General features: G+C 40.0%; 2 protein-coding genes across 3 annotated transcripts; both read left to right on the forward strand.

Moving 5' to 3' along the window:
* Nucleotides 1-50,886: 50,886 nt before the first annotated feature.
* TMEM260 (transmembrane protein 260) lies at nucleotides 50,887-114,742 on the forward strand. Of its 2 annotated transcripts, XM_036842458.1 has the most exons (16): nucleotides 50,887-51,152; nucleotides 56,529-56,560; nucleotides 57,289-57,440; nucleotides 80,176-80,353; nucleotides 81,545-81,658; nucleotides 84,880-85,059; nucleotides 86,577-86,617; nucleotides 89,696-89,779; nucleotides 90,986-91,100; nucleotides 92,402-92,571; nucleotides 94,895-95,066; nucleotides 97,789-97,937; nucleotides 103,350-103,526; nucleotides 105,015-105,068; nucleotides 106,813-106,903; nucleotides 111,281-114,742. In XM_036842458.1, exons 1-16 carry the CDS (start codon nucleotides 50,993-50,995, stop codon nucleotides 111,533-111,535), a joined length of 2,124 nt encoding a protein of 707 aa, XP_036698353.1. In that variant the 5' UTR covers nucleotides 50,887-50,992; the 3' UTR covers nucleotides 111,536-114,742. The 2 variants fall into 2 exon arrangements, with proteins under 2 accessions (XP_036698353.1, XP_036698354.1); XM_036842459.1 differs by lacking the exon at nucleotides 94,895-95,066 and having other exon boundaries at nucleotides 92,402-92,542.
* Nucleotides 67,073-69,234, forward strand: LOC118890117 (exosome complex component CSL4). Its single transcript, XM_036842460.1, has one exon. The coding sequence runs from the start codon at nucleotides 67,083-67,085 to the stop codon at nucleotides 67,668-67,670; it is 588 nt and encodes a 195-aa protein (XP_036698355.1). The 5' UTR covers nucleotides 67,073-67,082; the 3' UTR covers nucleotides 67,671-69,234.
* Nucleotides 114,743-144,179: the final 29,437 nt, after the last annotated feature.

The following is a 144,179-nucleotide window of genomic DNA, read 5'->3' on the forward strand; positions in this document are numbered from 1 at the left end:
TGAATCGCTTTTCTGTACACCTGAAACTAACATTGTTAATAAACTATGCTGATATAAAATAAAAAATTTTTTAAATTAACAAGTACTCCTAAATTTTTCGGAGCTCAAATTTACTTGATTGTCTCATAAATATGCATTTCTGTATGTATTATATATGTTAAATAAATGCACACACACACACACACACACACACACGCACACACAAGGAAGTTTGAGGTCCTGGGGTGGGGAAGGAGCGGATGCCGTGTGGGCCATTCTGAGTCTTCTTTCCAAGGCAGCATCTAGGTGGAATCCTTGACTCAGAACCCTCTTCTGCCCGTGCCCCCATCTCCTTTCCCAGACCTTGCTCTCCACAAGGCACCTTTCCCCTAATTGCTTCTCCAGGGCAGGGTTAGACAAATAGCTATCTTTGTAGCTTCAGTGAGCACAGAGCCCGCATCGCTACAAGCAACAAGGTTTGCTGTGGTTAGCGACACCCTGGTTTCTCAGGCTCCTCCCCACTCCTCTTTTCAAAAAGGGGAAAATCTATTTCTTCAGACCTCTGCAGACCAGCAGATGAATCAGACAAAATTTTCAACAGGTGATAACGAGATGAATATGGTTGACCCTTGAATAACACGGGTTTGAGCTGCAGGGGTCCACTTATATGTGGATCTTTTTCAACAAATACTTCTTACAAGGAATTCCCTGGTGGTCCAGTGGTTGGGACTCCACGCTTCCACTGCAGGGGGCCCAGGTTCAATTCCTGGTCGGGGAACTAAGATCTCGCAGGTCGCCCGTCGCGGCCAAAAAAAAATTTTTTTTAAAGAAATACTTCTTACAGTACAGGGATGGTTGAATCTGAGTACGCGGAACCATGGATACTGAGGACCACCTGTAAAGTTACACGCGGATTTTAGCCTGTGGGGAGGGTCAACGCCCCTAACCCCCATGTTGTTCAACAGTCAACTATATATCACAAATTCCAGGTAAATATTTCCAAATGAATATACTGCAAATTCCAGGTAAGAGCTTTATAAGCACCGTCCTTCCAAAGCCCTGGTTTTCAACCTTGGCTGCACATTGGAATCACCTGGGGAGCTTTTTTTTTTTTTTTTTTAAACTTCAGTCTTTTTTTTTTTTAAATGTATTTTTTTAAACGCATTGTTTACTTTGTTTATTTATTTATTTATTTTTGGCTGTGTTGGGTCTTCGTCTCTGTGCGAGGGCTTTCTCTAGTTGTGGCAAGCGGGGGCCACTCTTCATTGCGGTGCACGGGCCTCTCACCATCGCGGCCTCTCTTGTTGCGGAGCACAGGCTCCAGACGCGCAGGCTCAGTAATTGTGGCTCACGGGCCTAGCTGCTCCGTGGCATGTGGGATCTTCCCAGACCAGGGCTCGAACCCGTGTGCCCTGCATTGGCAGGCAGACTCTCAACCACTGCGCCACCAGGGAAGCCCACCTGGGGAGCTTTTAAAGGTACTCTTGCCAGGTCTCAAGTCCAGAGATTCTGAGCTACTGGTCTGGGGTGCAGCCTAGGCATTGGGGATTATTTTAAGTTCCTGAAGGGGATTCTGATGTGGGTTGAGCATGACTGCTGTAGAGACACCATCATCTGAGAAATTCCAGTGGTAGGTTCTTTAAGCCTCCTAACAAGTCAGTCCATGGAAGGGTAGTTGGGAGCACGAGGGCGAAAAACCCCCTCACTGGGCCCATGAGCTGGATAAAGGGAAGCTCAGCAACACATGCTCACAACCATCTAAAACATCTCTAGAAACAGAAGGAGGTGAAGAATTGCAACAGGTTGGAAGGAATTCTTTGATAAATAGCTTGATGTATAAAATGATTAATCTCCCAAAGGGCACGTTATGAGGGGCAATTGATGGTTTCCAAACCGCCTTATAAGAAGAATGAGCTCCATTAACCATATGGGTTTTGCTTTACTGGGTGGCAATTAGAAATTTGGGGCCAGAGCTGAATTGTTGATACCAGCAGTTGGTGTTCTCCAACCTTCTCACCTAAAGCCTTTGGCGTTTCTACATTTTGAACAAAAATGTAAAGAATATCACTTTGAAAGGGATCCAAGTTATTAAGTTCTCTTGTCTTAGTCTGTACCTGTCCATCATTTCCTCTACCTCCTTGGAAAAAAGGCTCTGGTCCAGGTCCTGCCTCTGCAAAGACAGTGATGTCCAATCCAGACTGCTATTGACAATGAAGGGGGAAGCTCAAAGCATACTTCTTCCTGAGATAGCATTTTTATCACAGCTATTGTAAAATCTCTAGCCAATTTAGATTACTTTTAATCGTGCAATTATAAAATACATTTGCCAACATGTTTCAATTTTTTAAGAAATCCTTACTAATGTTGGTACTTAATAAGCATTTTTTTTAAAGATTTTACTTCTTTTTTAAGTCAATTCTTAATCTTTCTTAACAGGCACATAAGTGAAAGGATAGGTTGCCTGAAAAGGGATCCTGAGCAGAAAGTGACACCTTTCTGGCAATTAGTTGGATGACAAGGCGATAAACAGCTAGACTCCCCAGTGGAGGGGAATCAGAGATCTTGCAGCTGTCATCTGAAGTCAACCTGGTTGCAACCACACAGCTAGTGTATTTTCAATGTCATGACCCATTAGCTTGCATATAAACTACTAAGTAACCTAATTTAACAGCCACATATTTGAAACCAAGCCCTGAAGTAAGTGTTCGGCAGGTGTGGTCTCTCTCTCTAGCACCTTATAATCTTAATGGGGAGAGAATGTACGTTTTTGCATACTAAGCAGTCATGAAGCCAACTCTATCTCAGCATAGATAGGTGATACATCATGTACCTACATTTTAACTCCGTTATTTCATCTGCAAAATCATGATACTTACACACTGGGTTGTTACTAAGTGAAATAACTGTACATCATTGAAATAAGATATTTAAATACTGAGCATTAAGTAACAGCTCAAGAAATGTTACTTCTTCTCCATCTATTAATCAAGGGGAGAAAGAACTTAAAGATCATCTGGTCTAGTACCTTCATTTTCAAGATAAGGAAACTGAGGCCCAGAGAAGTAAAATGACTTGCCCAAAGTCACACAGCTAGGAAGAGGCAGAGCAAATAAAGTAAGGAATCATATGTATTTTTCTTTGGATTTCTCAGAAAGTGATTGTCAGAGCTCTTCAAAATTGCACATTGTCCTCTAAAATGGGTGCCCCAGAACAATGACCTGAGGTCATTTAAATGACAAAATATAAGTCCCCCTTCTAGGTATAAAGCCACATTCATCTGTTTTCAGTTGAGAAAGCTGCTAATGGCTCTTACCATGTCTTTCGCAGCTGAAGCACAGAACTAAAGCATTTGCAGCCTAAGGATTCCCTCCCACTGTTTGTAGATCAAACACAAACAGAAACAGTAGGAGGCCGGGCCATCTCTAACTGAGAGAATCAATATCAATGAAACAGACAAAAATCCCAAAATCTCAAAAATAATGAAAACAAAGATATCCAAGTAATAAAATCTGCTGGAATCACAAAGACAACACAACCCCGATCTCAGCTGGCTCAAAGAAAGTGTCCATTAACAAGGGATTAACACAAGGGAAGTATACAACCAGTCAATAGGAAATGAAAGCATTTCACAGTCTAGCCCCATTTGAGCCCACCCTCGGATTATGGATGCGGGTGTGCTGAGATGGTGTGGTTTTGACTAGAGAGAGAGTCTCCAGAAACCGTTAGCTATATGCCAACTTAAAGAAACATCCCAAACCGCTATTAGTTGGACTGAAAATTTGGAACTGATGCACCGGAAGATGAGACAAAGCACTGATTAACTGCTCTTTTTAGGCTTGTCATGATTTTCAGCAGACCCTTGGAAAGAAAGCCTCGATCACTGTAGTACCTTTTAAAATGTGCATTTTAAAATATCAAAGTTCCAGAATGTCAGAGATTTGGGAGTCTCTGGGAGAGAGGGGAAGGGAAAAACGAAACAAAACAAAGTAAAACAAAAAACTGGAATAAAATTTTATCGTCTTATCATAAAATAAGTAAAATGGCATTCCCCATGCCCTATATGAAGATCACGTGGGCATTTTTCAATATAAAATACCATAGCATGCATGAAATCAGAAGCAAATCTCAAACGAATATGGTTGACCTGTGAGCATAAATTAGTACAATAATTAAAGTCTTATAATGATTGTAATATTTCTAGTTAATAGCCACGTAGCCCATGGATTTGCATTAAACGTATGACATTTATGTGATAAAATTCAAACATTTCATCAAGTGTTAACACATAAAAAGTAAAATAATTCTTTTCTTTATTTTTTGCTTATTTTATTTGCGGAAGAAGCTATGACTACATCCATTTGATTAGCATATCTGTAACCAGGTACAATGACTTCAGAGGACATGGATTTTATGAGTTTGTTTGCTGATCATTAGGAACTCCGAAAAGAGCCTCCATTTAAAAAGACTGCCTGGGACTTCCCTGGTGGCGCAGTGGTTAAGAATCCGCCTGCTAATGTAGGGCACACGGGTTCAAGCCCTGGTCCAGCCTTGGATGGGGGAAGATCCCACATGCCATGGAGCAACTAAGCCCGTGCACCACAACTACTGAGCCCACGTACCACAGCTACTGAAGCCCTCACTCCTAGAGCCCACATGCTCTGCAACAAGAGAAGTCACCAGAGAAGCCACCGCAATGAGAAGCCCGTGCACTGCAACGAAGAGCAGCCCCCACTCGCCACAACTAGAGAAAGCCCGCCATGCGCAGCAACAAAGACCCCATGCAGCCAAAAGTAAATAAATAAATTTATAAATAAATAAATGTTTAAAAATAAAAAATAAAAAGACTGACTGGCACTGTGGCCACAGCAAACTCTGTGGTCTGAACTGCAGAATTGCCCTGGCGTGAAAATTTGAGTTTTACCCTTGGCAACTTATTACCACAACAGGGAAAGAGTAAAGAACAAAGAAGAGGGAATGGCCAAATTTTGAATCCCTCACAGACAGCTTAAAGAGGTTCAGGATCATTTTAATTGAAAATGTCCCAATGCTCACCAGTAGCTAAGGGGCCATATTTCACACATGACCGGCTGGTCAGGACACACCATCAAATATCTGATCTGCAACAGGACAGAATGTTTAAAATTGGGACTGCCTCCAGAAGGTCTGACAAATCCGCGAGTTTCCCTATAATGGATTCTGTTGCTGGCCTAGAAGAAAGTCATGTTTATGATGACTTCTCCCGTTCCTTCCTGAGTTCTGCAATCCAGGGTCTAACTTATCAACTTCTGTCCCTGAAAAATCTTGCCTCCACAGCTTTTGTGTCTACATGTTTGTATACACAGCCTCACACATATCACCCACTTGTTTTCCAATTACTAAAATAGTTCTCATTTTATCTACAGCATCCCATGTCTGCTAAGAAGAAAATGTTATCCAAAAACGTGAAGCTTAGTTCCAATAACTTGCTACCCAAAGGCAAAGGATTTGAGGCAGCTCTTTGGGGCTAAAAACACATTAGTAAAAGCTTAGATAGAATAAGGGAAAAGAATTAGTTTTGGAATTGTTTTCTGTATCTAGCTGTTGGGAGAATCTTTTCATGTAGGTGGTCTCCAAACCTTAAAAAAAAAATCACTTAGCATTCTGTCTTTTAAAAAAAATTTCTCTAAGCAGAGACTATCTTAATATTGCACAACTGAACTGCAGCCAATTGTGCTGCAATCACCATCATCCAAGGAGGGTTATAAGGAAGGTGGGATACTAAACCTTCTCTGGTGGGATTTCAACATGGTGCCTTAAGTCAGAAAAACCTGTGTGCCTACTTGTGCCAGTCACGTGTGGGAATGTGATAAACAAGATAAGGTCCTCAGGAGGCTGCAAAGCACTTAAGACATGAGCATGGGTTTTGGAATCAGATAACCCTGGAATCCAACCCCAAAGTGACAGATGCTAAAATTACTTGTCTAATCAGTCTCTTCTTATTCCTTGCTAAAAGAATCCAGCTTTACATTCATTGTTCAGATAAAAATACTGTTTCCTGGCTTTCCCGGCAGATAGAGGTAGCCATGAAACACGTTCTGGCCAATGAGATGCCAGATATTATTCTGGGGAAACTTTTTAATTAAGAAGGGCAGCCGCGGGCTTCCCTGGTGGCGCAGTGGTTGAGAATCCGCCTGCCAATGCAGGGGACACGGGTTCGAGCCCTGGTCTGGGAAGATCCCATATGCCGCGGAGCAACTAGGCCCGTGAGCCACAACTACTGAGCCTGCGCGTCTGGAGCCTGTGCTCCGCAACAAGAGAGGCCGCGATAATGAGAGGCCTGCGCACCGCGATGAAGAGTGGCCCCCACTTGCCACAACTAGAGAAAGCCCTCGCACAGAAACGAAGACCCAACACAGCCATAAATAATAAATAAATAAATAAATAAAAATTAAAAAAAAAAAAAAAAAGAAGGGCAGCCGCAGCTGGCAGGGTCCTTCGCCTCTCAATCCTCCTTCCCTCTTCCTGCTAGAGGTCTAGCAACCACGTGGCAATGATGAACCCAAGGACAAAAGCCAACACACTCTGAATGGCAGAGTGGAAAGACACAAAGAGCCTGGGTCTTTGAGCCAATGCAGCAACCCTAGGTGGCCTCCCTGCAACATCTTTTTGCATAGACCAAGTAAACTCCAACTTGCATTAAGCCACCAGTTGTCAGGTGTTCTATTATTTGCAACCAAGCCATTTCTGAATGATAAACCAATGTCTCTGAGCTTCATTTCCTTATCTACAAAATGGAGATCTAATCTTTATCAACTTTGAAGATTTGCTGTAAAACCTGGTTGGTACATGTATAATTCCTAGCCCAATACCTGACTCACAGTAATAATTGGAGGCTATTATTATTATTTATTGGTAAGATTGAAATGAGTATTTCTTTTTCTTTCAGGAAACTTAAAGGAGCAGAGCCCAGCTTTCCCTGAGATGGAGACTCTTCTGGGCAAGGTGCTGAGGTCATACTGGGGTGGAAGCCTTACCTAAGTAGGATGGTCTATAAATAGCCAATATCCAAAAACTGCATCCTTCTGTTCTTACTTTAGGAGATTTTTCTGGCTTATTGCTAATGCACACTAGCTGTTTCTAACACTTAGAGAGCAAGCTGTTGCTTTGTTTATAGTGAAACCGAATTCCTTGGCTGTATTTCATTCCTGAGCAGTAATGACAGCAGCAAACTGCAAAATTAGCATCTAATAGGGCATTTCAATTAAAAACCAGAGAAACATTATTTGGACCACAGATTTTTGCCTCCAAAGATAGCACTTCTTTTTTTTCTTTCTCTTTTTTTTCTTGAGTATGTGGAATTGCCGTTAACTCTGCTTTATTTAGTGTGATATGCTTTTGGCCTCCTGGTTTCAATTTTGGGGACAAAATGATCAGTTGTTGCTTTTTCAACTTGTATAAATTAGTTTTAGGAGAAGGCTGTTGATATTTGGGGTCCAGCACAATCAATACAAGGGGCTTAAAAATAAATCATGTGTGGTGATTTAGAGCATCCCTGGCCATGTCCATCACAGCAGCAAGGCACTGGGCGTTACTGCCCTACTCCTCTGTTACTTTGCTACAACTCAGCCCAATCACTTAACAGTAACGCCTCTTTTTCTGAACTTCAGCTAAGCTAAATTTGGAATGCTAGTCAATGGAGGGTGAGATTTGGTCCAGGCCAGAAAAAAGAGCACCTATTTGCCAAGGGGCCTGTTTGAGGAGTGATAACTGGAGCACATAGCTACAATGAGTCTCTCTGTCAGTAAAGCAGGAGTTTTCCACACTACAAAGATTCCAGTCAACTTTTCCAAGGTATTTTGAGTTTCTCGGTTTCCTAGAGGCAGGTGTACGCTAGCACTGTCCAGCAGAAACATAATGTGAACCACAAATGCCAGTCACATATGTAATTTTAAGGTTTTTAGTAATCACTTTTTTAAAAAAAAGTAAAAAGACACAGGTAAAATTAGTTTCAATAATATATTTTACCCCAAAATATATCCAAAATATTATCATGCCAACATGTAATCAAAAAAGTTAATGAGATAGTTTTACCTGTTTTGTTTTTTTTGTGTATTAAATCCTTACACTCTGGTGTGTATTTTACACTTACAGCATATCCCAGTGCAGACTAGTCACATTTCAGGTGTTCAACAGTCACATGTGGCCAGTGGCTAACATACTAGATGGTAAGGCCTAAAATTTCATGTGCTGCCTTGACATCTTTGAGCCTCACAGGGCCAAGCCCTAACTCTGAGCTCTCCTGCTCTTCCCAGATATGCCTCCCCCACTAGGGAGGAAAGGTTCCCCAGCCAGTTCCCCTAGCAGCCGGACCAGCTGCTTCCCACCTGGTCCTCCACCTAATGAGCTACACCTCTCTGCAAGCCCGTGGCATTATTCAGACAAGAAAATCCCATCCTCCTGTGGGAACCAGACATCATCCCACCCTCTTGCTACTACAGAGCTTGTCTCCTACAGTCCCTGCTGCTTCACTTTACGACCTGTATGTGGCTCTGCATGGTATGTGGTGTCCTCCCCCAGGCTGTGAGTACCTGGGACCAGTAAACTGCTGTCAATCTCATCTGTTGTGTCCAGTGTCACTTATTCAGTCTTCCCTGGAACCTTAGGGCAAGGCTCTCTCTCGCACCCACGAGGTTAAGAGAAGATGAGCAAAACAATAGCATGAGTCTATACTTTTAAGGAGTTGTATAGTCAATTTTTCAAAATATCTGGAAGAATTTGGACTCATCTCTTAGTTTTCCAGCTTTTACATTTATAGCACATTGTCTGTGATTTACATTGTCTGAAAAAGTTTAGTGGTATCTTTGCCGTATATTTTCTTACTCCGTTAACATTTTTGGTATTGCCTCATCTTTTAGCTCAGATATGTAGGTCGTTCTGTGTTGGTTCTGTATTATCTTGTTGCATCTTCTGTCCCCAATTCCTACCTAAAAGAAACGATAGATTGAATTGAACCTATTAAAAAAGAAAAACCCACACATTACAACGTAGGACATTGTCCACGAGGAAGCACCTGAGTTCTGCCTCTAGGACGATGCATAATCCCCTCCATCAGCGATGCTAGACATAACAGGTAGCTTTGAGTCATCAGCTGCTCCTAACAGATTTATGTGGGTGATTTGCTTTATCAGTAAAAGTAGCTATAAGGAAAAATGTCATCTATAAACATACGATAAAATAAAAATTGGATTTCACTTCATATAGTCTATTGAGGCTCAGCTTTGTGGGAACCACTCCTAGGACAGTGTAAAGAACACCATTTCTGTGTTCATTCAGAAGGGACTGGAAATCCTAGCTTTATCAATTAGTAGAGATGTTTTACTTCTCTGGCCTCAGTTTTCTCATCTGTAAAATGCAGATGATAAGTTACCTACCTCCTAGAACTTTTGAAGGATGTAATGAGAAGATCCACATTATGTACTTACACAGAACACATAAATGGTACTATTACTGTATGTCGCATGCTTTTTAAAAAAATTTTATTTATTTATTTATTTATTTATTTATTTATTTATTTATTTTTGGCTGCGTTGGGTCTTCGTTGCTGCACGTGGACTTTCTCTAGTTGCGGCGAGCGGGGGCTACTCTTTGTTGTGGTGCGCGGGCTTCTCATGGTGGTGGCTTCTCTTGTTGCAGAGCATGGACTCTAGGTGCATGGGCTTCAGTAGTTGTGGCACGGGGGCTCAGTAGTTGTGGCTTGAGGGCTCTAGAGCACAGGCTCATGGGCTTAGCTGCTCCATGTCATGGGGGATCTTCCTGGACCAGGGCTCGAGCCTGTGTCCCCTGAATTGGCAGGCAGATTCTTAACCACTGTGCCACCAGGGGAGTCCCCACATGCTTATTTTTAATTCTAACAGCTATCACAGGAATCTGTCTTAGAAAGAAAACTCTCTGATTGGAAAAAATACTTTAATAAATGCCCACTATAGAATATGGGGCCACAAAAGTCTTTTTTTTGCTTGTTTTTCCATATCACAAGACTACACTATTTATGACAACCCCACCAGTGATTAGAATCAGAGGGTAGTGGTATCTTGCTATCTCCAGTGACTGGCATCTAATAAAAGCAGAAAACTCCCTTATCTATAGGCTGGTAACTAGGCTTCTGTTAGAGTTTCTTTCCCCTTGACAGTTATTTACCCACATTTTTCAGCTTGGAGAAATTTCAGATTTTTTCCTGAAAATAGGTGTTTTAAACAGAAGACACAGGAGCATAGAGACTCACCAGGGAGGGAGAGAAGCATAAGGTGAGGGAATGTGCCCAAAACAAATTTCTCCCCCTTCATCCCTCCCTATGGCTGGTGCTGAGCAAATTATCATCTTAAATAACAAGGAAGAAGGGAGTGAATATTTATTGAGTGTCTACCTCACACGTGTGTTTTGCTGGGTACTTTAGATAATAATTAAAACAACAATATTAGCTATCATTTAAAAAATAAGCATTTGCTAAGTATTGTACTAATTGTCTTACATCTATTTTTTTTCAGTTCATCCTCATGACAATGTTATAAAGCAGATAAGTAGTTATCTCCATTTTACAGAGGAGGAAATAGAAGCTCAGAAAGGCTAAGTAATTTATCCAAGGTCACATAGCTAGTTATTCTAATTCCAGCATCTGGAACAGAGAAGCTGGAGCCGCCTGACTCTAGTACATGTGTGTGCTCTCTTCCACCCACCTCAGTACCTCTCAATAGGCAAAGACGTCCGTGGGAAAGATTGCCCTTTCTTATTAATCTTCACATGCCCAGTTCTAGTCGAGTCCCTCACTCATAGTAGGTGCTCAGTAAATGTTTATAGAATGAATAATAGTAGAGAAAAGACTGCAGAAAAGTAGTATGGTGTGTTAACATATTGCAAAGGAGCAAGTGAGGAAATGAGACAAGTGGGTGTCCTTCATAATTCAGAGTGACACCACGGAACACGCTGCACCATCCTTGGTCGGCTGCATTTAATGACGCCCATACTTGATTTGCATGGTCAGAAATAAAGTCAACTGCAGCGACCATCATTTTGTGAGTCTGGTCGGTCTCTTCATACCTGCTGATTTCCATTAAACGCTGTTTAGAAAAATAATTGTGTGACTCTGCCCTGTTGGCATTAAATATAAATCGTGGGTTTGGCTGCTAAAATACAACATTCAAGGAGTGCAGAGGCATTCTTTTTTTTTTTTTAAGGATGCTTTAGCTGAAGATAGGAGATACTCGATGGTTTCCCATTGCAATCTGCCACACGTGCGCCGCTCGCTTTGCTGGAGGTGCGGTGCTGCCCGTGTCGAAGAGACATCAGTCACGGATTATGGCTGCAAGGGGTGCCTAGGTTTAATCTCATTTTTGAATGAATTAATATTATTAGTTTTGACAAATTAATGGTATTAAATGTGCAAGGTTAGTATGAATTATGTCCACATCCACCTATTACTAGATGTGCCTCATTCTTGTGTATGAAAGCTTATTGAATCAATTCAGTGGAATCCTCTCTCTTTTCTATTTTCTAAATACTTTCGTTGAAGCTTTAAAAATATGGACTAGTATACCTATGGACAAGAGTTTACTGATATAAATCTGTACTTCAGTCCATGCTATAAGGGGCTGTATAACTGAGTCAGTCAACAGAGGAAGATAAGATTTTGTGGTAGTGTATTATATGTCCTTACAAATGTAATCACAGGTATGCTTCATCCAGGGAAATCCTATCCTCTAGAAAAGCTTCAAGTCTCCCCTCCTGCTCTTTTCCCTTCCAATTAAAAAAAAAAAAAATCAGTGCTAAGATATACACATTTCCTCCACAGGGAAGGAAGGCAGGAAGGAGGGAGGGAGGGAAGGAAGGAAGGAAGGAAGAAAGGAAAAGAGGGCCATATGTTTCTGTGTATCTTTTTCAATTTGAAACCAATTTTTTTCTAACATAAGTCTAAATGAAACACATATTGTTAGAGTCCTATGTCAGCAAAACTAAAATTCATGCCCATGGTTGAAGTTTTTGGAGAAATGATGATCAAATGTGAATGACCCCAAATGATTTTTGTAATAGTATTTTTAATTATTAATTTAAGGGGTCATAATGTTGAATGCTGTGAACCTGCTCATTTTTTAACCAGGACACCAGTGCATATACGTTGATTGTGGCATACAGCAATTGTCACCTTTATTCCCTGCTTTAAAAACCTCAGATTTTCGGGCTTCCCTGGTGGCGCAGTGGTTGAGAATCTGCCTGCTAATGCAGGGGACACGGGTTCGAGCCCTGGTCTGGGAAGATCCCACATGCCGCGGAGCAGCTGGGCCCGTGAGCCACAATTACTGAGCCTGCGCGTCTGGAGCCCGTGCTCCGCAACGGGAGGGGCCGCGATAGTGAAAGGCCCGCGCACCGCGATGAAGAGCGGTCCCCGCACCGCGATGAAGAGTGGCCCCCACTTGCCTCAACTAGAGAAAGCCCTCGCATGAACCGAAGACCCAACACAGCCAAAAATAAAATAAAATAAATAAATAAAGTAGCTATAAAAAAGAAAAGTGCTTTAAAAAAAAAAAAAAAAAAAAAAAAAAAAAAAAAAAAAAAAAACCTCAGATTTTCTTCAGATAATAGGCAGAGATTCCTTGATTTTAAGAAAGGTAGACTCTTCCTACCAGATCTATGGTAATCTCATTATCCTTTGTGGTGATTCTGGTCAGTGAGATGTAAGAAGAAGGATAAAGCTTTTTAACTCCAATGTCAAGCGCAGTGCCTGGTACTCAATAACCATGTATTGCATTCATGAGATATATTCAATCTATATGTTATTAATGGGTATTTAACATAAAGATATTCTATACACTTGTACCTTTAATAACTTCTACAGACTTTTCCCTAGAATGTACATATATGTACTCAAGTGACCTATTATTCCCCTCCTGGATACCTATATCTCTTCATTTAAAATTTCCACCATTTTCCATTTCATTAAAGCCTTTTGCTGACATTCTATAGAAGTGCTATCCAATAAAAATATAATACAAGCCACATATAGTATTTAATTTATTGGTGGCCACATTTAAAAAGTAAAGAGAAACAGATGAAGTTAATTTTAGTGTTATGTTTAACCAATATATTCAATATTATTTTATTTCGACACATAATCAGTATAAAAGTTTGAGATATTTTACTTTCTCTTTTTCATATTAAGTCTTTTCTCCAGTGTGTATCATATACAACAGCACATATCAATTCACAATAGCCATTAGTAGCCAGACTTTCTTTTTCCCAGTCTAACTTATCCTATTGACCAGATAATTTCATATCATGTTCAATGTTTTGAAGTGTTTCCTTCCCCCAGTTATCAAATTTCTACTCATTTTATATCTTTCAATTTAATAAGTATATATTATTTAGTGCCTACTATAAAAAATGAAGGAAATACTTCCTACTTTTGAGCCACTTACCTGTTTGGTAAAGAGAGCCTACTCAGAACTCCTACTTTTCTCTCCCCATCATGCTTTGTATGCACCTGCCTCACAGTAATTTTTAGGCCTTCTGCACTTAGGAAATGGCTAGGGAGACAGAGAGCACTGATTCTGCTTACAGGAGAGATTTTTGCCTATGTACTAGTGGTAAATATGGTTTTGTATCACAGAGGTATAAACTGGAAGAGGCTTCAGAGGGTGGGAAGGTTAATTTTACGTGTCAACTTGACTGGGCCATGAGGTACCCAGATATTTGGTCAAACAAGACTTGATGTTTCTGTGAGGGAATTTGGGGATACGATTAACATTTAAATCAGTAGCTTGAGTAAATGGAATTGCCCTCCATAATGTGGGTGAGCCTCATCCAATCAGTTGAAGGTCTGAATAGAACAAAAGACTGACCTTCCCCAAGTGAGAGTATTCTTCCTGTCTGAAGGCCTTTGAGCTGAGACATCAGCTTTTTTCTGCCTTCCAACTCAAACTGAAACATCAAGTCTTCCTGGGTTTCACGTCTGCTGGCCTCCAGGCGGGAACCATACCATCAACTCTCCTAGGTCTCCAACCTGCTGACTCACCCTGCAGATCTTGGGACTCGCCAGCCTCCTTAAATCACACAAGCCAATTCCTTATCATAAATAAATAAATAAATAAGTATCCTATTGGTTCTATTTCTCTGGAGAACCCTGACTAATACAGAAAGCTTTTCATCCAACCTCCCTCATTTTAGAGCAGAATCAGCTGAAGACCAGAGAGATTAGTGATCTGCTCAAGGTCACACAGCCAGTTGGGGATGGATCAAGATCAGAGACCAAGTCCTCAAATTCCTACTTCAGTACTCTTGCACCCTGTACCACATGTGTACAGTACCACATTGAGATGCTCACACGCTCGCACTTTTTAAAAATGAAAGCAACCTACTTCAATGAGAATTTTGCTTTTGTACCCAGCAGGAGATATTTTTGGAACTCAAATCGTGATAGAAAGTCCATCAGTTATATGAAGAGAATTCATTAGCTAGGAGGTGCAATTAAGGTTGGTGGTGAGAAGTCTGAAGCAGCGGATGGTTTTTCAATAGCCATGGAAAAACCTGCCTGGAGTTGTGGCTGAACCTGCAGATCTGGGTTAATGATTTAATGAGTAAGCTAATCTGAGATCTGAGGTTTCTGTTTGGCACATTCTCCTAGTATACTGTGTTCCAACCCAGAGTATCAGAACCTTGAGAAGCTCAGGGATCTATGTTAGAAAATAGCAATGCTGGGGTGAGCTGGAGGTCCCAGCACAGAGGAGACACACAGCTGCTGAGACAGCCTTTGTTTGCCAAGGTGGAGTGAGAATAGTAGCCAACATTTACTGGTTGCCATGGCCAGGCACTCTTCTAAGCCTTTTCCTAGAGTTAACTCTTTTTTTCGTTCTTTTTTTTTTTTCAGTCGCATCGCACCGCATGCAGCATGTTTGTTCCCCAACCAGGGATCAAACCTGTGCCCCCTGCAGTGGAAGCAGGGAGTCTTAACCACTGGACCACCAGGGAAGTCCCTGGAGATAACTCATTTAATCTGACACTAATTCTATGAGGACGTGCTGTCGATAGCCCCTTTTTACATGTGGCAAAACTGAGGGACGCAGAGGTCAGGAAATGGGGGGTCTGGGGTCTAGCCCAGGTGGTCTGGCTAAAGAGCCTGTGCCCTTAGCACACAGAAGCCTGGGCATGTTTCCTCAGAAAACTTGAAGGTTTATGTTTAATGCAAATATCTGACTTTCTCCACTGCTTCCTGGGTGAGAGTGAGGAGACTTGATTTGGTCCCAGCTCTGCCACTATTTAGCCACCCGCCCTTTGGCAAGTCACACAGCCACTCTAGGCAACCATTGCCTTATATACAAATTATGTTGTTAGTTTAATTCCAACAATCACATCTAGCTATCAAGTTCTATGATCCTAATCACTCACTCTGAGATTATCCTATTTAAAACTTAGTTTTATCATTACATGGATTCTTATTATAATCTTTTTCATTATATTCAGGAAATACCCTTAATAATACATAGGTGACTTAACTAATTTGTGAGTAAAACCCTGAGGGTATATATTTTATCCTTTGAATGATATTTTAATATCATGCCCTTCTAATATTTTCAAATGGGATCAGAAGAGAAAGATTTCAGAAGGAATTTTTCTGAGACAAGGCTGAGCAATGCATTATGCTAAATTTTCTAAGGGTACATGGAACTGTCATGAGTGGGGAAATACACAATGCTTTGATTAATAGAGTCGTTTGTGCCATAGTTTGTATTAATCACTGTCAGTGAAAAGAGCATGGTCTAGGCAGACAGGAGACAGGAATTGTAGCCCCAGCTCTGGCACCAGCTAGACTTGGGACCTTGGGCAAGTCCCCTTACCTCCTAGTTCTCAGTGTTTGAAGAGAGCTGTTTAGTACAACCAATTTCCTTACCAGTATAATGGTGAAGACGTGGGCAGGACCTCCTGAAAGGGCTCATTTCTGGGGCCACTCCCCTACTGTGGACCACCCAAGGTAATTGCACTCTTGGCATCTTTTACAGGCTCCGTGGGATATATCGTTAAAGGTGAAAATTTCAAACTTGCATTGAAATAATGTTGAGAAAAGGGCAAGAGGACATGGTCTCCCTCACCCTCTCTCCAACCCCAAGCACAGGATCCAGGAGAAGCTGCCCAGGGGTCATGCCCAATAGCTAAACTCTAAAGGATCACCCTTCAAAAGCTAATGTTTTCCTTGAAGTGTAATGGCAGGTTATTGCCTCTTATGACTATTTCCCTTAGAAGCAGGGCTTTCAGAAACTACTCCCTAAAACCCAGCAGAACCACCATTACCTGAATATTTTAATTCATTTGGCCCTTTACGAGGGAGGTTACTTTACATTCCATCTGGTCTTTCCCAGAAATTTAATTTAATTCCATTCTGTTCAGTTCAGTGTAATTTGCCTCTGAGTACACCTTCTAAAGAGCAGGGTCCCAGGCTTAGCTCTCCCATTCTCTAGTCCCATGATGTTGGGCAAATCACATACCCTATAATCTGTTCTAGCATTTCCCAGTAATGCTCCATCAGAATTCCTAAACTAATCTCTCCATTTTTTCCTGGTTGGAGAACTAGTCAATTAACTACATAAGACAACATTTCTATATGTAAGTAGAGACAACTATTCATCTTCATGATCTTTTTGTGTGTGTGTGTCCTAAAGCTGCTTTCAAACTTGAGTTTTGCCATTCTTAAACACCTTTTTGGTGCTTCTCTAAAGATTCTGGGTGTTCTTTTTGTACCAGTGTATTTTGTACCACACCTACCAACCCCCAAGTAGGCACCAATCCCCCACAGTGACTAGCCCTAACCAATATTTAAGTGCTTAATTTTTTTTCAAGGTCTGTGTGTTTTGCCCATGACACTAATTTACGGTTAGGTTATAACAATGGCTATTTAAATTGCTGCGGACCTTATTTGGGGGAGAAAAAACCCTAAAGTGTTGTTTATTTTTATCATTATTCTTGTTTTAAAATTCTTCCAGGATTTTCTCTCCATACTTCACCTCATTCTAGGTATTTTAGGAATAGCTAACAGTGAACTTGTCTGAGTAAAACTGCCCTGAGCTATTCTTTAAGTTAATTATCACTTCTTTTGGTCCTGTGAATTGTTGTTCAATGACTGTCAGCAAGTGGAATGAACCAAATTACTTTAATTATGGAGTAATTGCACGGAGTGATGGTAATTAAATCTTGATCAGTTTAAGTGAGTGAATTAATTGCTCTAACTTGGAATGCACACCACAGCAAGAGGAGTTGTTTTGTAGTTTAATTAACACCATCCACTAAAGTCTTATCATATCTAAAATGTAGACAATTAATGAGTTTGATATTATTCTCAACTTGACAAGAACTAGGACAGAATACATGCTAAGAAAGGTAGTGTATTAGGGGAAAGACAGAAAACCTAATATTCGTGTCACTTGTATAGATATATTGGTTGCAATCTCTACTTTGCCTTCTGGAGAAATGTGCAAATAGAAATATTTCCATATAATTAGCTTCTGGCTCCATCTCATTTCAGCATTCCCTGAAATATGCAACAGTGTATATTGCCAAATTTGTTAATGTCTTAAATTTCTACTGCCTGAATTTCATTGTGAATCTATCCATCATTTCTTTCCTTTTAGTTTGGAGGAGTACTGCCCTTATGAAGGTGTGCCTGGGGTCTTCATAAAACTTGATCATTTATCAATCACTTATTTGATATAGATTTCCATGCTTGTTTTATTATCCATTCCCCAGTCCTAGGAAATGCTTTATGTTTTTAGAGGAACTTTCTTGCCTAAATCTAGATCAGTGATGCTCAGCCCTGACTATGAATTAGACCTACAAAACTTTAAAAAGATTATTCATGCCCAGGCAGCCCTCCAGACTTTAGAGGGTAGACCCAGGCATGGGTATGTTTCAGAGAACCACTGATTTAGAAAGTTCATACAGCCCATCCATTAACCCTCAGAGGAAGATGGTATTATCACAAATTTTCAGATGGAGACCCTCTGGCTTGGTCAAGTGGTCAGGACAGAATCTGAGGATTGAGACCTGGCTGTAATCCTCAGACCCTCTACCACTGTCTCTTAAGAGCCAGTTCTTCATATATGTTTCACAACCATGCTCTAGAATAAATCAAATTGATAATTCCCAGTTTACAAACTCGAGAAGCAAAGAAAATGAACATGATTTATTTAGCCATCTTGGGCATCGTCTTATTAAGCTCCAAATAAGAAAAAGATGTATTGTTCTCAGCCCCAGGACTATTAGTAGGTGTGCAGTTGGTTTCAGGGTTGTTTCTTAAGTGAGAAAGAAGGTGGTAACGATTAAATAGAATTCGTTGGGGGAATAGCATTTGCTAGTTCAGCCCTAATTTGAGTAGAAAGTAAGCGTCTCAAGGTCATACATTGCAAAAACCAGAACTTGACTCTGGTCTTCTCTGATTTCAATGTCCGCAGAGGTTGAGCCTCTACGTCAGAGGCTCTGGCTGAGCGTTAACACAAAACAATGCGAACTTGACCCAAGAAAGTGTGTAGGTTCTTGGAAGTGTTCACACATGACTTGACATGGGAGTTGGATTTTGAAAATTAAGATAGAGTTTTCTATGTGGAGAAAGAGAGGAAAAATGTCCTGGAAGCCAAGGGAGCTGCCCTGTGCTAAAGGATGCATGTTTGGGAAACTGCATGTGGGCTTGCTGTGACCAGAGCATCCGCTGTGGAGGGGAGAGATGTGTTAAAGCCCATGGCCCAAAACCATCAAGAACCTACACCTGGGCAAAAAGGGTAAATTTATTTAGCTTGTTGTAGCAGGAGAGAATGATCGGGGAAGGTAATAGGAAGTTGAGAGGGGCTCATTCGGGCTTTTGCTGAGTGGTTTTAAGGAGGGTGTAAGCAAGTGCAGGCCTGTTCTGGATTGAGTCCCATCCAGAACAGGGACTATTCAGTAGTTGGGTATTTAATCTAGGAGATGGAAGGATTAAAGCGGGGTTAGCACTGTCGTGGTAGAGTCTTCCATGTTAGTTGGGAAGAGGGGATATTTACTCATTTTTGTGGTTGCGGAGCGTCCTTGTCTGTTTCAGACATGGTCATGGAGAGAAGGTGCCTGATTACTGTTCTCTGAGCACAGTTTATGTTCAGTTGGGAACATCACAGCCTGGCCGCCCCAGATGCTTTTTACTTTCTCAAGCAACCACTCCCTTGATATACATGTTGAAAAGTTTTTAAAAGTGGAATAACATAATAACGTCTCTGTTTGGGGAAGACCCCCCTCAGGTCGCTATGTAGAGGATGGTTTTGAATGTGGCAAGACTAGATAACAGATGGCCCCACAGGAGCAGAGGAAAGAAAATGCCCTGGGAATGGGGATGGAAAGGAAAGCACTGCTAACAGATGCTTTAAGAGCAGAAAAGAGAAAAATTGTGCTACATAACAATTCAGAGAGAAATAACAATGTAAACTTACTGGGACAAATCACAGGATGTCTCTTTATCTCCATTGTTTCACTGGGGAAAACTACTTTGGGGGGAAAATTGTAAAGGGTTTCCTTTTCTTTGAAAACTAAAACCCGGTGCTTATTAAGTTCCTGCAGGGCAAATATAATTTCTCAGGTACCTGAAACTTGTTTCAGCTATGATAATGGCCCTACAGTAGCCTTTTCTTACTTCGGATGCAAAAAGTTTGTAATCTATTCATCCTGGTACAATTCAGAGCAAATAGACCAAGCACAGAGACTGCTGATTCCAGGTTTTCTTGGGAGATGGACTCTCTTGGTCCAAGACTGTGAGTCCTGAATCAGCTGCCAGGAGCCTGAACAGCAGATAGAAAAGGCTGGTGATAAAAGAGAGTCAGGTCGCCCAGCTCCTAGTGCCCAAGGAAAAGAGTAAATGGGCCATTCTGGAGAAACAAGAGATTAGTAGAATGCAGTAGAACCCTGGAAATTAGGAAGGAAAAAAAAAGAGGGAGAAAAGAAAGAAAATTTTCTTTAATGTCAGGCAGGAGATTGGTAGTAACTGAGCATAAGGGAGAGGAGACCATCTTAGAGTGCTTCAGATGTAGAGAACAAACGTATGGACACCAAGTGGGGAAGGTGGAGGGGTATTGAATTGGGAGATTGGGATTGAGATGTATACACTGCTATGTATAAAACAGATAACTAATAAGAACCTGCTGTATAAAAAAATTAAATTAAAATTTTAAAAAAAGAGAGTGCTAATTATATTGCTGTCCGACTTTTTTTATCCATAAAATTGTCGTTTACTGATGTAAAAACAGTTGCATAGAGAAGACGCACGTGATAGAGGGGAAAGTAAAAAGAACAATGAAATAAGTAAAATAAATCATTTAGTATTACAACTATTAATGGCCATAAGATAGAAATTTTAGCCATGTAGAAGGAAAAAGGTTATGGAAAAATCCAGTCTTTCCTTTTAGTCTTGTTTTGTTTGGGGGAGATTGCCTCAAGTCACTTAATTTTAATCTGTGACAGCACATTTACATAAAGAGCTTTGAGCAAAGTGCTTCTTAACATTTACTTCTACTCCATTTAACATAAATATTTTGAGGAGCAGACATTACTTTGAGAGCAACATTTCCTAAAACTCAGATGGCTTATTTACCCACTTCTTCTACAGGCCTATCTTGCAGATTAATCTTTTCTAAAACTGTTTTTTTAAAGCCAACTGAAACCCTCAGAAAGTGAGGATTCTATTAGTTCACGACCTTATGTTTTAGTGGAGAAAAAGTGGCTTTGCAACCCATAAAATGTATTAATGTAGGGATAGAAATCTTTATCCTTCCACTGACACTAGGTCCAATCAACAGAATGGATTAGACCTTAAGTTATCTGACATTAGTGTTAAAACATATTTAAAAACACGTGTATCCATTACTGGTACACTATGTATGGGGCTTTATTTCTTGGTATTAAGACATATCCTGACCCCGAAAACATTGAGTAGAAATCATGACTATATGTGAAGTTGGGTAGGGAATACAGATAATGACTTACATCACTTTTTCAGTTAGTAGCAGAGCAAAGATTTGATGGCCATTTAAGAACTGATTAGTGAGACAGCGGATTAAAAAGAGGGTACCTTGTGACATATTTTGCTTCCCTGCCTTTGAATGTGTCTGATTGCAGTGAAGGACATCTGCCATGATCAACCAGCAAGTCAATGTTCAGATTTCACAACCGAACAGTGTTTTAACAAACACAAAAGGCAGGTCCAAGTCTCCAAAAAGCATAAACCAGCTCTATTATCAACAAATTGGAAGTGGCATTGCAACAGTTATTTGTATCGTTAATTTAAATCATCTTCTGAAAATACGATTTTACATATTTCAAAATGTACCTCATTTTCCATTCAACTGCCTACATTTTTCCAGTGCCTAATTATGACTAAGTAACTCATTTCTTTAACATATTTTATTGAGCACCTGCCATTCATTTTCATGCTGACAAACCCCATGGGGTATAGATGCACATCACATTGTTCCTGCTCTCATGGAGCTTAAAATCCACATGAAGAATCATTAAAGGTTAAATGGTGGCATGTTAATAAAATAACTCTGAAAACATCCTAAGCCACAATATACTGCTTAAGTGTCAAATAAGTGGAATAGATCGTACATGTGCCCTCAAGCTGTGGCAGGCAGGAGATCATTGAGTTAGAGTTGAAGCTTTATGAGGAAATGAGTATTAAGCTGATTCATGATGGATGGATAGGAGCAGGGGTGTGCTGGTGGGCTGGGGGAGCCTGATCTGTAGCATCTGCTATTTCCATAAACACTCCCACCATCGCTGATTGAAAGCTACCAACCTGATCTCACTGAACGTGACGTGGGGAGAACTGTTCATAACTGGCTCTTGTGAGCCAGTGCAAGCTGATTCCAACACCACTGAATACACCTACAAGTGATGAAGATTCAATTCAGTTCAACAAGTGTTTTGAAAAAAAGAAAAGATGGTGTTGTTTGAGGTCTTCCTAAGAAGTAAAATAGCATTTTGCCTTATCTCTTTTCCCTCATCAATCCCAAATTCAAGCACAGTCCTAATTATAAGTGGAATACTTTTGAAAACTCCAGAAGGATGTTTCCTATTAAAGGTGGCAGTGCTGACCTAGCACCAGCAATGCCTTTGAGGTGCTTTTCCCAGGGGTGGTGGTGGTAGTCTTGCCCTATGTATTTACCCCTTCTTTCTCAGCATCTCTTATGAGCAGGACCATTGGCCCAGATTAGAAGTTCAGGCTGTGTTCCTAAAACAGATCAGAGTTACACACACTCACAGAATTAGGCTGGATATAAAACTTGGTAGAACCTGGCTGATTTGCTCTCTCTTAGCTGTACATCTGAAGTGTTCGGTGGGGACCCCAAGTCCTGATCCCATTGCTCAAGAAATGTTAAATTGCCTCTAGTGAATCTGATTTTAAATCAATGTGACTGCTAAAACAGAGGGTTTGGAAACTAGAGGAGTAGCAAATCTCCTGTGTGAGATCAGAACTGGTAGGGGAATATTCTGCAGCAGCTGCTTTGGCTATATATGTGGATCCAAAAAAATAAAATAAGTATTTCTATCAATTTTTCCAAGTGCAAATGAATGGCTGAGGGGGTAAAGAGGCAATTCATTCATTTGGTTCTAAAAGGATTAAAACAGACCTCATTTTCCTTGCTTCAAACCTTGCCTCCTTTCTTTTTCCTTTTCCCTTTTTCTCCACGTCATCCCTTTTTTGGCTACCTCCCTTGTCCATGACCTTGATTAACAGACAACCCCCTAGCTTACAAAAACAGCTCTGGAAAGAACTGTTCTGATGGTTGCTGGGGTGAGATTGCTCCAGTGATCTCCAGCAAGAATCATGAACACCCAGAGCGATCTCCAACCATTTGCTGCAAGGCAAATTTTGCAGCAGTTAGAGATCAAGAAAATTGCAACTTGGGCCAGACCACAAGGTCACATACTCCTTACTTCTCAATTTATAAGATACCAATACTGCTTCCTCTTGGAAAGTTTCTGGGTCTTCAGAGCCAGATTTGCATCAGCTGAATAAAGCCTTTAACCTCTGTTTGAATCGCTTGAACTATTTCTTTTTCTCTCCAACACAACAAATATTTATTGAGCATCTCCTCTGGCCAAGCACTAATCTTGGTGCTTTGGGTACACAAGTGAACACTACAAGGAAAGGACCCCAGCCCGCATGGGGCCTACATTCCAGCTATCCACTGCACCATGGGCTGACTGATTTTGGATGGGACAACAGGTTTACATGGGGAGTCAAAAGTAAAGGCTGATGGCAAAATTCTAGGATTTTAGACCCATTGCCTATTCCCTGAATGTTGTTTATGTACATAATCCTCTCACTGATGTCCCTTTTTCATTCTAAATTGGAATAATGATCTGACTTTTACCAAATACTGGACTTTCCAGAAAGGTGAGGTGAGAGATTGAAAATAGAAAGCTTAACTTATTTGACAGAAGGAATGGGGAGGTCAAATACTTAAGACAGAAAGACACTGATTTCTCTGAGAGTAAATATAAAGCACCCAGCTCATAGTGTTTTGTAAGAATTACTAGGGCAATAAAGGACTACTCCCAGGATAATCTTCTATTATCTAGAATTGCTGGTTCACAATGATAATAAAAAGTGGACTGACTTTCAGTTGGTTTTATTTTTTTTAGATTCTCTCCAGAGAACACCTTCCTTTTGCCTGCATCCGGGGGTAACCACTCTTATGACTCTGGCCCCCCGCCCCTTGGTACACCACTCCTCTTCCTTCAAACATTGTCTTAGGTTCATCTCATCTATAACGTCTTTTTGACCAGCCCATGTCAAGCTGACTCCTAGTACCTGTTTCTTCTAAGATCTTGTATAGCCATTATACTCTGTCCATCTTCATTAGCCCTTATCTAAACGTAAACTTAAATGTTAATTACCCCTTCCTGTACATCCTGTACCTCCACAAAAAGCACATAACAAGGATAGGACTGAGTCCGGCATCCATCACCTGCTGAATGACCTAACAGGTGCACAGTAATTGTTCATCAGTTGGTAGTGGAAGAGGGTGGGGATGGCGATGTGTAGACCAGTACCCCCCCCCAAAGGCCCTCCTCCTCTCACGGAGGGAAAGCGCATCAGTGTCCCAGCCTGGCCCAAGCTGTGCTCTCTGCAGAGATTCAGCTCTGTGTGCCCAGCAATGTCTAACGACCCGGTGCAGGTGGGGCACAGAGGGATTCAGGCCGTTGAGCACAACCTGGTAGCAACATTTAAGGAATAAAGGGCAGATAATGCTTCTGAGTACAAGGCAGGGACTTATGGCTGTGTCAGAGGGAGAAAAGGAAGCAAGTAAAAGCTTAGTGAGACTTTGGGGCCCAAGCAGTCCTGCCCCGGGAACCTGCGTAACAAAATGTCTCCCAAAAGGCAGGGACTCTGCTCATCTTTGCCACGAGCCCCTGTGCGGTCTCCAGACAATGGTAGGAGCATCGTGAGGGAGCAGTCTAATGGGGAAAAGACAGCAGCGTCGGGAAGGGACGGCAGGGCCTGGCAAACGGAGTGGTGCCTGGCAGGGTGGCTGAGCCCGGCAGGTGTCACCTATCGATGGTAAAAACCCCTAACGTTTACTGAAAACATGCCTTGTTCCAAAGACTAGGCTAACGTACATCATGTACGTTATTTATTTACTATGCACAATCCTCTGAGGTAGTTTGAGGTCTCAGATATGGTGCAACAGAACAAGGCAGGTAACAGACTGGATTTGTTCAAGAACACATGTGAGCCTGCTGCCCCATCCCCAGGAAACAGACACTTGTGGGGCGAGCTCTCCAGGGGCTAAATATTGGGGGTTTTCTGCTGACTATTTTAATCAAACTCCATTGGATTTCATGGGTTGGAGAAGCCTCAGAAAACATGGGTGACAATAAAATAATCATACTGGGTTAAGGAGAAGGGAGATAACCACAAATCAGAAATAAAGTAGTCCTAGCTCAAATATCCGGAGAGAAGGAGCTGTGCAGTGCTGATGTCCCCGGGGCAGAGATGTAACTAGGAAGAAACTGATTAGCACTGATGGCTGGCAGATTGCTGTTCTGGGAAGTTGGAAAAGAAGAAAGACAAGCCTTGGGGGTGTGCATGGGGGGCGGGGGCAGCCTCTTCCCCTCCCCGTTTCCTCCCCACCACTCCTGGGGAAGGCTAATTAGCTAGTGCCCATTACTAGGCTCCTTAGCTACAGGTAGACTAGTGGTTCTCAACCTAGGCTGAACATCTGAACCGCCTGGAGCTTTAAAATAGCCCCCACCCCCACTCAGCCCCTCAGGGATTATCTTTTAATTGGGCTGCAGTGTGGTGGAGGGGGAAGGAGGGCAGAACTGGGTTTTTCTGAACTCCTCCAGGTGATTCTTATGTGCAGCTGCGGAGGTGCCAAGTTTGAAAACCCGTGGATTAGAGCAAACCGTGATGGAGTTAATTGCACCTGATATTTATTGAGCAACTACTATCCCCAGGCACTGCGCTGGGCACTTTACATGGATCCTTTTCAATCCTTCAAATCAACTTGCAGGTAGGTATGCTCATCCCATTTTGAGAAGTGAATACACTAAGCCTTAAGGCTAAATCAGTCACAGAGAGTCTGTCCCATATCTGTCTGCCCTCAAACCTAACCCTTTCCTGCTCTAACTGCTGCTCCCCTGGAAGGACAGTACCATCATTTCAAACACTGAAAAGAGAAGTAGAAAGAGACCAGAGATGCTCTTCTCAAACATTCTTCATGAGAGACTATAAAGACACAAAGAGAGGCTCTCTGACACCTTTTCTGCCAATATCACACATTGTCCTTGAACCTAAGGGTCCTTCCTCGCAGCTGTGCTGCCATCACCTCTGAAAGGGTTTGCCTCTGAAACTGTTCGTTACTTCATCTTTCTTGTTCTGATGATGGCGCTAGGCTAGGGGCTAAGGGGTATACCAAGGAGCTAGAATACGCAGTGCTTGTCTTCGGGAGATCTCTTGTTGAGTTGAATAGCAAATCTTAAATGAAACTACTTTGAAATAATATTGGGGGGCGGGGATGATTATTTGAAAGACCAGTAAATTGCTCTAGCCCCTAATTATTTAAAATGTGGTCCTCAGACCTGCTGCACCGACATCCTCTGGGAGCCTGTCAGAAATGCAGTCTCAGACCCTACCCCAGATCTACTGGTTCACAATCTGCATCTTACACAATCCCCGGGTGATATATTTACACATTAAAGTTGGAAGGAGTGGTCAGGAGAAATATTGGCATTACATCTGTCCCACTTTGTTGCTTTAGGAACATCTGTGTTACCCTTTTTCCTAAGAATTTCTCTCATACATTTTTTTTTTTTTTTTTTTTTTTAAAGAGCATAGCTGCAATTCTCCCAATTCTCCCTGCCCTTCTTAAAGTACACGAAACCACGATGAGCAGAGAACTAGGATCTTGTTCGTAACTAAGTCTTTTGTCAGGTTTCCTTTTATGGCCCCAGGTGCCCTGGCACAGCTGCTGATATTTAGTTACGTTCTGCACCAGCAATTCTAGCATTTGGGAAGTGAAATTCATTTTTCTCTCTCTGGCTTATGAAAGCCTGGGGCAAAGGAGGTGAAGAAAGGGGAGCTTGGAGGAAATCAGCCTTGGAAGTATCAGGTGTAGTACTGAGGTCAAACCATTTTCGTTTTAGGTTCTGGCGTTTTATTTAGACCTTGGCGATCTATCCCTTTAAATGGAGATGGGAGGATTTCTTCTAAGGCCACAGACAAAGGTTTGTAGTTCTAAGGACTCAACATTTGACTCACAAGTCCTTATATTGAGTTACACCCTAAACAGGGGTTGTGTGCCGCTCTGTGTTTGGAATGATTACTCTCGGAAATGTTCAGTGAAGACCTCCCAAGCATGATCTTCAGACACTTGTAATATTAATTGTTCCATTTAGTAAGGGAACCGCAGTCCCACTGAACCTCACATGAAGCTATGATTTTCATTTAGTCAAGTAATAAGGTGAATGGCTCTCTCAGATCCCAGATCTCCTCTTTCATAAACCTGTTCTGCTCCTTGTTTTAGCATTGAGAATAAAGACCTACCTTTGTTATTGAACAGATTCACAAGCAAAACATACTCAAAGCGAGGAATGAATCTGCACATATTGGGAAACTCTTTGGAGTTTAAGGATGTGGGTGACTGAAACTAACTGTATTATTCTTGCAAAGTTGCAGAATTATGCTATATGATGTTTGCATTTGGGAAAGTAAATTATGATCCTAAGTCATGGGTTAGAAATATAAACTGATCAGTGTCATAGGATAAAAATAAAAAGCAAGGCCTGTGACAGCTTCCCACTTTCCCTTGACTCCCCAGAAAGCCTCTTAAAGGAACATTTAAAACATGAGCCTTTGTTCCCTCAATCTGTGGTGCTCAGGTCAGGTGGACCCTGCAGCGTGGCTGCAATATTTCAAGCAGGCACTCACAAATGTGTCATTTGACCTGCTGTTCTTCCAAAGAGGTAGGAAAAATGTGTTCCTTGCTGAGATAACTTGAAATCAAATAAACATAATCTCTTTAATTCTTTGTAAATAGTTCCATATTTTAAGTCTAAACACAATAGAACACAAAGCTTCTGGCTTTTAAAAAAAAGTTTTTCTTTTTTTATATGTGTGTTGTTGGATTTTTTTCTTCCAGTTTGTGTTTGTTTGATTTTAAGAGTATAATTTACCTTTCAAACCTAGTCAATCTATTTCCTTTGGTCAAGAGTAACACACAAAAGATGGTAACATTGTTACTTGGTTAAATGGATACGGGTGCTTTTCTAAGAGTGCTATCTGTAAGCAAAGACAGATGTTCTTATTTATATTAACCATCACTTGATAGACCAGAGAAAAGTCTAAACCAAGGCCTGCAAAAAATTGAATGATATTTCCTTATGTAAAATTGGTTCTGGTCCATTGTTTTTATTTATCTGCAATAATGGTACTCACTCAAGTTTGTAATAACACTGTCATGGCTGAAGGGAGTTTGTTTTAGGTATTATATCTATTATCTGCTTCCTCTCCTTTCTTTAAACAGAATCTCCAAGGAGAAAGTCTGAATGTGGCTTGGATTTAAGAAGAAAAGAAAAAACAAAAGCTTTCCTAAATCCTCACTGGGTAGGGTGTTATTTTTGATTGTTTTACAATTTTGAATAATTCCTGTTTGTTTGCCTTTGGCATTGAACATTGGATAAAACAGAACTTGCCTTATTCTTAGAGGAGAATTATAAGGCTTGGAGTCATCATAAATGTTCTACTAATTCCCTTAGCTGTTTTGAGGCAAGCCTACCTAACGTTTTGCCCAAACAAGGAATATTTACCTAGTGCTCCGTCACAGTGGATAAATTTAGCAGTTTGGAAGTATTTGCTTTGCTTCACCACCACTAGAGTGTGCTCTAGTGCCATAAGATTCAGAATGTTTTCTTTAGGAAGTTGGCAAGGTAGACAGATGAAATGCCTAGGAAAAAAATCTTTTGCATCTAATTTCACAAGTGTCCCTTTAAGTGTCTTGGTAAGGCTGGATTATGTTCTTGGATATGATTAAAGTGGAACCGGAGACTTTACCTTCAATATTAATGTATACTTTTTTGAGTGAGTTCATTTTTTGTATTTGGAATTTGCCTCGTTTAGCTCCAATGGTAAGAAATATTTCTCTCTCCATCGACGAGCTATGTTTTCAAGCAGTTAAGTCTTGATTTATAAAATAACCATCACCATGGCCCAGTGCATGGATGTATAGTGACATGACTTGGAAAGAATTCATTCCTTGAGTGTCCCTTGCCCTTGTCTCAAGTTCCTGGCAGAAGACCCCTCCCCTGGTCTTGGACACCCTGATGGTGATGAGAGCACAGTCTCAGTCTCCGCACTAGGGGCCGGTCATGCTGGCGGACAGCACCGCACTCATCAGTGTGATGCTGGCACGTTTTAGCATTACCTCCTCCTCCTTCAGCCCCACCACTGGAACAGAGTACTGCCTTTCATCTTTACTCCTCCCCAAGAGAAAGTGGCCCCTCATACCTCCACTGACCCACTCTTTTGCTCTTAGGCCTTTAAACAGCTTGAGACCCAGTATAACTTCCTTCTTTAGGCATCAGTATAGTTGCTCCAGCAAAGTCTGCAACTACATCCTTGTAGCTGGGACCCCTTATCTGCCTGGATGTCTAAGGCTCGCTGCCCAGGGTTCAGCGACCACCACCTCTGGGGCTTACATTCTCCTTCTAACCGGAGGATAGCCCAGGACCACTTTCACAGCAGTACGTGACTGGGTCCTGCCTAGACAGATGGAGACCCGGCCCAGGTCCCGCTCTGGAGGCCACCCTGAAGCAGACTGGCCCCAAAGGGACCACAGCCCAGGGTGCTGAGGTGGTCCAGAGAGCCAGGCTTCCTTTGCCCCTGGAGAAAACTCCCCCATAGGTGTCTAACCACCCCTGTGCGACTTGTGCCCCCTCTTCCTAAGAACCTCAGATTTAGAACAGACAACATTCCAGCCCTCTTTTCAGCTGGTAGGTGATGGTGAACGCTCTTTAGTTCAAAGTTTCTCTTGCACAATGGAGCCACAAAGAGGTAGCTTGGAAGATTTCAGGCCCCCCTCCTCCCTGCAGTAATAGTTACCGAGCAAGGGCTCGCTACCCGAAATGCACAGAAGCCAGTAACATGGCACTTTTTGAGAAAAGAAAGAGTGTATTGCAAGGCTGACTGACAAAGAGACAAGCAGCAAGGCTCTCAAACCTATCTCCTAGATCCAGGGTTCCCTGCGAAATTTAAGGAGTTAGGGGAATTTTAAACTCAGAAGCTGATTGGCTAGTCTTGAATCAGTCCACATAAGCTACTCCGGCTGCTCGAAGCCAGATTTTCCTTATTGAAGGTCCTCTCACTTCGTAAAGGGCGCCGGTGGCATCATTTCTATTCTCTGAGTTCCAAAGACTGAAGATTCTTGGTTCTGGGGTCATTCTGGAGGCAAGGGTTCCGGGCTGGCCCATGTGCTGTAAAATAACACAAGGTTTGATCAATCAACTGCCTATTGAAGGAGGCAAAACCAGTTTAAGCTGGTCAATGTCTTAGGTGCTGTTTCATAACCTACACCTAGGCCCTTTCAAAGCCACCCCAAATAAAAGCAGACTCTAAATAAAGGCAGCACACTTGCTACGTCAGTACAGTTTTAAGCCAAGTCACGTGAGGAGCAGCTTCTCTGGCTTCCAAGCAGAGCCCCATCCATGTGGACACTTAGGAGCCGTCTTTCTTCCACTACGGCTCCTGAACAGTTGGTCCTTCAGACTCCCCTTCCAGAAACCCAGGGGAACCAGCCTCTGTGGACTCTAGGCCTTCAGGAGCAAATCAGCACCATCTGTCCCACTCCTGACCCCGAGATTCCATCAGGACCAGGAGCCCCTCAAATACCACGGTTTGGGCACCTCGTTGGCTTCTGAGAACACCCATAAGGATGGCTTGTGTGACAGCAAAGCTCCCACGCTGGTCCTGCCTTTTCTCTCACTCTCCAAGTTCCTTCAGCCTCGTGCTTCTGTGACTTTGGGCAGAAAATACTAACACAAACCCAGCAGCGTGATGCTAGGTATAGAAAGAGCGCAGACCCCAAATTTCTCAGCTGGTCGGTTGTGTGATCGAGGTTTACTCAAACTTTCCAGGCCTCAGTTTCCTTCTTTGTAAAAGAGAGGTCATATGAGAACCAGGCTTGTGTGGTGCACTACCAAAAGGGAAAATCAGCGCTGTTAACTCAGAGGATTCTTCAATCTACAGCAGGGTCTCTGCAACCCCATTTGTCAAAACTGCCTTAAAAAAAGAAGATAATTACTCCTTCTTGGGTTTATATTATTTACCAAACAAGCTGTAATTTCAAAAGCAACAAAGTTTTGACAGACTTAAAAAGAGAAAAGAATTTTGAGATTTGCCCAAAAATAAGTGTTTTCCTACTGAACGTATGTTGGCTTTTTTAAAAGTCATTGCAGTTATTTAACATGGGAGAAATTGGCGACATAAAAATGAAAAAAATAATATGGTTCCAGCTTCTGAGCTGCTCACATCCCACTTGAGGATAGAACCACACACCTTGAAGTTGTGAAGAGAGACTTACATAGAATGTATATTGTGCATAATTATGACTACTCCCAGTTTATGATGATGAATACTATACGATAATGGCATACCAAACCACAAATGCACTTATATTTGGGTGTTTTTCCCCCGAAAGCATTGGACCCATTCAGTGTAGTGACAGGAAGGTAGAATGTTGTGGAAAGAACATTGGGCTAAAGCCCAGTTCCACTTCTGCCATCAACCAGCTGTGTGGCTCAGGTGAGACGCTTAACCTCCCTGGCATCTGCTTCCTTATCTATAAAATGAAGGGTTGTAACTTTAGATCGGTGGGCCCCAGACCAAGCTAGTCAACAGGTTCACCTGGGAAGCTTTGAAAACGTGAAGATACCCAAGATCTACCTGGAACTACTAATTAAAATCTCCAGCGGTGGGCCCAGGCATTTACATTTTTGAAAAGCGTTGCCGAATGTTTCTGATCATCAGCCAGGTCTAAGAAATACCACCTTAGAAAACTGGCCACCCTTGGTCTTTCTTTAACACACCTGTTTTCTCATCCTGCTTAAAGAAATCTCTCTCAAATTCACCCCAGTCTCTTCCATCACTTTCCCACTCCTTGCTGAGGGGTTTCATGATGCGCTCCTTTGCACCTGTGGCCACAGACAGACATCTCTGCTCCTCCTGTGTCCTCAGGTCCCTCCTCCACTGGGAGCCCCGTCACTGTTCCCACTGCTTGGATTCCTGCCCCAGCAGCTGAAGCCACTGATGGGATGAACCCAGTCCCTCGAGGGTACCACCCACATATCCACATACTCAGGCTCTGGGGCGAAGGCTAGCCCAAGACAAGGTCACTTCAAATGCTCCTTCAAGGACGTGGTGTCAAAGCAAGGGGTACAGACGAGACAGTTGCCCATCGTGGTTAACGTGTGGGCCCTGAGATGAAATACGTGGCACCACCACTAACTGGCAAGCTACCTAACCTCTCCATAGCTCCCTTCCCTCCTCTGTAAAACAGGAATAAAAATGGTTTCTAGCTCACAGGGTTGCTGGAATGTAAAATGAGATCATGTGACACAGCTAACTTTGTTTCGGGTGCTTACTGCGCAGCAGGCAGCGTTCTAAGCACTGTACGAGTATGGACACATGTCCCTGGTGGACGCGGGTCTCCAACCCAGGCAGGTAGGCTCAGACTCCACGGCCTCAGCCACTGCCCCATAACTCACATAACGCACTTGCTGGAGTGCCTGGCACACAGTAGCAGTTCAATAATATTAATTTAAAGAAAATCTGTCCAGACAACTCCAGGGCTGGCCTTTGTTTGTGAAGTTTGGACTCATGGATGTTGGTTTGTCCCATAGAGGGCGAGGAAGGGCACAAGAGCCGAGGATTTAAGAAACAGAAGTAGCCAAACTAGACAGGTAAGAGAGATTTCCAGAGAGGCCAGATTCTCAAGGGTTTTCAAGCAGGTGGAGATCCAGTTTCACCTGTTAGCACCACCCGAGACTAAGGACTGATGGAGTGGAGTGAGGGGAACAAGTGTGGGGTACATACACAGAGAGACATCTCTTTGGTATTCAGGTGGGAAAATCTCTGCTGGCCCCGACTTGGCATTGGCGTAGATGACACCTGCCTTCAAGAGAGCAAGTGGACTTGAAAAACGAGCACATCACCAGAGGCCACCATGTAGATTAAGCCCAGAGTGAGGTGGCTGTATAAGCCCCAGGACTCTCATGTGACCTGGATGGGGTGGAAAGGAGCCCCAATAATGACTGAGTGAATTTCCTGACAATGAAGTGGGATGGAGAAATAATGCCTGCCATACTTATAACTGTTTACACAGTGCACAAAGCCTGGCACACAGATACCCAGCTGATATTTTTGAAGTGAATAATAATAGAACAAACACTGTTGTTCTGGCTTACTATGTGCCAAGCTGGCTGCTAAGCACTTAACCTAGATTGTTTTATTTAATTCTGACAATATCACCATTTTATACACGGGAAAAATAAGGTAAGAGAAGTTAAGAAACTTGCTCAGCTCGTAAGTGATGGAGGTGGGATTTGAACTCAGGTAGCCTAATTCCACAGCCCATGGACTTAAACACTGCCCTGAAAGGAGCACAGCTCCTGTTAGGCAGGTACCACCATCTTCCTGGGCTCTAGCAAGACTACCGCTCTGCTGAGAGGCCCATCTCACGGTTCATGACCGCTTCCTGCACTCCGTGCATACTCTCTGTTCACTCCACGCTCCCCACCTGTTGCTCTTGCAACCTTCCTTTATTTCTACGAACATACATGCTTTATGTGCTGCCCTCATGTCCAGGACATTGCCTTCCAAGGTGAACACTCTAGAACTTACTAACCCCATCTTCTTTCATGTGCACAGGGGAGAAAAGTCTCATTTGCCCCTCAGGTTGCATATTTGAATCTTAATAATAACACTTGATGAATGCTCCCTCAATTAACTCCACTGATTTACTGGCAGCTTATTTCCAATGTCCTGAGCCCAAACTCGTGATTGAACTAAATGATGCACTTAACATGGTGCATTCCCACAGGGGAGCAAAGCCCTTTTATTGGGTTTGTGGGGGGGAAAATCCCACCAGGAATGGCACTAATTGCCCAGTCTGCCACACTCCTTCTCCGGACATATTGGAAAGGGCTTTGGGTTGGGGGTTTTACCCAAGTTAGACTAAATCTCTAGGGAGCAAGGAGCTTCTCAGATCACACCTAGGCTGCAAATGGATGGTTCGTTTCTCTCATATATTTCCATTCTAGTGAATTAAGTTTTAAATGCAGTAGAAAAGTATGAGTTTTACTTGTCCTATTTTAAAATCATATCCTAGAGTATTTCTTCTAAATTTAGATAATAATAATGATAGTGAATATTTATGGTGGCTCACAATGAGCAAGGCTTTGTTCTTTTCATTATCTTACCTACTCTTCAGACCAAACTTATGAGGATGGCACTACTGTTATTCTCATTTTTCAGATGAGCCATCCGAGGGCCAGAGAAGTTAAGAAACTTGTTCAAGATCACAAAGATAATTAGTAGAGCCAAGACTTAACACAGCTCCTCCCTGAAATATTATGAAAATGCTTAATATAAGTTCCATAATTACTTTCTAAATTACCCTGTATAGTTATATGCCTCTTAAATTTCCTTTGTCATTTAATTTATCACAGGTCTGATTTAGGAGAGACCTTCCTTAGGGTGGGTGGTTTAGATATAATCTTTTCTGAAAACAGTTGGCAAAGTTAGATATCCCCTCTACAGCTTTTCTACTGTCAATTATCAAATACTTTTGAGTACATATTATGTTCTAAGTACTATGATAGGCACTGGGATAAATCCACAGTCTTAGTATTCAATGTTCATTTTCAATCTGATAGATACTTTTAAATATCATCTTCTTTACTGAATGTAAAAAAGTCATTATTTGAACTGAATTAGAACAAAAAGGTTTTGAAAATAGCTCAAACCATCAAAAACTCTAGTTGAATTAAGGTATAAGCTCACCAGATTTTGGAACAGTTGTACCATAATATTTAAGACTCTTCTGTGTTGGGGCCAGACATTTCTTTTCCTAAATATGTATTGGGTTAATGGTTTGAATTTTCCAGACATCTGCCTCAAATATGTTTTCTTTTGCTCAGGCAGAAAAAAATAATATTTGTCCCATATATTTTCTTTATTTTTGTAAGAGGTCTTATTGGAGGATGTATTGAAGATGGCTGTAAATTCTTTCCTACTCCCTTTGATAGGTGGAGTCCAATTCCCCTCCCCTTGAATCTGGGCCGGTTTTAGTAACTTGTCTGACCAATGGAATACAGCAGAAGGAAAATTCTGGGCTTTCTGAGGCTAAGTCATTAAAACAACAATAACGACAAAACAAACACACACAGAGAAACCTTGCAGCTTCCACCCTTGCCTCTTATAAGTCTCTGGCAAACAAACTTGAACAGGTAATAAGTTCCAGTACCCTGAGACTGCAACATGTGACCACTCAGATCAAAAGTTTCAGCCAAGCCCAGCATTCCCACCATTCCCACCAAAGCATCAGACATGTAATGAAGGCATCTTGGACCTTACAGACCGTCTGCCAGCTGCATACCACAAAGTGACCTCAGTCAATGCCAGACGATGCAGAAGAATCTTCTAGCTGAGCCCTGTCCACATTTCTGACTCACAAAATTGTGAGATATAATGAATGGTTGTTGTTATATGCCACTAAGTTTGGGGGTAGTTCTTAACATGAAAACAGATCATTAGAATCAAGATTTTCAAAATACTTTATGAATTTGTCTAATATGGATAAAACTCTATTTGCAAATTGAAATAGAATGGCTAAATCAGAGAAATTTTCAAATGTAACTAATTAAGAGGGACAAACTTCCAGTTTCAAAATAAATGAGTTGAGGGTATGAAATGTACAGTGTGGGGAATATAGTCAGTAACTATGTAACATCTTCATATGGTGACATATTGCAACTAGACTTATGGTGGTGATCAGTTTGAAAATGTATAGAAATATCGAATCCCTATGCCATATAACAAGAAATAATATAATCTTGTAGGTCAATTATACTTCAAAAACAAACAAACAAATAAACAAACATAGAAAAAGAGATCAGATTTGTGGCTACCAGATATGGGGGATCGGGAGAGGAGGAACTGGATAAAGGCAGTCAAAAGGTACTACAAACTTCCAGTTACAAGGTAAATAAACACTAGTGATGTCACGTACAACATGATAAATACAATTAACACTGTTGTATTCTATATATGAAAGCTGTTAGAGAAAATCCTGAGAGCTCTCATCATGAGAAAGAAATGTTTTTCCTATTTCTTTAATTTTGTATCTTTCAGCTTCCACCCTTGCCTCTTGTAAGTCTCTGGTAAACAAACTTGAACAGGTAATAAGTTCCAGTACCCTGAGACTGCAACATGTGACCACTCAGATCAAAAGTTTCAGCCAAGCCCACCATTCCCACCATTCCCACCAAAGCATCAGACATGTAATGAAGCATCAGACATGTAATCTATATGAGGTGATGCACGTTCAGTAGACTTATTGTGATAATCACTTCATGACGTATGTAAATCATCATGCTGTACACCTTAAACTTATCCAGTGCTGTACGGCAATTATATCTCAATAAAACTGCAAGAAAAATAAATAAATAACATGTAATTCAAACAGGAAACAATCACTTTAGGGCAAATATTTATATATCTCCTACTATGTTTCAGGCTCTTCACATATATTATAATCTCTAATTCAAAAAAAGCTATGGTTTTGGCTTTTTTTTTTCATTCTCATTTGTTCCTTTACAAATATTTTCCTATTTTTTAATCAAAATAGTACAATGCAGATGGCAAAATATATAGTAGTGCAGAACAACTGTAACGAAAGCTGTTATCTCCCATCCTACTTCTCCCCTCCCCATCTCCCATCCCAGAGGCAACCACGTTTAACCTTTTCTGATTTTGGTTCTTCCCATGATTACCTCCCTAAGTAATAGACCTCTAGAACGATCTGTTGATTTATCACTTTAAGACATTATCTATTAGTCCCCAGACACAATGAGGATTTGGCTCATTGCTACAATCCTCACCTCCACTTCTAACTTTGATAGCTGTAGGTTTAGCTTTTTTAATTGTTTACTTCTGTGCCTTTAAACAATATTCCTTTCTTATGTGATATCTTAGAGTTTTGTCTGAAAAACAATTGGTTCATTAAAACTTTGAGGAATACTGACAGATACCAGAGTATGAAACCAAGTATTTATTTTTGCCAAAGATTTTTTGCCAAATTGAAGCACAATTCACAAAATTTATGTTTAAAAAGTAAAATGGGCGGAGTAGAAGGACGTGCTCTCACTCCCTCTTGCGAGAGCACCAGAATCACCACTGGCTGCTGGACAATCATTGACAGGAAGACCCTGGACTTCACCAAGGAGGATACCCCGCGTCCAAGGACAGAGGAGAAGCCACAGTGAGACGGTAGGAGGGGCGCAATCAGAGTAAAATCAAATCCCATAACTGCTGGGTGGGTGACTCACAGACTGGCGAACACTTATACCACAGAATTCCACCCACTGGAGTGAAGGTTCTGAGCCCCACGTCAGGCTTCCCAACCTGGGGGTCCGGCAACGGGAGGAGGAATTCCTAGAGAATCAGACTTTGAAGCCTAGAGGGAATTGATTGCAGGACTTTGACAGGACTGGGGGAAACAGAGACCCCACTCTTGGAGGGCACACACAAAGTAATGTGTGCATCGGGACCCAGGGGAAGGAGCAGTGACCCTGGGGGAGACTGAACCGGACCTACCTGCTGGTGTTGGGGGGTCTCCTGCAGAGGCGAGTGGTGGCTCTGTTTCACCGTGGGGATAAGGACACTGGCAGCAGAGGCTCTGGGAAGTTCTCCTTGGCGTGAGCCCTCCCAGAGTCTGCCATTGACCCCACCAAAGAGCACCGGTAGGCTCCAGTGTTGGGTTGCCTCAGGCAAAACAACCAACAGGGAGGGAACCCAGCCCCACCCATCAACAGTCAAGTGGATTAAGGTTTTACTGAGCTCTGACCGCCACAGCAACAGTCAGCTCTACCCACCACCAGAGCCTCCCATCAAGCCTCTTAGATAGCCTCAACCACCAGAGGGCAGACAACAGAAGCAAGAAAAACTACGATCCTGCAGCCTGTGGACCAAAAACCACAGTTACAGAAAGATAGAGAAGATGAAAAGGCAGAGGGCTATGCACCAGATGAAGGAACAAGAAAAACCCCAGAAAAACAACTAAATGAAGTGGAGATAGGCAACCTTCCAGAAAAAGAATTCAGAATAATGATAGTGAAGATGATCCAGGACCTCGGAATAAGAATGGAGGCAAAGATTGAGAAGATGCAAGAAATGATTAACAAAGACCTAGAAGAATTAAAGAACAAACAAACAGAGATGACCAATACAATAACTGAAATGAAAACTACACTAGAAGGAATCAATAGCAGAATAACTGAGGCAGAAGAACGGATAAGTGACCTGGAAGACAGAATGGTGGAATTCACTGCTGCAGAACAGACTAAAGAAAAAAGAATGAAAAGAAATGAAGACAGCCTAAGAGACCTCTGGGACAACATTAAACGCAACAACATTCGCATTATAGGGGTCCCAGAAGGAGAAAAGAGAGAGAAAGGACCAGAGAAAATATTTGAAGAGATTATAGTCGAAAACTTCCCTAACATGGGAAAGGAAATAGCCACCCAAGTCCAGGAAGCGCAGAGAGTCCCATACAGAATAAACCCAAGGAGAAACACGCCGAGACACATAGTAATCAAAGTGGCAAAAATTAAAGACAAAGAAAAATTATTGAAAGCAGCAAGGGAAAAACGACAAATAACATACAAGGGAACTCCCATAAGGTTAACAGCTGATTTCTCAGCAGAAACTCTGCAAGCCAGAAGGGAGTGGCATGATATACTTAAAGTGATGAAAGGGAAGAACCTACAACCAAGATTACTCTACCCGGCAAGGATCTCATTTAGATTTGATGGAGAAATCAAAAGCTTTGCAGACAAGCAAAAGCTAAGAGAATTCAGCACCACCAAACCAGCTCTACAACAAATGCTAAAGGAACTTCTCTAAGTGGGAAACACAAGAGAAGAAAAGGACCTACAAAGACAAACCCAAAACAATTAAGAAAATGGTCATAGGAACATACATATCGGTAATTACCTTAAACGTGAATGGATTAAATGCCCCAACCAAAAGACATAGACTGGCTGAATGGATACAAAAACAAGACCCATATATATGCTGTCTACAAGAGACCCACTTTAGACCTAGGGACACATACAGACTGAAAGTGAGGGGATGGAAAAAGATATTCCATGCAAATGGAAATCAAAAGAAAGCTGGAGTAGCTATACTCATATCAGATAAAATAGACTTTAAAATAAAGAATGTTACAAGAGACAAGGAAGGACACTACATAATGATCCAGGGATCAATCCAAGAAGAAGATATAACAATTATAAATATATATGCACCCAACATAGGAGCACCTCAATACATAAGGCAACTGCTAACAGCTATAAAAGAGGAATCGACAGTAACACAATAATAGTGGGGGACTTTAACACCTCACTTACACCAATGGACAGATCATCCAAAATGAAAATAAATAAGGAAACAGAAGCTTTAAATGACACAATAGACCAGATAGATTTAATTGATATATATAGGACATTCCATCCAAAAACAGCAGATTACACGTTCTTCTCAAGTGCGCACGGAACATTCTCCAGGATAGATCACATCTTGGGTCACAAATCAAGCCTCAGTAAATTTAAGAAAATTGAAATCATATCAAGCATCTTTTCTGACCACAACGCTATGAGATTAGAAATGAATTACAGGGAAAAAAACGTAAAAAGGACAAACACATGGAGGCTAAACAATACGTTACTAAATAACCAAGAGATCACTGAAGAAATCAAAGAGGAAATCAAAAAATACCTAGAGACAAATGACAATGAAAACACGACGACCCAAAACCTATGGGATGCAGCAAAAGCGGTTCTAAGAGGGAAGTTTATAGCTATACAAGCCTACCTAAAGAAACAAGAAAAATCTCAAGTAAACAATCTAACCTTACACCTAAAGAAACTAGAGAAAGAAGAACAAACAAAACCCAAAGTTAGCAGAAGGAAAGAAATCATAAAGATCAGAGCAGAAATAAATGAAATAGAAACAAAGAAAACAATAGCAAAGATCAATAAAACTAAAAGTTGGTTCTTTGAGAAGATAAACAAAATTGATAAGCCATTAGCCAGAAAAAAAAAAAAAAAGAGGGAGAGGACTCAAATCAATAAAATCAGAAATGAAAAAGGAGAAGTTACAACAGACACCACAGAAATACAAAGCATCCTAAGAGACTACTACAAGCAACTTTATGCCAATAAAATGGACAACCTGGAAGAAATGGACAAATTCTTAGAAAGGTATAACCTTCCCAGACTGAATCAGGAAGAAACAGAAAATATGAACAGACCAATCACAAGTAATGAAATTGAAACTGTGATTAAAAATCTTCCAACAAACAAAAGTCCAGGACCAGATGGCTTCACAGGTGAATTCTATCAAACATTTAGAGAAGAGCTAACACCCATCCTTCTCAAACTCTTCCAAAAAATTGCAGAGGAAGGAACACTCCCAAACTCATTCTATGAGGCCACCATCACCCTGATACCAAAACCAGACAAAGACACTACAAAAAAAGAAAATTACAGACCACTATCACTGATGAATATAGATGCAAAAATCCTCAACAAAATACTAGCAAACAGAATCCAGCAACACATTAAAAGGATCATACACCACGATCAAGTGGGATTTATCCCAGGGATGCAAGGATTCTTCAATATACGCAAATCAATCAATGTGATACACCATATTAACAAATTGAAGAATAAAAACCATATGATCATCTCAATAGATGCAGAAAAAGCTTTTGACAAAATTCAACACCCATTTATGATAAAAACTCTCCAGAAAGTGGGCATAGAGGGACCCTACCTCAACATAATAAAGGCCATATATGACAAACCCACAGCAAACATCATTCTCAATGGTGAAAAACTGAAAGCATTTCCTCTAAGATCAGGAACGAGACAAGGATGTCCACTCTCACCACTATTATTCAACATAGTTCTGGAAGTCCTAGCCACGGCAATCAGAGAAGAAAAAGAAATAAAAGGAATACAAATTGGAAAAGAAGAAGTAAAACTGTCACTGTTTGCGGATGACATGATACTATACATAGAGAATCCTAAAACTGCCACCAGAAAACTGCTAGAGCTGATTAATGAATATGGTAAAGTTGCAGGATACAAAATTAATGCACAGAAATCTCTTGCATTCCTATACACTAATGATGAAAAATCTGAAAGAGAAATTATGGAAACACTCCCATTTACCATTGCAACAAAAAGAATAAAATACCTAGGAATAAACCTACCTAGGGAGACGAAAGACCTGTATGCAGAAAACTATAAGACACTGATGAAAGAAATTAAAGATGATACCAACAGATGGAGAGATATACCATGTTCTTGGATTGGAAGAATCAACATTGTGAAAATGAGTATACTACCCAAAGCAATCTACAGATTCAATGCAATCCCTATCAAATTACCAATGGCATTTTTTACGGAGCTAGAACAAATCATCTTAAAATTTGTATGGAGACACAAAAGACCCCGAATAGCCAAAGCAGTCTTGAGGGAAAAAAATGGAGCTGGAGGAATCAGACTCCCAGACTTCAGACTATACTACAAAGCTACAGTAATCAAGACAGTATGGTACTGGCACAAAAACAGAAACATAGATCAATGGAACAAGATAGAAAGCCCAGAGATTAACCCACGCACCTATGGTCAACTAATCTATGACAAAGGAGGCAAAGATATACAATGGAGAAAAGACAGTCTCTTCAATAAGTGGTGCTGGGAAAACTGGACAGCTACATGTAAAAGAATGAAATTAGAATACTCCCTAACACCATACACAAAAATAAACTCAAAATGGATTAGAGACCTAAATATAAGACTGGACACTATAAAACTCTTAGAGGAAAACATAGGAAGAACACTCTTTGACATAAATCACAGCAAGATCTTTTTTGATCCACCTCCTAGAGTAATGGAAATAAAAACAAAAATAAACAAATGGGACCTAATGAAACTTCAAAGCTTTTGCACAGCAAAGGAAACCATAAACAAGACGAAAAGACAACCCTCAGAATGGGAGAAAATATTTGCAAATGAATCAACGGACAAAGGATTAATCTCCAAAATATATAAACAGCTCATTCAGCTCAATATCAAAGAAACAAACACCCCAATCCAAAAATGGGCAGAAGACCTAAATAGACATTTCTCCAAAGAAGACATACAGATGGCCACGAAGCACATGAAAAGATGCTCAACATCACTAATTATTAGAGAAATGCAAATCAAAACTACAATGAGGTATCACCTCACTCCTGTTAGAATGGGCATCATCAGAAAATCTACAAACAACAAATGCTGGAGAGGGTGTGGAGAAAAGGGAACCCTCTTGCACTGTTGGTGGGAATGTAAATTGATACAGCCACTATGGAGAACAGTATGGAGGTTCCTTAAAAACTAAAAATAGAATTACCATATGACCCAGCAATCCCACTACTGGGCATATACCCAGAGAAAACCGTAATTCAAAAAGACACATGCACCCGAATGTTCATTGCAGCACTATTTACAATAGCCAGGTCATGGAAGCAACCTAAATGCCCATCAACAGACGAATGGCTAAAGAAGATGTGGTACATATATACAATGGAATATTACTCAGCCATAAAAAGGAACGAAATTGAGTCATTTGTTGAGACATGGATGGATCTAGAGACTGTCATACAGAGTGAAGTAAGTCAGAAAGAGAAAAACAAATATCGTATATTAATGCATGTATGCGGAACCTAGAAAAATGGTACAGATGAGCCAGTTTGCAGGGCAGAAGTTGAGACACAAATGTAGAGAATGGTCATATGGACACCAAGGGGGGAAAACTGCGGTGAGGTGGGGATGGTGGTGTGCTGGATTGGGCAATTGGGATTGACATGTATACACTGATGTGTATGAAACTGATGCCTAATAAGAACCTGCAGTATAAAAAAACAAACAAAACAACTAATACTAAACTTTCATTGGGTTATTTGTATGGAAATATGTTAATATAAATGTTTCAGACATTACATGAAATTTCTAAAAATCTTATATTTGTATTTGTATGGAAATATGTATGGAAATATGTTAATATAAATGTTTCAGACATTACATGAAATTTCTAAAAATCTTATATTTGTATTTGTATGGAAATATGTATGGAAATATGTTAATATAAATGTTTCAGACATTACATGAAATTTCTAAAAATCTTATATGTTCTGGTATAATGTTATAAGTAATAATCCTAGTTATTACTTTAAAATGTATATCTCAGAAATAACTAATTTTCTTGTCAACTGCATTATTATGAACTTTCATCAAATCTTTAACCGTGGTCATTTTTAAGTCTTTTGTCATTTACAGACAGTTCTGGGTGTACTCTGATGATTTTGCAAATATGTTCCTATAAAAGGGTTTCATCTTCAAGAAATTCATGGAAAAGACTCTGACAAGTACAGGTTTCTGGTAACTGACTGTACTGCTGAACTGAATGAATAAGCATTTTCAGAACTCTAATGAAAAACTGATGAACTCATACAAGTGCTAACAAAAGATCAAGATGAAAAAAAAATTAATTACATGGGACTGAGTGAACTGATGAGGATGAGTATAATTTTTGTGACTTTCTGTCTGAATTTAAAAAAAAAAAAAATCCCACAAGGACTCAGAGGCAAAGAATATACAAATCAATTTTAACTGCAAAGTAAAGGAGCTGTTACAGTGGAGGATTACTGGACTGAATGTCAATATTATGACATAGTATGAGTGTGTTTCATGTTTGGTAATTGCAATCATTGTTGCTTTTGTTGTGGTCATCCATGTACAATGCTTGGTGTCAGTCTATTTATGTCTTGTAAAAATAAAATACAGTGTGTGTGTGTGTGAATAAAAAAAAAAAAAAAAAAAAAGAAAAAAAAAAAAGTAAATTGATTTCAGGAGAGAGGTTAGTACTCTATTATATTATATATCCAGAAGGGATTTTGAAAGAGAATTTACTTTCATGCTGAAAGTTATTTTCCTTGAGTATAAAACACCTCCATATAACCACTTATATTACAGGGAACTAAACAAATGCAGAAATATTCATGAGTTATTGCATGCTAGCTCAGGGTAATATTCTTGCTAGCATTCATTACAAAACTATCCATTAGGTAACAGCTCCGCAATCTTCCTTCCCTCCTGTCTACTTTTTTTTAATAATGAGATATATCATATAGATAGAAAAGTATATATTTATAAATAGTTTAAAGAATAATTATAGGACAGTGGAACTTTCCATGTCTGTCATCACTAGAATACCATTTTTTGGATTACTAGTTAGGCTGGTATTATGATTTTAATTTATTAAAGACTGCAATTTATTTTAAACGAAAAAAAAAAAAAGAATGATTATAAAGGAAATACCCATGTAGCCACCACCCAAGTCAAGAATAGAAACATTGAAGAACAGAATAGCACATAAAGCCCAAATGTACCCCTTCCCGTCAAAGCGCCCACTCATCTCTAGAGGTAGCTACCACTGTCCCAACATCTGAGATGGTAATGTTTTATTTTCTTTATAGTTTAAAACTCTATGGATATACCTCTAAACTATTTATCTTTCAACTTTAAATAACTAGAATCATTCTGTGTGTATTGTTTTATCACTTGTTCCTTTTGCTCACTATTTTTTGTGGGAGTCATCCGTATTATTCCATGGTAGCTAGCTGTAGTTTGTTCATTGTTTGTTATACAGTATTTCATTGTATAAATGTGCTAGGATTTATTTCTCTATTCCAGTGTTGATGAGTGTCTGGGGTCATTCCTATCTGGGGGTTCTTGGGAACAATATTGCCATAAACATTTTGTATCTGTCTCCTGGCTTCTCTAGGTACAAATGTAGAGTAGAACTGCTGAGTTGTAGGCTCTGCATATCTTTGGCTTTACTAGAAAAAAATGTTTGTTTTCCAAAGTGGTTGTACCATTTTGCTCTCCTGCTAACATTTCCATTGTTCTACATGCTTGCCGACTTTATATACAGTTAGACTTTCATTTTTGCTAATCTGGTAAGTGTGTAGTATCCCATTGTGGTTTTAATTTGCATTTCTCTGATTACTAATAAAGTTGAACACATTTTCATATATTTACTCACAATTATAGGTTAAATTATATGAGTATATTACAGATTGTGGATACACATAGGTATATTGTCCTCTAATATGTTATACCAAATTCCTTTATCACCAGTACTCTAGAGATATTAAATACCTTTGGAATGGCCATCATCAAAATGTCTACAAATAGTAAATGCTGGAGAGGGTGGGGAGAAAAGGGAACCCTCCTACATTGTTGGTAGGAATGTAAATTGGTGCAGCCACTGTGGAGGACAGTATGGAGGTTCCTTAAAAACTAAAAATAGGGTTACCATATGATCCAGCAATCCCACTCCTGGGCATATATCTGGAAAAGATGAAAACTCTAATTTGAAATGATATATGCACCCCAATGTTCATGGCAGCACTATTTACAGTAGTCAAGATGTGGAAGCAACCTAAGTGTCCACTGACAATGAATGAAGAAGATGTGTGTGTGTGTGTGTGTGTGTGTGTGTGTGTGTGTGTGTATATATGTGTTATATATATATTTATATATATATATACATATATACAATGGACTATTACTCAGCCATAATAAAGGATGAAATAATGCCATTTGCAGCAATACAGATGGACCTAGAGATTATTAAACTAAGTGAAGTAAGTCAGACAAAGACAAATATCATATGATATCACTTATATATGGAATCTAAAAAAATGATACAAATGAACTTATTTACAAAACAGAAACAGACTCACAGACACAGAAAACAATCTTATGGTTACCAAAGGGGAAGGGGGGTAAATTAGGAGTTTAGGATTAACAGATACATACTACTATATACAAAATAGATAAACAACAAGGACCTACTGTATAGCACAGGGAATTATAGTCAATGTCTTGTAATAACCTATAATGAAAAAGAATCTGAAAAAGAATATATATACGTGTGTGTGTATATATATGTATATATATATATATATATATACACACACACGTATATATATAACTGAATCACTTTGCTGTATACCTGAAACTAACACGATATTGTGTATCAGCTACACTTCAATTTTAAAAAATCTTTGATAATTAGAAAGGTGAAAATGGCTTTTCTTTATTTTAAATTCCTTTGGTTACTAATATATTTGAATGTTTAAAATTATTTTTCTAAGGCACTTAACATGGATGTTTGCGTCTTCTTGTATTGTCCTATTGTAGATGGCTTATTGGATAGTATTCCAGGTATCTAATTTCTGTTGTTTCTAATCTAAAATTTCACAGGTATTTGTAAGATTAAGATGCATTTGACTTTATTTCAAGTGGGGTTTTGGGGGATAATGACAAAATTTCCAGGTGAATTTCAGTGCATTAATATCCGTGAAGCTGCTCTGAATGCTCAGAAAGAATAAAACAAAGGGGAGGGACTTCTGCTTCCAGAGAGATGGAGTGGCCAAAGTTTCCCCTATTCCTCTTGCTAAGTACAACTAAACACCCTGGATATTATATATGAGACAAACGTAACAAGACGGAAAGGTGGAGAGAATAAGGTAGACCAGACAGGAGCCTTGAAACCTGAAGAACAACACGGTGGTGAGATCCCTGGATTTCCTTTTGCTTCGTGCAGCCCAGACCGCGTGCCAGAGAAGCGAGCAACCCAGAGACCCCAAGAGCACAGACAAAAAAAAAAAGCCTGCTCTCTCTGGTCAGAGGACGAGGAAAAGGCAAGATAGATACATTTAGAAAATAACTCTCTACTGTAGCCAGAAACCAAAGAGAAAACTGTGGCCATCCACCCCCACTCCAGCAAAAGCTGAGTGGGGAAACTTGACCTCCACCCTCTCCAGTCGCCCCAACACACCCACCAGGCTGATGGCAAAGAAGGCTGAACAGGGAGCCAGACCTTTCATCCATGCATCAGTGGAGTCCACGTGGGGAGCACAGACTCCCACCCACCCAGCAGTAATGAGCTGCCCATCTTCTCCCTGCCGTGGTGGTGTTAGACGGGCCCTAGAGGAGAGTCAGGACTTGTGCCCAGAAAATGGAGGGCACTCCCCGACTCTGCCCTCTCCTCACTGTGGTGTTGTGTCGGAGGGGGCTACGGGGGAGCAGTCACGGGCACTCTTACCCCTTTCCCATTGAGGGAGGTATCAGTGGAGGCCTAGTGGGGAGCTGGGACACCCACCACTGCCCGGCTGTAATGCGGAGCCCTAGACTGTCCATAGATGCTAGACTTGGCTTTCCCTGTGGATTTCACACTGGCCTAGCCAGCCCCCCAATCACATGAGACAATTCCTTGCAATAAATCTCCTAATGTGTATCTCCCACTAGTTCTGTTTCTCTGGTTGGATCCTAAATGATCCACATATTTTTCTGTTGTACAGTATGGATTTTTTTTAAATTTTTATTTATTTATTTATCTTTGGCTGTGTTGGGTCTTCGTTGCTGCGTGCTGGCTTTCTCTAGTTGTGATGAGCGGGGGCTACTCTTCGTTGCGGTGCATGGGCTTCCCATTGCGGTGGCTTCCCTTGTTGCGGAGCCAGGGCTCTAGGTGCGCGTGGGCTCAGTAGTTGCGGCACATGGGCTCAGTAGTTGTGGCGCATGGGCTTAGTTGCTCCGCGGCAAGTGGGATCTTCCCGGACCAGGGCTTGAACCTGTGTCCCCAGCATTGGCAGGCGGATTCTTAACCACTGTGCCACCAGGGAAGCCACACTGTATGTATTATAGTAGCTGCCTCTAACCCACTGTGGAGTGAAGCAGAGCATACATAACAGGTAAATAATACTCTTTGCATATTTCGCTAGTGTGCTCAAGGATAAGGTCCAACTGTCATGTGTTTCCCTCTTTCTTGTACAACTACAACTCTAACATTTTCTGTTTTCATCTCTTCTCTTCTTCCCTCCTTGGTTCCATCCCCTCCATCCTCCAGTACATCTTTATCTCCTCACTATGTCTCTCCAAATACTCCCTTGGATTACCAAAAATCCATTTGACACTTCAATCCCTGTGACTTCCCACACTACTTCTCTCTTTCCCCTCAACGCCAAACTTCTTGCAAATGTATTCTATTTTCCCTTCTTCCATTTCCTCACTTCTTACCCACTATTACCTTGTTTCCATATGTACTACTCTACTGAAACTCCATCCTCAAAGGAGATTAGCCATGAAGCTAACAAAGCTTAAATTTCGCAGCCCAAATCTTATGGTTACGAAAGGGGAAGGGGAGGGAAGGGATAAATTAGGAGTTGGGGATTAACAGATATACACTACTGTACATAAAATAGATAAACAACAAGAACCTACTTATAGCACAGGGAACTATATCGTAATAACCTATAATGGAAAAGAATCTGAAACTAATACAACATTGTAAATCAACTATACTTCAATTAAAAAAATTTTTTCACAGCCTGTCACTAGCACAAGCTCCTTCCAATGCCCATACCTAATTTTGCATCTGTAGTTTTGTATTCTTTTGCTTACACGATTCTCCAAATTGTATGAACTTAAGCCCCATAAACCTAGATGTGGCTCTCCTCACCGTCCTTCTCCTCTCTGTGACAACCTGACCACACAACCTGACCACATATACATCGCTGATATCATTTCATCCTTAGGTCCCTGTGGTGCATCCCTCTCTTCCACTGTTCTCTCCTCTTCTCCTGCCATTCCCTAAATGAAGATGTGGTCTAACATTTGACCTCAACCTTCTCCCTACATTATGCCTCTGTGAACTTATTAATTCATCTCATCCTTACATGACAACTCCCAAATTCAAACTTCCAGCACTGAGCTCTACCTCTCAAACATGGGCAAATAATTATGCGCTTTTTTTTTAAGGGATCACTTGGAGCCCTTCTTTTTTTTACATTTTTTTAAACAAATTTGTTTATTTTATTTATTTATTTTTGGCTATGTTGGGTCTTCGTTGCTGCACGTGGGCTTTCTCTAGTTGTGGAGAGCGGGGGCTGCTCTTTGTTGCGGTGCACGGGCTTCTCATTGTGGTGGCTCCTCTTATTGCAGAGCACGGGCTCTAGGCACACAGGCTTCAGTAGTTGCAGCACGCGAGCTCAGTAGTTGTGGCTCGAGGGCTCTAGAGCACAAGCTCAGTAGTTGTGGCTCATGGGCTTAGTCGCTCCGCGGCATGTGGGATCTTCCCAGACCAGGGCTCGAACCCGTGTCCCCTGCATTGGCAAGCGGATTCTTAACCACTGTGCCACTGGGGAAGCCCCATAATTATGCTCTTTTGAAAGTAATTGCCATGATAGAAAGTTATCTTTTTATAAAGCTCATGAGCAAAAGATGAAATGGATAAAAAAGGAAAGAAGCATATGCTTGGTTCAGTCAGTATTAATCACTGGCATGCTCTTTCAGAAAAGAAATTGAAGGCAGGCTGTCTTAGTAATCTATTGCTGAGCAACAAATTACCCCAAATTTAGTGGACTAAAACAACAACATTTATTATTTCAGTTTTTGAAGGACAGTAATGTGGGTGAGACTTAGCTGGGTCCTCTGCCTTAGGGTTTGTAGTCAAGGCTGCAGTCAAGGTCTTGGAGGGTTAGTCATTATCTCATGGCTCATGTGGGGAAGGCTCGGCTCCCTAGCTCCCTCGTGAGGTATTAGTGGGATTCAGTTCCTTGCAGGTTGTTGGACTGAGGGCCTCAGCGCCTTGCTGGCTGTTTGGCTGGCGGTGACGCTCAGTTCCTTGCCATGTGGACCTCTCCATAAAGCAGCTCACAACATGGTAGGTGGCTTCATCAGAGTGAACAAGTGGGAGGACAAGAGAGGTAGCGCCCACCAAGGGGAGGGCAAGCAAGATGAAAAGTCGGTCTTTTATAACCTAATCTCCAAAGTGACATCCATCACTTTTTCCTTATGCTATTATAGACAGAAGTGAGTCACTAGATCCTGCCCACACACAAGGGGAGAGGATTACACAAGGCAGTGAATACCAGGAGTCAGGGATTACTGGGGGTCCATTTAGAAGCTGCCTACCTGCTCTCCAGGGCTCACAATATAGCAGAGAAAGCATTATGTAGTACCTGAGATGCTGACACAATGGCTGCCTATCTTTGCAAGTGTGTTAGTCACTCTACATTTGAGACTCTATGTTCCTGTCACATTGCTTGTAACACGTTTTAGATTGTCACTGATCTTCAGTGTATTTTGAGATGCATTCCAGGGAGGTTGCCCTCCTCTCCTCCCACTCCAGAATAATTGCTATAATAATGTAAAACGTAAGCTTAAAGATCTCACCAAGAGCCATGCTATGTGGTGATCCAAGAGTCCCCATTCTTTTTTGCATTGCAGCTAGTTGGAAAGTGCAGTGTCTTCAGTTCATTTTCCATTGTGTGGTCAAATCTTCATCTAAATACTTCTCTTCATTAAAGTAGGAGACAACTTTATCACGTTGTAAATTATTTGTATTACTACAGAAACTCAAGTTTCTCAATTCATCTCCCAAGTTTTCCTCATGCTATAAGAAAAAAAATAGATCAACTAGCTTATTTTAACCTCTCTGAAAACAACTCAGAGATTTAACAATTAGCACACGGGCTCGTGTGCTAATTGTTACGCATGTTTACTATTACTCGTAGTAAACATGCGATTAATGTATGTATTGGCTTACTCTGCACATACTGTGCGCACACGTCCCCTCGGGCTGGCGGTCTGGGGCCCCTCGTGTAGTTCCACCCCACACCGCAGGGGGCAGTCGCGGCCCTTCCTCACGCCCGCTTGGCAACCCGGCTCCTGTCTCTGTCAGACCCGACCAAGTCGCTAGGAAGTTGGGGAGGCCATAGAGACGGAGGCCCTGGGCCCAGGCTTCCTTTCTTAAAAGAAGGCTGTCGCTTGTGATGCGCTAGTGGAAAGCACATTATAATTCTGTAAACCCTGGCGCGCGGTACGGCGCCAGAAGGCTGCCTGGGCCTGGCTCCAGCGAGGCCCCGCATTTTCTCCCCCCGCGCCGGCGCAGAAGGTGCGGTCCCGTCCGCCCGGCCCGACCCGGAAGCCGCCGCGCGCCGCGCTCGCCTGTCGCCCTGGGGACTCTCTGCTGCCCTGAGTCCTGAGGCCTGCCGCGTCCTCCTTCCTCGGTCCCCTCTGGCCCATGGGTCTCCATGGCGACAGCGGGGGCCCGGCCGGGGGGCGGGCAGCCCGAGCGGGGCCGCGGCGCTCTGGGGGCTTCCGCGGTGGCGTCGCCGTGTTCACCGCCGTGGCCGCCGTGTTCACCCTCACGCTGCCCCCCTCGGTGCCGGGGGGCGACTCGGGTAACGTACTCTCAGGGTCGTGCCTCCTGCCCCCCCTCTCTGGTCCGCACTCTCCCCACGAGGTCTGGTCAGCTCGACCCCTCCATCCACCCGCCGGGGCCCCCGCAGGGTTTTGCGTTCCAGAACCAACCTGTGTTTCCATTCGTGTAATTTTTCTGTAATTCTGGTCTCTTTAGTTCTCAGGCTTTCGAGACGGGTCTGGTTGGTTTCGCCTGATGGGACTTACCGACCTCTCTCTTCACTTCTCCAGATCATTTTCCTGGACCTGAGTTTTTGCTTTCCATTCCTTTTTAGTCCACAAACATTACTTACTGAGTCCTTATCGCGTTCCAGACAAAAGGACTAACAGGAGTGGTGGACAAGTATCTTGGAGAGTGTTGTAATGCGGGCAGAGACAGTACACAAACTGCTGAATAGCCAACAACGTATTAGGTGGGGAGAATTTAATGGAGACAGTAAGAGGGAAATGTGATTGACAGTGGGGCAGGCAGTGGCTCCATCAGAATGGCTAGTTGGGAAAGGCCTCTGAGGAGGTGATATTTTAGCTGAAACCTGAATGTTGAAAAGGAACCAGCCTTGCAGACTATTTGCTGGAGAACGCCTGAAAGGGTGGAAGCCAGTTGCGGCTTAAAGCTGCTTCTATTGAAAAGCATGACCCGTGGGCCATTTAAATCACATGAATAATCGTTATGTATTTGGGATAAGAGACAAGATGCAGGTTTTGTTTTGCTGCCAAATTGACCATCTAATAACGCCTAATAATGATCCGTAATTTTGTTAGAATGGTGCTGTAAATTTGGGTCGTGAATCTATATAGGCTGAAGAAAAACTGAGTGCCCTAGTTCCTGCATAACAAAATACCCCCACATTGAGTGGCTTAAAACAAGAAACGTGTATTATTTCACATTTTCTGTTGATCAGGAATCTGGGTGCAGTTTAAGTGGGTGCTCTTAGGACAAGGTTGCCGTCGTGGTATGGGGTAGAGCTGCAGTCCTCTCAGGGTTCAGCTTAGCGAGGATTAACTTCTAAACCCCATCCAGCTCTTTGCCAAACGGGTTTCTCTGTAAGCTGACTTTTGTCAAGAGAAAGAGATGGCACCTCTGCCTGACAACGCTGTCATTTCGTAACCTAATCTTGGAAGTGACAGACCACTGCCCTGTTTTATTCTTGGAAGTGAGTCAATATGTCAGCCCACGCTCAAGGGCGAGAGGATTACACCGTGAGAATACTGGAGTTGGGAAGCTTTGGAGGCCATCTTCAAGGCTGCCTACCACATTGATGATCCTTGATGTTCCTTTTACACGTCATTACCTTTACCCTTTCTTTCAGGTCCTATTGAACAAATAGGAGCAATGTTTCATTAGTATAGTGGGGAACGGAGTTACCATATTTCTACGGTTTATACTAAATAATAGAAATAGCTTTATAGTTGTGAGAGTTTTGACATTGGAGAGCATTACTCAGGGGTTGAGTAGTTCTGTAACTTTCAAAAAAACATTGACAGTTCTTTACCATAGTTGTTTGAGCCTGAAGGATGGGATTAGGATGAATAATAATAACACTTATTGAGTACTTAACTATGTGCCAGCACTGTTCCAAGTGCTTTACGTGAATTATTTTAATCCTCCCAGCTACTACCCTGTGAGGTAGGTACTATCAATTTCTTTATTTTATAGATGACAAAGCGGTTAAGCTGTGTCCAGAATCACACAGCTACAAAGTAGAGGCAGTCGAGGAAAGAAACCAAGTAGACTGACTTTAGAACATGCTCTCTTAACCAACCCGTGCTCTAAATTCTTTGTTAAATCTATCATCACGTATTTAGTGATAAAGTCTATTTAAAATTTACAGTTGTGTTACGGAGCCCAAGCTTGGTCTGCTCACCACATGACAGGCCAACAAATCGGGAGATGTGTTGTTAGAGCAAGGAATAACCACTTGAATCGGAAAGCTAGCAGACCGAGAAGATGGCTGACTAGTGTCTCAAAAAACATCTTTCCTCAATCCAATTTGAGCTCCTTTTATACAGATGGGGGGGAGGAGGGGCCCACTGCAGTGCCAACCAATGGCTGAGCGGGGCTGCCATAGCTCGCACCTGTCCCGCCCCTATTACTACTGTTGCCTTGTTTTTATTAATACTGTCTCTTTTCCCCAAAAGAATAAAGTTATCTATTCACTTTGAGTCATCAAACTTTTTAGGCATTCTGACTTGTTTAGTTTGACGCTGAATAGTGGTTGCTTCTAATATTTCTATGTTCAGTTTTGGGAGTGATAAATAAACTGTTTTCCAAGGGTTGCCAGTAAAATTTGTATAATCACATCTTTGATGATTTTGTTTATATGTTGAATGTACTGTTCTCTTTGAATTTTGTGTTTATGGAATTTTTTTTTACCAATAAACAGAACACATCTCAAAACCAACATAAAGCATGTATTCTTCTTCCTGATAAGTCTTAAATTATACTCCATGAATCCATCACATTGTGTGGCCTTGCCAAAATTTATTTTTTGCACTGCTTGATACACATAGTTGATTTATGGGCAGGAGCACTCCTGGTCCTTTAGAGGAAAGGGTAGGAATCTAGCCTTCACTTCTATTTGTTATCCTTGGGAAAAATAAACTAGCTTATATATGTGTTTATATATTTTTAAGATACTGTTTTTAACATACTTGATAGATGACAATATAATTTTATAATTAATATAAAAAGTATAATATGGAGGGAGCTGGGTTTTGTAAAGGTGAAGCTTCTGCTAACAACTCTGAGCTTGTCACCCATTTGTGTCCCAGGTGAAAAAGCTGTGGTTCTCAAACTTGAATGTACTGGAGAATTGCCTGGGAAACTTGGGCCCCAATGCCAGAGGGTTTAGTGTAGGTAGATTTGGGTTATGGTCAAGAAATCTTCATTTTTTAAAAGGCATCTGGGTAATTCTGATGCAGGTTGTAGTAGGACTTACATTTGAGGCAACCCTAGTGTAAAGGGTTGAGGGAAAGCAAGGACCCTTTCTCTTATATCATATTTACTTTCTCTTTTTATCATATTCAATTTTAAGAGTCGTGTTTAGCTTTTTATCAAGGGTGCATTCATAGACTTTGAATAGTAGCGTCTTTTCTATTTAGATTTTAGTTTCACACTTGATAAGAGTTGGTGATGGAGGTTAGTCACATTCCAGATTCATCTTTCTACCAACAGAACTCCAGCAAAGAATAACAGCATATTGACTTTTCAATGGTAAAAAGAAATTAGAGAAAATAGGCTATTTTTCTTAATGTTAAATGTAATTCTAAGTACATTTTAAATGGAGGAGAATGAATAGCGACCTTGGAAATCTGAACTGAACTGTGCTTCATAGCACCTACAGAAATACAAGAACCAAAAATTGATTAAAACCATTTGGGACTGAAGACATAAAGAGCAAACCCATTCTAGAATAAAACTATGACATACTATAAAATACTGGTAACAGCTACAAAGGGAGGAGTTATTTTAAACATATTAAAACCATAAACAATTTCTTTATATAAGGTACAAGAAGGGCCTTTGGCTTGTAAGATGCTCTTGAATATCTCCAGCAAACGTCAAAGATGTCCTTAAGTAAATGACTTAAGTGAGCAGTATCTGTCTTTGGTGCCCTTATGGGATTTCTGTGCAGTGAGCAGTCTTTCAACCTGAGATGGGGGTGTCTGAGTAGCAAGGATGACAACGTGATAGGTCTTTTTGTCAGTCTCTATGTGCGGGGCTTTTCTGTGTGGCACGAGGAGGGAGAGGTGCTGATGTCTTCTTGACAGAACCCTGAAATGGATAGGATATTTTCAACTTAGTGGAAAAGACAAATGAGAACAACTAACCAGAATAAAAGGCAATCTAAGTAAGTGCTAAATAGAGAGGTTCCAGCAGGTTCTATGGAGGAGGAGGAAGTGATTCATTCTGATGGGTGAAGCTGGGGAAGGGTATGTGTAAGGAAAGGTGTCACCGAGAAGGTAGCAACTGAACTAGGCCTTGATGGATTTAGGAGAGAATGCTGGCTGAGAAAATGAGTGATAAGAGGTGCAAAAGAGGACCATTCAGAGGAACAGTGGGTAGTCAGATCTGACAAAGGTGAGCGTAGGTTTCATGGACATAAGCCTTGGAAAGGGACCTGGAAGCCATAGAGGGCTTGCATGTCACGCTGAGGAATCACCTTCATTCAGTACACAGAGAGCAGCCATTGAGCAGTTTTAGTCTAAGGAAACAATCTGACCTCTGGGGAGTGGGGATGGCAGTAATTAGCGATTTCAGTAGGAAGATGAATTGGAATAGAACGTTGGTCAACGCTATTGCTGTAGCCCAGGCCAGAGAGAGGAAAGGTCTAAAATACAGTCAGGGCAGTAGAAATGAAGAGTACTGATATCCACTGAAGGATAGAAAATGGACATTAATACATTTCCCAATAGATAATAGTACTTTCATAAATCATCAATTAATGTTGATTGATTTCGTACACTGTACTGTATTAAGTGTATAGGGATAATCAGAAATAGTCCCTGTGCTCTGGATACTTAAAGTATTAACAAATAAGCATTGAATTACTACATCATAATTTTAGAAGTAATTACTAATGGTGAGGAATTACAAAGAACTATGTAAATAATATGATTTAATGGTTTGAAAAAAATGTACTTTGGTAGTCAAAGCTTACCAAAATAACCTGGAGTTAATAAGCATTTGGCAATTGTTTAAAGATATCCAAAATAATTAATGTAGAGAATGTACCCAAATGTCAGTTTAGGGCAGAATGGCACATTTTATAGACTGTTCAAATCTCCAGTGTCTGCACATTTTACATATCATAAGGTTGCATCTTTACCGACAGTTTTGTACTAAATTCTTGAGGGATAATACAGCATTTTACACTAATGCTCTGTAAGAGTTTTTATATATTTGCAAGGGTAGACAACTTTCAGGAGGGAAAGTAGGCATATTTTAAAAATTGAAGTATAGTTGATTTACAATGTTGTGTTAGTTTCTGGTGTACAGCAAAGTGATTCAGTTATACATATTACATACTCTTCATTATAGGTTCTTACAAGATATTGAATATGGTTCCCTATGCTATACAGTAGGACCTTGTTGTTTAAAATAAGCATTTTTAGAAACTAGAATTTACATATATTTACACTGACCAGTTATTAAAAACTATCAAAGATAGTTTGTTCAGTAATACCTAAGGGAGAACATATTCTGAGACTATTTCATGCTGTTAAATCTCTACAGATTTACAGTTTTATCCAGTCAAATTAATGCAAAACCCCAATGCAAGCATTTGGATTTTGAAAACTTCGGAGGAGTGTCATTTTCTAATAGTAATTATTGGTTTTCCATTATTTTTTCACAGGGGAACTGATCACAGCCGCACATGAGCTTGGAGTAAGTATTAGTTTTATTGTTTAATCAATGCTCTCATTAACAGTTTTAGGAATTAAGAAAGTTTAATTAAGCATGGAGTAAAGTAGATTAATTTATTTTCAGACCCCAGTTTTTAGTAACTTATAAGTACAGTACATGACAATTTACTTTAAGTTTTAAATCCAATTAAACTGAATTATAAAGCAAAGCCTTTACTATATATACAGTAGCTGGCTTATTATCACCCCAAATTTTGTATAAGCTATGGAGAATAAAATAAATCGGGTTAACAGTTTTAATAAGTTTATTATTTAATAAACTTTATTGTGGTGCATGATCCCTTTAGGCAAGACCTTAGGACTGTCAGCATGGTGGTAATCCGATAGCAGTGTGGTCTTTCAACTTACTAACCAATACGATATTTCAGAACCCGCTTTTTTTCAATAGCCTTTTAAATGACCCTAATGTACTGTGAACCCAGAGAACAAACTGCTTAAGAACTGACAATGACATATGTCACCCTTTCTCTAGGTGACACACCATGTGATAGACCCTGCCAAATCCACTAAAGGAAATATTTATTTGTATTGGCACAAGAGGATTACAATAGAAAACCACTATTCAAACATTTAGTCATTGTCTCTTAATCTTTATACTTGCCTGAGAAAAGCGCTACTTTTCAATTAAAGCCAGTGTGACTCTTCCTTTACTAGATGAAAACCTTCTCACTGTTGCTAATTTTCCCTTAGGTTGCCCATCCTCCTGGCTATCCTTTGTTCACTCTGGTGGCTAAACTGGCAATTATACTATTTCCTTTTGGTTCAGTTGCCTACCGAGTCAATCTTCTGTGTGGCTTCTTTGGAGCAGTAGCTGCAGCATTACTTTTTTTCACCGTTTTCAGGTAAAGTAGTTGATTAGTTAATTTTGACTAATTGGAGATGGCCCATGTACATACATTACAAAAAAAAAAATCTTTTGTTGTTTGAATGGTTTTTCCTAATCACTCATGTGATTTCACTTTCTCAATTTACAGTAATTTCATATACGTTTGACTGCTTAAATGATTACACAGTTGGTTCTGCTTCATACAACGGAGAGAAGGTGTCACCAGTTCATTATCACAGTTCTCTGGTTAGGCAGAACTAATAAGGTTTGTCATTTCAGGAAGATGCAGATGGGCCAGTTTAATTCAACAATATAAAGTTCCTCTTTTGGTAAATGGTAAATATCACTTAATTACTCACAGTATTGCTGATGGGCAGCTGCCTGTCAGGTCCAGAGCTAATACCTAATTATACTGTATTTTAAATATGCACATGTATACTTTTTGAAATGAAGCTGTTAACTAAGGAAATCAATTTGGGTTGTGGTTTTAGTAAGGTTTCACTTCGTTCCATTACTGCTGTAGGGAAGATAGGCGAATTAGACACCACTTACTTCATGATGGAAGGCTTTCTTAGTTTGGAAGGCTATGCTGCTTTTAAAAAAACAGGTCATTAGTTTAGGATATTGGTAAACACATTTGTCTTTGCTGTTTCTCTCTCCTTCGGTATTAACTCAGTCTAACCTATGCCTAAAAGGATTGTAGTCAAAAATACAAATTATTCTTCCTGCAAAGGGGAAACCAAGTTAAAACATTTCTTTCAAAAAGTATTGCAGATTTTATTATAAAAACAAATAATTTTTGTATGTAAATAGAGTATAATTTGAATAGACAATTTCAAATGTCATTTTTGGAGACTAATATTTTTATTTACATATGTCATATCACTGCCCTTTGACTAAATTCTTTGTAAATTCCCTTTTGATTATTTGTAGAAAGGTAAAAGTTACAATAATTATGGCTAAAGCTTACTATTAAATCTATTTGTGGAAATCTTTCAGATTCAAAGTTGTAATTGTTGATCATTTACTAAACTTTAATCTGTATTATTTAATTTGTTTCTATTTCAGTCTTACAGGTTTTCAGTGATAGCCATATCTTTAAGTATGAAATGTTTAAAATAACATTTCTGCTTGGATTAATTAGTGTTATGAATACTTTCTTTTTCTAAATGATTAGAATAATCATTATTAGAATTGTTCCTTCTGATCTTTTATAATTAAGGCTCTGTCATTTTTGTTGAGAGAAAAACTCTTTTTTTATTTTTAAATATCTAGGTTGAAATTTAGAACTTACCTGTCCTGTGTTAAATGTATGAGTTTTCGCAAGACATTTAAGACAAAGACATTTTAAAGAAAACTAATACTTGTATTTGTTTTGTTAGTTCATCTGTACTTTAGATTATTTCTACAACATATGCATATATTTAAAGGCTGTAGCTAGCTCTTAAGCAGGTAAAGTGATTCGTTTTCTATAACTTTTCCATGTTTTCCACTACATTAATTGTCGATGCCCTTCCTCATAAAAACCACTGTAAAAATCATATATAAAAATCTTTATCTTTCCAGAATCCGAATAGTTTGGGACAATAATTTTCCTTTGAGTTGTCCACATTTTAAAATAGCTTTGATTAATTATTATGCTTGATATAATGGGTTTTAGATTAGCACACAAGCCTGTGACCCTTTTCTTTTAATATACAGTCTTAATGATAAATTCGTATACTTGCTGACATATGTTTTAAATCAAAAACTCTTCATAGACTAAATTGGATATTTGCATGCTTTTAGTAATCCAGTACTTTGGAAAAGTTGCTTTCTTTCTGAAAAGGGACCTGACAACATTATCTCTTACGTACTTTTAATGTGAAAATACTTCATTATTTTGAATACAAATAATTGACAAGGTACACGTCCTTTGGGAACAACCTAGTTCAAGTGGCAAATCTGTTTTGTCAAACAATAGCCACCCTTCGGGAAAGAGCAAACCATCTCTATGGTAATAGGACTAACAGTAGCCTATTGATCGAGTGGAAGAAGACATTATACAGTGTCAGCTGGCTTGTTACAATTTCATTTGTCGTATGACCAGAACCTAGCCTCTAAAACCTTCCTTCTGTGAATATAAGCCCAAGAGCAGGACGCGGTTTTTGTGCAGCCATTACGGTGACGGCTTTTTTCCTGTCCCAGCGTACAGTAAATGTGTTCCTTCACAGGTTGACTCCTTCACCAGAACTCATTCAGGAGACATTTCACTACTTTATTCATTTGCCGACCAAGTCATCATTCCATTTTGCTGTTGAATATTGAAGGGGTTTGATCCGGGAGACAGCTGTATTCTTTCTTTCCCCCATCACTTAAGAGAACATTACTGTACATGTAGGATTAGTGCTGACTGGTGTGCAGGAAATTAATTCTTTTAACAGTTTTAGGTTTTTTTCAGGTAATTGTTCACATAGCATTCACTATATTTAGCTCTTGGGGTGGGTATAAAGACCTTCTGTACCTTTTAAACAAAGATTGTATTTCAAAAGCAAATTTCTGTTTAAATATGTTGATGTAAAAAGCTCCATTTTTTCAGTAAACATGAGTTAGATTGAAAGAACAATTTATTTGTTGTTTCCAATTACTTTGTAATTTTTGCTTTTCTTACGTCTTTCTCTTGCTTTTAAAAGCCTTTAAGATGTCATTAACACTGCATTTTTTGTCAGTCTTTCCTGATGGTTGGCAAGAACTCTTTTATGTTTGCTTTGCCCTGATGTAGAAAGCATATGAGTAAAACAGCACAGTGAAAGCTGTGTCACTGTAGTTTATTGAATTAAAAATAGTAAGATTGTGGCAGTTGTTTCTGCATGTATTTATTTATGTATTGTCCCCTTCAGGGGTATTTTAAAGCATGCACTATGTTAAGAGAGTTTAATCTAATATATTTCATTTCTAGGAACTAGTATTCATTTTATTAATACGTACATCTGTGCATTTGACTGTACTACAGTTAGTGATTTAGAGAAACTGGGATTTTCTCTTTTAAGGCCAATGAAGTAAATGATTTTTTAGTTTGATAGTATGATATTTAAAATGTGATATTTGAAATTCACAAATCCTATTAATATAAAATTTTAAAAGTTATAGGTATGTAAATCACTAATAGGAACATCATTTAGCTTTCCTTAGTACTTGAATTTCAAAATTGTTTTCTAAGAAACCTCAAACTAGATCCTCTATACTTAGTAAGGAAGGAGTACTGAAATCACTGTAATTAATATCAACATGCTTATATTTCATATGTTCTGGTAACACTGAAATAGAATGGAGTCTGTTGATAGTATCATATAAAAATTCTTTACTTGAGGGAAGATTTAAATTGCTTATGATCTCAGGTGAGGGCATGTCTTGTATCATGTATTTTGATAGTTACAAGGCAGGGAATATATTCTCAACAGGCTTGAGAGTCAGCGTATCCTTTTCAAGCTAGTATGGGCCAGATGGAACTATAGAAGAATTCATTGAACAATATTTGCTACACACTCGTATGAATCGAAAGTAAAATTCTTTTAGTTTTTATAATCAAGATTCAGTGCTTATTTTGAAGAAAGTAAGACAAAGTTACTATTAAATAAACAGTTTTTCTAAAAGGCACTGTTTCAGGAAACTTGCATAAAAAAACTTTCTAACACCGTTAACATTGTACAGTAAGAAATCAGATCTCTTAATGTCAAGCAGGTTCCCTAGAATATATGAATATTAATTGTAATTAAAGGTATCTTGAAACTATGCCTGCTTACTACAAAGAACTTACAACCAATTTCAGTAATATTTAAATATCTCCTGGAAGGTTGTTTTAATGCCAGTATTTTATTTATGCATATTTTATTTTTTATAAGTTATATATTCCTAAACATTCTGCCGCTGCTAAAAATTAATTTTATTAAACTTTTGGAACAGGAACACTTGATTCTGAGCACTGTGTCTGCTATTCTTATAGCTTCAGCTAAGATTCCATTCAATAAAAATCGAAAATTAAAATGCCATACCTTAGAGAACGTAGAATCTCCTGCTTAAGAGACATTTGGATTTTCCAGCTCAAAGAGTATTTTAGATTATTGCCATAGAGAATAATGTGAAGCTCTTCCTAATTTCAGAGGTAACTATGCATAAGTAACAAATAGTCACCAAGTTTTTGTAGTTGAAGAAGAATGGAAAGTACTGGAGCATTAATTTCTATTCAGGAGAATATCTGTCTTGATCCCTGGTTAATTGATCATATATTTCTCTCATACTTGTATTAAAATTGCATTGACTCAGACTGGCTAAGCATATTAAGAGCTTGGTTCATTTGCATTTTCTTATAAGTAGAGGGACATATTAGGCTCAAATAGCAGCATTTCGTTTTGAAGGGAAGAAAGCAGGGCAAAAACTCTTTTTTAAGACTGTAGAGTCTCTTCTGACAGCTAGTCAGAGTTAGAATTAGTTCAAGGAAATGTTAATAATGCATTGCCTGGCCTAATCCCCTTGATATCACCAGGTATCCTCCTGTTCATGGGTTAATTGCTTTAAAAGCGAAGGCAATATTCTGAGCGGTGGGCCGCTTCACCTTTTCACAGCTGTTACCATTGAGTGACAACTAAATCCCATGTGTAAGATGAGGAAGAGCTCAATCTCCAATTGGGAGAAAATTTATGTAAACCACAATCCCTTCAGAATGTGCGGAAGTCATAGACTTTCTTGATTTACTCTGCTTTTCCCAGAAAGCTCTATTGTTCACTTTCCTAAGTCCCATCAACCCTTTGTAGCAGAATATCACAGCGGCAGCAGATAGCTTGAAATATATAAATGCTATCATAGCTCTGATTAATAGCAGTGCTTATGAGTCAAGTCTGATAACAGTGCAGCTCTCCACTCAATTTCAGATACTGCTAATGGAATCTGTCTTCTCCAATTGTAACATGAGAAGGCCTAATTTGCCATGGAGCTTGGAGCTGTCACCAGTAGGGGATTGTGGGGTCAGATGGGAGCTGCCAGGTTTTTGCCCTGCAGCTTGTATCTCTCACTTTGAATAGAGCAGCCCCTGCCTGCCAGTTAGCTGATAGGCCGCCGTGGGGTTTATGCCACTGTATACAATAGGAAAGGGCTACATAGGCTGACTTTATAATTGTGAAGCTGGCTCATATTTCCACAGCTACTGTGCTGCATAATTTCTAATAAGTGGTTTTAACAAACGTCAGATTATGAAAAGTTTCCTCAATTACAGAAACTTAAAAAACATTTAAGTTGCTAAATCTGTTTCCTGCCGAGATTTTGCCACTGGAACTAGTCATCAGTCATTATGGCTATAATAATAAATGCATATATTTCTTAAAGTTACAAATAAAATTATAAACCCTAACTCATATAGATTTGCTGCTTTTCAAAGCCATAAAAAGTAGAAAACAGTCTTAATGAATTGAAATATTACGATATACTTCATAACTTTGCATAATAAGACTACTTTATATTAAATCTCTATTGTTTAGTAAGTTAGTGTTGCTGATGAAAGTAGTTTAATACCCTCATTCTGTTGATCTTAGTTATTTGGATCTTTTAACTTTACTTCATATACCTTTAGTATATAACATTTTAAAAATTATGCAGCATTTTCTAAGTTTTCAGTTAAAAAGGACTTTGAGAATAATATGCTGCACTATACTTTTAATCAATTTCAGTTTTGCTACCGAATACAAAATACACTGTCAAGATTGAGTAATAAGCTAATCTTGAGGCTTTGTGTGTGTGCTTTTTTCTTTTCTAAATTAATTTATTTGTTTATTTTTGGCTGTGTTGGGTCTTTGCTGCTGCGCACAGGCTTTCTCTAGTTGCGGCGAGCGGGGGCTACTCTTCGTTGCGGTGCGCGGGCTTCTCACTGCGGTGGCTTCTCTTGTTGTGGAGCACGGGCTCTAGGCGCACAGGCTTCAGTAGTTGTGGCTTGAGGGCTCTAGAGCGCAGGCTCAGTAGTTGTGGTGCACGGGCTCAGTTGCTCCAGGGCATGTGGGATCTTCCTGGACCAGGGCTCGAACCCGTGTCCCCTGCATTGCCAGGAGGATTCTTAACCACTGTACCACCAGGGAAGCCTAAGGCCTTGTGTGTTTTTAAACATTTCAAACAAAATTGATGAAAATCTGTAATTTGGGAGTTATTTTAAGCTAGGCTGTACCTTAAGATATTGCCTCCCATAGTGCAAGTCATTTGGCATACTATGGAAACTTGGTAAAATGTAAAGTAAATGATGGTGATTCCTATAAAGCTCAGTTCAGTGTTTTCCTTTTAGATATTTGGGTATAAGGTTGATGAGCTGTAATAAAGTGAATTGTTCTAAGCCTTGAATAGTTTCATCATTTATTGGTTAGTGAACAAATTTTAATTCTAATGGAAATTGTGTAATTACATTTTATTTATGGAAGCTATTCATAATCTTGTTCCTTCCATTTCACTTGTGCCTTTTGCCTTTTTGAAGCCTTTTCCATTTTTTTCCCAAGTTTATTTAGTGGTTTTAAATCAGGAATAATACTTTGTATTTTTCCTTTCAGTGTACTGGTAGTTGATATTTTACGTAGCTGAAAATTCAGGGTAGAACAGTTTTCTTCCTTTTGATAGAATCGCATGGAACAGAATAAACCTTGGTAGGATTTTACCTGGAGTGAAAGTAAATTTTTTTAAAATATAGGAAAATGGGGTTACTTGCAAATTTATTAAAGATGGAAATGTTTTACATTATTTTTTAGGTGCAGTGAAGGTGGCTTCAGAGATAGAACTTTAATATACCATGTCCTCAATTATTGATTTATGTTTATTAGGTCTAAACTTGAAAATGACAAGAAAAAATTTAGATTCTACTGCTCTCCAAATGCGCACTGACTATAATTTGCCCACCTGGAACATGTTACATACTCAATACGTATTTGTTGAAAGGGTCTTGAGTGAACTGCCACTCAATGAGAAAGATTCAGCTGAAACTGAAAACCTTTCTTGTCAGTAGCTTAGCTTCCCAGTTTGACCATCTCCAGGTACATTGAAGAGAGAAATATATGGGTGTTGATTTTGTGAATGGGAGCCAGAGATAACATTTGTATAATCTTCATGAACAAGACCCAGAAAGATAAGAACTTGGGAGGACAGGGGCAGTAGATTTGCCACTAATTGTACCCTGCTTTACCATATCTCTTCCCTGTAATCCACTGCATTTTTTTAAAGTCGTGTATATGAGTTGACACTAATAATAATTTATTTAACAGTAATGCTCAGATGCTGCATTGTGGCCTTCCTACTCGATTCTACTTACTTCAAGTAGGAGTTTTCAGTGTTGAAGGAAAGTAGTGTACCCTCCATGTTGGGTTCTTTGCACACAAGTAACACTGAAGACAAATACATTCATGAATTTTATGAGGCACGTCAAATGTGTGTTCTGAAAGAATTTCAGGTTTCTGTTATTTGCCTTTTGATTGAGGGTTAGACAAACATGTGACTACACATGAAAATCAAATACTGTGTAGCGGAAAGAAAAATATACCTTATCATCAATAGCAAACCTGTGTCAATGGTGTAAATTGTAACTTCCTGATTTATCCATTGTGTCAACAGATGAATAGTATTCCATAAGTGAGAAAACTGCTGCACAATCAGTACCTTTCTTAGGAATCTCACGTAGGCCTCGTAGAATCCTGAGCCTCACGTTTGTTAGGATGCTCTTAAAAGCATCACATATTCCTTACCCTAGTGGAGAATTTCTGTCATTTGCATTTTCTGGGTGAAATTTTAAATACTTAACCACCTTTCCCATACTATCTGTCATGCTCTTGGTATATCTTTTCTCAGTGACTGACCACTGTGATCTCCTGGAATGTGAACGACATGGTTTTAGTGTTAGCCCAAGTTAAAAACAATTAGGAAAATTTATTTACTGCCAATATACTGCAAAATATATTTTATATATAACATATTTGTAAGATGTATTTATTTATATAAAACATACTTCAGTGACTTTTAGATTATTTGTTATTTTGAATCATCCATATCATTACCTTACTCTGTTAGTGTGAGACCTTGAAAATTAAGCATGCCTCTCTAATAGTGTAAAAACTTGATTTTGATTGTTGACATGTGACTATCTTTTAAAATACAATGGTTGTTTTATTAAAATTTCACAGTAATGTTTGAAGTGTGTGTTCTTCATATAGCCTTGTAAGATGTTATCTTTCTGTAAGTCAGGTTAGATTCTAAGAATATGTATTTCACTTGAAGAAGTGTCTCCCTTGATATCCTTCTATGAGGCTTTATGAGCCTCTAGATTGGGAATGGAAAACCGTTTTTTCTCATATTATATATAATTTATCATGAGGTGTTCTTTAGTTCAAGTGGAAAACAGTTTAGATTATTTTGCAATTTATTAGTGAGTTCTGCTGAAAACAGTTCTCATTTTATTCACAACCTCACTTGAATTTCCCTTTTTCTTTTCCTCCAGCTTCCTATTAGTGTGGTTGAAGTAGGTTCATCAATTTCAGTAGAAAAATGTATGTCTTTTAATTTTTTTTTTTTAATTTTATTTATTTATTTATTTATTTATGGCTGTGTTGGGTCTTCGTTTCTGTGCAAGGGCTTTCTCTAGTTGCGGCAAGTGGGGGCCACTCTTCATCCCGGTGCGCGGGCCTCTCACTGTCGTGGCCTCTCTTGTTGCGGAGCACAGGCTCCAGATGCGCAGGCTCAGCAGTTGTGGCTCACGGGCCCAGTTGCTCCGTGGCATGTGGGATCTTCCCAGACCAGGGCTCGAACCCGTGTACCCTGCATTGGCAGGCAGATTCTCAACCACTGCGCCACCAGGGAAGCCCCTGTCTTTTAATTTTAATGAGCTAATTTTAAGGTGTCACCTTAGCATATTAAGGGTAAATAAATTCATTAATTCCTTAGTTGCTTTTTAAAAAAATAATAATTACTTAAGCATATTTATTTAAAAGAATGAAATGAAAATTGAAAGTAGGCCTCCTTGACTGCTAAGTGAAAACACAATGGTGTTTTTGATTATGCCATTTTTCTTTGGGAAAAACAACCCTTCATACTTAGTCTACAGATAGATGACAATTGTTTTGTCTTATTTGGGAGGTATTTATATTTATACTCCATCTGTACATTTGACTTTATGGATGATACCAAACAGCTCGTTTTGTGGGCTCAGAATAACAATTTCATTTAAAACTCATGTTTAAATAACAATATCAGATTAGATATTCCTTCCATATATTTTTGAAAGAAATATTGCTTAGCCAGAAATTTGGACTACCAATTCATGTACCAGTATTTATGCATAGCGTTTCACTCTACTTATATAATCTAACTCTGCCAAAAAATTACAAATATATGTTGTAGCCTTTTCAGGGGAAAAAAAATGTAGAGTGTGTGTTCTGGTTAGAATTATTGCCCGAAAGAGTTAGATTACAACTAACTTGTTTGATCACCCATTTTGGGGAACCCTTCATCGAGAAGGCTCATAATTGGTCCAACTCATAACAAAGGCCCCAGCAATCAAAACAGATGGTGGATTAATTAGAGGCTTTAAGAATTCAGTAGCCAACAAACACATGAAAGAATGCTCAACAGGGCTTCATTTTCCTCCGGACTTGGGACAGGGGCACTCATGGCGCCACCCGTGAGGTACTGCATCCCCGGCGAACGTCTGTGTAACTTGGAAGAGGGCAGCCCGGGCAGCGGCACCTACACCCGGCATGGCTACATCTTTTCGTCGCTTGCTGGCTGCCTGATAAAGAGCAGCGAGAACGGCGCGCTTCCTGTCATATCTGTGATGAGAGAAACAGAGTCCCAATTACTGCCAGATGTGGGAGCTATTGTAACCTGTAAGGTCTCTAGCATCAATTCACGCTTTGCCAAAGTACACATCCTATATGTGGGGTCCACGCCACTTAAGAACTCTTTTCGAGGAACTATCCGCAAGGAAGACGTCCGAGCTACTGAAAAAGACAAGGTTGAAATTTATAAGAGTTTCCGCCCAGGGGACATTGTCTTGGCCAAAGTGATCTCCCTAGGTGATGCGCAGTCCAACTACCTCCTAACCACTGCCGAAAATGAGCTGGGAGTGGTGGTGGCCCACAGTGAATCAGGTGTCCAGATGGTTCCCATCAGCTGGTGTGAGATGCAGTGCCCTAAGACCCACACTAAAGAATTCCGGAAAGTGGCCCGAGTACAGCCTGAATTCTTACAGACCTAAGAAGCCACACTTTACCCCATGCATGGGAGTAAGCTCTTTCCAAGGGTACATGTGTGAAAGTGACATCAGGATGCCGTTGTCTTCATTCAGGCACCTGGGGCTGGCCAGCAGCCACCTCTAGAAAAATTTTACTCTGTAGGCAGAACATTTTTCCTGTGAATCATTCAGTGGATTTCATTGAGTGATAAATTTTCTCTTTTGGAGGCACCAGCAAACCAACTGTATGATGGTGGAAATAGCCTGTTGTTTGTGACAGTCTTATAAATATGTATTTTTTGCTGTGACAAAGAAAACATTTTTATGAAAAGAATTTTATGGTTTCTGTTATATTGAGTAGGGAAAAGAATCTAAAGAGTCATGACACTTAGAGCAGGGTCTTGCCTGGTGGCACCGATTAACAGACATGTGTTATGTGCTTTCTTGCTCTAGACAATGCCTAATTGCCGATCTTTTTTGTATATTCTGTTGTACATACTTTTGCGTGAGTACTTGCTATGTGTCAGGCACTAGGTTAAGTACTTTATATACATTCCCTCATTTAGAGAGATTATGGTTTAGTGAAAATTATGGGACACATGTGGTGATTCAGGTAGCATGTGAGTAATTCTGAAAGTAATTTGGTAAACAAAGTATTACTGGTACAGTAGACACTCCAGGAAATGTTAAATCTGAATTGAAAAGAGGGGTACAGAACACTATCATGTGAAGTGGCCAGGAAAGGATTTGTAACATGAAGTGAAAGGAATTAAAGAACTAAGATAAGTGAGGTGAAGATATTCAGAGCAGAGAGAGAAGCCCAAGCAAAGTGCAGAATCAGGAATGTACACACAAGCTTGAGGACAAGCAAAGGATGAGGGTTAAGCATGGCGAGGTTGCAGAGAGAATGAAAGGAAAGATGAATTATGTCACTTCTTGAGATGTTATTAGGGAGCCCATGTCTTCTCTGTGAAGTGAGAATTGTTGGGGTAAGCTTTGGAGTCATCCCACCTGGGTTTGTGTCCTCTAGTTGCCTTAAGCCGGGTTATACGTTGTTTTGTTTTTTTTAATTGAAATTTTTATTGACATAATTTTAAGTAATAGCAGTTTTAAGAAATAATACAGAGATCCCGTATGTACTTTTCCCAGTTTCCCCCAGTGGTGACATTTTGCAAAATAATAATATGCTGTACTCTAACAATCAGGATGTTGAACTGATACTTGAGCAAATTATTTTTATTTCTTTAAGTCTGTTTTCTCATCTGGAATAGTATGACCTCATAGGATTATTATGAGGAAGAAATGTATAAAAGTGGTTAGTACACACCAATATTACTGTTATATATTATTGTTGTTATTATATAACTGATTGTCTTCTATCAGGTATCTACTAAATGCCAGGACTTAATGCTAGATACTTCAGTGTAGTTTGTATTGATATAATCAGTCTCCTATTGATAGATATTTTTAAACTTTTTTTCTTTTACAGACAGTGCTGCATAGAAAATCCCTATACCATATATCTTTGTGCATGCCTATGATTCTTTTGCAAAACAGATTCCTAGCAGTGTAATGCTGAGTAAAAGAATATGCATATTTAAAAAAAAAAAAAAAAAAAAAAAAGAATGCTCAACATCATTAATCATTAGAGAAATGCAAATCAAAACTACAATGAGATATCATCTCACACCAGTCAGAATGGCCATCATCAAAAAATCTAGAAACAATAAATGCTGGAGAGGGTGTGGAGAAAAGGGAACCCTCTTGCACTGTTGGTGGGAATGTAAATTGATACAGCCACTATGGAGAACACTATGGAGGTTCCTTAAAAAACTAAAAATAGAACTACCATATGACCCAGCAATCCCATTACTGGGCATATACCCTGAGAAAACCATAATTCAAAAAGAGTCATGTACCAAAATGTTCATTGCAGCTCTATTTACAATAGCCAGGACATGGAAGCAACCTAAGTGTCCATCAACAGATGAATGGATAAAGAAGATGTGGCACATATATACAATAGAATATTACTCAGCCATAAAAAGAAACGAAATGGAGTTGTTTGTAGTGAGGTGGATGGACCTAGAGTCTGTCATACAAAGTGAAGTAAGTCAGAAAGAGAAAAACAAATACTGTATGCTAACACATATATATGGAATCTAAACAAAAAAACAAAAAAATGGTCATGAAGAACCTAGGGGCAAGATGGGAATAAATACACAGACCTACTAGAGAATGGACTTGAGGATACGGGGAGGGGTAAGGGTAAGCTGGGACAAAGTGAGAGAATGGCATGGACATATATACACTACCAAACGTAAAATAGATAGCTAGTGGGAAGCAGCCACATAGCACAGGGAGATCAGCTCGGTGCTTTGTGACCACCTAGAGGGGTGGGATAGGGAGGGTGGGAGGGAGACGCAAGAGGGAGGAGATATGGGGATATATGTATATGTGTAGCTGATTCACTTTGTTATAAAGCAGAAACTAACACACCATTGTAAAGCAATTATACTCCAATAAAGATGTTTAAAAAAAAAAAAAAGGATTCAGTAGATTCATAGTATTCATAGAACTCATGCCTTTTTTTTTTTTTTTTTAGAATTCACGCCTTTTTAAAAAAAAACTGATAAACAGATTTAAAACAGTGCTTGCTAAGTCTTCTTTTCTTTTTAATTTATTTATTTATTACTTATTTGGCTGCATCGGGTCTTAGTTGCGGTATGCGGGATCTTTCGTTGCAGCGCGCAGGCTCTTTGTTGTGGTGCGCAGGCTTCAGAGCGCGCAGCCTCAGTAGTTGTGGCACATGGGCTCCAGAGCGCATGGGCTCAGTAGTTGCGGCGCACGGGCTTAGTTGCCCTGCGGCACGTGGGATCTTAGTTCCCTGACCAGGGATCGAACCCGTGTCCCCTGCATTGGAAGGTGGATTCTTAACCACTGGACCACCAGGGAAGTCCCGCTAAGTCATCTTATTTGCTTAACAAGTTTAAGACCAGATTCACCTACAGACATATTTGTCAATGTGATTTTTGCAGCATCACTTAGATAAGTATTGTGCACATTTAATGTCTTTTTCTATCTCAAATTCGCAGTGGCTTATTGATATGAAAGATTCATTGATATTTGGCTCAAAAAGACAAAAAATGGAAACTTTGAGGTATTTCGTTTGAAATTTCACAAAAGTTTGAGAAACCGTAAGGGATCTTCTTTACACATCAGTGTGAAAGGCAATGTGAGTAACTGTGAACCTTCCGTATTTTATTTTTCCCTTTGGAATATTTATGTTATAGACAAGGGATAAATCAAGTAATATGAAAAAAACTTTTAAAGTAAATTATTATTTCTATACTGTTGCCAAAAGAATATTTAAACACTTGAATTAAAGTACAGAATGATGAAATGATTATTCCCTAGTTTCTGAAAGATATATCCATATGGACCTCACTTTATTTAAAAAAATCAACGTAACAAAATCAAAATGAATCTTTTAGTTTTTTACCCTTAATCTCATTTGTTACTAAAACATCACTTTTATAACAGTAAAGGACAGCGGTGATAAAGGACATGGTTCTTAAAAGAAACAAAATTTACTCCAGTACCAAAACATCTTTTCTTTCAATTTTTTTACAATTAAAAAAGAATAATTTCTAAGTAATGGCATAAGTTATTTTATAAAGCATTACTGGAGATGGTTGGACTTAGGTTGAGGTAATTAGAAACCATTGCTATTTGGATATTTGAAGAGCATTTAAAACTGAAGATAAAGTATATCTGAAATTAAATACATATATATAAACATTTAGTTTTCAAAAAATCATATAGCTTTTCTAGGGATACACAAATACACATATATGTAAAGTGCAATATACTTTTACCTTTTAAAAAGTGCTAACATGCTGACCTGGCTATCTAGTGGTATCAGTAGTCCAAAAATAATTCTATTGGCTTTGTAATACTTTAGAGAGTTTTAAGTTCCTCACATCTGGTTTCCTTACTACGTTTTGATTAGGTTACAGTTAAAATATTCTATTCCTCAGAAATACAGAAAAATCTTACCTATTCAATACCCATTTAATATGTTTAATTTAATGAGAATCTGGAGATGGAGCAACTACCCTAGTCTCAGTGAAAGTACTTTTGGGAAAACTTCTTGGAAAGGTGACGCCCGTATTGAGTTGTAAACAATGAGTGGCAGTGGCCAAGTGAAGGCAGAACCATGTTCCAGATACAGAGAACCTCCTGTGCAGAGAAACCCGGAGGTGGAGGAGAAAGAGCCTGTAAGCACAGGGACTTACGAGTCATTCAGTGTTGCTGGAGCGCAGCTCGAAATGGGTTATGTCAGAAATGAAGCTACAGGTGGACGGAGACCAGATCACGAAAATCCTTGTCTGTTGTCATGGGGAGCTTGGAATATGCTCGATGGTCAAAGAGGAATCCTTAAAGGGTTGGAGGCAGAAAAGTTCAAGATCAGATATGCTTGAGGTCCCTCACTCTGGTGGCAGCGGTGGGCCTAGCCCTGGAAGCAGGCAGCACGCAAAGCTGCAGTATTGGTGTGAACCTGAGGCGAGGGTTCAGATGAGCTGAACCAGGGCAGTGGCGATGTGGGTGGAGAGAAGAGCGTGAGTGTTTAAAATGCTGATAAAGTACAGTTGGCAGGATGTGATACGTTTGGCAGGGAGAAAGGGAGAGGGGCTCTGATGATGACTCCTAGGTCTCTTCACTTAGATAACTAAACGAGGGAGATAATGAAATTTACTAAGAGAGAGAACACAGGAGCAGGAATTATTTCAGGGAGGAGGATGAGAAATCAATTTTGCATGTATGGACACTGAGCTTCTATGGAACATCCAGAGTTGGGGTGGCTTTGTGGTGAGGGTACAATAGTAAGTTGGGGATAAGGTAAGTTCAAAACTAAGGGAGAGGCATTGCTGGAGACATTTGGTTTCTTTAGTTTGTAGCAGGTGAAATCAAGATGGTGAATGAAGTCACCCAGGCAAAGCAGAACGAGAACAATGTCCTGAGAAAGAAATCTTGGGAAACACTGGCTTTAAAGGAGTGAAATGCAAGAAGAGGAGCCATTTGGAGAAAACACATAAGGAAGATCCAGAGCCATAGAAGGAAAACCAGAGGATGTGAGGTCCAGATGTCAACTCAGTGGGTGTGGCTGGGGGAGTGACCCAGTGCAGCAGAGGGGTCCCCAGAGCCTATCGTATTTGGCAGTTAGATGGTCATTGGGGACCCCAGTGAGAACAATTTCAGTAGAGAACTAGGGTGAGAACAGAGGGTGGAGGCTGCAGATGTGGACGGTGTGAAGCCAGTCCTGAGCCTCGCCGTGACCCTGAAACTTGCCTTCAGGAAAGCGTCCTCGACATCAGCTTGCTCTTTAGTCATTTATCTCCATCTCAATGAGGTGAAACGAAGCATGCGCAGATAATGTGTATACCGTGAACAATACAATGAGACTGCCTACCTACAGAGTCAGTGAATGAATTGGAGACCTCCGAAGTCTTCAGAAGCTCCTCATTCTCAACCATTACTGACGTTATCCTTTGACTGGTTAGCCAGTCACAGACTCAGCTTGCTGTGTACTGACGTGGGGTGTCACATCTCCTCGTTAGCCTGCGTGTGATGTGGCACTGGGCCACACACCTGTCTTCCTAGATTGGGCTCACCCTGCAGACTTATTAACGTATGATGTACTGCTTGTCTTTGGAGACAGATGCTTAATTTTAATGAATATCGTATGATTTTGAGAACAGCTTTATTAAACTCTTCCATCACAGGCTCCTTTCAACAGTAGAGTCCAGTCTTGCTTTACAGGCCTGTTCCATCCTTCAACAACTTGCCGTCCCCTTTCCCAACCCACTTCCCGCTCCCTGCCTGACTTGAGCTTTCAGCTCCCTCGTTTCCTCGATGCCCCTACACTTGCCTTCCATTTAACTGAGACCTACATCCCTTTGCTCATCTTTTTGATCCCTCCATCAGCCAGCCCCCTGCTGGCTCTGCTTCCGTCCCCATCCAATGCAGACCCTGTGGTTCATACTTTAGCATCTTTCCCTCTTGTCCTTCTGTCCTGCTTACCTAGTAAAGCCCCTAACCCCAGCTCCGTCCAGCCTGCCCAGGCCCAGCTCAGGCTGCTGCAGACCTTTCCACAGCCATGTGGACTGAGGCTACTGCCCCATCTCCACAGCCCCTGCGATCTCCAGCCTCAGCTGAGCGTTTATTATTACGTGTTATTTGCTACCTGCAAGTCCTTGTTATGTAGCCCTCCTCAGCTTGTGGAGTTTTCTCACAACGGACGTTTCAAATTATCTCGACTTTTCTTACTCCATTAATTTGTACATGTTACATGGTCAGTAAATGTTGGTTGATTCTGAATCTTAGTATGAAGCAAACTTTTAAAGGCAGTGTGTTCAAACGTGTGTGTTTGAAGGGACATTCACAGTTTGATTTATAAAAGGCTGTTGGAATCAAAGAAATTCTCACAGGCTTAGCCTATATACATTATTTTATGGAAAACATAAATAGTAAAATGACGAGGCCTCCAAAATGTTTTAGTATATTCTCTGTATGGATGCACACATAACTTTCTGCTCTTAAGCATACTGCCGTCTCTTCTGTGTTCCACAAAGCTCTGACAACTTCAGCATTTATTTTCAGAATTTCCTCACAGTTTTTCTTGAAGACTTAATAGAAATAATAAACAGGGAAGGCAGGTTGTTTTAGTCAGGATTCTTGGTTGCAAGCAGTTGACTCTGGCTGTGTTTAGCAGAAAAAAAACATATTGAAAGGAAGTTGGGAAGAATGCTGCAACTCAATAATAAAAAGACAACATAATTTTAAAAATGGGCAAAAGATCTGAATAGACATTTCTCCAGGGAAGATGTACAAATGGCCAATAAGCGCTTGAAAAGTTGCACAACATCATTAGCCATTAGGGAAATGCAAATCAAAATCTCAATGAGAGGGACTGCCCTGGTGGCGCAGTGGTTAAGACTCTGCACTCCCAATGCAGGGGGCCCGGTTTCGATCCCTAGTCAAGGAACTAGATCCCACATGCATGCTGCAACTAAGGAGCTGGAGAGCTGCAACTAAGGAGCCCGCCTGCCGTGACTAAGGAGCCTGCCTGCCGCAACTAAGACCCAGCGCAACCAAATAAATAAATGTTTTTTTTTAAAATGCTTTAAAAAAAAAAATCTCAGTGAGATACCACTTCACACCCACTAGGATGGCTAGAATCAAAAATCAGATAACAAGTGTTCCCTAGGTTGTGGAAAAATCAGAACCCTCATCCATTGCTAGTGGGAATGTAAAATTATGTAGTGACTTTGGAAAACAGTCTAGCAGTTCCTCAAATGATTAAATGGGTTGCCATAGGCTCCAGCAATCCCACTCCTAGTTACGTACCCTAGAGAAATGAAAGCATATGTCCCCACAAAAACTTGTACACAGATGTTTATAGGCACACTATTCATAGTAAGCAAAAGGTGGAAACAATCCAAATGTCCATCAACGGAAGAATGAATAAGCTAAATGTGGTATATCTATACAGTGGAATATTAATTCAGCCATAAAAAGAAGTGAGATACTGATACTACAAGTTGGATGAACGTCGAACACATTGTGCTAAGTGAAAGAAGCCGGTCACAAAAGTCCACATATTCTATGATTCCATTTATAAGAAAGCCCAGAAGAGGGAAATTCACAGACAGAAAGTAGATTAGTGGTTGCTTAAGGCTGGCAGTGAGATTGGGGGTGGGGATAGGGGGGAGATTGTTAAAGGAGATAGAGTTTCTTTCTGAGGTGATGAAAATGTTATAAAATTGACTGTAGTGATGGTTGCATATATCTGTAAATATACTAAAAATCTTTAATTGTACACTTTATTTTTTTAATTTTTTTTTTAATTTTTTTTTTAATTGTACACTTTAAATGGGTGAATGTACAGTATATGAATTATGTCTCAATAAAGCTTTTTACAAAAGGAAACATTCAAATCTAGCATTGGAAAAAAGAAAAAGAGAGAGAAGGAAGTTACAGAGCTTGCAGAATTTCTAGGAGGGCTGGATTACCAGGCTCTGAGCCCAAAATATTCAGAGTCCTAGGCAGGTATATGCTAGTGAAACCACCACTGCTGCCATCTCTGGGCCCCAGACACCCCAGCTTACACCACCAACACTGCCCTGGATTCTGAGCACTGCCCTTCAAAGTGCTGCCATCGTTGTCTGTGAAAATGATGCACAAATCCCACCAGCATGTCTGATTCTGTCTCCATCCCTGCTTCTAGGCCTCACGATTTTCCAATTCAAAGAATGGAGCAGGTGATTCTGACAGACAGAGCCCAGGTCATACACCCATGCTCTAGCTGCAAGGGAGATTGGAAAAGTATCTCGTATTTTCAGTGTGTATAATAGGAGGGGCTGTGCCTCAGAAACTCGTATCCCTCAAGCATAGGAGAGGATTTTAGATGTTAAGCAGCAAAACCAGAAGAAAAGAAAAGGTCCACTACCCTTTTGTCTTCAATTTATATTAGGACTACAACCCAAATTCCTATAGACTGAGTTGATTTCTAAGCAAGCTCATTTGAGATGCTAAAAAGATCAAGATTATAGGTTTGATTTCCATTACTGGTTTTATAATCAGTTACCTTCTCTCCTATAACCTTACTCAGCAGTCTCACAAATTATTTCTCTGATACCAAGAAAAATCTAGTGAAAGAGTATATGGATTATTTGTTGTAAAACCATCCTGACCTTGGCAGGGGGGTGGTGTGGGACAGAAATCAGGTGGGGAAAATTCAGATTATAAAGACCTTGCTGTTGTAGGATAAGTCTTCAATAAAATGCTAATGTACATAACTATCTGTAATAGTCTAAGGTGACTAGATAAATTTTATCACTGAAGTTGATAATTTTACCTTTACTCTTCAATTTCTAAAACCTTATGAAATATTTGAAAAGGCAGTTAACATAGTTCATAATTCCAATAATTAATGTCAACAATTCAAACACTAGGATGTCTTCTGATCATAATAATGTGTTAAAAATCATTGTAGATTAGTGAATCATGAATTTTCTTCCTGAGGATTTGTACATATCCGTTCTCTTTAATTAACTGTTTGGTGGTTTTAAACTTTAACTAATTGCCCTTTCAAAAAACAAAAAAAAGGTTAACATCAATCTTGACAGGTGTTGTGTACAATTCAAGTTGGTAGTATGTTGTGTTGATAAAACATAGACATAAACACGATTCTAATAATGGACAAAACTTTTGTTCTATTCTTCACTCAAGGAGGTGCATAGTTAACCAAGTAAAAGTACAATGTATCATTAGTCTGGAATAAATTATTTGACATTAAAATTAAAATAACCATCTTTTACCCCATAATGTCATGGTCCTAAATAGCTAGACTAACAATTTCAATCCTGGTTCTGCCACTTAATAACCTACCATAGGACTTGGAAAAATTACTTGGCCTCCCTGAGCCTCAGTTTCTTCATTTGAAAAAAGGAGACAAATCACATCTACTCATAGGGTTATTGTGCAAATTAAATGAATTAATATAAAGAAGGCACTTAGAGCAATACCTGAAACAGCTAGCAAGAAACTCAATAAATGTTAGCAAATTATCTTGGAAATTTGCTGATTTGTTTTTTTAACTTCTTATTTTGACGTAATTTCAGATTTATAGAAAAGTGGCAAGAAGAGCCCAATTCTTTGTCTACCCTTTACCCATGTTCTCCAGATGTTAGTATTTTACCACATTTGCTTTATCCTTGACTCAGTGGGTATGTATGTATTGTTTTGTTTTGTTTTTTAACCATTTAAGAATAAGCTGCAGTCATAGTATCCTTTTACCCTTAAATGCTTCAAGATATGTTCCTTAAAAACATTTTCTTGTATATCCACAGTGGAGGTCTCAAAATAAAGAAATTATCAGTGATACAACACTGTTACCTAACCTTCAGACTTGATTCGATTTTTCCAATTTTCTCAGATAGTGTGCTTATAGTAGATCATGTCTTTTATTCTATTGTGTTATCCCTTTAGTGTCTTTAATCTGAGATGGTTCCTCATGATGTTTTTTTTGTTTTTTGTTAAGACCTTGACATTTTTTGATACATACAGGCTAGTTATTTTGTACAATGTCCTTCAGTTTGAGTTTGTCTTTGCTCTTGCTTAAATTCAGGTAATGCATTTTTGGCAGGAATGCCATAGAAATGATGCTGTATTCTTTTTATTGCAATAGATAAGGAAGCATATGATGTTTGTTTGTCCCATTACTGGGCTGTTAACTTTGATCATGTGGTTAAGATTGTGTCTGTCCAGTTTGCCACTGTAAAGTTACCATTTCTCCCTTTGTAATTAATCTTTTTACAGGGCGATAACTTTAGACTATGTACATATTTCTGTTACTGCAAACCTTTTACCCACTGTTTTGGTATCCATTGATTATTGTTATGACAGTTGCCAAATGGTGATTTTAATTCCATCATTTCTTCTACAGTTATTAGTTGACTTTCCATGGACTTTCTCTTCTCACCCAATTTTTGTATCACTATAGATTCATAGATTCTTATTTATTCATTGGGTTACAGTCTATTACTATATTTATCTTGATGATCAAGTTATCCCCAGTTTGGCCATGAGAGCCCTGTAAGCTGGCTCCTATGTCCTTTTGTCATGTCTCCGTTTGAGCACTTCCTTTCTTTTAAGTAGAGGAAGGAATCTTGTATCTTATGCTGACTGTCCAGAGTCATATTGAGAGCTGAAACTTAGAAGTTCCTTTAAAATGTTACTAATACTTTAAGATTAATTCATTCTCTCATTTGCTAAGTTTCCTTTCTGTGCTTGGGGCTAGAAGCTTCCAATCTAAGTGCAGTTTAACTCCAGTTCATATTTCAAAAACAATGTCAAAATAATTGTTACAGACAATTAAATGCTATCAATATGCAGAGATGGGCTAGAAACCAGGGAATTGAAGAGAAAATTGAGAAAAGAGCAGAGTTTTAATAAAGGGGCAGCGAGGCTATTCAGTTCAGCACTACAGCATGAGCAAAGGTGCAGAGCTAGGAATAGTCCTGTCTTATTAGGGAATTTTGAGGAGCTTGACTAGTTGGTGGGAGATCATGTTGGTAATTAGTGGCTAGGGGTGTCTGGTTTATTGGGAGCCTGGATTCCAGGCTGACTCATTTCTAATTTATCCTATAGGGGTGAAGAGTATTCACAAAGAGTATGTTTCAGAAAGTGTAATCTGATGTTATATTGCAGAAGGGTTGGAAAAACATAAGACAAGTTAGGAAACTATTAAAATAATTGAGTCTAAGGCAATAGGAATATAAATCGAAAGGAATCTGGGAAGGAATTTGGAAGGAAGAAATAACTTTAGGGTACTGAATCAGGATAACTGGGAGAATGGGGTACTCTGCAAGAAATAGGAAACTGATGATTTTTATAAGGGAAAGAAAACAAAAATTGTAAAGAGAAACTCAAAGAAAAACAGGTTTGGTGATACTGAAATTTTTTAGCTTTTTTTTTTTCTATTAAGATTGATTAAAAGCCATACAATTACTCCATAATTTTTATACAAAGCAATACAGCTAAAAAGTAATGACCTGGGGCCATATAATATCATAATTATTAGACACAGAGATGCTTGCTGAATAATGCTTGTAGCAATAGATTTTCAGTAATAGCTTTAATTTTCATAGCTTTAGATGTATAGTGAAATAGGAAGTTGTTTTGGTTTGATATGCCACATTACCAGTTTCAAATCTTATCTCTGAATTGAGATCCAGTTTCCTTGACTGATTTGAAATGTGGGGCTCTTGTAGGCATTTGGGGGCGAGGAATTTGTTTCCAAGTGTAGTATTTGATTCTTCAGGGTTTCTAAAATTCACATTCCCATCCTTCTCTTTAAAAGATATATCATTTTTAACTTTGACTTTGTGTAAAGAAGAAATCATCAGAAACTAAGAATCTAACTTACAAGATCTTAAAAGCACCAAATATTGTGACCAAGACATATTTTGTCAAATGTTGGGAGATAAATGTAGGAAGTACCTGGATCCAAACATTCCACAATAAGTGAATGCTCCTGAACAGATACTCTGCCGTTTCATTAATTTTTACAATTAAACACATTTCAGTCTTAACCAGTCGTTATCATTCTTCTTCTTAGATATAGCAAGAAAAATGACCCAGGTTTGTTATCTCTCTAGCTACTGTCTCTTCAGGCTTTCTGAACTGGCTTGAATCCTAAAGGTTACATCTGAGAACTAAACCTCATCCAATCCATAGGATACCAAGCAGGTTTGTTCGTTTGTTTGTTAATAGGTTAATATATGGACTTCATAATTAAAATCTGTTGAAAGGAATTATTACATGAAGTAATGTATTAACCATCTAATGTGTTGGGATAGTGCTGGGCGACTGTCATAATTGCTGCTGCTACAGTTCACATAAAGGGAAATGAAGTCGGTTCTTTTTGTTGGGAAAGAAGATTTCATGTTATCTGTATTTGCAGGCTTTCTGGCTCATATGCTGGAGGAATCCTTGCTGCGGGGGTGTTTTCATTTTCTCGTCTAACATGGCAGTGGTCCATTGCAGCAGAGGTTTTTAGCTTAAACAATCTGTTTGTGGGGCTGCTTATGGCTCTTACTGTACATTTTGAGGAGGCAACAACTGCACAAGAAAGATCAAAGGTAACCTATTTTGATCAAAGTGGAATCACTTTTTGTTTTAATTTTTAGACAGATGCTCTATTTCTTTTTAACTTTGGTTTAGATATTGTTTATCTATTCTGGTTACTGTCAAGGTAATCTAGGCATGTTGAGAGAGAAAATATTCTCAATTCTTTTACTCTGAACCATGAGAGCCTTTATAAAACATGAAATTTTTTTTTTTTCTTCTAGAGTTCAAAAGTTTTTTGGAGAATGAGGGTATTCTGAAATCCCTTTTGAGTCCTATGGGAAAGATAGACTTGTTGGTTAATCCACCATCGTGTGTGTGTGTGTGTGTGTGTGTGTGTGTGTGTGTGTGTGTGATCTTAAGATGCCAAGTCCTAGGTTGACTACCTTAGATTATTTACCATTATGGCACATTGACTTATTCTCTAATTGCAAAAAAGATCAAATTTGCACTTTTTTTTTTTTAAACTAAAAGTAGAGGATCAACTGTAAAATGAAGTAGTCCCAAAGAGATTACAGTGACTTCTAAGGCCAACACTATCATCAAAATAATTTGAAATGTGGAGGAACCCTGTCTTCTAAGGGCTTACCATCTGTACATTGAAGAGTGCCAGATCATCTTAGTATATGCGCAGCCTGTGTCATTAAAGATTACAGAAACAAAAGAATGTAAAAGTTTATCTGTGGCTTCCATAAACAAACCTGTGGTGCTATTAGAGTTTATTTTTTGTTTAAAATAAACTTTTTTCTGATTATGAAAATAACACATGTTTAAAAATAGCAAAAAGACCACCCATAGAGAACCAGGTTTCTAAATAAAAGTGTTATATTCAATTTATTTAATTCAATAGGAGAAAAAGTAAAACAGAATTGTTGAACTTCAGTTCTAGATTTCACTTGAATGAGAATTACACAATATCCTGTTACTGTTAGGACATGTCATCATATAGGACTTTCTAAAACTTAGTTTGAAGACAGTTATTTAAGGTCACTGTGCAATGATTTGATGAGAATGAAAAATAATAATAAAAAATAATGGTGATAAATATTAGTGCATGTTAAAGCATGACTGTTTGCATCTAAGAGGTTGATTTTAACCTGACTTATTGTACAAATGCTTAGCTTTAATATAAAGAGTAGCTTTTTACTATTGTGCTGTTTTTGGTGAATTTTTAACTTGGATTTTTTTCTTTTATTTGTTTTCAGATAGCTAAAATTGGTGCTTTCTGCTGTGGCCTTAGCTTATGTAATCAGCACACAATAGTACTCTATGTTTTGTGCATAATACCATGGATTCTCTTTCGACTTTTAAAAGAGAAGGTAAGTTTTTGAGTAAAAATGAAAATTCATAATATTTTATTTATGCCCACTATGACATTTATGGAATCAGAAAACATGGGGCTTGCTTTATTTATTTATTTAATATAAAGCTTGATAGGAATATCATTGAATCTATAGATGGCGTTGGGTAGTATGAACATTTTAACAATATTAATTATTTTAATCCATGAACATGATATATCTTCTCATTTATTTGTGTCTTCTTCAATTTCTTTCATCAGTGTCTTATAGTTTTCAGTAAACAGATATTTCACCTCCTTGGTTAAATTTATTCCTAAGCATTTTATCTTTTTTGATGTTATTGTAAATGAGATAGTTTATTTTTTTCCAGATAGTTTATTGTTATTATATAGAAACACAACTAATTTTTGTGTGTTGATTTTGTATCCTGCAACTTTCCTGAATTTGTTTATTAGTTCTAACAGCTTTTTGATGGAATCTTTAGGATTTTCTATATAAGATCATGTCATCTGCAAACAGAGACAATTTTATTTCTTCTTTTTTTTTTTTCTTTTGGCCCTGCTGAGCTGCATGTGGGATCTTAGTTCTCCCACCAGGGATCGAACCCCTGCCACCTGCAGTGGAAGCGTGGAGTCCTAACCACTGGACTGCCAGGGAATTCCCACTTCTTCCTTTCTAATTTGGATTCCTTTTATTTCTTTTTCTTGCCTGATTACTCTGAGTAGGACTTCCAGTACTATGTTGAACATGAGTGGTGAGACTGGTGAGTGGGCACCCTTGTCTTGTTCCTGATCTTAGAGGAGAAGCTTTCAGTCTGTCACCACTGAGTATGATGTTAGCTGTGGGCTTGTCATATATGGCTTTTATTACGTTAATGTATGACCCACATCCATTAAATCAGAATTATTTTAGAGTGGGATCAGCCACTGGCTCGGCTCTGCAGATGGGCAGAACTGCTGGCTGAGATCTCTGCTCTGGCACTGCTGCAAGCAGGAACGTGGTCTGCCAAGATTGGAGACTGGTTGCTGTAAGGCCTGCTCCCCTTCTCCGTCTCTATCTGATCCCCAGTGGTTGAGCACTGAAGATCCCCCCAGTGGTCCCTGCGAGGTGAGAACTGAGTGAGCCTCCTGGGAAGCATCCTGCAATGCTGGGGGAGCTGGATATCCACCTTGGGCTCTCTTTTCCCACTGGAAAAACTGTAGTCCTAGGGAAGTCCTCTTGGTGCAGTGCTGTGCTGGCCTAGCGGAGGGGTGACATAGTCAGCGTGCCCCCTGACACTTCGAAAGCGGTCCTTCTCAGTCTCTGTGGTCCAGGAGTATGCTTTAGCCTCAACCCCAGTTTCTGGGATTTTCACAGTGGGGCCATGTCTATGGATAGTTGCTGATGGTGTTTTGTGAGAAGGACTGAAGTTGGGAATGATTTATGTTGCCATCTTGATGGTGTCACTCTTAGCCAGTCTTCTGATATCACAGGAGGCGCATTTAGATATCAGGGAGGTACATTCTCTGGCATGAACTTAAAAAGCAAATCTTTTGTGTTAGTTCTTTGAAGGGAGAGCCGTATTCTTGTATAAAACATGCAAGACTCATAGTTGACAAGTTAGGAGCCTGGTCTGAGAGCCTGTTTACTCTGTACTTAGATCAGCTACTGATGGATGACGAAATTTGGGGAACTATGACTCTTCAAAGGACCTTTTATTTTCATTATTTAAAGAGCAGAGGCTAGAAAATAAGATCTACCAGTGAAGTGACAGGGAGTTGGATCTCACTGGTCAGGTGATCTAAGGCAGAGCTGGAAGTCCTGAGTCAGTTGGTTGCAACCCTGACTGCTCACTTAAATTATCTGGGAAGCTTTAAGAAAGTAAGTAAGAGAGAGTGTGCATGTGTGTGTGTCTGTGGGTATCTGTGTGTGTGTGATCCCAGCACCCTAAAATAATTCTGATTTAATTGATTTGGGGTAAGGCCCAGATATTAATATTTTTAAAAAGTTCCCCAGGTGATTCCAGTATATGTGCAGCTGGGACTCAGAACCACTCTCCTGCACTCTCTGAAATAGTTCTCATGTGATTGTTTCCCTGTTTATTTCCCATACAAAAGGAAAATTCTGCAGCAACTGCATCTTGCCATTCTAAACTGAACCTTATAATATGCAGAAACTGCCAAAATCTAAACATTTACTTTCTTTAAAGCTACTTTTAAGAATAGCAAAGGCATATTTTTAAATTAGTTATTTCTTACACTTTTTTCATCCCATCATTTTTATGAATCTCATTACCACTTTAGAAATGTCAAACAAAATTAGTACTATAATAAAAGCATTCCATTTTCAATTAAGAATGTTTATTTGAAAATGCTGATGGAAGTCAACTGCTTTTCTACTTCTGGTGAATGCAAACTTTGGTACTCATATTCACTGTCACCTATGAATTTTCCTTTTTTGTAAAGGAAAAATGGGCAATTTCCAATCACAATATTTGTAAGAGACCCCTTTCCCAGTTACTAAAGCAACCACTATTTGAATCTTTCTAGTATACCAGAATTCTTCTGGACTTAATCTTTATAAAAATTTGGCAGTGTTGTCCTTTGTTTTAGAAATGTGAAGATGAGAAATATATTCTCCTTGAGGCAAGACTGTTGCATGCAACAACAAATTTCCTTCCTTCCTATGTAAATTGAGAAAAAAGAACATTTGGATGAACTGGGATGTTACTTAAAAGCTAGCTTCATTTGTGCCAAGTATTTCCATGAAATGTCCAAAACACTTGTAGAAAGAACATATTGTCAATGTACAGTCATAATAAAGTATATAGTTGAAGTCTGCTCCTGATGATGGGAATGAAGTGAATCAGTATTAGAACAAAATTTTGGGCATTTTCAAAAACGGCCAGACACCGTAATCACTTCCAAGTGGGTTATCTCAGCTGTGCAATGCTGCATGTCATGACATGGTTTTAAATGTAAAAGATGCATTAAACATGATACTCATGAGTCTTTGCTAATATTATTTGCTTCACTCAGATTTCACCTGCCATGCAAAGGAATTCAGACTGATGCAATTTTCTAGTAATCCACAGTAATCAGAAAGTTTAACATCGTATTCTGTGGTGACTTAATATAAATTGAGAGATCAGCTCTGAGTAAACATATTTGATGTTTTCCTTGATGTGTTCTTGAAGTTCCAGGATGAATCTGACTAAAATAAACATTATTATACATGTGACACCGTGTGCTCTGATGCAGGAACTCTCCCTGGGCTCTTCGTTGAAGTTGAGTCTGTACCTCTCTGCTGGTTTGCTGCCCTATATCTACCTTCCTATCTCATCCTACCTCCATCAAGCCCGTTGGACCTGGGGAGACCAGACAACATTGCTAGGATTTTTGACACATTTTCTCAGGGAAGAATATGGAACATTCAGTCTGGTAAATTTATATTTCAAGCCCTTTTAAGGAAATAAGTGGCAAAACTTCAGTGTTCTGCCTGGACCTTGAGTGGAAAGAAAAAAAATCAGTGTTTGTATCAATGACAGTACCTGGAATTTTCATTTGTTATTTGTATAGCAGACTTGCCCCTTGGAATGTAGCCTTTCACATATGTTAGAGAAAAAAATGAATCACTTAATCCGACATCATCCTGTTGTATATCCTGAATATATTTTTCAGGATAACAAGCAGTAAAAAGACTGCTGCCAGCAGGTGAAGCATTTCAGTCTTGTTAGCATTGGGTATCACTTTGGGCTCTTGGTCTGTGATTAAAAATATTTGGAAATGATTAAGGGAAAAAAAATCTCAAAAATTTTAATATACCTTAATGAGTATATTTCTTTTTTTAAAACATATTTGATGAACAGTGTTCATGTTAGTATTCAGTGGGGGACCTAAATATGTAAATGCTTCATAAAGTATGATCTCATTCAATGGAAACTGTATGTTCTAAAGAATTTCAAAAGGCCTTTCTTTCCCTAAGACATAAATTAGGGGAAAACACTAAATGTGGTTGTAGGTAATGGCTATCTGAAAAGTGAAAGGATAAACAGATGGGTTTTTATTTTAAGATAGACAGTTGTATCTGATTTTTCTTTCATGGTTTGCACTTTTCGTGTCTTAAGAAGGCAAATCTCAGAAGACTACAATATTATATGATAACATTTATACAAAATTCTAAACCATGCAGAAACTAAACAGTCTATTGCTGAAGGATACATAAAAAGTAGTAAAACTATATATTTTTAGAAAGTAGGGGAATAACTAACACAGTTACCACTGGGGGATAAGAAAGCCCCTTTGAGAGCTTTGTGAGATACCTTATGGTATTCGTGCAGTTCTGTTTCTTCAATGAGTGGTGAGTCTATAGATTTTTTAAAACTCTTTATTCCCTAAATATATATCATGTATGTTTTTTGTATGTAGGAGGTATTTCATAATAAAGTCATTTAATAAAAGGATAATTATTATTTTTTGACTTAGAAAGTTTGGTACTTTAAATTTATACTCTGGTTTACTTACATGGTTATTCCATTGAAATATTGCTTGAGGGCCATTCCAGATTTGAAATGTGTATAATTCACACATAATTGTGAAATTACAGGCAGGCGATAATGAGCTTTAACCAAAGTGCCCAAAAAAAGAGCTTAAAGAGACTTTGTAATGAAAGTGTAAAATCTGTTAGTTCATTAATGTGTTAATCATTCCTGCTGGAAGAGTGTAACTGATTTTTAGCCAATTATTGTCTCTGAAATTATTCCTAAGGGATATCTGTGTTTAGTTTTCACTGACTTCTCCTAAAAAATCCAATAAGGCTCTGAAGTAAACACTTTGAATGAAGTGACAAGTTGCATTGTATATTTAAACATGTATCTTTTAAATCAGGGTAATTAAAACACAATAGTCTACCAAAGCTTCAGTTTAATGCTTATGCAAATAAACTTTTTTATGTTTAGGCCAAATCTGAAATAGGATCCAGTATGTCTGAAATATTGCTGTGAGTATGAAATATCTTAAACTATTTTTAAATGAATTCTTTATTAGTTCCTTTAAATGATTTTAGGGATTTCTGAGTTTATCTCTTTGTGAAGCAGTACGTCTGAGATGTAGTTTTCACCTCTGTGGTTAACAGTTTTTGTGTATAATGACAAATATTCCAGCATTTCCTTCAATAAGATAAAGCTTAAAATGAACAATAAATAAAACAGTAAATAAGACTATTAGGAGACTAAATAGAATATATAAAATGAAAATGTTTCAACTTTCAGTTGTACACAAAATTACCCAATGTATTGTTGCTTTAGAAATAACTTTTTCTTTGTTTATATCTTCTTTCTTTTGGAGACATTTTAGAACATTGTATTTAGCACAATTTGAACAATTATTTTCTTGTTATTTTGGTTTGAGCTATATTCATTTAATTCTTCAAACATTAATTTATTTAATGTTTTTTAAGACTTCCTTTAAGCTGTCCGTAAGCTCTATTTTTGACTTGCATATTTTTAAACATCCAGCCTTATTAGAGCCAGCAAATATATCTTCATCTCTATTATCTATTAGAGTTCTTTGAAAAATGGGTTCATATTTGCTTTAAAACCTATACAAAGCTGGGATGAAGTGAGAGAGTAACATTGACATATATACACTACCAAATGTAAAATAGATAGCTAGTGGGAAGCAGCTGCATAGCACAGGGAGATCAGCTCGGTGCTTTGCAATGACCTAGAGGGGTGGGATAGGGAGGGTGGGAGGGAGGTTCAAGAGGGAGGAGATATGCGGATATATGTATACGTATAGCTGATTCACTTTGTTATAAAGCAGAAACTAACACAACATTGTAAAGCAATTATACTCCAATAAAGATGTTAAAAAAGAAAACTATACAGATTAAGGCAACTTGAAAAATATACATACCAGTTCTGTAATATTCTTAAAATATTTTCAATATAAAATTAGGGATGAATAGGTTTCTCTAACACTAAAGTGATCTCCTAACTATTAATATGGAATTCACAGGACTACTTGAAAACTATTTTAAAAATATGGGGAAAATATTTCAAATCTACATGGGAGGTAGTTCACAGGTTCTCACAGTTTCTGTCTTGTTCATTTGCTAGCTTGCTTGCTTCCTTCCATACTTCCTTCTTTTCTTTTTAAATTACTTTCTTTTTACTCCAAAAAATGATACATAATTATTACAGAAAATTTAGCAAATACAGGTAAGCAAACCAAGAAATTAAAATTACTATAGTTCCAACATGCAGAGATCATCACTGTTCTTAACCCATTAACATTTTTGTCTATGTCCTTCCAATATTTTTAATATTTTTGCTTGTTTTTGAAAATGTAATCATAATGTATACTCTGTTTTGTTAGCCTGCTGTTTTTCATTTAATACCATATCTTGAAAATATTTCCCTGCCACCAGTTATTCTTATATAACCTTTTGAGGTTCTTACAATTGACTTTAAATATTTCTTTTTATGTCTGACAGAGACTTTTGTGGCTCCTTTTTCTTTTCTGTTGGGAAGAAGGTAGCAAGAAGCTCAGTTCCCGTTTTAAAGATAAAGACAACTTTATCAGTGTCTCTGGGCTTCTCCTTTGTTCTGCTTTTCTCCATGCCAAGACTCCCTGCCTGCCCTTTTCTACCTACCTTTCTTTTCTACCTACCTTCGAAGTTGTTATCACATTCAGGATTACTAGTATATTTTGTCTTAACAATCCCACGTGAACTCCAGAGAAGCCTCAAGACTAATCGTAGGCCATACCTCTAACTTTCATTAGTTGCACATAAAAGTCATTTATTGGGGAACTTAAAGGCCTCCTTTGCATTGAAATAATAGCAGTTAGGTCATATACTTAGAAAAAAAGGCTTGACAAGAGTGACGACCACTCACACCGACACTATTTGCTCATACGAAATCATAATACGGTATGGGGGCATAATCCTAGCACTCTCTGAATGAGTGAGAGAATTTCTAGTCTTTAATTGTTTCAGGTGGACAAGAGTATTGAGAAAGGCAACTCATAATTAACTTACTAGAAAATCCTTCAACATGATGGAACCTAATCATCTACTCTTTTCCAGTCAAGCAAATTACATTCTTTCTCCATGCATATCTTTAAATTGCAATCCTGTTGAATTGCATACTGGAAATTATTGAATCTAACCCTAGGCAGTGACCATGTTTTAGAGCTTACATTTAAGCAACAGATCTCCAAGAATAAATTGTGAGACTGACTTCATTCCTTTTGAAGAATGGTTTGAAATGGGCCTCATGCTGGAATCAATTTTTCAAGTGTATTTGAAAATGAGTAAGGATATCTTCTCATAGTAGATAAGTTTCCATTAGTAAAATACACATTGTGTGGTTTCCATAATTATGGCATCACATTTTCTTCAGTAAAATTGCCAGTAGGGAGAAGAAAGTTCTTTGAGATAGTGTATAGAGTCATTTCTTTTTTAAAAATTGGAGACTGCTAGAGCTATTTGAGAACTCAGATAACACTTAGAAAATGCTTATTAGTTAATGAAAGAATTTAGATTAATTGTAGGGGAAAAATACATTTCTTGGAGATTGCTTAAACATTTTTTGAACCAAATAGTATAGAAAACAAGGAAGCCTTTTACGGAAGAAGATAACCTAGAAAAGGATGGTTAGAGATCACTTCTCTTTCCTTTTTTCTTCATGATTGGATCTCCAGAAAATTATTTGGCTTGTTTTATTTTCAGTTTCACATGACTTCTTATCAAACTAATATAGGATACAAATTGGTTTATGATATCAGTATAGTATACCAATATCAAAAATACCGAATAATTATTTGTTCTTATCTCAGGTCAAATTGTGTAAGTTGTTAACCAAATGTTACAACTGGAAAATATCTTAGACTGTTTAACTCTTTCTTGTGGTACTTTTTCTCCCAAATTTAAAGGAATACAAAATAATTTTAAAATCTGACTCAAAGCCTTAAAATTATTCAGTGCAAAATCAGATACAGTCTGTAAAGAATGCTTTATTTTGAACTAACAAATTTGTTTTTTGCCAACAATAAATTAGATTGTCTTTTACAGTTCTCAGGTGACAAATATGAGGACCCAACTCTCACTCAACATTCAAGCCCTTGCAGTTTGGGCAAATATATGTTTAGTAAGAAAGTGAGTAAAGTAATTCCTTTTTCCATTATTTTTCCCATGTTCATGAATTGAATTAATATATTCAATATGTCATTATAGAACATTGCCAGTAGTATTTTATATTCCAAATAAATGACTCTAACCAGTTCTATTAAGGCAAATATGTATTGCTTTTTTGCTAGGTTTTTTTTCTAATTATAAATTAATGACTTTGAAACATTGAACAGTATATTATAATCTAACTAGGTGGGCCATCTGATATCTTAAACTTCTGGTTTGATCTCTTCCTATCCCATAGCCAATTATTGTTGCTTTGCAAAAGAGGCAAACAATTATTTGAACTCCCCTGAAGAAAAAAGTAAACTCCAATGATAAAAGGAAACCTAAAAAATATAGCACTATTAACCTCCATTAATTTCTTGTTCATTTACTTTCTAGCCTGTTGAGTGTATTTTATGTGAATATATATTTGTATATACATTTATAGTTTTATTTCCTTAACATTATATTTTGAACGTTTTCCCATACCATAAGAGATACTTAGAATCATTTAAATTTCTGTATAATACTCCATACTATAACCTAGGACAATTAATTTAAATGTTCTCCTATTTGAGGGTCTTAGATTGCTTCCACTTTTTCCACTATTATAAGTAATACCAAAGCATTGTTGTGGATTAATTCTTATCTACATTTCTGGTTCTTGCTTAAAAATTTATGCCCACATGTCAAATTACTGGGTCAATGAATGTGAATATTTTCTTTAAGGCTCTTGATATATATTATCAAATTAACTTTTCTTGAACATTGTACTAACATATATTCTCATACAACTGCATTCTCACCAGCACTGAGATTTGTCATTTTTAAATCTTTATTATTTTGATGCATGAAATTACTCTTTCGTTTTGCATATGTTTAATTACATCTTAAATTTAACAAGATTAGTAATTTATATTTCTTCTGCAGATTTTAACTTCATATCTTTTGCTGCATGGTTCCAAATTATGCTGTCGACAATATGTAGTGCAGTGTATGGTTTATTACTATGCTTTGGTTATCTATTCCAACTCATATTTTTAAACCTAAGATCTTTCTTTTTTCCTACTTAAAAATGGAAAGTTTTTTAGTTCCAAATATTTTTTTCATAGTTTAAAACTATGTAATATTATTATTGATATTCATGTCACATAAATAATTTTGGACATATTTTAATTTTTTTTATAGGGACAGACAGAACTCATCATTAGTATGGCTTTTTACTGGAATGTTTTGCATTTATTCATTGTTCTTTGCTTGGAGGGCAAATTTAGATATTTCAAAACCACTTTTCATGGGTGTGGTAAGTTTTACTTAGATATATCCTTTGACCAGAAAGTTAGTGAAGAATGTACAAATTTGTCTTTCATGAATCTTGTAGAAGAGCAAGTTATCTCAGAAATAGTTAAAATTGTATATACATTATTATAAATCAAAATTTAAATTATTGAACCAGTAAGGCTAAGCCTTCTTTTTTTGGGGGGGGGGGAGGGGGGCGGGAAGCATTGTGTAGTTAACACAATAGTTAAATAGAAAAATAAATGTAAGGTAGATTTCAGTGAGTCATTTTATATGTGTGCTTGCAGATATAGGTACTACTGCATTTCTCCTGGAATTTTTTTTAAAAATAGCAAAGAAATATGGGTTTTAATTAGGGGCTCTACCAACACATTCCCTTATTTCTTACCTCACCAGTCCAAGCCTGTGCAAAAGAGCAAGTATATTTCTGTTTTTCCCTGACTACCATATCTGAGATTAGAGTATTTCTTGTCCTTACAGAAGAAACTATATAAATGTAGATAGCTCTTTTTTTAACAGCTGAAACAGTTTGTGTGTGTGTGTTCAAGAGGCCTGATGAATAATACCTTACTTGAGCACCTGAGTTCTGAATCAGTTGAGAACAAGATAAACCAGTACATTGGGTGGGAGAATCACCTTTGTTACCCATAATGCTGAGATTGGAGAATGTGGTTAATATCTGTGGGGAAGGGAGTCTCCTCATCCTGCATCCCTGGATGGGCTAGTCACAGGCAGTGCTGCACAGGGCAGGCCTCTCCCCTCCCCAGCTCGCCTCACCCCAGAGTCTGCCCCTGGACAAGTACTTCCTATGGGCGGCTCACTTCCAAGAGGAAGAGAGAGGAAAGAGGAGGGCTATGCAGGCCCAGTCCCAGCTCCCAAACTCCCCAGTCAGCTCAGTCCCTACAATCCTTCAGGAAGAAATAAGTGAGGGTAGAGAGAGGCCAGGAGTGTTAATACTACTGGAGCTTCTCTACATGGAAGGAAACATCAGGGGTTAAGCAAAAGCATTTCTCCACCTCTTCTGCTTTGCCTGTTAGAATAAAGAGTTCAAGATGAAGTTTGTAGTATAGAAAAGAATGTGTGGATCCAAAAAGGGAGATCCACACGTCAAACAGGGAAGGAGGAATGCTTGAAAATTGAAAAGTAAAGTGACATGGAGTTAGGTTGGAGAAGTCAGTTAAGAAGACCTAAATGACACAGGCATAGGCAACTAGATACATGCAATATATTTTTAAAATATATAAATACCTGATTGATCGCATGAACCAGTCAACTGGACACCCCGTTTGCATGCCTCTTCCACAGGTGGAACGATTCTGGATGCAGAGCAACGCAGTGGTGGCTGTCCTCGCTGGCATCGGTTTGGCTGCACTTGTTTCTGAGAGTAACCGAGTACTGAACACCAATGGGCTTCAGTGTCTGGAATGGCTTTCAGCAACTCTTTTTGTAATTTACCAAATATATTCTAATTATAGGTAACACACGGTTATTTTTATGAAAAGTAACATTCAAGCCAGAGGCATTTGGATATTTAGATTCTAGGGGTTTGTCTTATTTTTACCTTCCACTAGTTTTCAAAGGGAGACAGTTTGGTCTGAATGCAGTGGTTCTTAGACTTTTGAACAAGAATCTCAGCATGAGTGATGTGTAGTTTCAGGCCATTGCAAACAAGGTTTTGGGTGGTGCATGTAAACTATCTGTATATTTTCCACTAAGGAATCCTAGAGATACTTTGTAGAATCTGGAGTGTACGTAAAATTCCATGATCTAAAATACCACTTAGATGGAGACTAAAGACATTTGGGGTTTTTTTGTATGCCCTAAAATAATTCACTTTATGCTTCAAAGATTTCATCTTTTGAGTAATTCTTGGCCCTTATCTAGTACTCTCTGTAGTAGTGTATATTAACTATTTTAAATAATCAAAGTTCTAGAAGTTTCTTAACCCTTATGCATTATTAGTATTAAGTGTATTTTTCAAAATCTGCTTAATAACCATCATAATGAAAACTTCAGTCTAACATAAAAGATGTAGAAGTTTAGATGATAGTTCATTTATTTGCAACAGTATTGAGTAAACATTACAGAAGTGGAAGAGTCCATTGGAGTTTTGTTACACTGAGATTTGATTGGTACTTTAAAAGGTTACATTCTCCCTTTCAACTTAACTTGAAAAACTGATGTTCTTTATAATACTGAGGAAGAGCCAGTGTTAGGAAGGCTGTGTCACCAGGAGGCCTTGTGGGAAGGGGATGCAGGTGCCAGATACAACTCCAAGCTCAAGAAGGGTTTGCCGAGCCCATAGTGTGTTTCCCACCCTTTTTTTAAAAAAAAACCTTAACTATTTATTTTATTTATTTATTTGTTTTTTTGGCTGCACTGGGTCTTCGTTGCTGTGCACGGGCTTTCTCTAGTTACGGCGAGCGGGGGCTCCTCTTCGTTGCGGTGCGGGGGCTTCTCATCGCGGTGCCTTCTCTTGTCGCGGAGCACCGGCTCTAGGCGCACAGGGTCAGTAGCTGTGGCTCGCGGGCTCTAGGTGCACGGGTTTCAGTAGTTGTGGCACATGGGTTTAGTTGCTCCACGGCATGTGGGATCTTCCCGGAGCAGGGCTCGAACCCGTGTCCCCTGCATTAGTAGGCGGATTCTTAACCACTGTGCCACCAGGGAAGTTCCACTCACCCTTTTTTATCCCAGTCTTCTCGTGGCTCAGGTCTTCAGGGCAATTCCGGTTCCACACCAGGGATGCCTGCACAGACTGGGTGGTTTGGTTTGGTTTTGATTCTTTTTTTACCCCAGGTGAATGGAATAGACAGCAACTTTCCTGGGTGGCAAAATGTGAGGCAGCGCCCTGCAATGTAGGGAATCACAGTAGGAAATGGTTGCATCAGTTACAAAGGCAAGGATAATATTTTGTTCTTGGAAGTATTCATTTGCTTTGTGAGGCTAACCCAGAGATTCAACTTCAGGCTGTGTTTTTCAGTACCATTACATGTAATGGACCTGATAATAGCAGGAGGGACATTGCTTGTTCTGTTTTTCGATGCTTTTCCTTTCTTGTATTCTTTTTCGTTTTTCATGGAAAGCTCTCAGAATTCATGCCAGCTTTTTCTTTGAAGTTAGAAAGTCCACTTCATCATTGAAAAGAGTTGTACTGCTATTGTTGGCAATGGCAAATAATGCCTGGAGAGAAGTAAACATCTCAACAAATTATTCCTTCCCTTCTTTCTCATTGGTCTCATTCTCTAGTGATTTCTCAGTCTAGAAGGGAGAGAGGAACACAGGGAGTCTTTGGTCCAGGGAAGTGGTGGAAAGGATCAACCTCTATGTGCAAGAGAGTCAGACAAACGTGCAAATTTATGCCAGAAACTGGAAGATTTCCTTTTGCATTTCTGAAAATTCCTTTGAGCTAAATGGAATTAACATGAAATTACCTTAAACTCCAAGTGGAATCAGAAACCTTACTTCTTTTTAGTGAAATTGGATATGCTTCTAGGAAAAAAAGTACTCATTATTGACCACTAACTGATTCCCTTTTTTATGGAAATGATAATGAATTCCAGAAGTAAAGCAGTATGCTGATTTTTCTCAATTGCACAATTAGTTCCTTCTTTTTTTTTTCCCAGTTAATAGTGTTCCCTTTTCAAATATATGCCTCCTCTTAGAAGATATGTTAGAATATTTTAAAGCACTAAATGTAGATTGTGTGATGGGAAAGGAATGGAGCAGGAAATAAGCCCAGTCTTATTAAAACTAAAACAATGTGTTGCTATTTTAATATTTTGTAATCCTTTTATTTAGCATTTGTGACCAAAGGACCAACTATGTGATCGATAAGTTTGCAAAGAATCTTCTAGCCTCTATGCCTCATGATGCAATTATCTTACTCAGAGGAGATCTGCCAGGGAATTCTCTCCGTTACATGCATTATTGTGAGGGACTGAGGCCAGATATTTCATTAGTGGATCAGGAAGTAAGTATATGAAAGATACACTTAGAATATAGTAGTAGCGATCATTTTAAAACATATGTTTTTTAAAGAACTATTTTTTTTAAACATTGAGTGGGTACAGTTTCTATGATCACTTTTAGGTAAAATATATATCACATTCTTTTCTTTATTTTAACTAATAGGAAATGTCGTGAGTTGCTTCATTCCTTTTTAAACTGAATGTTCTAAGAATTAATGTGTTTCATATTAGATTCAAACAGCATCCTAGGTCTCTAGTTCACATGACAGACCATGACAATGTTGTGTTGTATATTTATTTTTAAATTGTTCTTTTACATCCAGCCAACTCAACCATTCAAATTAACACTTCCCAGTGATCCAGGGATTAAAATAAATTAGGTTGACTATAAAATAAGTCATACTGCAGGTTGGTATACATTTCATGCAAAATAGAAATTATTGACCACAATTCTGCTATAGAATTTATTTGTAAATTTTGTTGATCTTATGACAAAAGTATTTTTGGAGAGGACTTGTGAAAATTTCAAGGTCTATTAAAACAATCTTCTTGAACTGAAAAAAATATATGTAAACTATAGGATTTATTGTTTAAGCCATAAATAGTTAAAGGGAACAAATCTTTCTCTGGTGTTTTTAGAACGGTTGTCAGGAAAAGAGAAATTCTTAACCTTGAAAAAATACATTTAGTTTGATTGAGCAAACTATTAGGCACAATACTTACTTAATAAATTTCATTCAATTAATGAATAATTAAAATTTTTTGAGAACACTATAAACAGATTTGCAAATATAGGGAAATTTGAAAATTACACATTTTTTAGAAGGAGTTTGCATTTATATCATGTACACAAATGATTAATTTGATCTTCAGTCTAGCATCTGACAAAAGCTAGATCATTTGTTGAAAATATGGTATCATACTATGATTTTAAATACTATTTGGGATGACAGCTACTATGATTGAGAAGCTTGGATTTCAAAGTTAATTAGACCCAAATTCAAGTCCTCATCCTCTCACTTCCTGGATGTGTGACTGGGGTCTATTGATTTTTCCTCTCAGAGCTTCTGTTTCCTTATCTATAAAATGGAAATGATCATTAGATAAGTAAGTTAGGATGCTTCTGAATGTAAGGAACAAAATCCCTGACTACGAGTAGCTTAAACTATGGAGTTTTTAATCTCACAAGACAAGTAGTCTGGAGAGAGGAGGTTTAGGATTGATAATACAAGCGGTTCCATGAGGGCAGTGTTCTGGGGCAGCTTTTCTGCGGGTCTCCTGAACTGATGGATGCCTGGTTCCAAACATCACATGCAAAGTGCTTCTTCTGGGCTCTCTCTCTTTCTCTCTCTCTCTCTGTATTGGGAGTAATATGTACCCCAGAGGCCCCCAGCAGACCTCTGCTTGGGCCCCACTAACCAGTATTGGGTCACATGACCACTCCTAAACTACTCACTAGCAAAGGAGAATCACTAGAACTACCTGATTAAAACCAGGATTGTGTTAGTTGGAAAGGATTGGCTGTTGAGTGGGCAATCAATTATCTGATATAATTTAATTATTCTCACATAATAAGGTTATGAGAATTAAGTTAGAAAGAGTAAGGCCATAGCACACAGTGGGTATTTAATTAATGTTACTATACCCAAGAACTGAAACTATTGGGTAATAAACTCTAATTCAATAAGTATTTTTTGAGTATTTACAATGTACACTTAGATTAAAATTAATTTGTCACTTCTAGTTAAATGACTTGTACAGACAAGTAAAACAAGTAAAACATAAGCATAATTGCTTAAACGATGATATCCAAACTTAATGAAGCTTTGAAGGTGTAAGTAGGAGTCTTTTCTTTAAAAAAAAAAAAGAAATCTGTACATATAAAAGTATAGAATGAAGTATATATTAAGTATAGAATTAAGAAAAAAATTTTGATACTAATGATTTATTTTAATCAAAAGGATATGTAATTAATTTGGAGCTACTAATAAATTCAGATAATTTAGCCAAAGGGTTTTTAATTTTGAGGCCTAGGTTATTCATATAATTGAGCTTCTCAAGGGCAGGGATTATATCTTCTTCATTTTAGGTGAGCAATACTTGTTTTTTGAATGAATGAATGAAAGAACAGAGTAATGACACATCTCTGTATTTTGCCTAGGTTGTCTAGTCTGGCCATCAGAAAGGCATTTCAGGTCCAGCAAACATAGTTTGGAAACTATTCTATGCCAGGCATTGTGATAGGTGCAGAGGCAGTGAGATGAAAACAGTCCCTTTCATGTAGGAGCTTGCAGTCTAGTGAGGAATAGGCTAAGAGCTATAACTGAGGTAGGTACAAAGTGCTGTAGGAGCATGGGACCTGGGGAGGGCATCTGAGAGGAAGTGGTATTTAAGCTGGTTCCGGAAAGTTCAGTACACACTCTCTAGGCATGAGAACGGGAGGTCATTCTGGGTAGTCTGGCAAATGCATGGAGGTAAGTGGAACTAGGTGCTGATTTTAATGATGGCTGATAGTTATAATTTAAGGCATGAAACCTAAGGTCTAAGTCATTAGAAGACTAGTCAGTGCCACATACCTCAGTTGCATTTGTATGTACTTTTCAATTATGTTTATATTTAATGAGTACCTCCACATTGTAGAACCTTTTCATTGTCCTTGATAAACTTGATTCTTTTTAAAGAAACATATTAAAAGCATGATATCATATTTTATCTTTCTGGCAGATGATGACTTATGAGTGGTATTTACCCAAGATGGCAAAGCATTTACCAGGCGTCAAATTTCCTGGGAACCGGTGGAATCCTGTGGAAGGAATATTACCTAGTGGAATGGTCACATTTAATCTTTATCATTTTCTTGAAGTAAATAAACTGTAAGCACTCTTTTCATATAATAGCTTTTCTAAAATCTTAAGCTTTTCTAAAATTGTTTATGTAGCAGCTGTGCTTCATCCAAAAGACCAATTTTCTACACCTATTTCCCTGTCACCGGTGAGATTATCTCTGTAATTAAATTGAATATCTGTGCATAAATGAGGCCAGGCAGAAATAAATGTTATTGTTCTGGGTAAAAGAAAAATAAAGACAGATTAGCAAGAATAGCAAATAAGATCTTAGTACAATTCAGAGAAATTGGAGATGTGCCTGCCTACTTGAAATCATTGCAGGTAGATCGCAAGCAATTATAGTTTCCCCCTGATCAACACCATGGCCCCCTTTTAAGTTTAATGCAAATGTTTTCCAGGAATAATCACTATATAAAAATAGCTTAAGGATTTTTTTCTAAAGGATAAGGCATTTTTATAAATAAGAAAAACACCCACAGTTATGCTGGCTGAGATAACATATGAGAATTATGAATTCTATACTTGAGAACATAAAATTATTCATAGTTAAGATCAAGAATAAATAACTCCTTCAGTGGTAGTGTTGAACATTTTTCCTGTCCGTGAAATGCTTGGGATTGTCCAGAGCGTGAAGAAGAAAACTTATTTCATAATTTCTATTCTCTTAAAAAGGGGACTTCAGAAATTCTTTGTAAAAGTTAAACTATCCCTTACCAAGAACCTAATGATGTGGTACTTTTGGTGTTCAGAGCCTGAAGTTTACTGTGGCTCATGAAGTAATATGAAGGTGATAGGTATAAATGTGCTGTGAGAGTAATATTTAATTGTTCTATTTTGGAATAAAATGTTAACAATTAACATCTCCAAGTCAGCATTTTTTGGTGAATTTTATTTAATTCAACCTTATAAACATTAATTGAACCTACTATGTACCAGTTTGTATTAGGCAATAAAGTGAGACAGTTCCAGATTTAAGTAAGACTACAATCTAGTTGCATCTATACACAGATATGAATACAGTTGGCCGTAATATGATGGCATAAGCTCTATACTAACAAAGCCTTGTAAAGTGTGAGACACAGTAAATGTTCAATGTGTGTTTACTAAATAGATGATTTAATTGACAGTATAAGCCAAGTGTTCTGGGAGCATGGATGAGGAAGCAATTAATTCTGCCCAGGGGCATTTATTCAGTATTTATTTAATAAATATTGGGTATTCAAAATGTCCCAAGACCTATACTAGCTGCAGATGCATGGGTGTGATCCCTGCTGTTGCAATCTTTCAGAGAGGTGTCAAGTGGTACCTTAAACATGAAACAGATAAGTTATAGTATCAGCTGGCAAGCTTGATAATAGTGGTATGGATAAAATGTTGGAGACTTAAAGGCTAAGTAAGAATTTGCCAAGTGGGTAGGAACAATTAGGATACAGAACACATTCATGACCCCAGAAACTCCCTTTCACTGTCCTGTGTCATCATACTGTCCCCAAAGCCCTAACCCTCACAACCACTGATCTATTCTCTGTTCCTATAGTTTTACCTTTTCCAGAATGTCATATAAATGGACTCATAAAGTATGTGACTTTTTGACACCAGCATATTTCACTTAGCATAATGCCTTTGAGATCCATACAAGTTAATGTTGTATATCAATAGTTTATTCCTTTTCGTTACTGAGTAGTATTCCATTGTATGGTTGTACTACAGTTTATCCGTCCACCTGTTGAAGGACATTTGGGTTGTTTCCAGTTTGGGGCATTTGTGAATAGAGCTGCTATAAACATTCATGTACACGTTTGTGTGTAAATATGTTTTCATACCTAGGAGTGGGATTACTGGATTGTTTGTTTTTTTACTATTGAGTTTTGAGAGTTCTGTGTATATTCTAGATTCAAATCCTTTGTCAAATACGTGATTCATAAATATTTTCTCCCAGTCTTTTTGTTCTCTTCAAAGTGTCTTTTGCAGATAAAAGTTTCTTTATTTTGATGAAATCCAATTATCATTTTTTTCTTTTATGGATCATATTTTTTGATCTCATATCAAGAACTCTTTCCCTAATACCAGGTCTCAAAGATTCTCTCATGTTTTCTTCTAAGAGTTTTATAGTTTTATGTTTTACATTTCAGATCAATGGTCCCTTTTGAGTTAATTTTTGCAAGGGGGTTGCTTAGAACAAAGGTCTTTTTTTGCATATGAATATCATTTGTTGAAAACATTATTCTTTCTTCATTGAATTGCATTTGCACCTTTTTCTATATTTACAAAAAAATCCTTCTGGGTTTTTGGTTGGTTTTAATTTGATTAGTGTTTTCATGGTATTTCTCTTTTTATCCTTTTGCTTTTAACCACCTATGTCACGTTTAAAGTGGGTTTCTTGTAGACAGTATATATTTGGCTCTTGTTTTATTATCCATTCTGACAATGTCTATGTTTTCATTGTGTATTCAGATCATTTGCATTTAATGTAAATATTGATATGTTTTAGACATACATCTATCATTTTATTATTTGTTTTCTGTTTGTTTCTCTGTTTTTCATTCCACTGTTTCCCTTCCTGCTTTCTTTGGGATACTTTGATTTTTTCTAGTATTCCATATTAAATTATTTTTACTATGTCTCTTGGTAAATTTTTTCACTGGTTGCTCTTGGAATTACAGTATACAGACATACTTAACTTTTTACAATCTACTTATTACTTCAAGTGAACTGTAGAAACCTTAGTGGCATATAAGTTCCTTTAACCTCCCAACTTTTGATTGAGTTGTCAAATATATTAGACATGTGATAATTTTTGTTTTCAACCATCATACATATATTTTTAAATCTAAGAGAAAAGATAATCTAAAATATTTGTCCACATATTTACCAGATCTTTTGCTCTTCCTGCAATCCTGATATTCCAAGTTCCCTCTTGTATCATTTCTCTTCATCTGAAATTAGTCCTTTAGCATTTCTTTTAGAACAAGACTGTTAGTGAATTCTCTTAGTTTTCCTGTATCTGAAAATGTCTTTATTTCACCTTCATATTTGAAGGATATTTCTGGATATGGAATTCTGGCTTGATAGTTCTTTTTTTTCCCCACCACTTTAACAATGTTATTTTATATCCTTTTGACATGCATGGTTTCTGATGAGAAATCTGCAGTTACTCAAATCATTGTTTCCCTTGTGTAAAATGTGTTGTTTTTCTCTGGCTGCTTTCAAGATTTTTTATTTGTCTTTAGTTTTCAGCAGTTTGATTATGATGTATCTGGGCATGAATTTCTTTGAGTTTAACCTACTTGGGATTTACTGAGTGTCTCGAATCTGAAAGATTATGTCTTTCACAAAATTTGGAAGCTTCCTGACATTATTTCTTTAAGTACTTTTTCTGCCCCACCTTCTTTCTCTTCTCCTTCTGGGATTCTGATGACACCAGGGTTAGACCTTTTGATATTGTCCCACAGGTGCCTAAACTCTGTACATTTTCCTCAATATTTTTTCTCTTTGTTTAAATTGTATAATTTCCCTTGATCTGTCTTCAAGTTCACCCAGTGGAGGAATAATAGGAATTTGCTCCCAGCCTTTGGAACCACAGCTCCTCTGATTAGCGAGAAGTGTTCCCCTTCCTCAGAGCTATAGGGACCTGCCCAGCTGCCACTGCTGTAACTGTGCTGCTGCTGGCACAGTATTGCCCAGTGCCCAGGGAAGGAAAGAAGGGAAAACATCCTGGGGATTTCCTCTGCTCTCCCCAGTCTGTACAAGTTCCTTTTCCTGCCCCTTGGGCTAGGAAAAAGGGAGGGGGCTGGGCTTTTCTTGGAGTTCTTTCTGTCCTTACTTGGTATGTACTTTTGGGTTTCAGGCTTCCTTTGAGTCCAGGCCAGGTAATCCTGGAAGGGGAAAAGGGATAAACTCACTGCGGATTTGGTGGAACTTAGAATTCTGCTTTCTTCCTTCAATCTTCTTTCTACCATTTATTTTTCAGAGTCTTCAGATAGTTGTTCCAGGTCTTCTGTTCAGAAATTATAGTTGTGTGCAGTGAGAGAGACAGAATAGAATATGATGACTCCATCTTCCCTAGAACCAGAACTCTATTATGTTTTACTTTATGTCATATAGTGCATTTAATCTTAAACAGCTGTGAAAGATAGTTCATACCAATTTCACTGATGAGGAGACCAGACACAGGTAATTAAGTAATTTCCCCAAAATCATAGAGCTAATACATGGTGGAAAAAATCCAAAATCTAAGCCAGAAGTGTCTTGTTTCAAAGTTCATGAAATTTTTACTTTCAAGTAATTGCTCCTAACATGCTCCTTTTTTTTTTTCTACTTGGTAATAGCTGTTAAGGTATACACCAAAAATTGGAATAGAACCAGTCAATTATAATGTTTTTGAGCTAAGCTTATTTAAACCATTTCTATTACTAATTTTTGCAGGATTTGAAGATCCTAATAGTTAGTCAAATCTAATTAATTTTATTCAGCAAATATTGTGTATTAGCTGTGCATCATGCTATGTGGGATTTAGAATTAATTCAGAGATAGAGAGCCTATTCTCAGGAGGCTTCTGGGCTTCTCAGAAAGATTTATAAATGAAGATAACAAGTTCAATAAAATAATGTTAAAAGAGATTAAAAATAAAATGCAATGGAAATTTGAGGAAGGAGAGATTAGTAGTAGTAGTAGTAGTAGTAGTACTACTACTACTACTACTACTATGAAGACATATTTCCACCTATACAATTTTAAAGGTATCAAATAATATGTATAATTACACGTGAGACAGAACCACAGAAGGGTTCCTTGTAACAGTGCTTATCCCCAAGTGATTTCTTGCAATGTCACAAACAGGTAGTTTTATCATTTATGTCTGTGCGCTTCCCCTCAACCTCCCAAACAGCATTTTTTACACTAATATCAATGTAAATTTATTTATTTTTAAAATTTATTTATTTATTTTTGGCTGCGTTGGGTCTTTGTTGCTGTGCACGGGCTTTCTCTAGTTGCGGCGAGCAGAGGCTACTCTTCGTTGTGGTGCACGGGCTTCTCATTGCGGTGGCTTCTCTTGTTGCAGAGTACGTGCTCTAGGTGCGTGGGCTTCAGTAGTTGTGGCATGCAAGCTCAGTATTTATGGCTCACGGGCTGTAGAGCACAGGCTCAGTAGTTGTGGCGCACGGGCTTAGTTGCTCTGCGGCATGTGGGATCTTCCCGGACTAGGGATCGAACCTGTGTTCCCTACGTTGGCAGGCAGATTCCCAACCACTGCACCACCAGGGAAGTCCCTCAATGTAAATTTAAATCAATCTATTTGGGAGAGATTTAAATAAACCAAAGTGTTCACAAATGGTTTATTGGTAACCGAGGTTTAAAGAGTCAGAAGTGACCCTTCATGAGTTATACTTAACATTTAGAACTTTAAGTTAAAAATGCATATTTTTCTGTTTTCAATAGAAAAGAAACATTTGTTTGCATAGGAATTCATGAAGGCGACCCAACCTGGAAAAAGAACTATTCACTTTGGCCATGGGGTTCTTGTGACAAATTAGTTTCTTCGGAGATTATATTCAACCCTGAGGAATGGATTAAACTTACGAGAAACATCTATAACTGGACTGAAGACTATGGAAGGTATGGAGAGCAGTTAAGTTTTTCATCAGTGTATAGCCATTTTGTGTGCCTAAAAAACTTACTAAGTTTTGAGATGCCTTTAAATTATTTGATATATTTTGTGTTTTTTTATTAGTAGTTAATATTGTTATTTGCTGCCCACAGAGTATTGTAATAGAGAAGGAGAACATGTATTTCTTGTCCTCAGGCTTGGAGATGGAGGAAGGGCGGTGGTGGTTGATTGGGCACCACAGTAGTTAAACATGTGCCACCGTCCGCCACCAGCTGTTGTAATGCCACACGGTCCACCATCCTGTAGCTTAGACCCTAAAAGTGGAAGAGATTTATTAACTGCAACAGAGCTTTAAAAGGCACTCACTCTGTTGCCCATGATAGTTTCCACCTGCATAAACTCATATTTTTTTTTCTTCAAGAATGGCAGATCACTTCTCTGTAGGGAAGACTGGGATTTGAGTAACTTTTTCTTCAGTTGTTTGTCATCAGCCTTGGTCTGTCGTGTTGGGCATGATTAGTCTTCCTGGAAGCATTTCTACCTAGACTTGACTCTCTCCCATATGGAAGACGAGTCACCATCTGAAGATAGGTGTCTCCATTGACTATATTTAAATTATGAATTATTCAAAGATTAGATAATTATTGCTTATAATTCAAGAACAACAGTCAAGATCATATGAACAAATGGTACCAAAGTTTTTTGAGTCAATATGAGCAAATAGACCACATTGCTGTGCACCAGCGAGAGCTGGATAAGTAGTTCTACATCAGAGTACTCTGTGACGGGAATTCCCTGGCAGTCCCGTGGTTAAGACTCAGCGCTTTCACTGCCGTGGCCCAGGTTCAATCCCTGGTCAGAGAACTAAGATCCCACAAGCTGCACGGTGCAACCAAAAAAAAAAGTACTCTGTGATCATTGTGAGGAAAAGTTAGAAAATCACCTGTTCTCCAAACAGCTGACGACAGTACAGGTACATGGCATCACTCATTATCTCCATTCTGTCAAAATAGATACGTAATAAAAGAAATTTTAATTAAGTGAAAAAAAATCAGCAAATGGTTCAGCCAGTGTCTTTGGAGCAGCATCCTAGCTCCAGCAATGACTTATCCAAGCCGGGAGTCCCCTCTCTTTACAGCTCAGTGGCTCTTAGCTGTGTCCATAGAGTGACCCAGGCCTCACCCGCCCCATCACCCACCTGACAGTTCTTAGGAACAGCTGGCTCCCCAAATGCCTCCAGCCTCTTCCCACTAATCTTTAGTTTGCTCCCGTGAGGCACTGGGGCTCATTATGCAGATTAAGAATACATTTACCAAAACCTCAAATTCCTAATGATCAAATTTTTCTAGGAGAATAAGTTTGTTATTTTGGTCTCTATCAGTACTTCAGGATGCAGCCTACTTTATTTGCCTTGTAAGGTTATAAAACAAGAATTACATGTCCACAGCAATAAAGGTAGCTAGCAGAAACATGTTACCGTTTTCTTGTAACTGCAGGTTTGCTCCATCTTCCTGGGAATCTGTGGCCAATGAAGAGATGTGGCAAGCCAGGTGAATAATGTACACGTGTGTGTTTGCAGTCTGTCTGTAATGCAGCAGAAGAGCCTCTGGCGCTTTTCATCTGGGGAGTAGTGGTGCGTGGGGATCATAAAAATAATACTTACGAGCAATTATTTTGTTTGAGGCATTGTACTAATCATTACCCACGCATAATCTCATTTCATCCTCACAGTAACCTGTGAAGAAGTTATTATTATCCCCGTTTTACAAAAGAACAAACTGGAGGTAGAGAGGTTACTTGTCCAAGGCCACATAGTTCTACCAATAGAGTCCAAAACTCACATCTCTCTGACTCTGGAACATTCCTAATTCCTATGCGCTCCTATCTCAACTAAACCAAAGTGAGTGTAATTGATTGAGGAGAAGTTGATAATTACAACCCTGTCTCCATGTGTAATGTGCTAGTTAATTATTTAAGCACTTATTGAAAACTTCCTAGAGACCAGGCACTGTGCTAGGCATGGAAGCTACACATATGAATATGACACAGTTCCTGCTCTCAAGGAGCTCAGTCTAATGGAACAGACAGACATGTTCAAAGAGATCTGACTCTTCATGTGCTAGATGCTGTACTTTCCTGTTGTTCCTGTGTGGAACAGACCCTTCATGGTGACGCTCTTGACTCTCTGGGTTCCTGTCATTCTTTTAAAATATTCAAAATATCTAACACTAACAGACTTTGGCCTAAATATTAATGTAAAAGTCCTAAGTGATGCAGACAGGGGTACCAAGTATGAAGTGCTTCCTCCAGTAAAAATGTGTTGATGCCCACTCTGGGCCAGGGACGGTGCTTTGCACAAAGAATTGAGTTAGGGTGTAAAGGGCTTACATACATTTAAAGAGGTTTTTTAAAAAATTGTCAAGAGGGACTTCCCTGGCGGTCCAGTGGTTGGGGCTTTGCCTTCCGGTGCGGGGGGTGCGGGTTCGATCCCTGGTTGGGGAGCTGGGATCCCGCATGCCTCGTGGCCAAAGGGCCAAAGCATAAAGCAGGGGCAACGTTGTGACAGATGCAATAAAGACTTTGAAAGTGGTCCACATCAAAAACATCTTAAAAAAAAAAAACTGCTAATAAATGGTTCTTGACAAAATAACAATTACAAAAAAGATACAGTTTTTGCAGTAGTGTTTTTGAAAAAGTCAGAAAATTGCATATTTCAAGTTATCAGCCCAGTTATAGGAACAAATACTTGCTTTGAAGAACTAATCAAAGATACACCGAATGTCTCCACAATTCCTCACTGTGATTGAATGTGGGAAAGCTGGGGGAGAAATCACATAAAAGAAGAAAGCAGGTCATTATTCGGGCAGGTATTGATTTAATTGGTGTGCTGAATACAATTTGGATGAGCTCATGTGGTCAAAGAGTCCAGCCATCTTTGAAGAACTGGTCACATGTGGCATGAACCGTCACGATGGGTACCTTCAGGGATGTGCTGACAAACTCAGCAAGTCTCCGCCTCCCAGCTGCTCTTGCATAATGAAATGTACATCTGGAAGGAAGATGATGTACAATAGGAATGATGAACATAAGCTTTTTTCTAAAAGATTTGGCAGTAGGTGTGAATGCAGTGTCTTGGGATGGCGGGGGAGGATTACCGTTGGTTCAGAGTAAACTATTAATATGAGAGAAGTGAAAAGAATACAATAAACGGTTTTGTATGTTCCTTATCAGTGGAAAAGTCTGGCAGATTTAGCTTTGAATGTAAAATTGACATGAACACCCTTCCACTCCCAGGATGAAAACCCCATTCTTCATCTTTAACCTGGCAGAAACTGCAAGTTTGCCTTCAGATGTGAAAGCTCAACTCTACACTCACGCGTATAATGTATGTTGTACTTTTAACGTATATAAATTTATTTGGTGGGAGGGTAGTGGTGACTGTTTGGGATGGAGAAAGGGTGTATCACAGTAGAGTTTTTACTTTTTTGTTTCCAGCTTTATTTGGCATTATAAAGCAGTATAAATGGAAAAATAGTCATGTGTATCACATATAGTATCTAAAGTAAATGGCTGTGGTCCACAAAATAATGAAAGAAGTTCATGTCCTAATCTCCAGAACCTATGAATATATGGCCTTACATGGCAAAGGGCACTTTGCAGATGTGATTAAGGATCTTGTGGTGGGGAGATGATCCTGGATTTCCAGGTGGGCCCAACGTAATCACAAGGGTCCTTAGAAGAAGGAGGCAGGAAGGTCAGAGTCAAAGAAGGAGATGTGGCATTGCAAGCAGAGGTCAGAGAGAAAGACTTAAAAGATTGCCACACAGCTGGCCTGGAAGATGGAGGAAGGGGCCACAAGTTGGGGAGTGCAGGCAGCCTTTGGAAGCTGGAAAGGGCAAAGAAAGATTCCAGAGCCTCCAGAAGGAACACAGCCCTGCTGATTTTACAAAAACCTTGATTTTTATGACTTTTGACCCCTAGAAGTATTCAATAATACATTTATATTGTTTTAAGCCACTACATTTGTGGTGATTAGTTACAACAGCAGTAGGAAACTAATATGATGGCTTTATTTAAAAGAAGAAACGAGTTCTGATGGGTTGCCCTCTATGCAAAATCATGACCCTGGCTACACTTGAAATGATTGGGCCGTGGCTGGTTGGGATTTCTTTTTTTTTTTTAATTAATTTATTTATTTTTATTTATTCATTTTTGGCTGTGTTGGGTCTTCGTTGCTGTGCACAGGCTTTCTCTAGTTGCGGCGAGCAGGGGCTGCTCTTCGTTGCAGTGCACAGGCTTCTCATTGTGGTGGCTTCTCTTGTTGTGGAGCACGGGCTCTAGGGCACGCGGGCTTCAGTAGTTGTGGCACGCGGGCTCAGTAGTTGTGGCTCGCGGGCTCTAGAGCACAGGCTTAGTAGTTGTGACACACGGGCTTAGTTGCTCCGTGGCATGTGGGATCTTCCTGAACCAGGGCTTGAACCCATGTCCCCTGCATTGGCAGGTGGATTCTTAACCACTGCTCCACCAGGGAAGCCCTGGTTGGGATTTTATGAGAGAGATAAAGGGTCATGGAGAGTGGCTCTGTCTTCTGATGTGGCCCCAGGAAACCAAACAGCCTTCACATCCAGCCACACTGAGGCTCTTGCTTAGCTGGTCCTCTGTGATGGCAAGGGGAGTACAGAGTAGAGGCTTGCTTTGCTGTAGCACTATGTTAACAAGTCCCTGCTTTTCTGTGATTTATAGCACTGGGCTCTTCATCACCTTCAGAGATAGTCTTGGAGCCTGCTGTGTAGGAAATAGACATCCTGGCGAAGGCCAATAAGAACAGAGCCCAGGAGCTGTATGTCTAAGCAAGTGAGGAGGTATTTCTGCTGTCTCTGGGCTGCTGTAGATCTACTCAGCCAGGACATTTGTTTGGTGCTGAGTCAAAATTGCATGGTGTCCAATTAGTATGACAGATTTTACTCCTCAATTTTGTGCTCATTGGTCCACTGTTTATTCATTTATTCATTCACTCACAGAGCATTTATGGAGCACCCAGTCTGTACCAAATACTGTGATGGAGACAATCAGGAATATTCCCTGCTGTCAAAGAGGCACAAGCTAGAGAGAGAGATGGAAGATAAGGTCCTCAGTTAATTCAGTCGTGAGAGTTACGAGAGGTTTGCAGAGGTGCGGTGGGAGCAGAGAGCAGCATATGAGTACAGCCTTCTGGGGAGGGGCTGGTGAGGAAGGGAGGGAAGGCTTCTAGAGGAGATGTCACCGCAGTGTCATCTTGAAAGATCAGAAGGAACTGGCCAGGCAGATGTGGGGCAGGGTAGCGAGAAAGTGGGGGAGGGCGGACAGTCCATAAGGACGGAACCACAGGGACAAAGGCGGAAACCTCCTAGGCGCCCACTCAAGGACAGCCAGGGACTAGTTATAGGAAGCGGCATGCTGGAGTTCTGTCTGGCAGTTAGGAGGTCCAGGTTCAAGGCCTGCTCCACCATTCACTGTCAACTGTGAGCCAGTTAACCTTTCCAGACCTCTATTTTTTCTTTAAAAAAAAAAGTGGACTGTAAACTTTATAGATTATCTCTCATATCCTGGTCATATCTGGTTCATCTCTAATACCCTGTGATTCTGTGAAAAACAAGTAGTATTTAGTTGGGAGAAATCCGAGACTTACTAATATTTTATGTTCTCATCAGTGATCTGTTTCATGGTCAGTTGTTAGGCCACTACTGAAGCTAATTCATGGATTTATTGTCCCTTTGGGCCTGTAAGCATTATTCTGTTCAGTGAACACAAGTCTGTAGCAGTCTATAGGTATCTCCTTCACATACGTCTTCAGATGTGTGACATCATTTGCAAGACAAATGAGGCCAAATACTCCATGGGTCAACACAAATCAGCCCCTAGTACAGGTGTTTCAAGAACATTCTTGTTAGGTATAAAAGATATTTTTGTTATTATTTACATTATCCTGCTCAATAGCTTATACAGAACATTAAGTTCAGGTATAGTGGGAGAGCAAGAATGATCTTTGTTATCTTTAGGAATACATCTGATACATTGAAGATTTCCCCCAAGACAGAATACTTTCCACTAACACTAATGTCACAGTGATACACGCCTAGAGGGGGAAATGTAATTCCACATGATGAGAAATGACTCTTAGCTTCTTAAGATACAGCACATGTGGCCTAATGGGCCATCCAGAATGAGTCGATGTTCTAGAAAAGGGTAGCGTAGTTGTTCTGATGTCTGAAGACTGAAGCAGGGAGGTCATGAGCGTGCCTCTTATTCTCTTGACCCATTGGGAAATGAAGTGCTAGCATCTGTCTTGCACTCCAGAACCTTATCAGGATTTTGATAACTTGGGAAAGAAAAGAACCTGAGCAGTTCCTGAGCACCTGCTTTGTTCCGGGCAGCCTGCCATGCATTTTACAGATGTCCCTCATCAGAGGGAGGCTTGGGAAGAGGAGCAACGGATAGGGAAAAAAAACCCAAAAAACTATAAGGAAAGGCAGAGAAGCTTTGAATATTTTACTAAGAAAATAAATGGGTAGGAGGCTGACTTAATAGCTTTGATGTCTATGAACGTGCGAGGTGACTCTCCTATTTTATGGAGTGAAGAGAACTAAGGGGAAAATAGCTTTAAAAGGCAGCTTGAGGACTGAGGGGTATTAAGTATCAAAATGACATATCAAATACGGATCGGGGACTTTTTCATGGGGATGTTGTTTTGAAATAGATTAGGTAGGCATTTGTCTGCTCTGGAGTAGGGGTTGGGGAAATAGATAATATAATTGGGTCCCTTTCAACTGGATGATGTAATGAGTATAGTTCTAATTCAAAAAGCCCTTGTCGCTGGAGAAAGCATCATTGCTTGTCCTGTGCTCTCATGGAGGCTACTGGTTAACTCAAGTGCCTGTGGATCTGACTCCAATTTGATAATCCCCGAGAAGGCTGTGAAATTCCCAAATAAGCAAGTATAATATTCTGTTTTGTAGATCTGCATCTACTTCTTGGTTTATTTGTTAAATTTTGATGTTTTTCCTCTGGAAAACTCAATATTAAAGATTCTAACTCTATCCAATTAATACTATCTCTGATATTGAAAAACAAAGTTCTGAATTCCTGTGGGCAAAGTTTTAACTATGAAAATTGTAATTTTAGGACACTGTGAAGATTTTCAATATCTCACTTTAAGGATGTCTCTTAAATTCTATTACGCCCAGTCTGTTTGATGTTGGATTTGTTTGATGTGTTTTATTGTCGCTATTGTTATTACTGTTGTTTATAATATAGAGAGAAATTTATGTAAAAATGAGGGGCAAAATTTAAATTTCTTCAAGTTCTTTTTCCATGCAGTTTTCTAAAGAAAGCTATTTTTTTCTCCAATAGCTAAATTTAGAGTTTCAACCTTTCTGCCTGTTGAGTAAATGGCTTTCCATGAATTAGAACTAAATCCCTTTCTCAGAACGTCTTTCTGGAGGAAGAGCATTTTGTCCTGACACAGTGTGTCTTAGGTTCCCTCTGCAACATCCAAAAAACCCCAGAAGCAGTTTTAGATGAAGCACATTTGCCTCCTGCTACTGTAATAATTATAGTAACATCCTTGCATTTTCTGCATGGCCTAGCAACAATTAGATTTTTACTGTAGGCTGCTTGGATTTTTGTTTCTTGTGTTAATTTCTCTGTGTTTCCTGTTTTTTTTTTTTTTTTAAAAAAAGTCAAGGGATAACAATGGAATACCAACATTTTTGCTGTCTTCCAGCTTTATAAGGAGATTGTCTATTTACGAAAGGAACACCCAGTGAACTGGCATAAGAACTATGCCATCGCCTGTGAACGGATGCTGCGCCTTCGGGAAGGAGGTGCAGACCCTGAAGTCTTGTTATCTGAAACCATCAGACACTTCCGTCTCTACACTCAGAAGGCCCAGAATGATCCACAGCTGGCCGATATTTCAGTTGCTCTAAAACACCTAAGGAAAGAACTGCAAAGTCTGAGAAATATGAAAAATGGCTGAGACAGCAAACTGTGAAAAACCTGCTTGGCGTTTGGCTTCCAAAATTCCAAAATCTCAAAGTTTTTCATCCAAGAAAAGAAAGAGCATAAAAAAATGGAAGCCTAAGTCATCTCCCAGATATAAGTACATGGTGCAGCCGCACTGTTTCGGAGGGGGGCGCGGTTAGAGACTGACATGTGCTATTTATGCAAATTCTATTTAGCCCATGTTACTGAATTAGCATTTCAGCGAGAATATTTTGAAAAATCTTCCTACTTCCACAGTCTTTCACCAAATGAGTCGCTTGATTAGATTCTAGAAGAGAATGAACTGTTTTCATATACTTAAAATATTGACCATGAATCTTAAGGGCCCTGCTTATTGGGATTGGTATTGAAATTAAATTCTTAAAACATTAATACCATACCAAAGACATTCTTTGTTTCCGAGAAGTGAAATCATTTTTTTTTAAGAATGAATCTTGTTATGCTTCAAGTTAGAATACTGATTTTTTTTTTTTTTTTGAGTAGCTGCGGTTGTTACATAATCTCACACTTCAAACTAAATACCAACCAAATGATATTTTGAAAAGGTTGGGGTTTTATTGTCTTAGATCATTCTCTGAAATCACTAAAAAATTAAGCTAATTGTTGTTTGCTTTTTTTTCAGTTGCTTAAACTGATTGGCAAGTAAAAAGGATTTTGTCTTTCCTTAATTAATTTTATATTCATGTTTTACTTCTATTTGGGCTCATAAATCTGGGCCCAATAATTAGTAGGCTTCCTGCTGCCAAAATGCCAAAAAAAAAAAAAAAAAAAGGGCAGGGGCTCGGGGGGTGTGGGGAAGTGGTTCAATAAATTCATTTCTGTTACAAGCATCTTTTATACATATTACTAAAGAGAACATAGTAAGAAATGCAAATAATAGTTCTTTATTTTATTATGACAGTTAATTAATAGCAACCTGTTTTAATGAATAAAGTCACTCAGAGTCCTTCAGCACTTCCTAAGTAGAGGCCTGAATCTGTAGGGATTCTTTTCCCCCCAATTGTATAGCTCCTAGACTCCAAGAACTATATAGGCCCCTGTATAGAAATGCTCACTAATGAAGAGGGAGGGCTAGAAGCTTGTCTGCATTCAAAGATCACTGGTGAGTCATTCAGCAAGAAAAGGCCCCTTACCAGGAATAGTCACAGTTCCGTGGCATTGTACTAGCAAAAGGGTCTGATCAAAGGTCTCCTGTGGAGCTTGCATGGTTCCCTTTCATACTACGACCATAATTAAAACCACTAATTCTCTTTTAAAATGCTGCAGGATGCCATGTAGGCATCTGTCTGGAGTGTCCTTTGTGATGTCATAAGCTGTTAAGGACCAGTGCCGAGGGCTTTTGAGTGAAATGCCAGTCATGAAGGTGCTTCAAGACAAGGGTGCCTCTAAAAGCTTGACAGGGCCTTGACTGCACAATTCGAGCTGAATTTGCCCCTTGTCAGCTGCCAGTAAATAAATCTCAAAGGGGGAAAAGCTGAAGTTTCATTACCTGATCCATGGGGCTTTGTTGGTTTTGGCATCACACAGGGGAAGCTCTTGCCCCTCCATTCTCTGGATTTGAAGATGTCCATTGGAGCCTGCAGTGCCTGGACGGGGTTCAGAGCGGAACCTTTTGAAGAGTGTCAATAGTTGTAACAGTTCAGCTGTTAGGAAGACAAATAAATGGAGGAGCTCATTAATCCGCTTTTGGCTCTCAGTGCCTTTTGCCCTTTTATCACAGCCTTATTAGGCTCCTACTCATCTTGAACCAGAAAAAAATGAATTGAAGTTGTTGAGTACTAATTGGCAAAGACTTTTAATCATGGGCCAAGAACTTTCACTGACTTGAAAGTAACTTCTCCACAGGGAAGAACCAAAAACCTGGTTTACCTTAAAACAAAAACCTGTTGGAGTGCAGTGTGGTGTAAAAATTTAAGGAAGCATTGATAAATTGTCTAAGTTGATCCATTTGAAAGAATTATATAAGATTATGATTTCCACTTTTCTTTAAAAAGAGTACAATAAGACTCATATGTGCGTTCCCTGGAAATGCATTGTCTTTATTATTTCAGAAAAGAGATTACATGCATATGTGAGATGATCATATTGGTTTTGAACATCTACATATTGTATATGGAATAATATGTAAGTATTCACTTCAGCATCTACATACACATCTGGTGTTGGAGTAATATTTCCTATTTATGGCCTTAAGACTGGAAAATGAGGGCCTCTTTTTGAAAATATCTGCATTTTAAATGTGTCTATAATGTGGTACTACATATATGCCTGAATATGCTTTGCATATTGACTGTTGTCTGATGGTGCATAGATTATTCTGTATTTGTGCATCAGTGGCTTTGGGCCACTCTCTGTTTGAGAAAGCAATGATATGATGGCCCACAGTAGACAGGATCATAATCATTTAAATTTCCAAAAACCAGCAGTGAATGAAAAAAGAGCAAACTGAGCTGAGATTTTGGGATGTTGGGCTTCATTCCCAGATCAACTACTTTGAAGAATTCTTTCCTTTCTACTGTGTGAGGTTAAACAAGTTGCTTTCCTTTTCTTTCTCTTACTTCTCCTTGGCTAGTACACAAACACCATAAAATCTGACAGAAGGGGTATCCTTTAGTCTAACCCCCGACATGGAAGAGAATGTGAAGGAGGTGACTTCTGCGGGATTTGGCTAGCATTCTCCTAGCAGTGTCCCTGGAGTGCCGTGGGTTGGCAGGATGACAGGAACCCTGCAAGGCCAACTTCTGCCTGGACTTTGGCCTGAGGAGCAAGTGGGAGCCAGCAAAACTGTCTGCCTCTCCACATGCTGTGGTGCCCTCCTGCCCGGCACCGAGGCTGGCACACACCACAGAGTGAGTGGAGAGGGAGATTGTGGCTTCCATGTTCCCTAACAAACCTCCCCAGCCCTGTTCCCGCTGATGGAGGTATGCTTGCTTCTTGCTATTGACTTTCCTCTTCTCTTTGTTTTTTCAAAGGATCCTTTTTTTTTTTTTTAAATGCTTTTGTTCTATGACTCAAAATGCAGCCAAAATAGAAGTGAATCAATGACTAGTGTCCTATTTTGAAGTCTCCTAATAGAAATTGTGAAATGTTATTTCTGCCTGTATTCGTAGTCCTTTCTAATGACAGAACCATGATGTTTAGCCTTTATTATACTTAAATAAAGCCATTTTGAGTGTTAGGATTATTGTATGATACCCTGCTGATTTCTTTAAGTCATCAGATTAGGATGTGAAGAGTAGTTTTTTAATTTATATTTTGAAAGTTAAACAGTGTGAGTCCTTTTTCATAGTTCCTACCAATATCCCTCAGAATTTAGAACTGTTAATACTTTTAATATTCAGGACAAAAAGTTAACACCAAAGATTTTTTTTTAAAATGGATCCTATTACAGCAAATCCTTTTACTCTGTTTTAATTCTGGTATATTTTGTAAAAGCACCAATGTAGAGTATTACTTAAAATTCTGTTCTTCTAACTGGCTCCAAGTCCTATGGTTCGGTAAAGAAAACAATTCAAACTCAGTAAGAGATTCACACTGCTTTGTTCATCCTCATATTTTGTTGTGAATGCAAACCCATTCTAAGGCTTATACTCACAAACAAATAAGTAATGTTTCCAGGGATTCTGGAAACATCTAAAGGCCAAGATCTTGGCACAGCATTACAGAGCAAACAGGGAGCTAAAGCTTTAGCCGCGATCATATTCAATGAAGACGTCATTGTCAGTACCCTCTAAAGGTCTGTTTGATTTGGATCAGCGTGGACGGTATAAAACAAGCCTCAGAAATAGCACGATGTGCTTACCTGGATATCGGAAGGTAAACTAGTAGGAATATATCTTGAGGAAGGGATTTTTCTGAAAAAAAACTCTGATTGCTCTTCAACAATGTTAACATATATTTGTATATCCTGGAAAGATTAGCTTATGTCATATTGCAAAAAGAAAAAGATGGGAGAGACAGGTAGAGGTTACAAAACTGTAAACATAGAGCCTGAAATTATTGCCCTGTAAATAGAGTTATCTGGATCTTTTCCACCGATCCCAAGTGTTATTGAGGGTTAGTTTTCAATAGCACAGATATTGTGATGATTTTAAAAAGTTGATAAGGTTGAGAAAGTTTCAAGATATAGATCGAATACAAAGGCAAATAATTGGACCATGTTCCCATCCATGTGATCCAACTTCACAGAGCACCTAAGTAGTTGCAGGTCTTTTCGTACATAATTACCATTAGATGAGGTTAATGTTAAATAAATGTCTAATAAAAGATAAATAGAAATAAGCCCAATCGAAGTTCTAACCTATTCAGAATGTTAATTGTTTAGAATCTCTTATAAATCTGTACAAGTAGTATGGGGGGGGGGTAACATAGGTGAATTATAATTTTTATATTGGTAAATTCATTATATATTATAAACTAATAAATGAAGATTACATCCTGTTTTTTAAAATATGCAAACAAACCATAACCATCTTCTATTTTAGAAATGTTATCTGGGGACTTCCCTGGTAGTCCAGTGGTTAAGAATCCGCCTCCCAATGCAGGGGATGCAGGTTTGATCCCTGGTCGGGGAACTAAGATCCCACATGCCACAGGGCAACTAAGCCCTTAAGCCTCAACTACTGAGCACATGAGCCACAGCTAGAGAGAAGCCCATGTGCCACAACTAGAGAAAAGCCCGCGCACCACAACTAGAGAGAAACCCGTGCCACAATGAAGAGCCCACGCGCTACAACAAAGATCCCGCATACTTAGCTGCGTTGCAACTAAGACCCAACGCAGCCAAAAATAAAAAGTAAATAAATAAATATTTTTTTAAAAAAAGAAATGTTATCTGAGGAGTTATTTCATAATGTAACCTTTTAAAGAAAATCTTTGGAGATTTCTCTCATATAAATAAAATATTCCCTAATGGTTGAACCATTGGAAATACCCTTAATACCGGTGGTTGTCACTTATATGCAAAAGTATGTGTGATTAAAGCCACAAAGGGAACAATGCTTGGGAAGTCAGACCCAATTTTCTCTTCCTTGGATTATAGTGTGATGGAACCTAAATGAATCATTTATTACCACACATCCTTGAGTACCATCTGAGACACAAGAAATCCCTGTAATATCTGGCATGCCAAGACTTTTCCTCAAAAACTGCCACAGAGGATTCGAGGACAGGGTAAAAGATGCAAGGACTAGAATCTTGTTACAGTATCTCCCCCCAAAATGGGTTTTGAAAGTGGAAGGAAAACATTATATAATTGTTTTATTTATTTAAAAATAATTTTTTTTGGCTGCACCATGCGGTTTGCGGGACTTCAGCTCCCTGACCAGGGATCAAACCCGGGCCCCCTGCAGTGGAAGCACGGAGTCCTACCCATTGGACCACCAGGAAATTCCCTAAAATTGTTTTATTATTAACAGTGCTTTTAAAAGTTAATATTAAAAAAAATCAAGGGCTCTTTTAAAATACTCTAGCAAAAGCCACAGAAGCTTTAAAAGGGGTTGTTTATAAATAGAAGATGATTCATTTATCAAAACTCTAGGTTCCTTTGCTTGAAGACTTAAAAGCCAATCTACCAGGTGAGAGGAAGTTTCAAAAATAGTTTTGCTTATAGAAGAATGAAAAACCAAAGTTCAATTATGCAGAGCTTAAAATGGGTAAGTTCACTGATAGAGAGTACTTGTACTTAGTGGTGGTTTCTATTTAGTGTGTCATAATTTTTCACTAAAATTAGAGCATATTCCTTCAATATGGGGACTGGTACCCACACAGTTTTTATGTTTTTCTTTCAGTGCTCAGAGTTTTAACCATTAACCTGTGCAGTAACCTGTATTCATCTGGAGGCAGCCTCTCAAAGTGCAGGGCTGGGCCTAGTTACGGTGTTAGTAAGGCTGGGTCATAAAGTCAACTTAGTGGAAATTGACCAGCTTTTTCATAATGAAATAGAATAAAAGCTATAATGCATCAGAGGTAACAAGGGTAGCTATTGTTTCATGAAATTTTGTTTCAGTTCACATATATGTGTGTGTGGTTTATGTACAGCATATATATCATACTATGAATGATATAGATAGATAGATACAACATTTACATATAAATCTATAAATGTATGTGAACTAGGTCATAATATAAAATGTACTTCTTATTGTGGATCACAGTAAAGAATAAATGTGAAAGCCGCTGGCCTAGGAGAATTTATCCAAATTTATTGAATATTAATGCCAAAAAGGTTGGTTAAGGGATCATCTAGTATAACTAGCACAACTAAGCTAGTTAGGGACTAGAACACAAGGTTCTTGGCTCAATCTGGTATACTTTCCCCTCTTCCATCACAGTTAAATGAAACCAGTTACAGGCTTCCCTGGTGGCGCAGTGGTTGAGAGTCTGCCTGCCAATGCAGGGGACACGGGTTCGAGGCCTGGTCTGGGAGGGTCCCACATGCCGCGGAGCGGCTGGGCCCGTGAGCCACAACTACTGAGCCTGCGCGTCTGGAGCCTGTGCTCCGCAACAAGAGAGGCCGCGATAGTGAGAGGCCCGCGCACCGCGATGAAGAGTGGCCCCCGCTTGCCACAACTAGAGAAAGCCCTCGCACAGAAACGAAGACCCAACACAGCCATAAATAAATAAATAAATAAATAAAAATTAAAAAAAAAAAAATGAAACCAGTTACATTCTACTATCAACTCTGTGTCACATTGACCCAAATTATGCAGTCATGTTAAAATTACGATAACCTTTTCTAGCGGAAAAAGGTGTGTGAAATCAAGAACTATGTCGTAGGAAATTGTTTAAAAGCCATACACTGAACTTCTTTCTTGCCCTCCTCCAAACCTCTGGAATATAATTTCTTTTTTTTTCTTCCTTTCTACACAGGGCCAGTTGTATCCCTGGCTTTTGATAGAGAATTTTCCTACCCATTCTGGACGTAGGAATATATATCCAAATTAAAGGTTTTAGTGTGATAAGAAAAAGTCACTTTGAAATCCAGGAACTTATTAGCATAAATTACATTCAAGCTGAATCAGCTACTGAAAGCTCCATTTGAAAAATGTCGCTCTAGTTTATATACTCCTTCCCCCTCCTATGCAGTGTTCAGAACACAATAGTATTTCTATGTTTTGCAGAAGGAAATATGTCCCAGCTCCACTGGAATGTTCATTGAATTGGGAATTAGACTTTTCCTCCCAGAAACCAAAACCACCTAGAGCCAGTGTTCATGATTGTTCTGTTTCGTTCAGCCACTCTATTAAAAATTTTTGACAGTGTCCAGAAGGTCAGAGGCCTCTGTGAAGAACTAAATATCTGGTTTCCTAATTATGAGCCTTACCAATTCAGTGTTTAGATGATAATGATTTCTTCTAAATTTGGCTCTGAAGTCGTAAGTATGATTTGTAAAAATGTATAACAACAATAATAATAACAATCATTGTTATAACAACCAATTCCATTTAATATCCATTGAATGGCTTCATTCCTGCATTTACTGGCAGAGGTGGAAGTAGTTTGGCTTTTCATCTTTGGGAGGCAAATAAATTTAGTGTCATTCATGCGACAAAGACTCCTTCTGATGTGACCACACAAGCCATGCTGCATGCATGTGACAATACTTTTCTCCTTTCACATGTCCCCTTGTGAACAATTAAATAGTTGATCTACAGAGCCTAAACCTGTTGAATACTATGAGCTAATTTGTACAAGATAAATGTGGGAGCCTGTGCGAGAATCAAACAAAACTAGAACTTTATTGTAAATCAATTCCGTAAGATTTCTTAATAACTGTGCTTATAATTGTCATGTGAAACATGTGACCTGCTTGAAATTTTGTAAGATAGATATTTTATGTCCCTTTTTTTATTATAGTGCTGCTGGATTAAAGAAATGCTTTAACAAACACCTTCATCTCATCTGAAAGCTCCCCTAGCACTGTGCGCTCTCCTGCAGGAACTCACTGTCACCTCCCATGGAGGGAGGGACAACTCGAGATCTTGTTGCCTGCACGAAGCAGTACACACACACACACACACAGAGGAACGTGTGCCTGGCGGGTTCATTGTGTCCCTGAAAGAGCAGAATCCTAGTCTTTCCCAACTCTTCCATTCACGTTTCCAGGTGCCAGGCTGTTCCAGAAAGCACAGGCCTTTTCTGGACTGCACTAGAACACCATATAGTACAGTGGTTAGGGCTGGGCAAGGGCTCTGCCACTTGGTAGCTGGATGACGTGGTGCAAGTGTCTGTGTGCCTTCACCCCCTCATCTGTAGAAGGGAGTTATAGCAGACTTACCTCGCGGTGCGTCTGTAGGGACGAAATGGGCTGATGCAGACAGCGTGCACGGAAGCGTCCCTGGCGCGTAGCCACTGTTCACGGTGCTGACTGTTCTCATTAATGCGCCAGAACGCTAGCGCTCCACTCTACACACCTGAGCACGCCAAGTCTTCAAAGCCTCCTGCTGCTTCGCTTCTCTCTTGAACGTTTAAAAAGTTCTCACTAAATATACATCTGAAAAACAATTCAATTTAAATTACAATGATAATTATAAATAATGTGTTATTTAAATTATACGGAAAACTGGCAATTATAAGAGCATAACCAAGAAGAACTGAACACATGAAGAAATGAAGTCAGTCCCATCAGTAAGGGAAACACGACTCAACCTGCGAGTGTGTGTGTGCGTGTGTGCGTGCGCACACACGCACACACACACACACACACACGAGTAAAATGCATTCCATGCAACCCCATTACCATCACCGTCTTCCCTTCTTTACTGGCTTCCCCAAACCATGGTCCACTAGGCAGGAAGCTCCAACATTACTCCTATTTGCCTCTTCCCAAACTGAGATTTTGCCATCTACACATTTGATCTGATTCCACTTTCCCCCGAACAGTGTAGATTCCGTTGTAGATTCCCAGGACCTCTCAAAGAACAGCCCCCTCCCAGCACAGCTTCTCCAGGCACTTTGAGGACAGATATGGGTCGGAAAGCTTGGAGCCCTGAACTCACAGCCACCGCTGGGCTTCCAAAACCGTGCTGGGGGCGGGGCCACAGACTTGCAATAAGGAATGAGTGGAGTTCCCGTCAGTGTGTTTTGTAAATGAGTACCTCACCCACTCAATTTTTAAAAACTCATTAAAAAAAATTCATTTAATCAGGGCTTCCCTGGTGGCGCAGTGGTTAAGAATCTGCCTGCCAATGCGGGGAACATGGGTTCGAGCCCTGGTCCAGGAAGATCCCACATGCCGCGGAGCAACAAAGCCCATGCGCTACAACTACTGAGCCTGCGCTCTAGAGCCCGCGAGCCACAACTACTGAGCCTGCGTGCCTAGAGCCCGTGCTCTGCAACAAGAGAAGCCACCGCCATGAGAAGCCCGCGCACCACAATGAAGAGTAGCCCCCGCTCCCTGCAACTAGAGAAAGCCCACGCACCGCAATGAAGACCCAACGCAGCCAAAAATAAATAAACAAAAAATAAATAAATTTATTTATTTTTTTAAATCCTTTTAATCAATAAACACTTTTTGAGCTCCTACAGTGTTCCAGGCCCTGGGTACTAGGTTTTCAGAGGGGGAGGGGAACCAGACAGAGTAGGGCCTGTTCCCTAGGGAACTTCCAGTCTCGAGAAGGAGAAAACCAAAATGCAAACATTTAAAATCTACCCGAGGGCTTCCCTGGTGGCGCAGTGGTTGAGAATCTGCCTGCCAATGCAGGGGACACGGGTTCGAGCCCTGGTCTGGGAAGATCCCACATGCCGCGGAGCAACTGGGCCCGTGAGCCACAATTACTGAGCCTGCGCGTCTGGAGTCTGTGCTCGGCAACGAGAGGCCGCGATGGTGAGAGGCCCGCGCACCGCGATGAAGGGTGGCCCCCGCTTGCCACAACTAGAGAAAGCCCTCGCACAAAAACAAAGACCCAACACAGCCATACATACATACATACATACATAAATAAAAAGAATGTAAGCAGACAAGAATAGTATTAAAAAAATAAATAAATAAAATCTACCCGAGGGTCCTTTTGTACCACTACTACATTTAACCCCACTGAGGAAATCAAACCTGCTTTCTCATTGTTACAAACGCTGATTGAGAAATGTTTACCACCACTGCCTCAACACAAATTAACAAGGTTCCCACCCACGGAGAGGTCCTCATCTCATTCCTAGGCCATAGAGAGCCCTGCTGAATCCACAAACGGCTGCACTGGATCACAAAGCAGTTCCTTTCCCCACGCTTCCATCTTGGTCCTCCTCTCCCCACATCTCTTCTCCCCCCAGCATCCATAATACTCTGCTTTCCTTGGCTACCCCTTGTCCTTCTGCGGGTCTCAACGGCACCGGATTAAGAAAATACTGGTGCTATCTGCCTACAGAGAAGAAACCTTCTCGCTTCTCCATTGCCACCACGGTAACGGAGAAGGGAAGAGACAGGTAAGAGAAGCATGCTGAGTGCCCTCTGGCTCAGTGCCTGACTCTGTGGGACCCACCACCCAGGTTCTAAGAGGTGCAATGGCCCCTCAGGCCCTCAGCACATGCTGTTGCTTCTCTCCGCTGCTGGAGGAGAACAGGCCTCTCTTCCACAAAGCAATGAGAAGGAATCAGCACTTCTGTAACATTCTTGCCGAAAATGTATAACCCCGATGTAGTCACAAGAAAATAGCACCCAAACCCAAATTAAGGGACAGTCTGCAAAATACCTGACCAGTACTCTTCAAAAGTGTCAAAGTTGTGAACGACAAGGAAAGACAAAGACTGTGACACAGATTGAAGGGGACTGAGGAGTTGTGACAACTAAATGCAATAAGGGATCCCGGATTAGACTCTAGAACGGAAGAAATATTAGTGGAAACACTAGTGAATCCGAATCCAAGTCTGCCGTGTAGTTAATAGTTAATAATGTTGCACTAATGTCAGTTTCTTGGTTTTGATCATCGTACTGTAGTCACGTAAGCTATTAAATTAGGTGAAATTGGGGGAAGGGTATACAGGAACTCTCTGAGTTATTTTTGCAACTTTTCTATAATTCTAAGATGATTTCAAAATAAAGCGGTTTAAAGAATTTCTTTTAAGGCAAAGCACTTCTTTTCTCTCTTAGTCCTTGTCGTTCTTTATTGAAAGCTTTAAGCCTCAAGATGAGCAATAGCCAGCACAGTGGTCTTTACTACTTGGGCGCACCAGTGATCAAAGAGACAAGATCCTTAAGGCCAAAGGCCACAGCCCTGCCATTCGGGTAGGTGGTCCTCACTGGCCCTGGGCCTGAGTCCCCTCCTAGTGGCTGTCCAGTGGGACCTGGGTGAGGACTGGGCATCTCCAGGGAGCCTGAGGCTCTGTTTCAGCATCTTGGGGGAGGCTCAGGAGAGGTCTGTGGGATTAACTTCCCCGAAAAGCCACTGGACTCACACCCAGTTTGAAGACAGCAGGATCTTGCCTTGGATTATTCCTGTGGTCCGGGTTTCTCTCTTCAGGCAGTCCTTCTCCAGGAGAAGAGGGAGTGAAGGCAAAGCACCCTTAATTCCCTAATTCTTTCCAAGGATGATTCAGGTTTTTGCCGCTTCATTAGCATTTGCAGATAGAAATACATTTTAAGTGGCATTATGCTAAGTAATTATTCTTACAGGATGTGAACTTAAACACATTTTACTCAGCATGAAATTATTCCTGCCACGTACAGAGTTTGGTGACAGCTTGAGAGTTGGGACAGTGGGTTGCACGAAGGGGAGAAGCAATCTATGTATTAAAAAAAAAAAAAAGGCCAACCCAAAATATTCCACCAAAGGTAAGTCCTTGTAGCAAAATAATTTTGGCTGGATGGAATATTAAACCTGCTACTATAAATTTCACGCCTTGCATTCTTAAAGCAGATGCAGAGGGATGATGCCAAAAATTAATTGGAAATAATGCGACTTGTCTTGTGTACTCTGTCCAGTAGAGGGCATAGCAGATAAGCGTTGTGTGTGTTGGTGACTTAGCGACTGATAAGGCTTGTTTGTAATTGCTTCTGTAAAGATATGTAGCAGCATGCTTGGTTGCTTATTTACATTTAGGAATGTGGTTCGGAATAGGAGGTTTAGATTTATAACTTTGTTTTTGTCTGTCAGCACATGGGAGACTTTGGGTCGCTGTGAGCATTATATTTACCAATGCATAATGTTAAATTGCTGGATTTAATTGTTACAGTACAGTGAATTATTCTATTATTTCTTACTTTTTTATCCTAAGGAAAATTCAAACTTTCCAGGCTTTAGGGCAGGATAAAATGGCTCTGAGCATGTCAATGTCTCAAGAGCACATTATTTTCTTATTGGATTGTATTAACTTTACAGATGGAAATTTGAAGGAGAATTAGAAGGCTTAGAGATGGGAAATTTGAAGAAGAAAAGAATAATGTCTTAAGATTTCTGGAGGGGTTAACTGGTAAGTCATTTTGAAAGCTGCTGATGCTAATTCTCATAGCAAGAGACATAGCAGACCCTAAAATTATCAGGAACGAGGCACAGAACTGCTAAGAAAGAAGAGAATCTTGTGTCACACTCAGAATTGCCAGAGGATTATTCAGGTTTTCTGTCTCTGTCTCAGTCTCTGTCTCTGTCTCTCCCTCTCCTCCTCCTTTCTCAATACCTGCTATAACTGGCACAGATTTTTCTTCTGTAAACTCCTAATAGGGCAACTTTCCATGATCTAGGCAGAGGGTGTTTGGCAGTTCCACTTAGTTTAAAAAACAAACACAGCCTCCTGCCTCAGATGCACGTATTTGGACCTGAAAGGACAGCAACATGACATATATAAACAAACATTCATCCATAAGCACTCTAATTTGCAGCTGAAGGGAAAGCTGTGGGAATAAACCACAACATAATAAAACCTAACAGACAATAACGTTAAAAGGAAAACGGCACAGGCCCGCCTCCTGCCAGGGAACCGGCTATTTCCTGAGGATCAAGCGGCTGGGAGGCGGCAAGCACAGGTGTCCTGTCCACGCTGTGGGATCGGATCTCGGCCAGGCACCAGCCGGCTGGGCTGGAGTCCTGGCCGTCACCGTCTCCGCCACCACCACGGACTCCCCTTCCTCCACCTTTACCCCCAGAGCTCCTCCCCACCATTTCGGAGTCTTCCACGCAATCCCCAGGTCAGAAGTGCCCCTTTGGGAAAACGAGCTGGGGAAGAAACTCACCACAGTGCTGGCTTCTGAGTCGGGGGCGAAGAGCGTGGGCTCCAGGGTGGCAGGAGACTTGCTGTGTGCCCGTTTTTCGCTTTGAATTTTGTACCATGAGCAAGTATTGCCTAATCTTAAAATTGTAGAGAAATGGAACCTGAACCTAAGAGAGATGATGAGTGACTTGCCCCTTCCTGGACCTGTCTTTTACTCTCTCCTTGCCACACTGACTTTCTCCCCTTGTGCTTTTCATAAAGGAACAATGAGCCTTTCTCCCGGGGACTGACTCTACTGCAGATCTTGTTATTTCTCCTTGGAAACTTTAACTTGTTGTTTATAGCACTCTGTTTCTTTACAAATGGACTCCTCCCTTGTGTGTGCGTGTGTGTGTGTGTGTATGTCTGTGATGGGTGACTAGCTGGAGGTGGTGAAGGACCCCTGTAGGAGGGGAGGGAAGGAACCAGAGAGATGACAGGGAGAGAATGGGGAGGGGCCACTCATCATTGGAAAAGTTGTGGCAGGAGAATTCAACCTGAAAGCTTATACATTCAGGGTTGAGTTTTAGGATAAATTCAAGTTAATGTGAAAGTTAGGGCCTCCAGAGCTCTGCCTCCCATCCATCACTCAAAACCCTATTGGCACAGAAAGTTATATATGCACCCAAAATGGCAAGAGCCTCGATTCGGTTCCTACATAGCTGCAGCTGCCAATAAAAAGCCTGAATCTTGCCTCTCTTCTTAGATAGCTGCTTCTCTTGCCTTAAAATCTTTCTAAGCAGAAGCCATATTTAATATTGCAAATAACTACTCCCATGGTTTATCGGTCAGGGTCCCCCTTGCAAAGTCCAGAATCCATTCCAGCTAGTGTCAGCAGAAAGGGCCTTAGTACATGGCATTAAATGGCTCACAAATTAGCAGAGACAGGCTCTAGGTTGGTCCTTTCCAGGATTGGCTCAACACTGCTCTGCAGAGCTGGGTCGCCAGCAGAACTGTGGCTTCCACCACCAGGAAGCTCTCTGCCAAAGCAGGGAGCTACTCCAGAACCACAACACCCCTGCCTCCCTCGGGAAGCCACCAAGGTCAGAAAGCCCCTGCATCTGCTACAGCCTGAACCACCCGAGTGGACACTAGAACCCACACCAGGAAACAGCTGACCTGCCATAGCTTTCAACACACAGAGCCAGTGATGAGACCCAGCGAAACTAAATGTGCGTGACCACGCCTCCGGCGAAAAGAACAGAAGCAAGGGCTGTGTCTCACTCCTGCCTTCCAAACCCCATGCATCTGAATGGCTGAACGGAGCTCACTTCCAGAACCCCAGCTGCAAGGTTGGTGTCTGAGAAATACAGTTGTCATTTCCCAGCCTCTGCAGTATGGAAGGCATTCTAGAAGGCGGTTGGAATAAATGTCAAACATCAGTACACTGTGTCTGCTACACTTCAAACAGTTACAATGCTGAAAACATGGTTTTTTGGGAAAAGCTTATTTACAAACTAAACACAGGAGAAAGTAGTTTCTTTTGAACCAGAAATAAATGTGCATTCTGAAGTGGACAAATTCGTAAAGCAGGATTGTCCCAACAAGAATTTATAGGTATTGAGGTCAACACACAAAGAAGCCGGGGATGGGAATTCTTTCATTTCCTCTATCCTAGCAATAGAGGAATCAGCAAAGGCCAATATACCGTAACTGTTTATGTGATATCTGGAGCATGGTAAACAGTACATTATTAGAAGATAGAGCAGAAGGGCAAATAGCAGCTGATTTCACCTAGTAATGGCACAGGAACTGGTGTGGACTCCCGTGTTGTGAAGGCTAGAACTGAGAAAGGAAACTAGTACATCATCAATGCAATGGGTTAAAGATGTAAAGTGGTCACGGTGGGAACTGGGTCTGCATACAGGAGTAGTGGAATCAACATGCCTCCAACAAGATCAGAGGGCCTGCTGATAGGAGAGAAATACATGTTGTATTTCTTTTCCATTGTCACTTGAGAAGCCATCTGAGGACAACTTGGGCATGAGTGGGAGTACCTCCCTGGGCCACTGCTGGAAGGCAGAGCAGGAAGTACCACTCAAGAGTCGGAACTAGGACAAAGTTGTTTTTGCTGCAGGAAAAAAGCAGCTTAAAAAAAGAATTTCTGAGAACCCAAAATCCAATGACCCAAGAGACTACAATACACACACTGTCCCAAGACTTTCAGAAGCTGGAAGACCACTTATAAAGAAAAGCATAACCTATAACCAAATAACAGAGGCCACAGATTGTGGAAGGAGGTGGATAGAGCAAAAAGACACAGCAGAGATTATCCTGTGGGGAACCCTTACAAAGCCTCGTGCAATTTATGATGGAAAGTCAGGAGTCCAACTGAGAACCAGAGCGTGAAACAGGTGGCTGAGTTGCGATGGCCATGCAGAGTGCAGTTCCCTGATGTCACAGCATAAAGTTCAATCGCATCGTGCCTTGAGGGGAAGCAGAGTCAACCGCTCTAAAGCTTTGAGTTACTGACGACCTTCAGCATAGACATTAACTTGTCTTAGTCTTTTCATTTATTTACTTTTTTAATAGATTTTTTTAAAAGTATCTACTATGTGTAAGGTAATATGAAAACCATAGGTATGGTACTTTAGCGGGGGTTATTGCTTTATGAGGGCCAAATAGAAATGAAAAAGCAATTACATTGTAATATGGTAACTGCTAAAAAAAAAGGAGAGCACAGAGGGTTATGCAGGAAACCCACCCAAACTTGGAGTGGGCGAAAGGCAGAGAAAGCTGCGGGGGGAGGAGGCACGAGTCAGCCAGGCAGACAGCGGAGGGGGCTAGAGCAGGAGGAGAAAGTATTTCAGGAAGAAGGAATAGTGAGTGAAAAGCCTCAGAGTGGCGAGAGAGTGTAGCACATTCAAGAATTTATAGTAATTCTGGATGTTTGAAATGTGGAATTTGAAGTAGGAGTGGCAAGAAATGAGGCCGTGAAGCGAGCATGGACCAGCCCATAAAGGACCTGAAGACTCACATGAAAGAGCTTGGGTTGTATGTTAGGGTGATGGGAAACTATTGGAAGAGTTCTACGCTGGGGTGTGATGCCATGTGATTTTTTTTTTTTTTTAAATGAGTTTTTTTTTTTTTATATTTTTTATTTTTTATTTTTGGCTGTGTTGGATCTTCGTTTCTGTGTGAGGGCTTTCTCTAGTTGCGGCGAGCAGGGGCCACTCTTCATCGCGGTGCGCGGGTGTCTCACTGTCTCGGCCTCTCTTGTTGCGGGGCACAGGCTCCAGACGCGCAGGCTCAGTAGTTGTGGCTCACGGGCCCAGTTGCTCCGCGGCATGTGGGATCTTCCCAGACCAGGGCTCGAACCCGTGTCCCCTGCATTGGCGGGCGGATTCTCAACCACCGCACCACCAGGGAAGCCCCCATGTGAGTTTAGGATGATCAGAGCGACAGCAGTGTAGAGAATGGACTGGAGTAGGGGCGAGGTTGAGAAAGAGAAACCCATCAGATGTGGCTGCAGTCACATAGAGGTGATAATGTGGCCTGAGCTGGGGCAACAGTGAAAGGCAGAAAAATGGGCATATTCTAGAGAACCACACACCTGGAAAGGGCTCTTAACTCTGCCTAGCAATCCTGGTAAGCTTGATCTCTCTCTCTCCAAGACAACTATCACAAGTTTCTTCTCTCCTCTAAACTCCAGCTCCTTTCCTCTACCTCTGAGCTATCTCCCATTTAACTGAGAAAATAGAAGCCATTAGAAAGGATTTCTCTTTTCCTCACCATCACACCTACCTGCTCCTGTGCCCATCTTCCCCTTCTCCACTTTTGAACCCTCCTCCTATCACAAGCCAACCCTGTCCCAACCGTGACATCCTATGGTGGCCACCTTCTCAAGGACTCTGATCCTTCGGACTTCTTATCTTCCACGTCACTGGTGCCTCATTCCTTCCCTCTCCCTCTCCCTCTTTCCTCCACCATCTGGCTTTGCCTCTCTCTCCAAGCTTCCGTGGGTCTGTTCTGCTCCTTATGCCTACACTTCAGCCACACTGGCCCCAAACACTCCAAGCTCCTTCCTACCTGAAGGGCCTGTGTAAAAGCTGCTCCACCTACTTGGAAAAGATCTTGCCATTTGTACTGGGTTGAATCATGTCTCCCCCAAAATTCATGTCCACCCAGAATTTCAGGATGTGAACTTATTTGGAAATAGGACCTTCGTAGATATAATTAATTAAGATTAAGTCATACTGGGTAAAAGTGGGCCCTAAATCCAATGACTGGTGTTCTTATAAGAAGAGGAGAGGACATATAAAGATACAGACACAGAGGGAAGGGGACCATGTGAGGATGGAGGCAGACGTTGGAGTGGTGTGTCTATAAGCCAAGGACTGTGGGTAACCATAGCAACCAGGAAGGGGTGACAAAAAATCCTTCCCTAGAGCCTTTGGAGGGAGCATGGCCCTGCTGATACCTTGGTTTCTGACCTCTGGCCTCGAGAACTGTGAGAGATAAAACTCTGTTGTTTGCAGCCTCCCAATTTGTGATCCTTCACTATGGCGCCATTCTCACATGACCCATCCCTTCTTAGCCCTGTGCCTTCCCTAGGGGGTTCTTCCCTGGCCACCTTATCTAAGAGCTTCTCTCATATTTTTCTTCTTTGCTGAAACAAGTTCATTTTCTTTATAGTCCTTATCATGAGAGGATGTCATATGTGTATTGGCTTATTTTTGTCTATATTGTCTATTTCCCACACTAAACTCTAAGCTCCAAGAGGGCAGGGATCACATCTGATTGTTTACCTCTCTAATACTGGCCTAAAACCTGGTAAGTATTCAGTAGATATTTGGTAAATGAGTGAAATAATAAATAAAGGAAGGAAGGAATGAGGTACTTAGAAGTTGGAGTGGACAGGATTCATGACTGGTTAGATGCAAAGGGAAGGGGGCTGGAGTGGTCAGGGATTCCAGGTTCCCACTCAAGTCCTTGGTGGATTCAGCTGCCCTTCACTGAACTGCAGAGTATGGGAGGAAGAGCAAGTTTGGGGAAAGGTACTGAGTTCAGTTTTGGAGTTTTGAATCTGAGGTGTCTGTGGGTCATTCAAAAGTAGAGGTCAACTAACTGGCATCCCTGGTTCTGCCTTCCCACCTCCCCCAGCCTGTCTGTAACACAGCAGGCCAGGGGAGCCTTTAAAAACATGAACAGATGACATCCCTGCTCTGCTTACCACCTTCCAGTGGCTCTCACATACTATTTATTTTACTGGTTTATTCATTCTCCGACTTCTCTGACTCTAGCAAGATATTTGTTCTATGAGGGCAGGGCTTTCTATCTGTTTTGTTTACTACGTATATCCAGTACCTACAACAATGTCTGGGGACTTCCCTGGTGGCAAAGTGGTTGGGAGTCCGCCTGCCAGTGCAGGGGACATGGGTTCGAGCCCTGGTCCGGGAGGATCCCATGTGCCGCAGAGCAACTGAGCCTGTGCGCCACGACTACTGAGCCTGCGCTCTAGAGCCCGCGAGCCACAACTACTGAGCCTGCGTGCCACGGCTGCTGAAGCCTGTGCGCCTGGGGCCCGTGCTCCACAACAAGAGAAGCTCCCTCTCACTGCAACTAGAGAAAGCCCTTGTGCAGCGATGGAGACCCAACGCAGGCAAAAATGAATAATAAATAAATTAATTTAAAAAACAAAAACAAAAACAAAACAATGTCTGGCAGGTAGGAGGTACCCAATAAAATGTTGGATAAAGGAATAAGATTCCATTAGGACTCTGGGTTATGGGTCTGGCACTCAAGGAGTGAATTCTGGGCTGAAGATGAGGATTGGAAGCTGTTGACAGATGATAGATTAGATAGGTAGATAGATAGATAGGTAGGTAGAGAAAGCTCCTGGAGTGGATGTGATCTCCCATGGGCAGGACATAAAGTGGAAGAGAAAGTGGGTTAGGACCAAGCCCCAAGAAACATGAACCTTTAAGAGAAGGGCAGAGAAAGTGGTATCCTCAAAGGAGAGTAGGAGGCAACAGCCGGTGTGGTATCAAACAACCAAGGGTAGAGAGCATTCCATAGAGGGAGTGATCCACAGTCAAATACGACTGAGAGGAAGCAGACAAAGAATGGCAGCTTCATGAGATGGTAGAGGTGACAGTCCAATTTCAGTGTGGAGGAATGAGTTGGAGGGAGGATATGCAGACAGGAAATTTAGCAGCTGGTATCGACAAATCTCCAAGAAATCAGACTGAAGAGAGACTGGATGATTACTGGGGTCAATATGGAGGTTTTCATTTAATGATTGGAGAGAGTAGAGCCAGCTTCAATGCTGATGAGAAGGAATAAGGAAAAAGAACAGTTTGTGGACATAGCTGAGGGCCTGAAGTGCCTGTTCTACAGCAGTGAGAATGGGCTGCAGAACAGGTAAAGAAAAGGGACAAGTCCTTCCGTGAAGGAGGGGTCAAAGAAAGGTGGGGCAGCAGCTTACAATGGCAAGAATTTGTTTCTCTCTCACAGTCTGTAATTAGATTGAAGATTGGCCGATCTAAGTTGGAGCTGGCCCTTGGCTCCAGGCTGTTCAAAGTATCTCTCATTTTCTGGGACCAGCAGAGCATGTTCTTATTGCAATGGCAGAAGCCAGTGGAGAAAACCCAACCATACAAGCACATCTCTAGCCTCTGCTGACATTCCATATGCTATCATCCCATCAGTGAAGGAAAGTCACTTGGCCAAGCTCAAAATCAAGAGTTGGGGAAAGGGGGCTTCCCTGGTGACGCAGTGGTTGAGAATCTGCCTGCCAATGCAGGGGACATGGGTTCGAGCCCTGGTCTGGGAAGATCCCACATGCCGCGGAGCAACTGGGCCCGTGAGCCACAATTACTGAGCCTGAGCGTCTGGAGCCTGTGCTCCACAACAAGAGAGGCCGTGACAGTGAGAGGCCCGCGCACCGCGATGAAGAGTGGCCCCCACTTGCCGCAACTAGAGAAAGCCCTCGCACAGAAACGAAGATCCAGCACAGCCATAAATAAATAAAATAAATAATTTAAAAAATAAATTCTTTAAAAAAAAAAAAAGTTGGGGAAAGTATACTTTGCCAGCTTGAGGCCATAGCAAGGCTGTGAATGTGTAATTCTATTATGGGGGTGGGAGCAGGCGAAGGATTGAGGATGATATTATCATTTCTATTTATTTTTATTTTTTGGCCACACAGCTTGCAGGATCTTAGTTCCCCGACCAGGGATTGAACCCACACCCTCAGCAGTGAGAGCACAGAGTCCTAACCACTGAACCACCAGGGAATTCCCGATATTATCATTTTAATTACTATCGCCTCATCTAGGCTGTATGTGGTACAATTGCTGTAGCTCCCAACCAGCCTCCCCACTTCTGATTAATCCTTTAAGGCATCAGATTCATCCTTCTCACATGCCATTATCATGGTGTCACTCCTCTTTCCAAACCCTGCCTATAAGATAAAGTCCAAAGTCCTTGGCCAGGTATCCAAAGCCTCCCAACCCAACTTGTACAGTGTATTCCCCTCACTCTCCAAGATGTATGCTCCACTCGGGCCCGTTTAATACTACGCACCCTCCCCCAAACACTTCCTTTCTTAACCACTTCACCACTTATCTAAAGTTTCCTTATCCAAGGTCTAGCTTCCATGAATTCATCCCAAACTCCTCCAGCCCCTCTTCTGAACTCCTATAAGTAAACGTCAACTGAGTTTTTACTACCCTTTTAAAACTTAATTATATAGGAACTTAAATATAGTGACTTAAATTATGAATATGTTTCGTTTACATATTTGCTAAACAAATATTTGCTCTTTTCAGCCTCCATTTGTCAACCAACTAATATTGTGATTGGCCTCCTACCAGGAGCTGAATGCTTATTGGAAACCTGGCAGCGTCCTGCCCCTCAGGAGTCTCCAGTGGAGTACAAAAACAGGGCAACGGGTAATTGCAATGCAATAAATGCTCCCCTGGGGGGGAGCATGGAGAGTCTGTAGGAGGACACTATCCCAATTTAGAGGAAATGGGAGGCTTTCCAGAGGAAGGTGAGATAGATCTGGATGATCAGGGGCTAACTAAGTCTAAGAGAGGGTGAGGTTGTCCAGGCTGAGAGGACAGCACGGGTAAAGGCACGGAGGCTTGAAGGAAGGCAGTGTGTTTAGGGAATAAGGTCTGTGTGATTCCTAAGTAGGAGTGAGGGCTGAAGTAACAGGGAGACAGCGTGGAATGCTGGGTTGAGGCCATCTGCTGAAGGATTTTGTGTGCCACCCGCAGGAATTTGAACCTTATCGGGGAGTGGGGACGAGATGAGGCCAGAGAAACATATGGGGTGGACGGGCCTCCCCTTTATGTTTCTTCTCAGGGTTACACATGGCAGTGTTTGCCCTCCAAACGGCAGCCAAGGGCTGAACATACAGCGAGAGCCCCGTGCCATCCTAGAGCCTGCTTCCCCTCTTAGCATGTCTCAGCCCTAAACTGAAAGGCGGATCTTTGAGATGATTTAGCAGCTTCCCATTGCCAGACAGTCCCCGGATCCTCTGTCCTAACCGCCTCCCAGGATGATGAGCAGTGGGGCCCCATTCTGGGGTGGGGCTGCGTCAACACCCGCACGGCCCTCTTCACTCCTGCCCGTGGCAGCCAGGGAGTGGACTGTCCTTTTAGGACCTGTTAACATAGGCTTGATCTTCAATTTATCCCTAATTTAAGGCAGGGAAAAGTATTTCATCTCCCTCCATCTTTTCAAAGTGTTTTCAGGCACCGTCCATAGGAGCCTCGGCTGCTTGGAAGAGAGGTCCCTTTGGAAACTTTGGCGCCCTCCGAGGCTGGCGGTAATTGGAAGTCCCCATCACAGGGTCACCTCTCAACATGGCTCTGTGTGTTCTGGAGTTTGATAAATACCAGGAAAGATAAATTTGATAAATACCAGCATCACAACCCTGTTTCCTTTGTTAACTCATTCGTATACTGTCACTCTTCCTCTCATCTTTCCATGCAGGTGTGCACGGTTCATTCACAATGTTGTCCCACTGCGCCCAGGCCCTTCATGCCCTGGCCCTGTGCTTGATAAGGTGGACATTGCCTTCCTCCCTCTCATCTGCCAGAGACAGAAGCAGGACCTCCCCAGCATCCACAGTTCCATGGTCCCCACTTAGGAATGCCCCACTCAATACTGCTTTCTGGCTACAGCCCCTTCCTTTGCCTTCAGAGATTGGCAGAAAGCTTCCCACATAGCTCTCTACCTACACATTCAGAATGACACGTGTAATTTTATTGTAACCTGAGATGTTTCTAGATGAGGTCAGTGAACCACACTGAGCCTTCGAACATTCCTCACTAAGTCTTTTGCCCAACACACCTTTACATCTTACTGCCGTAACCTGTTTGCTTTCTTGAGATGACCGCGCACCTCCCTGGTTATGAGGATGGAGCGGGGCCTGCCGGCTCCAGCCTCCAGTTTGCGTCTCTAGGCACTTCTTCCAGGAGCGCTAGCCCTGGGTGAGGAGCTGGCGTGTGGCATGTGGTCAGGAGTGTGAGCTCTGAGCCCAGGGGACTTGTGATGCCACCCTCCCTTCTCATTTACCAGCTACGGGGGTCTCTGTCTGAGTTGAAGCCACCAGCAGGTGGTAGGAATTCTGTTCTTCCAAAGCCCTAAGTTTGAATACCAACTCTGCCATCTTCTGGTTGAACAATCTTACCCAAATTCCTGAACTTCCCTGAGCCTCTTTTGCTACCCTGTAGAATGGGCACACTACTTACATAGAACGATACATTGGAAATACACATGGGAGTTAATACTACAATATCCATTTCATACCTCTACCGTTAGGTAGTGGCAACATTACCATCTGGAGAAACAGGGAAGCTACCAGAAGTCATCCTATAACTACAAGGAGAGTTCTGACGCTGTGGACTACAATCGGCAAGACTGAATGAACCCAAATTCTTTAGGAAAATATTTATAATGGTTGTTTCAATTGTTGTCTCTCCAACAGACTGTAGGCTTCTCTAAGATAGGGACTTTGATAGGTCTGGCACATAGGTAGTATCAGTCCTCAAACTTCATTCTTCTTGAATATTGTGTTGACTCTTCTGGGTCTTTTGCCTTTCTTTATAAAGTTTCTAATCAGCTTGTTAATATTCACTTGCTGGGATTTTGATAGGAATTACATTAAATCCATATAGATCAAGTTGGGAAGAATTGACTTCTTAACAACATTGAGTCTTCCTAGCCGTGAGCACTGAATACCTCTCAATTTACTTAGATCTTCTGTGATTTCTTTCATCAGAGTATTTTGTTTTCATCATATAGATCTTGCACACATTTGTTAAATGTATACCTAAATATTTCATTTTTATGTGCTAATGCAAAGATTGTTAATGTTATGTCGTAGGCAATAGGAAGTCAAAGAAGTGGCTAATAATGTACAATAATGTAAAAGCCATGCAGAGCCTGAGTTGGCACCACTTGCTTTTTGTAATAGCCTGGAAGGGCCCCCAAAGTAGCCTGGTGCTTTATCTTTACAAACACATGTCAGAGGAGTAATAATGTACATTATTTTTAAGGAGATTGTTCTACTAACAGTGTGAAAGATGGATTATATTTAAGTAAAATTAGAGGTAAGAAGACCAGTCAGGAGAATTTTTTTCAATGTGTACAAGTGGAAGCAAAGACCTAAGAGAAGTAAGTAAAGGCAGAAGGTATAGGAAATGTTAAATCTGACTCAAGAAATAAGGCGAATAATAAGGATGCTCTTTCTCTGAGAAAGCCAAGCAGACAGATGTTGCAACAGCCTTGACGACTATTCACCTACACCACTCTGCCCAGGGAAGTGGTATTTAAAGACCAAAAATGGCAGTGTTAGCTGTCTACTCCAGCATCCATTAATCCCCTGCCCTTTTTCCTGCCTAACACAATCCCAATTTTGCTCAGGAATCCTCCTTCCCCAACTGGCCAAGAACTACAGGGTTGGCCTGCTTGGTCTATGGGTGTCCCTATCCCCCTTGCCAGGACTGAATCAGAAATGGGCAAGTGGGCCAATTCTGGCCAGTGGGACAAATAGGGATGTCTGCTGAATGGGGTGGGGACAGCAGCAATAAAAAAATTTTCCTCCATCCTAAGTGAAAGCCACAGGAAGAAATGGTCTCCTGCCTTGCTCTGGAGGCTGTCCTGAATTTGTGACTCCTAGAGCTACTGTATCCAAACTGCTATCAGCCTGAGGATGGAGCCAACAGTGAAGGTGGTATAGCACAGGGAAAGCACTGTTGAGCTGCTGAATCAAAGAAACCACATTTCTTTATTGGTTAAGCCAGTATAAGTTGGGATTTCTGAGACTTGCATCTGAAAGCATCATCTCTGTTACACCTGACCTTATTCAGCAACTAAGCTAAAGAAAGCTCACCTGCTACCCACCCACCCCTCTGAGGATGCTAAGTTCTTTTCTAGTGTCAGGTTAGATCATACCCCTAGAGTAAGGACTTTGCCTGCTTGTTTACTGCTCCACCCTCCACATCTAGAACCTGACATTTAGTAGGAACTTAATAAACATCTAATATGTCAGTGAATGAATGAAACACTGAAGAGCTAAAATTTGAATCACATTTGTCTGGCTACTCCCCACCCCACACTCTGTTTTCTCCCATTAAAACTTACCATTATTGAGTTGTGAATGTTGTATGCCTTTGACAAGTGACAAAGATTATAGCAAGAAATAGCTATATCAGAATAGCCTCTGCGTTTGCTATATGAAAAGACAGTCAAACACACTTGTATGCTGTTTTCAGAGTTCCTATACAAAGTCTTCTACAAGAAAATTAATGCCAGAAAAAAAGCATACCTCTCTTGGAGAATTGTTCTACTTCTTTCCAGTAGGTTGTATGGATGATCTAATTGAATGTCCTTTTTCACCCTGGCTGCCAGGAAGCTCAGAGCCTAATCTGATGCTAAATCACAGTAACTCTATTACACTTCACAGTCAATGCTTGCTTCTTCTTCCTTTCCATGGCTTTGCTTTTCTAATTTTAGTTGAATGACCTTATTGTGTTTGCCTTTATTGTAAGTTGCTTCAAATCCTTTTCAGAAAGAGGTGCGTATTTAAAAAAAAAAATTAACAACTCAATTCTAAAAAGCCATGCAGAGCCTGAGTTGGCACCACTTGCTCTTTGTAATAGCCTGGAAGGGCCCCCAAAGTAGCCTGGTGCTTTATCTTTACAAACACATGTCAGCCAGAGCAGCGGTGCTCACCGGAGATCTCCCGAGACAAGGGCAAAAATCACCCGTCATTTTCTACTGAATGGGTGTCTGGAGGACCATTCAGTCTCCTAGTGGCTGGATTTGGTGGGGCGGATTAATGTGGAGAGCCCTTGGAAAAATCAGCATCGCCCCTGCCTAAACCAGCTATTGTTCCAGAGGTGAGTGTTCTGTCTAGTTTTGGAGATAGAATCTCTTTCCTGCCTGGCCCCCAGCCCCTCCGGCTTTGCAGGCAGAGTCCCGTGTCCTTCCCCTTCCCCGCGCACCCCCTCCCCCGACTCTGGACCTCAGGTCTCTCCAGCCAGCCCTCTGTGCCAACTGGCAGAGGGTGCTCTTGTATAGCAGATCTGAATCCCTCCCCACCAATGAGCTCCCGATGCCTTCCCGCTCCAGCCAGGCTGTCTCCACCAGCTGGAGGCCCTGGAACCCTCACGTGGGGCAAATTGCTGTTTTTCTTTCCAAAGACTGGCCTAGGCCATGCCCCCAAACACTGCTGAGCTGGCCTCTTTCCCCTTCAAGCTTGTGTGCCCCTCCCTGAGCTCCAATTTCCCCACAGGTGGAACAGAATGAAGCTAAATATGGGAGGACATAGTTTGATTTGTGATATCGCAGTTGAGTCAGAGAGAGAGAGGGAGAGAGAGCCCTCTCTGAGCTCTGCGATAATAGATTTTGTGATTTAATTGGAAATTTAGTAAATCTGCTAAAACATTTAGTGGTTTAAATTTTTCCTGTTCTGCAAAGAAACAAAGGCTTCTGGTTTACCCTGTGTCTTTCAACAACTTTAATTTCATTTGTAGATTACGGATGGAAGTAGCATTTCCACTCGATTGCATACTGGGCATTAAGAAGACAAAAACCTTCATTGTTTGCAGCCCTCGGAATTTTTTTTCAGACATTAAGCTGTAGGTGGCATTCTTTATACCTGACATCAGAGCACTTTTGTCAGGCGTTTAGCTGACAGGATTTACTGCAAGCCCATCCTAGGTGTGTGAAGCAGAGAAAACAAGAAAATATTTCGTTCGGGTGGGCAGACAGAGGAGTGCACAGGCCCATCAGCCTGACTGGGTAACCGCTGCTTTTCAAACTGTGTAATTAAAGATCTTTAGAGTTCTTTGAAGGGAATTAATTAGTAGAGAAAGGCTGTTTTGTTTACAGTCTTTATCATCAACATAATCAAAAGCTAGCCTTGATATTGGTGGCAAATTGGACTGAATTCTCCCGAAGCGAAAAATGCTTCCTGCAGAGCTGTTGTTTTTGGAGGTTTGTTCCATCTGTGTGTTAGCTTGCCATCGGGTGGAGGGGAGAGGCCGGTGGGGAAATAGAGCACTGTGTCTGGGGCGGGATTGCCAAAACACCCGTGGCCCATGTAGAGGCCCCATCACCAATCCCCACGTGTGCGTGGTGTGTTGGGAGGTTGTGGTTAGTGTTTAGGTTCACCTGTCTGGATGCTTTGTCCATGGGTAGCTGTGTTTTCAGGTCTGGGAAGCCCTAAAGAAATCACCTGGTAATGTGTCACAGCGGATCTCACTGTACTGGCCTGATGGCATCAGTGCTTCGTAATCAACGCTGACATCTGGGTCCCACTCAGACCTACTGAAGAACCTCCTGGGACAGGAATCAGGAATCTGTGTTATTAACTCACTACCCAGGTGCTTCTGATATGCAGCCAGGTCTGAAATGTAGAACTACTGACTCATGCCCATGTCCTTTTGGTGAAAGGACATGGGCATGAGGTGGGGAGAAGAGCAGGGGTACCAGGGAAATAACCTTGAGATTACCAGAGAAGGCTCTTCACAGGGTATTATGACCATAGCCTCTGAGTATAGACTAAAGCTGCTGAGAGGCAGGTCACCCTTCGCAAAGTGCAAGCAAACCCATACCGTGAAGGATTCTCCTATAAACCTAGCCTGAACAATAGGGGTCGTTCTCCAAACCAAGAGAGGCTGGGGGCAGCTTCGGCCCCATTGCTCCTCTTCCCCCAAGAATCCCATTTCATGTTCTAAAGGACCAGCATCTTAGGGGAGGGAGCTGAGTTGGTCATATGTTTATCCGAGTGAGAAGCAGGTCTGAGTAGAATCTAGGTTTTATAGGCCCAATTTCATCTGATTACCTTATGATCGTATTCCAGATCCTATCTTGTCTTGGTCATTACAAGAGCTCAAAGACTTCCTCGGTTGCCCAAATTGTCTTTACCTGGCCACCTCTGTAATCCATACCCACCAGTCCTATCCCTTTACTTTAGTTTCATTTTCACAGAAAAGTTTCTATTGTAGAAATAATACAAGTGTGCTGTTAAGAAGAATTTTCTTAAACAAGAGAGGTGCTCAAAGTGGGGAGGGAAAGCTCTCCCTGCAATCTCACACTTCAGAGAGAATCCCTGTCAAAGGTGTCAACAACCTCATGTTCCAGATGTGGACACGAGGGTCCAGAGAGGTGAAGTCAGCGATGCTGTGGCAAAGCAGGAACAGGGGCCCCTGACCTCTCCGCCCAATGCTCTTCCCACCTATTCCTCTTTGAAGGAGTCCTCTTCCAGCACCCCAAGCTGTCGGAAACTTTTCAGTGCTATTGACAAGGAGATGACTTACTCATTTCTCACGAATCAGTAAAGGTGATCAACACACTTCTCCGGAAGCCTGAAGCCACACCTCAAAACCGATTCTTCGGGATTACAGGAAACATATCCTGTGGCTGATTTCTCTTCCACGGCTCTGGCCTTTATACCCATCACTTTCTCATCACAAGGCTTCACTTTTCTGAACCAGGTTCCCAGAGGTTACAGATTCTCAACTAGGAAAGCAGAACTGAGCATGCTTCATCCCTGATGGCCAGCTGGGGCCCAAAAGCAGAGCACCTGCAGCCATGCTGAAAGATGCCGTGGGGAAAGCAGAGAGGATAAGGCAGGTGGAGTTAATGTCCCCTAGCAGAGCCCACTATGCTTTTCTAAGAGTTCTCCAAAGGGATTTTTCACTTTTTCCCAACATTCCTGGGGACTCAAGCCTCCCCAGGGTTGTCATATCTTTGTACAACACACAATCTGGTGAAGGGGTCGTGAGTGGAGAATTAAATATTCTTGATTCCCAAGTCCTGGGGGGCATCCAGGCGCAGTTTGGTTACAGTGAGAGTCTTTCAACAACACTAGAAGAGTGGAGGTTTATGCTTCAGGATGTGTTTTGTTTTGTTTAACAGACCCGGTGAACAGTCACGCTCAGCCCAGTCCTCAGTACTTGCGGAGTCATAATACAACAATAATGAGTTTCATTACATTAACTCACGTATTAAGAATCAAGCATGTGCCAGGCACTAGGCTAGCTGCTTCACATAAATTATCTCATTTAATCAACTCAAGCAGAGGGAGTTATGATCACTTCATTTATAGATGATGAAATTGAGACTCAGAAAAGGTACCCAAGGTCACACAGCCAGTTGACAAAAGAGTCAAGTTTCCAGTCCAGGTTGATTTCATCGCAAAGCCGGGTAGTTTATGAATATAAAGGCAGGCCTGGTGTCAGATCTCAGCCTCTACCTCCCACACCCTGAGACGAAGCTCATGGGGGAAGGCAAGGTTGGCTAAAGTGAGGATGGGTTTCCCACCCTGCACCCCGAGTGGATGCTGAGACAAGTCCACCTGTCGTGTTGGGAAGAACTTTGGGGGCCACCATGTTACCTGAAAACATGACAACTGCAGACTCAGCTGAGGCTAGGAATTGGTTATTCTGCCTTGTTGATTTATTTATTTTACATTTAATCCCCTTTTTCCCTAGAAAAATAATCTCCACCTCTTTTGAAGCCCTTTACCAATAGTTCTGTTGACTGCAGTTATGTATGCTGAGCACAGCAATTGATAAAGAAATAAAGGCTTCTGTCAGATCTCAGGGTGGAGGGAAGCCAAGGGGGCACTAATCAGCGAGGGAGACCTGGCCAGCTCGGAAGTAATTTTCAGGCTAGCCAAGAGCCCAGAGTGGTGGGGTTTTTTTCCTTTCCTTCTTTTTTTTTTTTTCTTCTTTTACCATTTTAAATCCATGTCAGCAGAGTCAGGTTCTTGGTGCACCCCTCTGAGAAACTTCTTGTTTTTCAGCTTAGTCTGAATCTCCCCTGTATTGGCCGTTATTGAAAGAGACCTCAATTTTAATTCTCTTCTTTTCTGTGGGCCCCTCCTTCTTTCCCTCCTCCCCAAATGTTTTAGCATCTGTTAATCCCAGTTGGAAACCTTAGCAGATAAAAGTCGTGTTCTGTGTAGATTGCTTCCAGAACAAATAAAGGGTGGTAGATAATTTAGCATTTGGTTTCAAGAGGGCTTAGGGTAGGGGCTGCAGAGGACACCACCTCTTCCTCATAAGACATCCAGTAAAAGCAAAAGTAAATTCCCAAGCTCAGATGGAATGCATGTAGATCAGGTTCATTTCCAGGACGGCCGCTGCCTGTGTTTAGGTGATATTAGAAGCCACCATGACAGCAAAGTAGTTCTATGCATAGCGGCTTAGTGAACACTCTGAGAACTAGTTTTTAGTGAAGCTATCAGGTTGAAAAATACCAAGTCACAAAGTTTTAATGAAACTAAATGTGGATAAACGTATCATAAAGAGCATCCAGGACGACTTAAAAGATCCACGGGTGGAAATTAGAATGGATCTTCAGGATTTATTTGGCAAAGCCCGTCTATTTTGACCTTTTTTCCATTTCATATTAAGGCTACTCAAAGTGTGTTTTGTTTGGCTAAGGCTGGAGGAGTTCAGCAGCTACGGGGGCTGTTACACTGATGCCGCCACTGAAGTTTAGCGGCATTAATTGACTGATAAGGGTCCGGGCATCAAACAGCAGAGAGAAAGGCCATCGGAGATTTTCTTGCTTTATTTCTCTCTGCACTTCATTTACATCTTAAGCCATATTGGTGATCCAGATTTGAATAAAGCCACAGCTTAAGCAGTGATTAGATCTCAATAGCTTGGATTTTCTATGAAATTGCGGCATTTTTACTAGATGTATTTAGAAATACTGGTGAAAACTGACACCTTGGGTAACTTTATCATTTAAAATGGAGCTTCGGGTGGATAAAAAAAACCCAGCTAAGATGTGGGTATTAGTCGCCAGGCCTTTGACTCAAGCAGTGTCAGAGGTTAGAATTAGACAAAAGCCAAGCTCAGCACGACTTGGGCAGGAAAGAATGCAGATAAGTCAACCCACCACCTTCCCCATCAGCCTACTCTCCCCCCAAATGTTAATCGAAGCAGTGATCCCATAACCTGAAGAAAAATAAGGAAGCCAAAAGGAATATATAATGCAACAAGAAGCTTTTTTTATTCTGAGATTTTTTTTTTTTTAATCATGAAGCAATATTTTTAACTCTGAGGTTAACCTGCTAATCCTTAAGCTGGTGATATGACAGTGTCAAATGTGATGGGATTTTTGTGATTCTCATTATTGTTATGTATTGTTCTTTCCCTGGTATTCCATATTAATATTTATAAATGCCCTTTTTATAGAACCAAGAGGACCAAAACCCATTATTAAATTTTTAAAATGGACAAACCTCGCATCCAATATAGTTGATTACAATTTAGAACAAAAAGGATTTCAGTAGTAATCCACTTCTTGTTTCTCGTTGTTGATTTGTGTAGACAGCAGAGCTACTGACGTTATTTTTTTTTTAAACTACTGTTTGCACAAAGTAACATCCAAATGACAGAGAATAACAGAATATTGATTGTGTTCCACAAGAAGGAGATGAAAGGCACCATGAGCAGGTAAGAAGGCATAATGGAAAAAAGGTGTGCGTTTAAAATGCTAAGTCACCCACCAAGAGCAAGGGCAAAATGAAAGAATCGATTAAAATTTTTAAAAGAGGGTTGTTCATTCAGTTGTTTTCAAGTGCCTCATTTTACTTCACAAGTGGCCTCTGGAGGGTTCGGTAGGCATCCATGTGTGTGAAAGAGGAACTCTTGTAATAAAGAGAGGCAAATCAATCATGCCATGGCCTAACCATAGACAACAGTCAAAACTCACAACTAATCTACCCAGTCCCTTCTCCTTTCAGCACCACTGGACGATGCAATCAAACATCCTTTGGAGTCAGAAGGAAGAAAAAGTCCCCACCCAGCTCAGGGTAGACTATGCTCCCAGCACTAGGCAGCCAAGAATAGTCTTCAGCCCCAGAGAGGAATATTCATGGAAGGAAGATATTTCATGGCCGACTGGCCCCACCACTCCCTCTGCATTTAAAAGGACCTAAATAACTCAGCATAATTAGCCGGAGTGTGTAGGACTAATTGGTTGTGGTTTGGGGGAGGGGTGGGGGTGGTGGCTGGGTGGCCTGGTTTTGTAGAAGAACAATCAAGAAAGAGAAAAGGTAGCATCTCTGCTCATGAGGCCGAGAATCCGAAGCAATTATGACAAATTATTAGAAACGTCTCAACTCTTCTTAGCCTTTTGGAGAGAAGGTGTTTTCATGGGGGATATTTTTATTCTTGTTTATAAAAATCATTTTTTCCCAGTTCAGTGTCCAAAGCCTGGGCTTCAGAATCAGACCTAAGTGTGAGTCCTGGATCTTCCTCTTCAAGCTGTGTGATCTTGGGCAAGTTACTTTGTCAAGCTTTCTTGATTATAAAATTGGGATATGGGGAAGGATAAATTAGGAGATTGGGATTAGCAGATACAAACTACTATATATAAAACACAAAACAGCAAGGACCTACTGTATAGCACAGGGAACTATATTCAATATCCAGTAATAAACTATTTATAATGGAAAAGAATATGAAAAAGAGTATATATATGTATAACTGAATCACTTTGCTGTATACCAGAAACTAACACAACATTGTAAATTAACTATACTTCAATTAAAAAAAAATGGGGAAATGGACACCTACTTCATGCTGTTGTGGTGAGGATTAAACATGAAGATGCATGTTATATGGGGCCTGGCACAGAGTGCAAGCATGAAAGAAACGGCGGCTCTAATTAATAAATCTATGACTTTGGAGATTTGAAACTCTGTTTCTTGTGGCTGATTTTCTCTCTTTTATCCTCTTCTGGTTTAGGAATTACAACCCATGCATATGGATCTCTGTAGGTTTGCACATGCGAAAAATAGACCACGTGGGATATTGTGGAGGCCCAGGCTGCTTGAAGAATTCCAGGCTATATTTGGCCTTCTGGGATAAAACACTTGGGCATTTATTTTTACTTGCAGTTTTTTATTTTTTAATTTTTTTTTATTGGAATATAGTTGATTTACAATGTTG

This window comes from Balaenoptera musculus, chromosome 2 (genome assembly GCF_009873245.2).
Source record: "Balaenoptera musculus isolate JJ_BM4_2016_0621 chromosome 2, mBalMus1.pri.v3, whole genome shotgun sequence".
NCBI classification, from domain to species: Eukaryota; Metazoa; Chordata; class Mammalia; order Artiodactyla; family Balaenopteridae; genus Balaenoptera; species Balaenoptera musculus.

Coding starts and splice junctions, on each gene's coding strand:
- TMEM260 (XM_036842458.1), top strand. CDS start 50,993: ATGGGTCTCCATGGCGACAGCGGGGGCCCGGCCGGGGGGCGGGCAGCC. Junction 80,354..81,544: donor CTGCACAAGAAAGATCAAAG/GTAACCTATTTT, acceptor ATTTGTTTTCAG/ATAGCTAAAATTGGTGCTTT. Junction 92,572..94,894: donor CAAATATATTCTAATTATAG/GTAACACACGGT, acceptor CCTTTTATTTAG/CATTTGTGACCAAAGGACCA.
- LOC118890117 (XM_036842460.1), top strand. CDS start 67,083: ATGGCGCCACCCGTGAGGTACTGCATCCCCGGCGAACGTCTGTGTAAC.